Here is a 144,179-nt window from a genome sequence, read left to right as displayed (position 1 = left end):
CTACTTTCCTTATAGTCTAAATATTCTGCTATTTTTATATTTTGAACATAATTAGTAATGTGTCCATAATTTATTCACTATGGTCCTCATGCTCTTAACTTCCAAAACCCAGGTCTAGGGCTACATATAAACAGAGAATAGTAACATTGATAAAAATACTAACAATTCAGAATCAGTAAGGCGTGTGTGTGTGTGTGTCTCCATCCAGTACTCCAAAAATAAATGTTAATATTTTGGTTCCTTTTTTCCTTATTCTTTTAGAGATTATACTTATTTATACCTATACCTATTCATCTATCTATTTTCTGGCTTTGTTTTACATCCACAAGCTCATGCACTTGCTCTGGGGCATTTACAAGGCATGTGTTCACAAACTATAGCCTGAACTACAGAAATTGTCTTTTTTTTAAATTAAAAATGACCAAATGTCAACAGCTTTCTATGGTTCACCCTAATAGTAAACAGAAAATGACAAATAGAATATGAATAACTTTATTCAGAGCTTACAACTTATATATACTTCAAAATCAAACTCTAACTTACTTTTATGTTAAGTTAAAGAAGCTAATATAATTCATACATAATGAAAAATACAGCAGCATGTTTATTATTTCTTTATTGTGTGATGTTAACATTGCTGTTCATTATATCTTTAATATTCATATATATTTGCTAATTTTTGGATAGATTATTATATCATGCCATATAAACAAATAATTTTAGAATTTGAAATATTGTCTAAACTTTAATAACAATAACAATTTGAAACACTCTTTTACTTGACTTGTTTCTGGAAAAAAGTAGATGCATTTGAAGACCACAAAATTGGAGTTCATATTATGTTCATTATTAACTGAATTTGAAGATTCTTTAGTTGATAAAGTAATAAATGTATTAAAATGTTAGTCTGGAAGAGATCAAAATGTAAATAAGTCTTTTATAAATGGAGAAACTGGAGGTCAATAAATGGAATAGTATTTTGATCATCTGTAGTAAATCATTAGAAACATAAAAAGACTTATTTTTAATAAATCTGCATAACCAAAGAGGTATTTGCATTGGTTCTAGTAATACTTTCAGACAGTTCTTTCTTTCTTTCTTTCTTTCTTTCTTTCTTTCTTTCTTTCTTTCTTTCTTTCTTTCTTTCTTTCTTTCTCTCTCTCTCTCTCTCTCTCTCTCTCTCTCTCTCTCTCTCTCTTTCTTTCTTTCTTTCTTTCTTTCTTTCTTTCTTTCTTTCTTTCAAGGGATTAAAGCCCAGGCCTTATGCATGCAAGGCAAGCACTCCACCAACTGAGCTATACCCCCAGCCCAGCAGTTCATTAACTTTGTAAGGCACTAACTACAGCAAGAACTTGGAAAGTCATACTGTAATGGACAACAATGCTATCTTTAAAAGACAAGCAGTAGAAAGATGATGTTTTTTATGCAACATATGTAGATATACATACAGGTACATGCCCATAAACATATGTATGTGCATTATGTATGTGTTTGTATCAAAGTTGCAAAGCTATGGAATAATTCATTAACATCAATCATAATTTCTCCTAATGACTGGATTTATATTTTAACTGATTGTATTGGCCTTATGTAGATAGAATACTTTCCATGTCATACTTAAAGTAACTGATGTTTCATTTAAAGGTATATTTTGAACATTTTAGAAAACATAATTGAGATAAATAATTTGATCTTACACTAAGCCTAACAGTTTTGCATCTTGAAGTGAGTAGCATTATCTCACTGATCCTTTACTGAGAAAACTATACCCTGACTAATGAGTGTTAAGTATTTACTGCAAATACTAAGTTTCCTTGTCAGGGCCTGGGAAGGTAGACTAATTTTTAAGGTCAGAAATATTGAGATCATAGAGAAAGATCATAGAACATTTTATTTTATAATAATGTTCTGATTCTCAGGATATTTTTCTTATTTCAAACAAGAGATTTGATTGGCACTATGAAAAAAAAACTATGTGTGTGATTTTGACTTCTTTGATAATTCCACTTTTGAAATCCAGCTGTGTCTTTATTGATGTCTTTATAAAGCTTCTGTAGCTTACAGCTGTGCAGTTCTAGACACTGTGCAATGTAGTTACATATAACTTCAGCATTTGGTTTTAGGGAGAAAAAGAGATAAAGAAATTACAGGACATGAATTCAAATTTAAGCTCAATTATTAACCATAAGCAAATAGTGTGTGTGACTGTTGACAGGTTATTTAAACTTTAATACTTTAATTTTCTTATCTGGCAAAGGAAATGATACCCATGTATGTTGACAAATGAGTGACATATCAGAGTAGCCTTCTTAGGAATTGCAATATATAAGGACCTGTTTTTCCTAGATAGCAGTCATAATTCTGAATATGCTAAGTTGAAATAAAAATGAAGGAATTCATAACCATAAAAACAGGAGATTTTGATTTTCAATTCATTATGCCAACATGCATCTTACTATTCCAAGGCAAAGAGTTGGTGCATGAACATTTTAACTAGACAAGGAAAATGTCATTGTGAGACTGATCATGTAATCAATATTTATCACAAAGAGCACCATTTCAATCTACTTCATTCAAATTTTATTAGAGGGTCAAATCTTCAAAAGAACTGAATCATTCTAATTTTAATAGCTAAAAGTCATGTTACTTAAGCAATTCAATAAGTTCTTAATGCATTTTAAAATTTCCGTCTATGAAGAATTTCTCAGATATTTCACTTTCTATGGTTATTTGACATTTTATAATAATGCCAAAATGATATATGAAATGATCCACAGCTGTATAGTTATAAGATAGGTAAGTATAACTTTTTCTTTCTGTCTTAAAGGATAAAGGGTAAACAATCTTATTATTTGAGAATACAATTTGAATTGATGTAGGGCTTTCTAGAGGGTACACAGTGGTCAAGGATCAAATGAAAGCATCCAAGGATCATGGTGGATCATTTCAGCCTAAGGCAGTGAATGTCTCATAGGTTTGAACATGTCATTGGTGAGAGATGGGAACAACCAGAAAGGTTGGAGTGAACTGTGGGCAAATTTGGAAAATCTATTTAATCTATGTCTATATATGATTACAAAACTTTTAAGAGATAATAAGGTATTATAGCTCAGGCCATGATGGATGATAGGTAATCCTTTCAAGAAAAGGGAAACAGAGGCCAGTGAGGGAGGAAAAAAAGAGTTTGTAGGCAGGTCAAGTAAGAATACTTAAAATTCACAAACCTAAGGGAAAGAATAAAGGAATGATTTGTAAAGTAGTATATAAGGCAAATGCTGTTCAAATTAACTTTCTTATTTGGCATGGAAGAGAAATTTGGGGAGAATTGAAGAGCATAGAAACAAGCACATTATAGAGTTAAAATATTAGTTTGATATTAGAGATGAATATTAGAAAAAAAACTAAATATCTTCAGAAAAGAGAACACAATCAATGAAAATTGAATGATTGAAAATTCTAAGGAGTGGGTAGTAACAAAGAAAGTGACTGGCACAATGAACTTCTAAGTCATTTGTAACAGAGGACAGGAAAACTACCATTATCTTATCAGGTAAACAGATAAGAAAGGAATGTATTGATGTAAATTGGCTAAGCTTAAGAGAAGACTTAGTATAAAGATGATATCTTTTTAATGATCAATAAAGTGACCTGGTGAAATATGTATCCAATAAGAAAGGGAAGGGAAAGTATATCAGCTTTGGAAAGATGGATCGCTCATTTCAGTTGTAGTAGGAAGGCCAGTAAAACTGAACATGTGGATAATGTGGAGAAATTCTGTGAAGATGTTCCTATGTTTATGATAGAAACTTAAGAGATCAGGAAAAAAAAATCCTACAGTTTGAGCAAAACTGAATGCTCTAGGATTTTAAGAAAATAATGTGACTATAGATGATAATCCTGCAAACTTAAATTCCTCTTAGGACCACAGGTAGAGACTAGAGGATTGGGCATATTTGATGAAGTAATACAAAAGAAGTTAAATAGATGTCAATAAGACCCCTGGCTGGTATATGACATAGCATAAAAGAGAAAAAAAATGAAGATTATTGGAATAAATCTAGCACATAACAGAAGTTTTCAGATCAAATAAAAAACCAAACAGTTTGCATTATAAAGGGAAGCCAAGGGTGTGCTTATGTCCTTAAAATGCTTTTGCCACTTATCTTCACTTTCCCACATAGAAAATTCAGTAATATCAGTTAATTTTGGTAAAGAGCCCAAATAAACTAAATAAACTTTAGCAAATCACTTAAATAACCTCAAAATATCTACTTGTTGAGTAGAAGAAAAGGAACAAGGAGAGGGTGGAGGGGAGGAAAGGGGAAGGACTGAGGACTGAGTTGGAGCAAATTATATCCCACGCTTGTATGATTATGTCAAAATAAAACCCAGCATTATGTATACTTATAAAGAATTAATAAAATTAAATAATGAACTAATGAAAAATGTCTACTTTTTAATATAGGGCTCTTTAAAAGAATCAAGTGAATTAGGAAATCATATGTGTATGTGTGTGTGTGTGTGTGTTATACATATACATATACACATATATTTGTTATGTGTGTATTTAAAAGTATACAAAAGTAGAAAACAATAACATACACAGAGATATGGATATAAATATAGATACATATATTCTTTGATATAAATACTTTTTGGAAATAGGAACTATGTAAGAAGACATAAGAATCACGTATCTATTTATTATTTACTTTAAATATTGTTGATGAGAACACAATTTCATAACCTCAATGAGATTCTTAATGGAATAGAGTGAAAGAAGCTATTGTTGGACTTCTATTCCTGATAGAAATACCATCTGTGACAAACCTATCCTCACCTTTAAGAATAGTGATCAGCAGAACCAAGTGAGTTTTATAGAAAATAGAGCTATTTTAAAACTGGAATCACAATCTCAGTCAATCTATTAATCTAACAGGTCTTCTAATATGTATATTCTGATCTATAAATTCTATTTGAGAATCACAAATGCGCACAACATTCACAAAATGAAATTTCATGGTGCTATAAATTGTAATTCTACTTATCTTAACTTTCCTAAAAAATCCTTAGGGTACCTGGAACAGTGAGATACCACCTTTTGCTTTTAACAGTTAAATAATAATAAACAATGTTTAGTGTAGCATATAGTATTTTACAAGCAGAGCTATCTGAATTTTTGGCACCACTGATCTCCATATTCTTTTCAGGACTCCATAGGACACAGAATTTTTCCATTTTATGAGATGACTGATGAAAAAAAATTAGATGCAGAAATATCTGAAAGTATTTCTAACAATTTTTTTTCTTTACTGGCTATGAAATTCTTTATTCTATTTGTAGCAGCTTATGCAGGTGCAGTCAAACACAAAGCTTCAGTACAAATTGTACAAACTTTACAAAGTGGGATTTGAATTTAAAATATGAAACATAAAATCTACACAAAACTGATAAAAATCAAGCACAGATATCGAGACTGAAACTTATAACCCATGTGTGAAAGGGAGTCTTGTTTCCTTTCAAGTGCTTTATTCTGCTATAGAACAGTCAAAAATGAAGAATTAAAGCTTTGTGATTAGTTTAAATTATCAACTCTGTAGATACTATATCAATTTTAAAAGTTACACATAGACCAACAGATGTCCATCAGTTCTGGATTGATCTGCCGGATCACTGTGAACAAATCAGGCAAATGTGGAAAGAAAATCCACCTATGCCATTTGTTGGCAGAGTTCCTGATGGGAACACTGTACTCCAGGTTCAATATGGCTGCTGTTTTCCTCATCAAAGCTATGGTTATATTCTTCATGCCTCTGGCCACCTACTGAGCCTCAAATATTATCAAATTCTTGAAGCTCTACCTCCTCTGTTTCTCCAATTATGTTTTAGGGTCTTCTGGTCTAGATGGTAGAAGATCTTCTAGATCAGAAAGCTTATCCAGTTGTCTTCAGGAAACTGCATGTCAAACTTTATATAAAGATCACTTTTTTCAAAGGAATTACGATACTGTGGCATTTCTTCATCTCCAACTACACGAACATATCCTGGCTCAATTACTTTGCCAGGAGGGTATTTCACCACAATTTGACATCTACAAGGTGCTTAAATGTGAACTGAAACCACATAGAGCTTCAACAAGTCTTAACTTACATGCCATGTCAAATCATTCCCATCTCTCTGGAACACCTCATGTTTTTTCTCCCGTAGCCAAAGAACACTGTCTGTCTCCTGATTCTACTCCTGGGGCCGAGTCTGTTCCCCCAGTGAATGTAAATTCTCTGTCCATGTTCCATGCCTTTGTCTACATGAACTTCAAGAATCTTGACTTCTTTACTCACTTTCTTTCCTTCACAATTTTTACACACTCCTTTTCATTAATTACCTCACCTACTCCACGTACAATCAGAGCACACAGACGGCATCTGTTGTATCATTCCCAGAGCCAGCTGTTTGATCATGATGCATATACCTCAACCTTGACAAGCCCTACACTTCTGAACAGCTCCAGACTCCCGTCTTGGCCACTGCACACACATTCTTGCTAAGCTGTAGTTTGGTTGTCTTGCCATTATATAGATCTTCTAAAGATACTTTGAATGGATGCTCTCTTCTTCACTGCCATTTTGACTTCTACTCTGATTGCCTGTGAAGCTGAACAATCCTCCACCAAAAATGTGAGATAAAATATCATCCATGCCACCATCTCCACCACTACCTTCCCAAAGACCTGGTTGTCCCTATCTGTCATATAGCTCATGCTTCTCTGGATTTGATAATACTTCATATGCAAAATTTATTTCTTTATATCTATCTCCAGCATTTGCATTCTTATCTGGATGGAATTTCTTGGCTAACTTTCTGTATGCCTTCTTCAATTTGTTCTTGCTGGTGCTGGGCAGAATGCCCAGGACCTCCTACAGTTTCAGCCACATTAGACATGGTGGCCTAAGGGCAGCACTCAGGAAGGGATGCCATGGAGAAAATCTAGTGCACCTGGGCCAGCGAGTGGCATCAGTGATGATGTAGGCCGAGGGAGATCTCTAACAATTTTAAAAATATAACAATTACCATGGCCATTGTAAAAACTCTAACATACAAAGAAGAAAACTTTTTTTTTTTTTTTTTTTTTTTTTTTTTTTACAATTTGAACCAATGTTACCATCTCTATGTATTTCCATTCAATATTTATATCCCATGCATAGGCATGTCTCTAATTTTAAGGTGTAAATTATACTAAATACAAATTCTTACATTCTGTATTTTAACATGGCATTATAAAACATGAGCTTTCCTATGCTATTTAAAAAAGAAAAATCTTCGTAAATATTACATTGTTTGCCACAGGACACTATATTAGGATTATGTTCTAACACTAATAATATCATTGGACATTTATTTTGTTTCTGACTTTCCATTATTATAAATGGCACCATGATTTAACATAAAAAGTTGAAGTGTATACATAACTTTCCATTAGAAATGTTACAACATTTCTTAATATAATAGTTTTTGATTTCTAAAGACATACATGGAGACAATCATGGTGTGAGTGAATTAAAAATGCACCAAGTTTGCTCTGTAAACTGAATATAAAATCACAACCATCTTAATAGTCAGATAATTTTGTAAAATAGCTCTTTAGTATTTTTGTCATTAACTTTACAGAAAATATTTCTCTCTGAATGTGATACCTACAAAGGCAAGCCAAGGGAAAGCAGTATGGTACCTTAAGAAGTTCTAATAAGATGGAAATAATATAATAAGAACACAGTGGGCTCATAGTGCATATACTGCAGGATTTAGAAAATTTTAAAAAAGCCAGAAAAGGGATAAACTTTTTTTTTTTCATTTTGTAAAGCAAAATTTCACCAAATTTTAGCATCTTTAGGTATGTATTCTACTAGGCTGACATGGAGAAGTATGAATCATTCTTGAAAAAAATAATATCAAAAAGGATTATAAGGCAACAATTTTTATATCATAAATGGAGCATTCTAATTAGTAAAAATATTTTAAAGAATGTCTTAGCCCTTATTTGTAAAAGAAACCTTTTGATCAAATTAAGCAATATCATTAACTTCTAGTTCACAAAACTGTTAGATACTCTGTGAGGAAAAAAAAGTCATATTATTTAGGGACAGTGATTCTGTTACACAGATTAAATTAGATTACAGGGGTGGACTATGACAACTCTATGCCAGATACATTTTAGGTTCACTGTAATTGTAGCTGAGAACAACTATGAAATAAATAAAAAATGTACTTATTCTACATTTTAATTAATTACAGGTTAATCTGCATTTTAACTTGTTTTGTGTTTATTTGGCCATGGAAACAGGTTTATCCTACTGCTTGAAACAAATTGTGAATTATAGAAGATTGATGGGTTATCTGTGGCTTTCTAAAATTTGATAATATTTAAAAAAATTTAAAATTATTTGTTATGGACAGAAGCCATTCATGCACTCACAATAAAAGTGCTTAGAATTCTTAAGTAAGGAAGCAAAATAAAGTGCATAGAGAACTTATAAGAGAAAACGTCCCTCTATATTTAATTTCTTTGTCATTCACTCAAAATATTCACTGGTTAACAAAATGGGGAAAAATTCCTCGGTGACAAACAAACTAAGAGCCAAGCTGGTTGTGTAAGAGCACTTCTAGTCTAGAAAAATTGAGAAGGTATTTGGAAGTATATATAAATATATAAATATATAAATATTTGTTGGGTTTCCAATGATTATTAGTCAGAGATTTGAAAGACTACAGCTAAGAAGCCAGAGACATTCAATAGCTATCTTGTTACAAAGTCGATTTTTTTTTTTTTAAGTCTGTAAATATTTCAGCATTTCCAATACTGGAGAAAACATTTGCAGGATTCTCCAGTTCTGGTGGAGCACATGAGAAGAATCAAATGAGGTTTACTAAAAACAAATTTATTTTATTTATTTTTTTAAATTTATTTTTTTTTAAAGATCAGGTCTCACTGTGTTGCCCTGGATGACCTCAGATTCCTGAACTCAAGTAATCCTCTTCAGTCTTCCAGGGAGCTGAGACCACAAGCACACACACACCACCAGGCTCAACTCTAAAAACAACTTCAATATGTGATCAAATGCAGCCTATTAGACAAAAATCTTCACTTCTTCAAGGAATAAAGATTAGTTATTCCACCTTAATTCAAAAGAAGCAAACAATTCAATAAGCAGGCAATCAAATACAGACTGAGATAGAGAGCACATGAATATTAAATGAAAACCAAGAAAAATCCAGAGAACAAGAATGCCTAATACTAGTCCAATGACAGAGGTAAAGCTTTGGCCAAGGGCTTGCTAGTTAAACCCTGTTTCCGTCACTTTCTAGCAATGTTTCTATACTTAACATTTTTGTCCCTCATATACTTTATCTCCAAAAATCAGAAAAATTTTCTGGGTTTCCTGAGAAATTCAGTAAATTTTAAAAGAATATTTACCACAGAGTCTGACTGGTCCAAGTGCATGCTGTTAATGAACTTTAAAAAATCTTATATAGTGAGTTAATAAGATATAGGAAGGAAATATTGTTTATTTCTCATTATGTTAACCTGTAATTATTATATGTCCATTGTAAACTTCCTATCTGATTGTGTTAGAATAAGATTTTTTAAAAAACCTTTTATTTAGTCATGTAACTTCTGCAAATTAAAGAATCAAGAAGAGATGCCCTCCCCCTGCCCCGCTCCAATTTTTCCTCTTCCAGTTCTGCTTCAGCACACCCTTTCTACTTCATCCTGTTCAGTATCCATAACACAAGCCATATATGGAAATAATATACCACATAATTATTACACATATATACAAAATAATATAGCTGGGAAATAAAAGGAAAATCAATTAAAATCATGTATTCTTCAATACATAATTCTCAGACATTTTTATACTGAAGACATAATGAAGACATGTTTGCACCTATATGTAGAATCACTGTGAACAGGACAGCTACAGATAAAGCATGATGTTGATACCCATGTGGATTGTTATTGAGTCCAATATAAAAAGCTCTATCTTTGCTGATGATGTGATTTCTTGGTAAAAATGAATAAACAATATTCCCTTCTTCTACAAGGGAGTTGCATAGTAAAAATTACTATGGAAATTAGAAATAGAGTCTAGGTTTAGATAGTTATAAACACAACTTTTTGCCTCCACATGTTCTCAATGTGATTTTTAAAAATTAAATTATTTATTTATTCTAATTTATTAAACAGGATGGCAGAATGCAATTCATTTCATAATACACATATAGAGCACAATTTTTCAAGTCACTGATTGTATACAAAGTATTTTCACAACATTCATGTCTCCATACATGTACTTAGGGTAATGATGACTAACTCATTTCACCATCATTCCTACCCCCTTGTCCCCTCCCTTCCCTTCCCTCCCCTTTGCCCTATTTAAAGTTCCTCCATTCCTCCCATGCTCCCCTCACATCACCATTATGAGTTAGCATCCTCATATCAAAGAAAACATCTGGCCTTTGTTTTTTTTGAGATTGGCTTACTTTACTTAGCATTATATTCTCCAACTCCATCCATTTCCCTGAAAATGCCATGATTTTATTTTCTTTTAATGCTGAGTAATGTTCCATTGTGTATATATACCAATGTTTCCAAATGTTTTTATTCTGGAGAAGTACTCTAAGTGTTCACAGTACATTTAGTATCTCTGGTCTCAACCCACTAAGTGTTGGTGGCAATACTCTTTGATAATTACAACAACCATATGTCCCTGAAGGTTTCAAAATCATCCCTGAGAGCAGTGATTCTCAATTTTTTCTTTATTACCCCCCAAGGGGATTCTAGGCATTTTTTTATTACAATCATACTCTAAGTGAAATTTTAACAGCATAGATATACTTTGGTTTATATACATAAAACTATGATATTTGTCATCCCACATGATAAAACTTTCTTCAATTTGGGAGCAAAATCTCCCCTGAAGAGAATATCTGTCTTACAAAGACTAGATGGCCCTCACTGAGAACCAAGTTCATGTGGAGTAAGAGGAGTCATTGTGCCACTGTGTATGCATGACTGGGGTCTCTGATCTACCAGATGTCCCCATGTTTGTGGTTATGTATGTTTGCAGTTTCTGCGAGACAGCAATAAACACAAATGTGAGCTGATATAAGTTTGTGTACACACAAAATCGGAGTTGTCCTATAAGAGTGTTAGAGTATTAATTCCAAGACATGTAAAAAACTCAAAAAACTTAAAATCCAACCAAACCAAACAAACAAACAAAAACAATTAATAAATGGGCAAAGGAACTGAACAGGTACTTCACAGAAGAAATAAAAATAGTCAACAAATATGTGGAAAAATGTTGAACATCTTTAGCAATTCAAGAAACAAAAATTAAAACTATACTGAGTATTTTTTTACCCCAGTCAGAATGGCAATAATCAAGAAAGAATATAAGTACCAATAAATGTTGGTGAAGATGTGGGGAAAAGAGTGCACTCATATGTTACTGGTGGGACTGCAAATTGGTACAACCACTCTGGAAAGCAATATGGAGATTTCTCAGAAAACTTGGAATGGAACCACCATTTGACTTATTTGTCCCACTCCTTGATATATACCCAAATGACTTAAAATTAGCATACTACAGTGAAGCAGCCACATCAATGTTTATAGCAGCTCTGTTCATATTAGCTAAGCTATTTAACCAACCTAGGTGCCCTCAACAGATAAATGGATAAATAAAATGTGGTATAATTACATAATAGAATATTACTCAGATATAAAGAAGAATGCATTTATAGCATTTGCCAGTAAATGGAAGGAACTAGAGACTATCATGCTAAGTGAAATAAGCCAGTCCCCCCAAAACAAAGGTCAAATGTTCTCTCTGTTAAGTAGATGCTAACAAAAAACAAAGGGGGTAAGAGAAGAATAGAAGTTCATTGGTTTAGACAAAGGGGAATGAGGGGGAAGGGGGTGATAGGAATAGGAAAGACATAACTTTCCTATGTTCATATATGATGAATACTCAACCAGCGCAACTCCACATCATGTACAACCAAAAGAATTGGACTCCAGTTAGAATACATTATACTCCATGTATAATATGTCAAAATACACTCTACTGTCATGGACAGCTAAACAGAATAAAATTTTTTAAAAAAGTGTTAGATCATCTCATTCTGTTCTAAGTCTTTCAGTGACTTCCAATAACACAAAAGGCTTTACGGGCCTCTAAGGCCCAAAAGGTCCATTCCTCTCTCATCTTCCCTCTGTCTCCTAAGCATGTTGACTTGTGGTCACACTCATGATCATGCCAAGCACACACTCAACATCTCTCACTTTGCACTTACTATGCCCTCCTTTTGAAATTCTTCCCTCTGTTAAGGGCATAGCTTGTACCCTCACTTTTTTTCAGATCTGAGACTTTGTTCAGTGAATGAATATGTCCTGATTGTGCATACAGTACTAAATAAATGGCAATTATGCACATTTGGCATATGCACATTTACTTATGAGGACTGCCAGAATATTTTAAATTGCTTATAAACTGAAAAAATGACCACATATCTAACACTCTATAAATTCTGCCTTAAAAACATCAAGATTGTTTTTAATAGGAAAAAAATAACATGATGCTTTGAATTGAAAGAGAGTATGGGCTCATTGCATTAAGCATAAATGAAAAGTGTTTCATATTTTTCTACCTGTGCACGTTTTCATTTACACACACACACACACACACACCCTGAATATGACTGTGGAGTACTTTGATATTGTCCTTAATTCTTAAAAATTATGATAGAATTTTTACAGGTGTTTTCCAAACATGATCCCAAAATGACATTAAATATGAGAGTTGCTGCTTTACTTACACTAGAGCCTTGTGTGGAAAAGCAGAACTCATAATACTTAGGTTTATTGGGTGCACGTTTACCCCTGGTTTCGTGTTTAATTACTTATTCAGAAAAGCTTGCTGTGTGCCAATCAATTCACTGAATTATGTCACCAGAGGTAAGTTTACTTCAAAATATAGTAAATGTGAGTTTTTAGCCAAGCTATTAAGTTAGAAAAATATCAAAATCAGCTAAAATAATTTCAAAACTGTTTGCATTATTTTTTAAACGTGAAAACCAGAGTGTTAAAATATTTTGTTTTCTATCAATTTCCTGAGTTGATTTAAAAAATACATTTATAACTACCCCAGAATACACATCACACATCCCGTAATGCATATTTATCTGGTGCAAATAACAATGAAACATGTTCTTAATTGCATTATTTGGGGGCAGTCACCTGAACACCAATAGGAATCCCCAAATTATCTTCACATTTCAGGTTCTTCTCTATATGAAATCATTTTACTTTCTCTCATCACACTAAATATTTGAACTTTGAAGGCTTCATTTTAGAAACTTCAACCCAAACGTTCATTAAAAAAGCAAGTTGTTAGTAGTCAAGGATAATTTGATTTAAAATAGCATCTCTCATATTATATTGTGGATTTCCTACTTGTAAATAAGTGTTTCTTCAAATGGATTATTTCAGAAGAGGGCATAAAGACACTATGTTTTTTAAATCAATATTGAAAATTTAGTTAATTGGTTAATTGGTATCTAAGTATGTAAATAGATAAATTTTATTAAATAAGTTAAAGATGTGGTAAAGGAATTCTAAGATATCCTCTCAGTTTTCCATAATTTTTGTGGACCCATTTATCTTGTAATAAACAATTTTAATTTTGGAAATGTATTTGTCAAAAGGAGAAGGACATCAACATCAATAATGACTAAATATTGAACATTAATTGACTCTGGCAGGGCACAGATTAAAAGCCTAGGCAATAGCTGTACACTAACATTACAATTAGAGATAACAAATAAAATATTTTTTTATATATTTATATTTTGTTTTTAGACAAAAGTAGATAATTTGGAACTTATTACTATATTAGGAAATTATACTTTAATTCAATAAGATAAGGGGTAGGTAAATAATTATTAAAAATTACTGAATAAAACAAAATTAGACCAAGCTGGGCATGGTGGCACATGACTTTACTCCTGGTAATCGAGAGACTAAGTATCCTGATGGAAAGTTTAAGGCCAGCCTCCACAATTTAGCAAGACCCTGTCCTAAAATAAAAAATAAAAAGAACATGAGATGAAGCTCATTGGTATAGCACCCCTAGGTTCAATCACTGGCTTGAGGGTTAGGGGGACACACGATTAGGCCCATTTTATTTCTAAGCTTACTGCATGTAGAAGGTTTGTCCATTCGTTAATTCATTATTTATTAAGGACTCATGTCTAAACTGTGTTATTTTAGGTTTTAATATGAAGATGCTACACTTAGCTACAACTTAATGATTAAAAGATATAAGAGTTCATATTTAGGTTTCTGCATTTTGCAGACTGAAATACTCAAAGTCTTTGAGTGTAGACATTATAAATGTGAATCAGTTTACTTTTTTACTTACAAAAATATTTAGTGATAGAGGAGGGAAAATTAAGGGCTTTGGGAGTGGCTAATGTCACGTATAGATGCTGGATGATGAAGAGGAAGAGGGAGAGATCCCTAATTTGGAAGCATTTTAATTAATTAAGCTGCTGAAAAAATTTACACATATATACATGCATTTGTGAAGACAAATACCAGACTACCATGAATCAAGATCAGTGCACTCAGTATGCTCTATAATCATGAGTTCCAGGAAAAGGAGAAGGTGATAAATATAGGACTCTGCAGGTAAAACCAGCAAATCTTCAATAATTTCTAACACATAAAATAAAAATATATAGCAATTAAAATAGAATGGATTCTTGGCAAAGACACAGCACTGAAATTTCTCTAATTTTCTTCAAGATTTAATCCTGGTATTTATGAGATTTGTGAAGTAGTCTTTGAATTTCCATTCAGGGAGCAATAATACCACACACACACACACACACACACACACACACACACACAAACACACCACACTTTTTTGTTATATAACCCGATCTTCAGTGGGTTTTGAGAGTGCAAATATAAAAATGCAAAACATTTCTTAGCTTTTATCATGACATCTTATAATTTATTTGAGAAACAAAATAAATAATTAAGATTTGAACTGTAGTTTGATTTGTGTTATTTTTTTTTTGAAACTTGAAGAGAATTGTTTCTTCCACTCAATTATCTTCCTAAATCTCTTCTCCTTAAAACTTATCACTGTATCTCTTGGTATTACAGACCATAATAGATGTATATTACCAGCCTTTCATTGCAATCTGTAAGTCACATTTACTCATTGCATACTGTAAACTGAATTCTGTATCAAGCACACAATATGCTCTCAGGGAGTAATTCTCTACGTTGGTAAATATCACAGATATGTATGTGCAATAAATAGATAAAGGGACGTTCTGAGAGAAGCAAAATGTAATATTAATAATCACAACACCAAGAATAATAATTATACTGTCACAGTAAGTGTGTGAGTAAGTCGTCAGTGTGTGAGCACTTGTGTTTCACAACTTTATGGACACTTTGTCAGATCTTCACAATTTGTGGGAGAGAACATATTGTTATCTCCATTTAATAAGCAAAAACAGAGGCTCAGAGTGAACATACAATTTCTCAAGCTTATGCACCAGGCTTGAATTGGGACCTTGCTATATCTGCCTGAAAGGTGCTTGTGATACAATTACCATATAAAATGAGGATTTTGAAACATATTGGAACATCACAGATTAAATTTGATAAATTATATTGATCATTTCTCTATTCTTTATTATATAGTATTTCTCACAGGGAAATGATTTTGATGGTTATTTTCATGACACTTTCCTTTATAGATGAAGTTTCCTTGGCAGTAAATGATGAAATTTCTAGTGCAGCCCACAACCTTCTTGCCCACAGACTTTGTGCAGTTTAAAAAGCTGCTCTGTGAGGACCTGTCCCACTAGTGCTTCAGGTAAATGGGCTGCCAAGATGTCTTCAAATTAGCACTCATTCTGTCTCAGTCCACTGCTTGTTTTTACCATCTTACGTCACAGAAGAACTTCCACATTTTCCCTCTGTCACTGTTTCTGAAGAAGAAAATATCATAACAAAGCTAGAAATTAAAAAAAAAATTGTAGATGGATAGAATAATTTCATTTTATTTATTTATTTTTATGTGGTTTTAAGGATCGAACCCAATGCCTCACACATGTGAGGCAAGCCCTCTGCCACGGAGCTATGGCCTCAGCCCCCAAAAGTAGACATTTCAATACTAATGATTTCATAGATTCTTTCTTTTGGGACAAAAATAAAAAGTGAACCAAGATTAGATTACAAATTTGCGCCTGTTTAGCATTGTATTCCATTAATTAAATGGCACCAAACTGGACATATAATGTTAAAATCTTGATGACGAAGGTATTAAACAGATTCAAAGAAAAAAACAAGTGGTTCCTTTGGCAGGGACTTTGGACACATTGCTGCACGGATACATTCATCATGACATTTCCTCAGCACTCTGCTCGCCTTCAGTACACTCTCCAGAACTAAGTGAGCTCCAACACATAAAAGTTTTTAACACTTCTGTAACCTAGGAACAATTTCAAATGGCAAATAATAGGTAGTTTCTAGGAAGGACTAGAGAACAGTAAATTTTGAACTTGTCTTTTTTTTTTTTTTCAAAATAACAAGTTCTCCAAGAACATTGTATTTTTAGGCATGGTTTTATTCTACCCTTGGGATAAAATTTTATAAGTTAAATCACTGATTTAAAAAATCACTCAATTGGAAAGTAATGGTAAACTGATATAAATATGCTACCTAGTCATATTTGTTGGATTACATTTGTATCATAGGCAAAAACAACAACAACAACAAAACACTATATGGATTCCCTTTCTTCCAGTATCTTTCAAATTTATCAAAAATGTTATTAGAACCAAAATTATATTAGAAGTCATCAAAAGGATATAGTTAAAAACATCACACTATAATAATTTAGGGTCCTATTGCTGTAGCAAAATTCAGGATAAATACTGTGCTTACTAAAGTTAAGGTTACAGACCCTCATACTATTCATTCTCTTAAATTTCTCACCCTTTCATAATATGTGTATACACATTTAATTTCTACCACTTGTATCAAAACACAAAGTTGTAGTAGTTTTTTAGTGTTTGAAAACATGCTTCTGTGCAGTTTTAACCTTTCAGTATGAAAGGGTTCAGAACGGATTACCTGGGGAACTGCTTTTCTATTCATGTGTGTGACAGCTGAGTGCAGCTGTTTTCTTAAGCATCCATGGAACAGCTGAGCACTCTTTCCTGGTCCCCAGATTTCAAACTAAGGGAACTTGAAGCAACAAAGTTACACTGGAATGTATCTGATGAAGGAATTCACTTTCCCTTCATCTGCTACAGCTTTAAGTTATTGACCTTTGTGGCATAGTTATGGGTAAAATCCTTTTTTTTGTAACTCTTGTCCTTTCTACAGACAGGTGTATATATTAACAAAACCATATCCACCATAATTGTATATTAGGGGCCCAGTCTTCCATATTTTCCAAAATTGAAGTCTTGGTCTTCGAAATTTAACTGAGTGTAAAGTCCTTATCATCTGGTGTTTGTGTTCATCTTCAGATAACAGGCATAGCAATCTGGAGAATTGGAATAAAACAAATCTGCTTTTATTCATTGGGAAGAGATAAAATGATGTGGTGTAAGGTACTCAAGATGTTTCAGATTCTGCCATCAGTTAAACTTGGTTTTCTGAACAGTCCAGTACTGAACAAATGGGGAGGGGGAAAAATAGGACTGTGCTTTAGTGCAAAGGCTATATTGCTAATATAATAATCCCATTGCAAGTAAAGCAAATACCATGTCCATTTAGTGAAACTAGAGTATAACTAAATCATTGGTGTTTTTTTTAATGCTATTTTAATTAATATTAGTGGTTTCAGCTTAAATGTAATTTTGCCGTTAAGAAATAATAGTTAAAAAAATGTGGCATTTATACACAATGGAGTATTACTCTGCAATAAGAAATGACAAAATCATAGAATTTGGAGGGAAATGGATGGCATTAGAGCAGATTATGCTAAGTGAAGCTAGCCAATCCTTAAAAAACAAATGTCAAATGTCTTCTTTGATATAAGGGTAGTAACCAAGGACAGGGTAGAGACGAAGAGCTGGAGAAGAAGAATAACATTAAACAGGGATGATAGGCGGGAGGGAAAGTGAGAGTTAAGGGAAATTGCATGGAACTGGAAGGTGAGCCTCAGGGTTATACACAATTACATATAAGAGGAAAGGAGGAGTAGGAGAAAAATTATATAAGTGGAAGAAACGATTTATAGTAGAGGGGATGGAGAGAGAGTAGGGGAGGGGAGGGGAGGGGTGAGGGGACAGTGGAGAATGGGATAGACAGCAGAATACATCAGTCACTAGAAAGGCAATTTGTAAATCAATGGAAATGTAACTGATGTGACACAGCAATCTGTATACGGGGTAAAAATGGGAGTTCATAACCCACTTGAATCAATCTGTGAAATATGGTATAATAAGAACTATGTAATGTTTTGAACAACCAACAATAAAATAATTAAAAAAAAAGAAATAATAGTTTATTCTACTTATTCTTCATCATCTTGACTTTAACTCATTGTTCCATTGAGATTATATTCTTTAATTTCAACTGTATAATTTCCAAAGAATTAATGACAGAGTCAATATTATTTCTTCCAAAAATATCACTCCACACATGATTATAGACATGCAACACTATGTTGTTCTCCATTAAAAGAAATATGGTGGACTTTTCTGAATTTCACAATGACATATGGTGTATTCTCAAAGTATCCTAATGTAAAGATAATCCTCTTTGGTTTTACAACTTTTGCTAAAGTAATGCACAAGATCTCTGTGCTTGCAGTGCAACTGGTAGCTCAGATGATTACAGAAATGAGATGAGCTCTGCAGAGAAGGTAGTGACCATTGCATTATGACATACATTTCTGGCTTTTTATCTACAAGAAAACATATGATACTTTTGCTGACAGGGTCCAGTCACCCCATGTTTGTTTGATGGCAAATCCTATCAGCCTTTCATGTTTCCCAGTTATGTAAACTGTTCTGTAGTCTTTGTTTTGGTGCATCCTGGATTCTAACCTTCAACTGAAAGTAACACTACTTTTATTTTAGTTCGACATACAGCTATTGATATTTTTTGTGTGTGTGTATCTATCTCATTATATGACCAACATATATTTTCTCACTTGATTAAAAAAGGAGAAAATGATAATAAAGTTTCTATCTTTTATAATTTTATATCATTATTTTAAATTATTGAATATGATGTCTTTGTAAAAAACATTTCTCAAAAATTCATAAAATATAATTAGTTAGGAAAGTGAGGAAGAGACAAACATAAAGAGAAAAACAAATTATGGTTTTCAAATAAAAAAATTTAGAAACCTATCTAAATGGCTCCGAGCTTTTCAAACTTGGGGCTCTGAAAGAAAAGTATATACTTAATACTGTCTTGCAGTATTAAGCTCTTGGGAAATTATATAGTATATGATATTGTTAATAAAGTGGCAAAGATGAAATGTAAAATTCGATAAATAGCAAGTTTTCCAAGTTTTTTTTTTGTTTCAGGGCATTACTGAAAGACTGTCTTTTAATAATTCTAATATTTCAAAAATTTCTACAAGTGACACTTGACCTATAGCCAGTGACAGAAGAAAATGAGTAGATGGTTAAAAATAACCATAGAAAGTTTCTTTTAAAGTGTTGAGATGGGATGTTAAAAATAAAACATCAAAACAAAAATGTACTGTGGAATCTTTATGGAGGATTCCCCCCCCCAGAGGTTATAAGTGTTGGCAACACTAAATGAAAGAGAGAGTTGTAAGTGTGTGTGTGTGTATTTGGGGGTGCTAGTAGTAGGTTACATATATGAATGAAACAGTTTAAACACAAGGTGCTTCAGCTATTGAGTTTTTCCTGAAAATATTTATTCAAGCTTGCAATTTTGAGGTCAATAATTAAGTTCATATCTGGAACATTTATGTAATGGGTACTCAGAGTTTCCTAATTCAATTAGAATTTTAATAATGTACTCTAGATTTTTTTGACATATAATTCCTTTTTCTTTCCATGTAGTTTTACAATTTCATCTGCAAATTTGATAGGGAAATAGAAGCATGGAATGATCAACATGTTTCTTGTAATCTTAAATTATGGAATAGAAAGACTATGTGAACATTATGGTTTTGGTATAGACTTTCTATGTAGCAGTAAAAGGATAGTTTAGATAAAATTACAGTTCTGGTTTTATATTCCTGAAAATGTATAAAATTTTTGTTTTCCCTAATATAATGAAATTCTGCCTCTAAGAGCTTTGGTAAAAGAACAAATGCTACAAATTGGTCACATTTACTGTGTTGAGTTCTGCTTGTAGGAACCTGAAGAGTTGATTCTACTTCCTTAGTGAAATACTCTACAAGTCATTATTGGATACATCATTCTGTGTCTTTCCCTGCTTAGTTTGTTACTTTGCAGATGCTATTTTAGTAGGTATGAGCTCTTTCCTTGGTCCCTAGTAGATTCCAATATTAAAGTTATTTTCTTAGTTTCTATGTGTGTTTACAAAAATGTATTAATATTTCCTCATTATAAATTTTTGTGTAGCAATAAGGTTAGTTGGTAACAATAAAAAGTTTGATTAATTACTTGATTATAATCTACTGTAAAGATAAATGTAAACATTTTGTAAACCAAAATAAAATGATTTTATTTATAGTAAAATTATTACATATTTGTCACCCATGTTCTCTAAGTTTTCCATGTGACTACATTTTAAAGTTACTTTTTTTTTGGGGGGGGACCTGGGATTGAACTAGGGGGCACTTAACCACTGAGCCATCCTCAGTCCCTTTTTTATATTATTATTTAGAAACAGGTTCTCACTGAATTATTTAGGGCCTCTTTATGTTGCTAAGGCTGGCTTTGCACTTGCAATCCTCCTGCCTCAGCCTCCCGAGCTGCTAGGATTACAGGTGTTCTCCACCATGCCTGGCCTTACTTTTAATGTTTGAAAATGACTGAATTATACAAGATCTAGTATATTTGTTTAAGTCTTTATATTTTACATTTAACACCTTTTTTGTTTGTAGCTAATATTTTGATGGATATCTTTATATATAAACATTGGTTGTGGGTGAATTATATTCAGTAATGTTATGTATTCTAAAAGCATTTACTTAAATTGTATACTAATTTATATTCTCATATTTGATTGACACTTTTGAGGAGTTCTTTTTTTCATGCCTATATTCATTCTATATTGGGTTTTCTCAATGTATTAGGCATTCTATTTGATGATGTAAATGATAGTCTTGTCTTTGAATTCAGAATTTCAAGAAATAAGCAAAATTAAAAACAGAGTTAAGAAGTTGAACAAATATAAAAATATAATTAGTTCTAGCTACTCAAAGCATGTGTAAAAAGGAAATATTTAGGGGTACGACAGTTTCTCAAAGAACATAAATGCAATACATTTTGAAGAGGAAGATGTCTTTAACAATTGCTTAAGTCTTTTTAGAATTTCAGAAGTCCATAAAAAGAATATGACAAAAAAGTCTTATAAAGTTTCTGATATAGGCAAAAAAGAATTTAAATTTTCTTTTTTTTTTAAATTTTAATATTTATTTATTTATTTTAGTTTTCGGCAGACACAACATCTTTGTATGTGGTGCTGAGGATCGAACCCGGGCCGCACGCATGCCAGGCGAGCGCGCTACCGCTTGAGCCACATCCCCAGCCCAAATTTAAATTTTCTTAGACATTCTGACCAACACAAAAAGGTGTGACTTGACATTCTTTTTTAAAAATACTTATTTTCTAGTTGTAGTTGGACACAATACCTTTATTTTATTTATTTATTTTTTTATGAGGTGCTGTGGATCTAACTTAGCACCTCGAACATGCGAGGCAAGCGCTCTACTACTGAGCCACAACCCCAGCCCAACTTGACATTCTTTGAAAATTAGAAATTCCCATCGACATTTCTCAGGTAGACATTTATTGTTGCCATTTAAAACCTACTATAAAACTTTAAATTTATTAGGAAATTGAGTATCCCTCTACACATATTTCATAAGATCCTCCCAAAGAATATCTATTAAGTTGAATATATGCTTTCCACCACAATATATTCATTGTTGGAATCAACTGATCTGTGTCTAGAGAAATTCCTTAGTTCAGAAATTCTCAATTTCATCTACTCTCCCCACTCAATGTCAAGGTGTCCTTTGATTACTGTTTGGTGTTTCCAAGAGGTTTATTGGGGAAACAAATAAAGGAGTCCAAGGTTCTTTACTGCCCTCACCTTGTCCCTTTGGCATGGAGATCACCAGAGTGAACTCTTCAGGTTCTATAAGCAGAACTCAACACAGTAAATGTCATCAATTTGTAGCATTCATTCTTTTACCAAAGCTCATATAGGCAGAATTTCATTATATTAGGGGAAAATAAAAGTTTTAGTACATTTTCAGGAATATAAAACCAGAAATGTAATTTTTTAAATTTTTTTATTAGCTACACATGACATTACAATGATCTTGGCAATTCAGACATTGTAGAAATGTAATTTTATCTAAACCACCCTTTTACTGCTACATAGAAAGTCTATCCCAAAACCATATGTTCACATAGTCTTTCTATTCCATAATTTCAGATTACAAAAAACATGTTGATCATCCCATGCTTCTATTTCCCTATCAAATTTGCAGACGAAATTGTAAAAGTACATGGAAAGAAAATGAACATCATGTGTTAAAAAAAAAATCTAGAGTGCATTATTAAAACTCTAATTTGATCAGGAAACTCCTATCACTCTAGTGATCTCCATGGAGAAGTTATTTAGACTTCATTTACCTTTTGGTTAGTTAAATCACCTACGAATATGACAAATATAAAATTTCATTTTGACATTAACCCTTCTGTCCTATTGTCCTACATTTGGAATATCCATAAAAACTTAAAGAATATACAATATACAGTATAATTATATAATATAAAATATAATTATATAATATCCAATTATACTCACACAAACACACATATTTGTTCTACATTATAATTTCCAATGTATTTTACTGCACCTGTGTTAATTTCATTGAAATATTAGAAAATTGAAAACTTGGGACTTAATGGATTAAGGGTGATTGGTTTATCACAATTTCCTCCAATTTTTCCATCCCATGCCACCTGTAATTTTTTCCAAGCATTATGTCCCTAATTTTTTTTGGTTTGGGAATTCTGAAATGTGTTATTTGTAGCTTTCTGGAGATACCTATTTATGGTTAACTAGAAGGAAGTCTTTGAAGGTGCCCACCAGAGAAGTTCCTTTTGGAGTCTGATAAACCTGATATATTTGACACTGTTTTAAAATTGGTGGCAGAGATTACTGAGGAAGTGAGGAATGAGTTTTCCACAGTTGGGCTGTTCTCTGAGGGAACTTGGTGCAAAGGAGAGAACACTGAATTAGAACTCTCAAAGTTGTGGGTTAGCTGACGAATCTTGGGCTTTGGAGAGTAATGGATTTCTTTATTATTCTTGGGCCACAAGATTTAGAATTTATTTATGAATTTAGATTTCATAGTGAAAATACTGAATCAGCCTGCATGTCCAGAGAAGAAACTGGCAATAAGATCAATAATTTAGGGCCGGGGTTCTGGTTCAGTTGTAGAGTGCTTGCCTAGCATGCATGAGGCACTGGGTTCAATCCCTGGCACCACATAAAAATAAACAAATAAAAATAAAGGTATTGTGCCCATCTACAACTAAAATAAATAAATAAATAAATATTTAAAACGATCAGTCATTTATTATCTCTGTGTATCATAAATATCAGATCTATAAGTATTCTCTTTATGAATCATGAGAAGAAGAATAAAAGGACTTAAAGAAAAAATATTTGAGGTGAGTCATAATTGGGTACTGAGAAATTCAGGAGAAGCAGAGCAAGTAAAATCTATAATGGCCCCAGCCTGTATTGCTTGGCGTTCCCAGTGATCTGTCCATCAGAGCTGTGTAGCTCCCACTTAAGCCAATAAAACAGAACACAAAATGGCCAAAGCATGAGTGAAACAAAAGTCATATGCTTAGCAATTAATTTCAGGGTTACTTTAATCTACTGGAGGAAGTTTCCTGTTTAAAAAAAAAGTTTATTGGCATACCTCTTCTGAACATTCAGCAATATTATAAGGGACACATTTCTTTCCTCTAAATTTTCTATATCACTTTTTGGAAGATTAGTATAGATAACGGGACTTTGAGTTTCAATTTCTAAATGTGGAAAATGGAGTAGATCTCTTTCTACTATTTACATATATACAAGTGCACACATAGGTACATATACATGTGTGTGTGTGCGCCCACACGCACACACACACACACACCCATTAACCTGTAGTGTCTTATGGGATGATAGCAAAGAGAAAAGACATTGGCTGTTTGGACCAATGAGTCCAGAGGCAGACAGATGTAAAATCCATTTCCTTCTCCTATAACATGACAAGCAGATTTAATCCTTAAATAGTAGTTTCATTACTGTATTTCTAAAATACACAGGCATTTTATGGCCAAATTCTGAAAGTCTTCTTGTATTTCCATAGGAAGAGAATAAATAACAATTCTAAAGAATAATGTATTTATCAAACCCCAGTGATAAAACATCAACTCTTAAGTTATTCAAATCAAAGTTTCCATAATATTTGCTATTTCTAACTTCCTTTCCATTATCAGATGTGAGGATTTTTATTACATAGCTAGCATTTGAATATCCACAAATATCTGTAACATATTTGAATGTTATGTAGAAGAGGTAATACCAAGTCAAACATGGCCTTAGGACGTATTTTTTAAAAAGTCTTTCTAAGTCCAAGGAATGGTAAGAGTTAACTAGAAAAGCCAAGCAAAACTCTTGCAATGAAATCCAGAACAATATTGCAGATGTGTGATGCTTACAGGAGGTGGAGCCCATTTATTCTGCATGCATATTTAATATGTAAAATTATTTTTACATCCTAAAACAATCTCTTGGAAATGCTACAAACTGTAAAGTGAGGCAGTCCGGATGCATTCCTAAATATAAAGAAAGAAAAAAAATGCACCAAGAGTAAAAAATCCTGGTTACTCACGATTCTTTTCACCTCTCCACCTTGACCCAGCTTTCATTCTGCCCGAGACACCCACAGGAGAAGTTATTTCTGCCATCGAGAGCAGCAGCATCAGTAACAGCACAGCCATGCCAGGTAAAAATAACCTCTGTGGAGAGTTCTGTCACCGACGAACCTGAAGGCTCTTAGTGGGAATAGAAACCTGGAGCCAATCCTGTCATTTTATCCAACAGAAGTGCAAAGACGCTGTTTTCCCCATATTTTTTTAAAAAGCAGGTATGTTCTCATCAGACTTTTCCATTTGAATTATGCAAGAAATATTAAAAAAAATTAGAAGGAACATAAAGCCTTTCTCTATGCATGAGCACAAATATCAGTAGAGAGAAGCTGACAGTTTTCCTGGTCTTTTGCAGCTACTAGTTCCTAACCTGCTCATGCCATCTCTCACTCCTTCCAAATGTTTGTCAACATTTTTCATAACATGGCAATAGGAAAAAGCTGAGGTTTCAACATTTTCCCACCTACCCATTCTGTACCACAGATTATAGTACTTGACGAAACAGAATATTTAATTTTGGCACTGCAAACCACACCTCATTTCAAACAGAGGTGGTTGTTAAGGAAAGGAAAAAAAAATCCACTTGTTCACGGGGCTTTATCTAACATCTTGTAAAAGGAATTAGATGTATAAATATCTGCTGCTAATACATGATAAAAATACATCTGAAAAAAGGGGATGGTAATAAACAATCATCATTCCTACTCAGCTCGTACTGTGCAGTTTCTGTATTCAGAGAATAATGTATAAAGACAGTCTGCCAAAAATATCTCGGATTCATGAAGCAGGCAAGATGTAATGTACTAGGATTATCTGCAGTGCATCATAAACACTTGTTTTCTTTGTAAATATATATTGGTATATTCCAACTCTTCTGTTCCCCACATAATAATTTTCATCACCTCATGGGCTGAGCAGATTTTTTAGCAAATCATACTTCTGTGTTTTACAGTAAAGTCTATTTCCTGTGGGCAAATCAAAATATTGTCTTGGTTATTTTGGACCTCTACTTAATGACCTAAGAGGCTTGCCCTCACAAAGGGGAAAATTTATTTATTCTTAATAATAAAAACAAATGTACGCTTCCAAGAATATTATAGGACAAAAATATACATACATTTATTTTACAAGAGCATAAAACTATTTTTAGATACTGCTAAACACATAATAATATTCTACAACCTGACCTACTTCTATAATTAAATAGTTCACACAGCTGCCAAAATAAATTCTAAAACACATACTGGATAATGTGTTATTTACTGTCAGTCCCTTGTTCTATAGCAGAGAAAAAATTCAAAAAACAAAACAAAACAATAACAACAACAACAATACTAAGATCCATAGCAGGCAGGCATGTAGCATAAATAGGTAAAATTGGCTGATGTAATGGGGGAAGTGGGGGTTGTGGCTATGTGTAGAGAGTGTCCCCTAGATGGTGGCAACTGCCTCTAAAATTCAGTGGAACATCATTATGTGGGCTGCAGTTTCACAGTTGCTAGATGTTTAATTTTTTAAAAAGAAGTTGAAAATTCTGATTATGAACACTCCCCTAATTTTTAAAACAAAGAAACACAATTCAGAACTTAAATTGGTATATCAAGCAGAATATTCTGAATGTGGTTCTAATTTTCCAGATTCATTGATTAAAAAAAGGCATTGAATGCTCACAAAATGTCAGATATTATATATATATATATATATATATATATATATATATATATATATATATAATGATTTTTCATATACTATGATAAATGCAATGAAAATTCTGTGGAATCATGGAGGAGAAAATATCTGATTACCTGGGTGTATCAAGGCATGCTTTTCATTTTTTGTTACTTCTACCATAAGCAACACAATCTAGTCATAGCAGGAAGTTCTCCATTCTCCGAGAAACACGAATGTCAGATCTTTTTTTTTTTTATAATCCTATTAATGATCAAGAACTTTACAAAGGTTTATCTTCTCAAATTTTCCCAGGAATAATTATCCACTTTTTCTCACTACTTGTTTTCCTGCAAGTAGAGAGCTCAATACTTACAGTTTTAAAGTTTTGTGTGTGTGTGTGTGTGTGTGTATGTGTGTGTGTGTGTGTGTGTACATGAGCATGCACAACATTAGCTGTGTAGCTCATTTTGGACCTTGTTGTGTTTTCCTTATCCTAAATTCAGCAATGATTGCTCTATATAGAAGAAAATTATCAAAAGTTTGTTCAACTGATGACACATTTTACTATGTAATGTATATTAATGTGAATGGGTAGATTTCAAAATTTAAATGTGACATTAAAAGAGCCAAGATAAAGTCTTTCATCTCTGGATATATATTTATTTATGTACTGTCCCTTGTTTTCTTTGGCTACTAGGATTATGGGATGTTACAGATAAATAGGAAATCCTAGCAATATTTATTCCCTTTTAGTTTAAGGCAATCATAATCATCAAATAAAGACAGCACCCCAGTCTGCTATAATCCACACTACCCTAGTAAAAGCCTAAAGCTTATCTTATACATTAACTTTCATATCATGAGTATTGAGAGATCATCACTGAGGCACAATTATAAATATAGTAAGATGCATCTATAAAAACATTCTAAGACCAGCTTTCAAATCTGCAAACTTTCAGTATAAATGCCCTGGAGATTATCAGCAGATGGACTTACTCTGCTCTAAAATAATGAATTGGTTCAATGCCAGTTATTTGGCAGTCACATCCTAAACCGCATATGTCCAGATCTATTTCCACTTAAAACATTAAGAAGGCAAAGTGCATTTCTGCACTTTATCTTTCCTCTTGTTTCAAGTACTCCTTCCATTTGTCTGTGAAAACGCATTTTGTTCTGTGCCATGGAGCTAGGCAATGAACAGTCTCATTTTTTCTGAGTGAAACTGACCAGTACATTCATGTCCATTGTCCTAATAAATACATCTTGACTCATGGAAGTTAATGGGACTGATTGAAAGCCTCCTGTCATTCATTCATTCAACAGATGTTTTCTGAGCACCCAACATGAATCAGGCTCTAGGCAATTATAGAGGTGTTGAAATGAATCAATAGATATGGTCCCTTACTTCATAGAGATGACCTTCTAGTGAGCAGAAAAGATATGATATTCTGAGATCTCACTCTTAAGTGCATAATTTTAAATTGCATATGCAATGAAGTAAAAAGAAAGATTTCAAAAAGAAATTATAAAAGAGGGAATTAATTTAAAGGTCTCTGAGGAAGTGTACATTAAGCATATAGAAAAGATGAATAAGCACATTTGAGGCAAAAGTGGGAAAAGAAGAAAACAGGTATACAGAAATCTTGTGCAAAAATTAGTCATGCATAAAAGAGCTTGTACATGTTACAATGAATGATTAAATTATGAAGTAGATATCTTTCCAGTTTGAGCCTGAGAACATGCTAATGATTTTGAAGTGTATGTAAGGCTTTATAAAGGAGGAATTTTTGCATTAAAGGGTTACTGTCCCTTCAATAGAGAAAGTATGTTAGAAAATGTCAAAATGGAAGAGAAAAAGACCAGTTAGGAGACTATTTCATTATTTAAATGAAAATCTATACTTACAATAGTAGAAATGAAGAAAATTGAACAGATTAGGAGCATATTACATAAAGAGAATGAATAATATTGGCTAATGGGTTGCACAGATGGTGAAGGAAAAGGGTTCTAGCTGTCACTGGGCTTAGGGATAGACTTCTACAGTTTTCAAGCAGATTTGGGAATCTTGGATGAAGCTGTATTGTTACTGTATTGTTAAATAACATTCCAAAATGTCACTATCATTTCAAACCAGTTAGGAAACAAATACTAAAATTTGTGTAAGAAGGAGAAAATTACATATCACTGTAAAAAAATATGACCCTGAACTAGTGAGAACCATCAATTCTCAAATAAGGAACATTTGAATTAAATAAAATCAGAATGATTAAAATGTGGTTAATGAATTTAGAAGGAAAGGAATTATAACTGGAAACCTAGTTAAAATTATTTTATTGACACACTAGGCAAGTGTCAATAAATGTCTTAGATTTCTGGCAATAAAGATGGACAGATGCACAGATATGAAAGGGATAAAATGGATAAGACTTGGTGTTACTTTGGTGGGAAAACATACCTCCATATTGTCAGTTATAGACAGTACTCTTCATCCATGAAAAATAGTAGTAGCAACTTCTTGGACTATCAATCAACATTAGCATGGATGTTAACTCCTTGCCATATTCTATAAGATGATGAAATATTCTGTTTTTTATTAAATAACTTTCCAAAATGTTACTATCACCAGTCATAGTATCTTGACTACAACTACAGAAGATAAAAGAATGTATTTATTCCAGTGGATCTTGGTAGAAATATGCACAAATGTTACCTCACACCAATTTTGGAAAGTTAGGCTAATTATTCATACTTTCCAGCTAAAAACACACCAACAAACAAAATTTATCTAATATATAAGAGAGTCAAAGAATTCTTCCACTGTTAAATATCTAGATTAGAAAATGACATGGGTTCTGTATTAGTTTCAAAATATTTTACAAATTCTTTGGTACTCCCTCCTTCAAAACATAGATCTGAATTTTCACCCTTTCTGAGTGTGGTCTAGTATTCTAGTAATAATAAAATGGAAGTGACAGTATGACTGGGAGACAAGACTGTAAAAGTCAGAGATATCCTTCTCATTCTCTGTCTTTTTGATATTTGCTCTGGGGCAGCCAGCTGCCATTTTGTGAAGAGACTCTGGCAGCATACGGGCAAGTGTACACAGTAAGAAACTGGGGTATCAGCCTAATTAATACCCGGCAAGGGATTCAGGTCTGCTTAACAACCCCTTGTGTGAGCTTATGGGTCCTGATGACTACAGACCAGGCCAGGCTTACAGGTGGCTCTTAACCTTCAAAAGACAACCTGAGTCAAAACCCCTCAACCAACCTGCTCCCATATTCCTGATCCTTTGAAACTGTGTGAGACAATAGCTCTTTCTTATTTTACACTGCTGAACATTAGGGGTAATTTATTATACAATGATTGATATCTACTATAGCTTAGATAGAAAGCTCCCACTCATTCTTTTTATACCACCTATTTCCAAAATCATGATTTTGATTCCCATGTTAACTGGTTAATAAAGGCTCTGGTGGCCATGACAATTTCCATCAACCACTTCACTGTCTAATCTCCATAGTATGAGTTGAGCCAAGGAAATTATATTAATATGTTAATATGCGGGACACCAAGAGGCAGAGATGCATTCTATTCAATCTTACAGATTGTTTTTATGTTTGATTAGTAAAGTTTTGTGTTTTGTATGTTTTTAAGTCATGCATTTAGTTCTCAGTTCACGAAGTTCTTAACATTAACAGTTCCTAATTTGCTGCTCCAGCCAGATGGCCATGCACATTTAAGTTACAGATCTGGTTTCAGAATGTATATTAAAATCAGATTATTGTAAAAATACCATCACTATCTCAAATAAAATGCCCTTGTTGTACAGGACATGCTAAATTAGATCCCTTGCACATTATTTGATGCATTGTAGATCCTTAATAAATACCTCAGATAATTTTTGAATCATTGATAGGATATTCAATAGAAAGAACATCAACATGGGGAAACAAACACTGTGAATAGTGGTGTTTAACATTCTTGCTTTTATATTTCCACCAGGAAGCCCTACATGTAACTCTGGTTCCTGCTTTTGAGAGGAACGTGAGTGCATTTCTTTTAAAGACTGATGAAAAAGGATTTCTTATTGATTAAAAGGCTTCCCCCATGGTTTTTGGTATCATGTTGTAGTAATCAATAGTATCATGGCACATTAGAAATGAACCAGAACTTAAAGATCAACTGTAATTACTTTTACTTATCTGAAGTGGATTCAGCAGATATATAAAGATAAATGTAGGCTGAAAATAGTTTCACAAAAATGATTGTGTTCCTAATGTCATATTGATGAAAAAGACTTCAGCCATGATAACCTTTCTACCATGATAACCACTTTCCACTGTTAATTAGAGCAGCTATTTATACATAGTCTCAATAATTGTTTAATTGGATGAATAAATTAACAAGCAAAATTAAGGCAAACTGCTTTATGCAAATAACATTAACACCATTTTTTTAAATTGGGCACCGAAGTATATAATAGACTACTAGCAGTCTTGAAATTCTTTTAGTAGTTATGTGAGCAAGAGAGGGTATTATCCATAAAAAAGGATAGAGAAAGAGATACTATTTGTGGTAACGAGTCATTAGATATAACCATGCTCATAAGTTCACAATCTAGCTGCCCAGACAGCGAGCCAACTTTGAAAAAGAAGTAAGAATGCAAGTAAATCATATTCTAAGGAATTATAGAAATTACTCAAATGAAAAGTTGGCCAACGACAAATGACTAGTATTAGCACATTCAGCTTAGGAATTAAAAGAGGAGAAAAGAGACCTAAATATTCTTTTGCAAGACCATGTCAAGAGGACCTTACCAAACTGGAACAGACAGCATTTGTAGGAAAAGCTGTAGTGAAAAGAAATTATTGTCATATTCCATAAAATATCCATTTAAGACACATGGAGCCCAGTGTGAGAAATATGGAGTATTGGCACCTGTTCTGAGCAAGTAATATGAGGATGAAGTCAGGTATCCTAATAAATTGAAAATAATGTAAAATATCAACAAATTGAAAAATCCTAAGTTTTTATTTAGACAAAGTGACCTATTTGTCATGTCAACACATCTTACACATTGGAGTCACCTCAACTGGACTTTCGTGATACTTGAATACAATCAATATTATTGTATAGGACTGTAACTGTGGCCATTGCTCATGATAATGGGTTGCCCTTAAAGGTTTGTGGGAGTGTTTGTGAAGTTGAATAAAATAGTTGCCACAATCTCACATATTCATTTATACACAGTTTGGCAATTTTATAGAGAGGTGGAGTCTATTTCAATATCAATTAAATCTGGATTAGTCTTGTGACTTGTGTTGATCAAGAGAATGGGACAAAAAAAAATGCATCTTACTTTTGGAGTTGAGCCTTAAGATACCTTACAGCATAGTCCCTAGCTCTCTTGGAACTCTGCCAAGGAACTGCCACAAAAGCAATTTGGTCTCTTACTGGAGGTGAAGAGGCCATGTGGAGAAGAACAACCACCCTGTATCAGACAGCACCAGCTGCCAGGCATGGAAGAAAGACTCCAGTGGATGTTCCAACCTAGTTGATAGCAACAAATGTGTTCCACAATGGAACTATGTTAGTCAAATCCATAAATGCTTGTGGAACCTTTTGATTCAATGTCCTGCTCTATAAAATGAGGATAACAATACTCTAGGACTTGTAGAATGGTTGGAAATATTAACTAAGTTGGTACAAATAAACATACTAAGACATTACTGAGGATAAAGCAAGAATGAATAATATGTTTGTGAATAAAATTATTTTTGTTATTTATATAATTTTTATTATTCACCTACACAAAAGGAAAATGAGATTCAGAGAGAGTAAATGTTTTATACAAGGCTATAAAACTTTGGGACTATGTGATCCAGGGATAGACTTATTTTTTTTCCTTAATCAAAATTATTAATTGTCACACATTTTTGCATTCACTGTATGACTCAGAGTTGCAGCAAATGTGGTAACCATTGTGGCCAATGAGTTCATTTTCTTTAGTTTACTTCCATACAATGGGGACAATTGTAATTATTTTGCAGAATTGATTTGTGTATGTATGTGTATCTTAATGAGTTAGGAGATGAAATGCATCAGGATATGTCAAATGCATTAAATATGCAATGGCTCAGTATTTTGTAGAAATTATTACCATTAGGTAATATTTTATGAATGAAACTCTGCTTTTTGAATTTCACCTATTTGTTATGAAGGCAAAATTTTATTCTAATGTACTGCAAATATTAGTTTAATTTTTACTATAGAACATTCACTTACAGAATGTTAATGAGAGGTTCAGAAGACAAGAATGCTGAACTTCCAGATACATGCACTCAACATTTAAGTTGATAAAATTTATCTTTCTTATAAGTAAGTTTTAAAAGATTTTAGCATGCACTTTAAAATAAATGAACAAAAAAGAACTTCTGACCATATAATTATGATGAATGCAAATGTAAATGAAAAAAAGCTATGTAAAAAATCGAAACCAACAACAACAGTAACAGAAAGTATTTGTTTTCCCTATTAATTTATGTTATTTTTGTTGTAATCAAATTTGTTCTTGAGTGAATTTGGTGTTTACAAAACATGGCATATAGTCAACTTAAAATACTATAAATTGAAATTAAAGTTTACATACATGTGCATATTATGCACATACATGCATGTTGATATATGTATGTGTATGTTTAAACATGCATATTTTATATATTATAAATTGAATTACTGAGTCATAATATTGATACTTAAAGAAGGACTTTGATATTATCTTACTGATACTGATAAGCAAAGTATTCCTATTGCACCTCTTACCTTCATGTTTATACCTCTTCCTCTGCTGACATTTTATACTTCCCAATAACTCTCCTTAAGAAAGCTTTTAAAACCACATTTCCATCAAATATTCAGTTGCCTCACATTTCAATGTATTTGTTCAATTCAATTAAAGCCAGTAGGGCATCTTTCTAAAGGTAGAAATCTCATTGAAAGGAGAAAAAGCACCACCTGTCATATATTTTGTGTTTCAAACTATATAAAATGATGTATGAATGCTGCCAGACCAAAAAAAAAAAAAGGTATATGGCTTAAATTGCAGAATATTGTAAGACATTTTTATCTCCAAATGGAAAAACACTTTGAAAACAAATACTGTAGATAAAATTTTAACACAAGCATTTGTAGCTTATTTTAAGAAGTCAGTATAGAAAAGATGATTTTGATTTTCAAAGCAAGTATAAAGACTTTCACCTGATCTGCAATACCCACATATACAAATATAGAGAAAAATAATGTTTTACCTACATTTGCTTTAATTCTTGGATTAACTTGATATTTTGCTGATAACTAATGCTGTCTTCAATATGTGAAAGTTTTAGAAATTATATATTTTATTTGAATTCATATCAAACCTATACTCCTATTGAACTATGTTGTTGGTAAATTTTGTCACTTGCACATTAAATTTTTCTCCAGTATCTCTAGTGATTTTTTTGAAATTAGAAAAAAAATAGTTGCATTTGATGATTCACTATATATGTCTTCACAGAACAACTGAAATTGTGCCAATTTTATTAGAATGAAATGAGGTAGTTAGGATGTTTCTGGCTTTTAAACTGATTAAGTACGGAAATAAATTTAAAATCATGGTTTTGCAAAGCGAGTTTGACTATAAATTTGAATTCAAAACTTACACTAAATAATTCATCTGATATATTAATTATTTTAGTTTAACCATCTTCACAAGGGTTATCTGATTGTACTGCTTAATTTTATAGAAAATACAGTTTTCACCTATTCATATTCATATTCAACATATGTTGAAATATACAAATTGTGCCTTTTTGTGGAAAGGGTACAGAAAAAAAAATGAAATAGGAAGTTATTTACCAGTGAGTTTGGAAATAAAGATGAGGTGGTAATCAATGAGGGCTTATTTAATTCCAAATAAATTCAGAAGTTGGAATTGCAAATTGCTTGAGTTTAAACAGATATCATACCTAAGTCTCCAAACTGTCTCAAACTATTTGTATCATTCTTAAACAGCTAAAACAATTATGTAGTGACACGATATATATGTAGAATCCAGAGTACTTCCTGCCTGTTCACTTTCTAAATTTTTAAAATTCATTCTAATTAGATATGTCATGACAGTAGAATGCATTTTGACACATCATACATAAATGGAGTATAATTTCTCATTCTTTTGGTTGTACATGATGTGGAATTACACAGGTCATATAATCATATGTGCACTAGGGTAATAATGTCCAATTTATTCTACTATCCTTCCTGCCATTAAGCCCCCTCCCTTCCCTTCACTTCTCTCTTTCTAATTTAAAGTATCACTTTTATTTTTGTGGGACAAATCTCCCACTCAATCCATAATTCATCCATCTTCTTCTCTTTTGATGGCAGGCTTTGAGCTCAATTTCTATTATCCCTGCAACATCAATAATCTTTTAATACAACTTTATTTAGCATATTTTCATCATTGTACAGGAGATAATATATTGCAGTGCTTGAGAGAATGACTCATTCTATTCAAATGTCTAGTATCTCCTGAAACAAACTTAAGGATTATAACGAAAAGAAATGTTCAAAATCAAAACAGAATCACTTTACAACACAAAAAGACAAAATTAGATTTAAAAAAAAATTAGCATTCTGGATTCACCATTTGAAGAACAAAAGTAGTTTGGAAATAAAATCAGGATTGATTCAACCTCATCTATAGGAAATGGGAATATAATCCTCTCCAGAAATAAAAACTGTAAAGAGCTGTCAAAATATTTTATTTTTTGCTCATAAGGAAACTTTGGCTTATACATTGCCAATCTTCACTTTCACATTAAAGTGTAAATATTCATAGGAAGTAGCAAAATGTTAAATTGTTATCACACTTCTGTGAAGTGTGAAATCTCAAGAAGCAGCTTTATGGTGTTAGAAGGCCTACATTCAGAACCTGATGATCCCACTCTGGATAAACAGATGTGAGTCATTCCTTCTAGTTGAGCCTCTATTTTCTTACCGGAGAAATGTACATATTAAGAAGGTCTGACTTATCCTGACTCATCAAATTTCTGTGGGGCTTCATTAAGATGAAACCTGGGCATATGACTTATGACTGTAAATCAACATACTAGTCATACTTTTACTAGTTTTCCTAATAGTAGGCTGCTGAATGATTTTGCGTTTAGCATTTTTGATGAAGAATGACAAGAATAGCTTTATGGTAAATTCAGTGGAGATTCACAGGCACAGATACATGAAAACCTCTCATGAATAGAACGGTGGGGAAGAGTGGGAAGGATCAGGACAGAAGGGTGAGATGGAGAGTCACTTTATGTTCTTTTATAATTCTCCCAAAGCTGTATTAATACATGACTGTGTCCATAAGACGTCCCACCTTGTTAGGGATCAACCTAAGCCTTTTAAATATATAGATTTTGAAAAAATTTCATTTCTGTACAAATAGATTGCCTATCTTTAATAAGTTGTTCTTCCTAAAGATGAACATTTCTTAGAGGTTGATGGCTGTCTGCATGTGGTTCAAAAGCAATTGTCTGAATTACAATGATCTCTGAATTACAATACCCTAAAACATTATATTTGATATATTTAAAATTTTAGAACATATTCAGTTATACATGACCTGGGAGAATTCCTATTGTGACAATAAGAACAGAATGCTTAAACATCTGTGATCTATAGAAAAAAAAACAAAAAAAAAATTGAAAATAGCATAAATAGTCCATACCACAATGGTACAATGTAGCAGGAATATAAGTACAGAGGACAAGTGGCTGGCAGAGATTCCAGATTGCCCTGATTGGCATCAAACAAACATAAAACACTCAGGACAAATATCAAGTTTATGTAGAAACTTTCTACATAAAATCTGTATTTATCTTGAAGCAATAAAGGCCATGACTCAGAAAATCATAGAATAAGAGAAAGGTGGGACACACACACACACACACACACACACACACACACACACACACATATATATATATATATATATATATATAAACACACACATTCAAAATGATCTAGATTTGAGTGATGCAGACTGGATCAGAAAATTGACTGAACAAGGCTGGAGATATAGCTCAGTGGTATGTACCAGGCCCCGGGTTCCATCCCCAGCACTGGCGAGGGGAGGGATAAAAAAAGAAAACTGATCATTTTTCTAGCCACAGATGGGGGTTGAAGAGGAAATCAGAAATAATAACCTAGATAGATTTCACACTATCATGCTCATTGTTGGATGTATACTTTTATGCTTCTGATAAGTGTATGTTTTGTTCTTATTCCATGCAACAGCTTCAGCTAGTCCCAAAGACTTTAAAAAAAAAAAAAACCTTAACAAAGAGTTGAAAATCAATTGAGAACTTTTACAGAATTTTGAGTAGAGTAGATCCTACTTTATTAAACACCCAGAGTGAGCTGAGGAAGAATCTGCTATATTTGATGGAATTCAGTCTAGATCTACTATGTGATACATTTAACTTTTCACTCAATTTTTAGCATTGTATAAACACCAGGTAATAAAGAGTAAAATATGAGAAAAGAGAAAATATAAAAGTAAAGGCTTTTTGTATATTGTAACTTACAATGAATATATGTAATTCATATAAAATATATGTATTTCATATAAACCTAGGTTCTTTAGAAACCAAGTTGAGCCAGCTGTTGTAGTGCATGCCTATAATCACAGTGGCTCTGGAACCTGAGACAGAAGGATCGTGAGTTCAAAGCCAACCTCAGGAATTTAGCAAGGCCCTAAGAAACTCAGACCCTGTCTCTAAAAATACAAAAAGGGACTGGAGATGTGGCTCAGTGGTTGAGCACCCCTGAGTTCAAACCCCCGTACCCAAACCCAAACCCAAACCAATATAAAACACAACTTGATTATCACCTCATCCTCATTCTCTCTCTCTCTCTCTTTCTCTCTCTCTCTCTCTCTCTCTCTCTCTCTCTTTTTCCCATCTAATTCTACTATGCCTGTCTCCAAAATAAAGGTGTCATAAGACGGTCTGATGTAACTAATTTTATCATGTTTCTTTTTGCATTCATCTAAGTGATAGAAAAACTTTTTTAAATTTTAGTTTAAAAAATTTTTAGTAATGTATATTTAACCAAGGAGTGCTTTGCCATTGAGCTGCATCCCTAGTCCTTTTTAATTTTTTTTTTCTTATTTTGAGACAGGATGTCACTAAGTTGCTGATAGCCTCATTAATTTGCTTAGGGTGGCTTTGTATTTGTGATCCTTCTGCCTCAGCCTCCCAAGTTGCTGAGATTACAGGTGTGCACCACCATGCCTGGCTTAGGAAAACTATTTAATATATAGTGTGAGAACAAGAATTAAGTGATTCAGTGATACTGTCAAAAATAGGTTTTACCTGTTTCTCAAAATAATTAATGACAATATAAAAACAAGTAATCATGGGCAACAAAAAATTGCCAAACTATTTCATATCTACCAATTTTCATGCACAGTTTTACTAATACTCAAACAAAAATATAAAGTCTAAATTATTTCAGTAATTCTTATTCTGGCTTTATAAAACAATAAATTGTCATATTCCATTTTCACTTAAATAGAATTGTGTTTGTATATTGGAGTCTGACTCTTTCAATCTCTGTTCTTGTTCTCTAAGATTGAAGTCATTTTCCTTTCTGATTATAAATTTATCTCTTTTACATTCAAGCCAACCCTCACATCAATTTGAAGAGGAGATTCCAATTTGAATGGAGATTGTGTAAATGCAGAAAGAAATAGGGCAACTGTACATATGAATAGCACATACTAAAGGCGTTTTTTTTTCAAGTACTTGGATGCTAACTTTTTCAGTTTATGTTCTACTCAAGATGCCTTTCAGCACCTTCCTTAAGAATGCAATTTTTAGAAATATGCTCTTAGAGTGGTTGACTCTATATTATCCCTAATGTCTATTTTGCCATATATGGAGAGATAGTATAAGACTGTTTTAGGGGAGACATTCCTAAAGCCAGATTGTCTGAACTTGCATATTAGCTCTACCACATATAGATTTACAATGTTGGCAGGTTACATGACACTTTGGGGACTTTAATATCATTTTAAAAAATGGGAATAATAAGATTACTTATCTCATGTATCCCTGTGATGGCATAATTAGTTGACACTGTGCCAAGTGCTCAGCAGAGGGATTTCATGGGAGAGATGCTAAATAGGTGCTCAATAAAATTGCTATAGTTTCTATTACTGGAACCTTTGCTATTGTTATTATTGTTTTTATTAAGTGTTACATATTCTAGTACATTGTTGGTTTGAATGCAAAATGCTAAAGACAGTATTATAAAAAAAAATGTTGACAGGCCGGGGCTGTAGCTCAGTGGCAGAGTGCTTGCCTAGCATGAGTGTGGCACTGGGTTCCATCCTCAGCACCACATAAAAATAAACAAAATAAAGGCATTGTGTCCATCTACAACTACAAAAATAAAAATTAAAAAAAAACCCAAAACAATTTTGGCATTTTCTTATAAATTTATTCCTATAGACTTAGCAATTTCACATCTACATATTTTTATTAGTTATATTTGTAACTACCTCAAACTTATAATAAGCAAATTATTCATCACATGATGAAGAGATGAGAAGTGGTATATCTATGTAATGGTGCACTTATACAATGGAATAAAAAGAATGAGTATCGCTCCGTCAACAACATGGAAGGACCTCACATGCATTATAAGTGAAAAGAATCCAGAGGAAATGTCTATGTATTGTAGAATTTGATTCTGATGATGTTCTACAAAAGATTAAACTAGAGAGAAAGGAAAAAAGTGTTCTAGGAGAATGGACTACAAAGGGTCACAAGTAACCTTTTGGGATGATGGAAATATTGTGTATCTTCATTATGGTTGTATATCATTATTACTGTATATATTTCAAAACTCAGAGAAATGTACAACTAACATTGAATTTTATTCTATGTAAATTAAATCTCAACAATCTGAGCTAACAATTAAACTAGGAATATATGCATGTCAAGTCAATATGGAAAAATATGTGAGTATTAATAAATCAGCTACCTACATCTCCTTTAGACTAAAACTCTAGACTATGCCTGGAGTTTTTGATTTACCCTAAAACTGTATGTCACAATGAAACTACATCTGCAAAGTCTGTGCTATCTCCAAAGATGTTACTTCCTGAGACAGGACTTAATGCTGTGAACTTGGAGATTGAAGATCAAGGATCCAAAGGCTAATTTAGTTCTGCTTAAAGTCTTACCCTACCTCATCTGTTAGGATTCAGGTTAGCAGAGCTGACTCATGAAGAACCCCGAAAAATGCAAGTTCTGTTCCAGGTGACAGAACTATTGACAGAGGTCAGTTCAGTAGTCTGAAGGGACCAAAAAAGCATCCCTAATGGGCATTGAGCTAAACAAGATAGCTCCTGGCAGCAAGTGTCAGGATAGTCAGCTGGCAATAAATTTATGAACTGTGCAGGTTTGGAGGCAGGTAATTTTGTTGGCCACATCTCAGAAAATAATCTTGTTGTAGTAGTAATTCAAAGAATCAATTTTTAGGATGGACACTGCTTTAAACTGGCTAATCAATGTAGTAACCATTAAGTCTTCTTATCAAAAATGTTCATTAGTTTAATTATTTTAGTCGAAAATTCTGTGCCACAAGCAAATAGCAAACTGTGTAATATTTGCATAGTTTGTCTTAGTCTATATTTTCTTCTTATATATAAATGTATAATGATGTTATTAGATACCAGATTCCCCTGGCAATTTGGTTCATCTACATACATTAAAATATGTTCAGCTAATAGTTCCAGTAAGAATTTCTTCTTTTCATTACTTTTTTTTTTGGTTCAAGTAATCTTTATTTTACTTAAAATGGACCCCAAGTGCTGATAGTAGTGACACAGTCAATTCAGATATGACAAAGAGAAGATACTCAATAATATACAATTGTATGGATATGCCACATTTTGTTTATATATTCTTCAATTGATAGACAGATGTTTCTTCTTTGGTACTATTATAAATAATGCTGCCAGGAATATCTGTGTACAAGCATTTCAGTGGACATAAATTTTCAGTTTTCTCTACTAGAACTACTAGATAATTTCTAATCCTTTGGGTAACTTTCTCAGAAACATTAGAACTGTTTTCTAAAGCAGTTGCAACATTTTGCATTACCAGCACTAATACATCATCATCATCGTCTATTATCATATTTATTGTGATAGTCATCTCAGAGGGTGAAAGTAGTATCACATTTTATTGCTTTCCATTTCCTAATGACAGATAATAGCATGTATCTTTTCATATGTTTAACAGAACATATATATCTTGTGAAATGATTTTACCAAAAAAGAAAAATACTGGGCTGGGGATGTGGCTCAAGCGGTAGCACGCTCGTCTGGCATGTGTGCGGCCCGGGTTCGATCCTCAGCACCACATGCCAACAAAGATGTTGTGTCCGCCGAGAACTAAAAAATAAATATTAAAAATTCTCTCTCTCTCTCTCTCTCTCTCTCTCTCTCTCTCTCTCTTTCTCTCCTCTCTCACTCTCTCTTTAAAAAATACTGACAAATAATAATTCATATTTTATGGGGTACAATTTGATGTTTCGATATGCATACACAATGTCTAATGATTTAGGTCAAATGATTAAATCATGCTGATGAATTTATCCCCTATTTCACATACTTTTTTTTGGTGGTAAGAACATTTAAAAGTTACTCTTAGTTTAGTACAACACAATTTATTCTTCCAGTGAGTAACTAAATAAAATATCAATGATGAAGAAAAGAATAGTTTGGGGCCTAAAAAAGATGTATTTTGACATAATTTAATATTATGATAAACTAATTGCAAATTTGCAATGCTCATATGAATTTATATTGGAGCTAATAAAGATAAGGAGTCAAAAATAATAATTCAGTTTTGGGAAAGTGAATTTAAAATACTTCATCAGTATCATATCTCAATGAATGTACTGAATCCTAAAAAAATATCAATAGTAGTATTTTCCTTTTTACTTGGAAATATTTGATATGCAAAAGACTATTGAGTTGGAAAATCATTAGCATTAACATCAGAAAATTCAACTATGCTAATGATTTTCCAAAGTAGGCAGATTTCTTAGGTTGGCAAAGTGATTTACACTTGAAGTACCATTTAAGGAGATAAGATTACCTGGATGTTTGTTTGCAGTAGGTCCTTTTTGTAAAATGAAAAAGAAGTGATAAATAATTTACTTATTTGGTCAACATGTGTCCATTGTAACTATGAATGTTTTGAAATATTATCATAATCTCTCTATATAGAATTTCTTGTAACTATTTTAAGGATACATAACTCATTAAACATATTCACAGAAACAGTTAATTTTCATTAAAAATGAAAGTATTTTATTTGCACGGGCTGTACAATTTCAATATTAAAATGTCCTTCAGTTTGTATTTTCCTGAATAATATAACATCAAGAAAGTACAATGGACTACATTTTTTCACCAAACTGCAATATAGGTACCCCATATCCACTCAAGTATACTCTTGTGTGCCATACACGTATTTTTATGTGTTTCATGTGAAATAGGTTGATAAATCTTAGTCTGAAGTATAGGGAATGAATTTGGGGATGTTGAATTATTCATGTTTAGGACTTCAAACCTAAACCTAGAAAATTTTTGTTAAATCAGTCAGTTTCCACTCTGAAAAATAATATTTAAAATTAGAGACCTAATCATCATGGACTTAAAAATATGCTAGGAAATAATATAGCTAACATGGTAAAACCATGATAAAATCTGTGAATAGCTCACTGAAATTGAACTCCTTAATTCTATTATAGAAAGTATTTGATGCTTCCATCATCTATGACTGAGAAAAGAGTAAAATACACACACACACACACACACACACACACACACAAATATACAGAGCATACTTTTCTTAATATCTGCTCCCCCCGACCCACTTACAAGTTCTCCCTCTCCCAAATTCAGTGGTTTTTAGTACTGTCAGCTTATTATCCATGCTGTTTAAAAGAAAATTGAGTCTACAATATTTCTTTTTCACTTAGGGGTCATTAATGGCATCCTAGTTGATTAAATATTATGAACAAATGTATAATTTATGTAGGCCATACATATATTATTGGCTTTGAAATACTACAGAACTGTCTACTTAATTTTAAGTCCTAAGTTGTTTCCAAAGAACTAATATATTCCAAAAATCAAAGTTAATTAATTATAGTAATTTCAAAAATAAAATGTTTGATTCATACTTATTTCTATCTCCAAAGATATTTCCTCTAAAGTTTTGGACTCTTTCATATCATTTTGAGCCTACTAGGGTGGTAGCACACTCTTTTTGAAGTTGAATCTCTTTTCTTACCTACATAACAAATTGCAATTTCTATAGCCCTGTAGGCTTATTCATGTGGGAATTCCTGTATGAGTATAGGTCATAGTCATAACACTATACAGGTTCTAGATGGAACAATCAACACTTGAGAATTCTTTGCAAAGTATTGATGGGACTGATTAAAGGAATTTGGTTCAGAACATGCTAAGATATGTATTACAAAATTTTGACTTTCTAATATCATTTTTCTATAATTCTTAATTGGTGCAGACTTCCTCTTTATTCTGAACTTCTATCTCACAAGGGTGCCTTTCCTTTGATACCTCCTAATCAGGCCAAGAGTGAATGTGAGATAAGCTGAACCCTCCCTCAAATGAACTTTTTCGAATTTTCTGAGCTTACTCTCTGAGGCAAGAAGACCCTTCCTTCCATAATTCTTTTAGAAAGCTTAGTAGCCTAAAATTTGAAGCCTAAGTTAAGGAAAAAACAATTCTGAGAATCAGAATCACTCATGAGGAATTCAGACTACTTTAGAGATAAAGCCTGTGTGAAAGCTAATAGATCACCATTCCAGTAAAACACACTGGACCCTTGTAAAGAAAGCATGGTAACTTTTCAGTGAAAAAAAAATGATTACTATGATTACTAACTCCACAGATCCTTGTTTTATTGGAACTAAATGTTAATATGTGCTAATGAATAAAGAGCCACTTTAAAAATAATAAATGAAACCTAACAAATCACACATGGCTAGTTTGCATTTAAAAGCATAAATTATTTTTCCATTGCACTATTTATATTTCTACAATGAAGGACAAAAACCTTTATTTTTAGCCTGACAACCTGTACCATGTTTGATTTGTATTTTTTGGTGAACATTAAAATTCTGCATTAAAATTATAATTTCCTTTTACCAAGGACTTTTAATTTCCATCTTCTTTCACCACAGACAGTTGCAGGATCTTCAGTTTTCCATTTCAAAGAGTTTATAGTTAATGTTTATTCCCAAAGAAAGAGAAGGCTTAGTCAACTCCATGTTATTTATTTATTTTGCTTTGATCTGTAGGTTGTCATGTAAACTAAGCAGCACATTTATTTCTCACTTACATATGGGCTTGCTGACTGACAGAGCTCTCGGATTTCTTTGTGGTTAAGGAAAGTTATTTTTGATACAGTGCGAGATATTTTAAAAGAGTGTTTGAAGTGTTAAAGCAGATATCTGGGCCAACAAAAATGAAGATCATGTTCTTAATTTTGATCATTCCAAAAACTTTGGGATGAGCTTTCTTGTGTCAAAAGCAGCATTGTGAGAAATAAGGCTGGTTATGAAAAGATGATTTATAGCATTTTGAGTTACAAAAATTAGTTTTAAAAATTAAAACTGTATTCCATGCTCTTAATGTAATTTTTAGAACATTTCCTTTTAAATCTCAAATCATGCCTATTGACTTAACTTTTCTTCTTGTCATTCCTTTATTCCTTGATCAGGTAAATCTTTAAGTTTTGTTATGCTGGATTTTTTTTCAATTGTTCCTTAGTGCAAAGAAATGAGTTTTGGGCATTCACATCATGCATCAGAATGGTGAATGTAAATGCCATCATTAATCTTTAAATCACAATATTAGCACAGATTTTCCATTTTATGTGAGGCACTGTTAATGTAAGTATTGCAAAATTTAAAAAGTAGCTACCTTATTATGCTACAGATAAAAGGCCACCAGTTTTATTCAGCTTTACCTGAAAAGCCAGAAGAGTAAGAGACTGAGATTTTCAGCAAGCCAGGGATCAATTCCCTGTTAATACTGCACAAGTTAACATGAATATAAAGCTGTCAACTTATATAATCAATTCTAGTCCTTCCCTGCTTCCTTACTTCTTTGGTCGCTCCACTTTTGGTCCCTTCCAGCCCTTCTCTTTTGCTGACTTACAGTAGTCCGTGTAATATTTGCAAAAGCTGAACATATGCAGATCTGCACACATTCTCTGTAGAAATTTATACATATGTTTATCAAAATATATTGTTGCAAGAATTGTCTTAGAAGCTATATGGGTACTAGCCAAAAGCTGAAAACTAGACAAGATTGTCAACAGTAGAATGGGTAAATTGTGATATGTTCATACAAAGGAATACTATACACAACAACAGGCAAAATTCTCACATATATAGTGTCAAATACAAGAAGCTGAAGCCAAGAATGAAAAAAAACAACCCACATACTGCATGGTTCTGTTTCTATAGAGTGTAAAAACTGCAAAACCAATGTTAGGATAACAGTTGTTTGGGGGAGTTAGTGACTAGGGTGGGATAAGGAGGCTCTTCTCTGTAGCTGTGTTCTACTTCTTTAACTACTTCTTTAATATATGAGGATGTGTTTGCTGTACAAAATTCATGGAGTTTTTCATTTGTGATTTGTCTTCTTTGCTGTATGTAAAGTTATATTTCAATAAAATCACATGCTCTAATAGAAAACAATGGTGAAAAGGAAAAAATCAGAACTTAATTATTATAATTATTATTTATTATTATTCACTTTCTTACGTTTTTTCTTCTAGTCTTTTAAATAAAAGAAATGTTAATAGAGAAAAAAGAAATATATGTCTACTCCTTTTTTTCAGTTAATATTTTATAACTTATTTTGTATATATTACTTGAACAAAGTCATCACAAAGCAATATCTTTTTGCTTCCAATGAACTTTGAAGTTTACTATGCAATATTAAATATGTTCCTTAAATGAAATATGGAGTTAAGCCTTCTAACATAGCACTGATACTTATTAAGTGTAGATGTCACTTATTTGGTGTAAATTCTAAGTTTCCTCACTGAAATTGAAAAGGGAAACTCAAGATTATTTTCTATTTTATAGAAAAAATGACAGTAAATTATCTTTTTGTCTAAAATTATTACAAGTTAATTGACACCATCTTAATCAGAATCCTTCAATTTAGATAAAAATAAAATAAAATTTTGGCCATAAGCATTTTAAACCAAAGAGATCATTTTACTTTTTCTTCTCATTCACAAATCTCCACTTCCATGATTACCTGAATAAATACTCCTATTTGAAGCTAATTCACAGATTTGTCAAATTCCTCTGATGCTGGCTCTTTGCCCTCTTCTAAATGGCATAACTTTTTAGTATCACTTCATTTGCTCATTAAGTCAAAGCTGTCTTAAGGAGCTTAGAAGCCTAGGCTATGCTTTTCAATGTAATATAGGTAATATAAAAAAATGGTCTTTGTGAAATATTTTAAAGACAAAACATTTCCATATGTTTCTAAGAATAGTCATGTTCATAAAATAATATTTCATTAATATTCATTGCATTTAAGTATGGGACATAATACAATTTAGAAAAATATGTCTAAAATTCTTATATAAACATGTGGTTTCCTTACACAAAACAAAGACACAAATTTGATACTGTAGATTAGAAGTGATAATTAAGTTAAACTAATAAGGACCTACAAACTTGTCTCTTCAGTTTTAGGGGAAAAATGCTTCATTCAGATTAAGATGGCTTTTTGTAGAGAATACTTTTGTTATAAAATTTATATTTCCACCTACATCTCAAGATAAAAATAATTCAAATACCTGACAGAAATGAATTTACTAGAAATTATTATTATCTAAATCCATTTCTCATCCTGTCCTTGTTCTTAGGTTTTGAGAGGACACTTGTTTTTTATCTTTGCTTTCTAGAAACAGAAGAATTTGACAGAAAAAGAAATTCCATCTTGAATTTGTATAGAACCAGGAGTCGGTAAAGTAATAACAGAAATAAATTTAGTTATTAGAATATAAACAATACTTATAAGTAAGCTTATATACATAATTTTCATCTCTTTTGCATCAATGTGCCAATTCCAGATTTTAACATAAATCTGTATACTTACAAAAATTTATAAAAAAGTTCCAAGTTCTGCAAATATTTTGTTGAGGGGGAATTTTATTTCTTTTACTTCGTTTTTGCTGGGAGAAACTGTCCAAATATGTCAAATCTAATACCAAAGCTAAACAAGAAGAGAGATAAAAGAGAAGGAGGGAATCAGTGAGGGAGGGAAGGAGAGAAGGAGAGAAGAAAAACATAATGAGAGACATAATGTAGTAATGTGGTATGAAGAAAGATCTGGGAAGACTTCATTGAGATTTGGGCCAGACATTGAAGGAGAGCTAGGACTCCAATAGGATAGATTGCTAAGTCAGAGGACATTGTGGCAGTATAAGAGTAAATTAGAAAATTTATGCAATATTCTGTTTGTATCTACATCTCTAGGGTCTTAGCTCTTAAACTCCTGAAGTCATCCTTCATATTGCTGCAAATTATCTTTTGAGGTAAGAAAGTATCATCACATCACATCCCCCTCCCCACTGGTTCAAAGTATAAATAAAAATCTTTTTAGTAAGTCATAAAATGATGTACCATTAATGGGATTGTTTATATTTCTAACATCATCTCCCATTACTTGTTCTTCCACCCCTCACACACATTCGTTCCAGCTGTACTTAAACTGTTTGCCTTTTACCAAAGACATTATAATATTGTATAGACTTCATCCTCTGAATAGACTTATTTCATGATTTATGTTTCTGAAACAGTTTGAATAAGATAGCAAATGTTAGGAGGATGTTACTTTAATCACTAATCTATCAGCCATAGATAGCTTCAAAGACTAGGATAGTTCTTGTCCCCAAACCAGTTCTTATTTACATTTATGTCCCCAAAGCACATGTCTTAGCTCTAAAGGTAATTGTAGTTGCCGGCTTGTTAGTTTCTACCTTGAACCATAGCTACTGTGTACATGGATTTTCTACCTTTGGAATAAATTACAGGATAAAAATAAATTTGTTTGGAATGTAAATTATGCTGAATGGAAAAAGTGGTGAGGAAATGAGAGAATATAGACCCTGGGGAACAATATTTGATCTTATGTGGCTGGGATATAGGGGATAATGAGAGCCATTAGAAGGATGAAGAAAATTAAAAAAAAAATGGATTATGTGGAGGGCTTGGAAAGCCATTGTCTGGAATTAGATCTCTATTCTGTTTCACAGTCACACTAGCAAATAGATTCAACAGATGAATATGTCAATTTATGCTTGGAAATCTTAAACAGAAAAAATATCATGTTAAACTTGTACATAAAGAGCAATCCTCTATAAGAAATGCTAAGAGTGAATTTCAAGTGTGTGGAACCTGTTAGAATATACTAGGAATAGACATCCTTAACCATTGTTCAAGAAAGAAAATTTTTAACAGAAATACTTAACATGGTAAAATGATATTCAATGGGTCTTGATCATTTTAACTACAAATAGAAACCTAATTAATCAGTCAATTTTAGTTTCTTGGGCACTGACAACTAGGTAACATTCTGTTCTTCACTCTGACATTGTGTATGTTTGTTTGTGTTTGTATGATCCACACTGTCTATGTGTTTCTCTGTGATGGTCCCATTAGCATTTCTTGCCATCTTGGTCAATCAGTTTTAAAGTAAAAAGCTTAGTGTTATTTGTGCAACATCTCTTGGCAATTCTGTTCTGTGGGATAAGCCAAGGAGCTGTATAGAACTGACTTACACATTTTCACAGCAAGAAGATAGAATATAAGCATGTGAAAAAATTCATCATTACTCTCCTTAGTCCTTCAAATAACCACATCTTGGAATTACTATTCTCAGAAAAAAGCAATTGGTCATTGTAGATATAATGGTATGATTCTGGTGCACCTGCATGTATAGTATGTCAAAAGAAAAAATGAATCTCATTTGCTAGAGTCTGCAGATTGCTAGTGTAAGGAAAGGTTAAAAGAAAACTAAAATGATTTAGAAAGAGTAATAGGTAGTATACTCAAAAGGCATGAATCTGTGCTTCAGAGATTACTCCAAAATTGATTGAACTTACAACCACAATATAAAAATAATTTTGTATTTAACATATCAATAGTTCTATAAATTTATTTGCTATCACTGTATCAGAATTTGATTTAACCAAGTAAGTTATGCTGATCACATTGACTTGAGAGGTTGACTTCCAAGAAAATAAGAGGATTATATTTTCCAAGGGAGAAAAACATATTGAATCAGCTTGTGGTTATTTGTTACTGTACTTTTAATCAATAACACAGAATGCATGTACCTCTGGCCCTTGAAGAAGAATATAATCTCTGACTCCCAATTCTTATTTTTTATTTTTCTCAGAAGCAAATAAATGAAGAGTTTAGAGACTGTCTGAAATGTAGATACTCCATTATTATCTGTGAATTCTAGATGACATCCTTGGATCAAATCAAAATATTGTTATTCATGCGTCAAGTTTTTGGTCTCTCAGATTTTCTTTCCCGAGTTTCTTTTTGGTGGAATATTGTCAACTTGTAATGATTTTAGAGAAAAGGAAATTCACATATAATGTATTTTTGTACTTATTATGGAAAAATGCAAAAAAGAGTATACCATATATTTCAGAATATCTTTTCATGAGGATTTCTGATAGAAATGCTTCAGACTTTTCCTGAAGATTTGGTTTCCATGTGTCTCATGGATTTAACAGTAATAGAGCTATCATATTTCCATTTATACATTAATAAAAAATTACTAAGAAATCTATTTGGTCTACCTATTTTAGGAGTTACGGAACATACTTAGTGGTAGGTCCTACTGATGCTCCACCTGAATCCCTTTACATTTGACTCATTAGTACTCTGGTTCCAGAGAATAGTGATTGCTAAGGTCTCACCTCTGTCTTCTTTAAAGAACTACCCTTGACAGAAGAGAAGTTGCCTCAAGTGGGAACCAACCACAATGATTAACTAAGGAGATGCAAAGGACTGCCCCCTTTCCTGGAGCTGGAGCTATCTTTAGATGCAAATTAGTGTCAGGTCCATTAGCAGCACTAAGCTGAACCTAAGTCTAGGGAGGAGATTTATCTTTGCTTAACTTTTTTCCCTCTGAACCAACTGCTTCTCAGAATGTATCACTGAAAAATCAGATAAAATATGCAGGGCACTTTGTGTAGAGATGAGTTTTGATTGCAAGTCAAAGAAAGTCTTTGAGAAATCCAAAAGGCATTTAAAACCCTGAAATACCTAAGAACTCAGAAACATTTTGTTAAGTTCAAAGGGCTTTATCTGCTTAAGCTTTCATTTTTATAATATCACTGAATATAAGTATCTTCAAGAGTCAGATATCTATGTTTCTGTACACATTTGCATTCTTTAAAAGGCAAAGAAATTAAAAATTTAGCCAAGCGAACACCCGAGTGGGATATACCTGTTTCTGTGACTAGAAGAGAAAAATTAGATACCTTAAGAGCAGAGATTTGAACTACATGAAATTTGAAAGCAACTACTGTATAAGTTTTAAAGTTCATGATAGTAACTTCAAAGTTCTAAGAACTCATTTAGAACTCCAGCTAAAATATTTAGCTTGCTATAACCCAAATAAGCACAGACGGTAGGTGTCTTCCTTAGATCAACCATCTCAGTTAAATTGATTACCAACTTACTCAAGTTCTGATATATCTTTCAGCATCATCAAAAATTTAGAATTATTTATATATCACTTTAGACTGTGGATCTCAATAGGAGAAGTAGTGCCTATCAGGGAGTTGTGTTCCTTGAGAATTTTGGGAAGAACTTTTTGACTGTGAAATAATAGGGAAAGATTATACAAATTAAAATGGAAAGAAGCCAAAGAGGACAGATGTCCAACAACATGTGTCAAGGATAGCTTGAGAATGTTCCACCAGCTGTTGATATAGTAAAACAGTCTGTCTTTAGATAGCATGACCTACATGTAACTTTACTTTTAAGCTCAACAAAGTTCTAAAATGCTTAAACTAAATTGTGAATCTATGCAAATGGAGAGAAGTTTATAATTTTTTGATTGCAGTTTTTCCTGAACTATTAATCATTTCAGACTGTCAGATTACCAAGGACCACAGAGTTCTCTGTATTTAATTGACTAAAATAAAGCACCTGTATCTGTGCATTTGAAGCTATCATATGAGACAATTAATTTCTGAATGCAAGAACAAGCTAATGAGAACTTAATGGGGTCTTCTAATATACTTTACTTGAGAATGTGTATATTAAAGTAACTGGATTATTAGACTATTTTCCCTGGATTTTTTCATGTTATGATTATAATCCTGAAATAAATTTTAAAATGATGGATTCAATTAAATTCTATTAATCATGGATTTCTTTAAGGAAATGAAGGGGATATTTTTACTCATAAAAGAAGAATCTGAGATCAGATATGTTTGAGAAACACTGGTTTAAGGAATTTAAAATGTAATATTTTTTAATTAAGCAGAAATATTTGTATTTCTAAAATATACCATTTTATGCATGGTATATTTTAGAAAAATTTGAAATCCAAAATAATCTATGAGAGATAATATAATAAATGAATATTTGGAATTATAATAGATTAGCAATATTGCTCTAGTAGCAATTTAAAATACTTTAACACCAGCTTCTGCTGGGTTAACATTTCTATGTTAACATTTCTATGTTAAGGCACTATTTACAACAATGAAAATCAGTAAGAATCTAGGAACGTTTTTAAAAAATTATATGCATGATCTTTTTTTTTTAGTTGTCTATGGACCTTTTTTATTTATTTATATGTAGTGCTGAGAATTCAACCCAGTGCCTCACACATGCTAGACAAGAACTCTACCACTGAGCTACAACCCCAGCCCATATATACATGATCTTTATGAGGAAAATGAAACTTTTTAACAGAAAAATCTTAAAAGAATAACTTAATAAATGGAGAAATGTACCACTTTTGTTGAAATAATAAATATCATAATAATAGAAATATCTCAACAAATTGATTTAAGATTCCATTTAAGGAAGAAGTATTGGAAGAACACATACAATCTGATTCCATAAATGTTAAGTTCAGCAACTGGTAAACAATGAAAATATATAAAGAAAGGAAGGAGAGAGAGAAATACAATAAAAGTACAGAGATTAGGATGGCAGAGGTGTATGAAGAAGATGTTATTAAAAAAATGGATGTAATGTGGATCCTAAGTTATGGTATAACTCATTTTTAGCCTCACAGTTACCTGTACACATAAATATCCATTTTGTCTAGTAATTTCAGTCTTTGATTCCTAATCATTATTTTTATTTATATATGATTTTATATAACATCATAAATATTTATGTATTTCTTATCCACATTAATGTATATATATTATTTGTATATGTGACATATTATTATATTATAGCTAATACATAATGTATTGAATCTTATTATTTAATTATAGAGTGAATATGTAAAATTTTTATTTATAATAATAAAACTTATGATGATTATATAAAATTATATCAATGACCATGTTCGTTACTTGAACTTCATGTGTTAAAGCATATTCATAATTTTCAGATTTTTACTTTTTATTCTTTGCTTTTCATAATAATACATAAGTTATAATCTCTTTTATTATTTTTGTCTTTTCTCAGTTACTTACAAGGACAAAAGTATTCATCTTACTTCCTATTTCACCATTCACATATTTTATTCTAAATAGACTATAAATTAATATAAATGGAAAATTCAAATTTTTATTTCTATGAAGTAACATTAAAAGAAAAGTTCCAAATCCCTAGGACACTCTAAAACATCATTTATCATAAATAAAATTATAGTTATCAAAATCAAATTCTCTTTCCTAAAATAGATGTTTAAAATTTTATTATACAATGTGTTCTATATAATAATATTTTAGTATATTTGAACAGTCAGTTGAATTTAACACCATATGCATTATAGCCAGGCTTGGTGTTCTGAAATAAATTAGAAGATGATGCAATTAGTTTTGTTTATAATGGATATGTAAAAATTTAACTAACATATGATAAGTGCAAGTTTTTCTCCCAGCAAGCTGTCATATTATTTTTTGAAGAACATCTGTTTATTTATAAACCATGATATATATCTTTTTCTTGCTATGTATACTAGTGTTAATAATATAGTATGCCACAGTAAACTTTGACAAGATAGATTATGGGTATAAGTCTATGTATGTGGGCCCATTTTAGTATATTTAAGATTAAGTTCTATTCTCAGTCTCATCTTGGTTTAAGAATAAAAATCTAATACTTTTTAGTGTATTCTATAATTTTTTAAAATAAAGAGAACCAGTAAACATGAAATCAATAGAAAAATGATTTTAATCTGATAATATAATTAATAATTGAAAATTCTATTAACTCTAATATGGTTTCATAGTGACTAACTGACTAGAGGCAGATATCAATGGTAAGTACCCTGACCTACTCAGCTGGCCACACTGGTAGTATGTTGCAGGAAAAGTTAAATGGCAATGGGTGATGTGAGATGCAGAAATAAATGTAAAGTATTAATTGTGAAACTACAAAAATATATACAAAACTAGCACATGGGAAAAAGAATTTGCTCACAATAAATTTAATTTTAGTCCAGAGTTCAACACAAAGACAAAACTTTAATGTTGAACAGACAAAAGTGATGTACTCATCTCAATTAGTGAATTAAATCTTAATTGGTCAATCAAACTTCATATTTTTGAAATATAGTATAGAACAAAAGTTGAAGTCTACTGGTTAATATCAACATTGACAAACTTGACTTCTTCCAAAAATAAGTGTGTGTGATAAGATTAAAAGCAACACCATGAGATTATGTGACGTTCACTAAAGTTGAGACTGCATGTCTTAGACCACACAGACAAGTGAGGGATAGGCGTGAGATTTCCAACAGCGGAAGGCCACTCCCTTAGTAGAGTTACACTCGTTTTAAGTGGTTCTATAAGACAAGTTCAACAGAAGTTAAGTATTTTCTAATAAAACAAGTGTTTGAAAATGGAATGGTTAATAATATCCCCGACAATGACAATTTAGCTTTATTTGAACAAAATAAGTAGAGTTAATTTGTAAAAGGTTCAAGTTTGGGATAGAGATTGAACTAAAATAAATGCTTAGCCTCTCTTCAGAGTTTATATCCATTGCTGTAAAGCCACAGCAATAACTTCCATTGATTCAATTATTTGCTCAAGGCTTAATCATATGTGATCATCATGTAAAATCTAGACAATTAAAAACTTTAAAGACTAAATAAATTTCACTACAACATGAGTTAATTTGAACCAAACAATTATTCTCAAGAATTGTAAATATAAAGCTATAGATCTAGTCCTTAAAACTAGTCCTGAGTATGCTAATGCTATGGATATACTGGGCTGAGTTGTTTGTTCTTTTGTGCCCAACCACTACATAGTTAATTAATTATAATGTGTGACTTAGGGGAAAAAACACCTCTGAACTCTTTTTCTTCCTACCATCTTCATACAAACATATGAGTCTTTTAAATCAAGGTATACCTGAATATTCACAGAATATATACAAAATGTTGTTAGTGTTTTCCTAAAAATAATCAATAAAATGAAAGTCATATATTACTTGAAAAGGAATACATAAATAGTTAATATATTTGACCCCAAAAATACATGTTAAAACAAGAAATTCATTTTTAAACAAAAGTCCATATGCCAATTGATTTAAGCTTCTCATTAATAACATTTAGATATAAGATGCCTACAGAGTTTTAAGTACTGAACTAGGCACACTTTCAATGTTCAAAATAATACTACTATATCTTCATTAGTACATGGGGAACTGAGGCAGCATATGTTTCAACACAGACCAGAGATAATAAATATGACTTTATGGACTTTTTCTAATATTACTGAAAGTGTCAAGCTCCACTTACTATGTATTCAAAAACAAATGACTGTAAACTGGGGCAGGCTATCCCTGAGAACTGAACCACGGGACTAGGAGAGAGGGAAGGAAGGAGGAGAGAAGGAAAGAAGAAAGGAAAGAAGGGAAAGGGAGTGAAGGGAAGGAAGAAGAGAGGAGAGAGAATGAAAAATAAAAGAGTGAAGACACTGAGAGATGAAGGCACATTTTCTGAATATATTCGGCTTGAATAAATCTAACTCCAGAGATCTTTCAGATATGTGACCGATTTTTTTTTCCCTTAAGAAAAGATAGACTTCTGTTCTATATAAATAAAAGTACATTGACAAATTAAGTTATTTGGGGATACAAAGCTAAAGAAAGCACTTTGATGGCTGACATAATACTGGATTTCTCATCTTGATTCTTTTAAGAAAATATATTCTTAATTTCTAAGAGAATAAAATGTATGGTAATATTTACTCTTTGTTTAGTTTAGTGGACGGTCAGGATTATCTATGTTTTCAGGGGTCAGAGTCTGAATAACTAAATGTCAATAATGGTTAGATGGGACGCTATGTTTTAGGATGAAGCAATGAGTTCTATATTAGTATAATAGCAACATATGACTGAAAATAGCATTGAGTGGAAAACACGAGAAAACAATGAGATTTACATCATTATATCAATTGTGTGAACTAAACACATAAATTCAAACACAGCATTAAGAATTGGGAATGATATGGACAGAATGTGACCTCTATAAAAATTCATATGGGGGTCTTTGGGAGTTAATTAGGGTTAGATTAGATCAGGAGGCTAGGGACCTCGTGAAGAATTAATGCCCTTATAAAAAGGGAATGAATGGGAAAGAGACAAAGGCTCTTTCCAGGAGCAGGAGCCAAGGAAAAGCGACATGGGCACACAGATAAGGAGGCTGGTTTCAAGCTGTGAAGTGGGCCGTTATCTGACATTTGATTTTACAGAAACAATCTTGGACTTCCAAGCCTCTAGAACTGTAAGGCATTTTTTCTTGTTTAAGAAACTCAGTCTATGGCATTTTGTGATAGCAGACCAAACCAAGACCAGGCATTACAATGAATACTGTGGGAGAATGTGAAGGAATGGAAGGGCAAACAAAACATTGTTAAAGAGAAGCCTGCCAAAAATAAAGATGTTGGCATACAGCATACTGAGGAATATGCTTCATACAACATTCTGCACCTGGTGTAATCCAGGGAAAAAATATTAAGCAAGAAAATGATTAGGCATTAAATTCCATTAGATGAAATTATGAATAACTCTCTCACCCATATCTAATTCACTATGAAAGGCTATAGTTTTAAGTCTTTTAAATTTCTTTCATAGCTGTTCATTTCATCAACATCATGTAGGTCCAAGAATCTCTAGTGACATAACTCTCCAATTCACCCTTACCTGATTTCAATCTATTTTCCAAAAGTGCAGTCAAATGGGCTTTTCAAATACAAACCCATGGTTGATAAGATTACTATACATGTCTTTACTGTTTCTCTGCCACTCTTAAATATATACAAAGTCTTTAACTTTTCTTCCAGACCCACATAGGGCCCCCCAACTCTCTAGCTTCCTATTCCATAATTTATACTCTCATTCAGTTCTTTCTTCTGATCTGAAGCAACACTGAACAAACCTCTCTGATCTTTTTGGTTATACCTTATCTCCATATTATATATTCTCAGAGCATTATATATTGTTGTTTAATAGAATTAAATCTGCTTTCAATTTGTATTTTTTGTATAATACTGATTACCACACTTGCTAATATTAGTATTAAAATTAATTTAGAGGTAGAAATTATGTCTTACTTTTTGCATATTTCTTTCTATATCTTTCATTTAGTTGCCTAAGTAAAAAAAGCACTTAGCTTAATATGTCTGAGAGAGATATATCAATATGTTATAGATTTTATATGGATAATTTTATTTAGGAAAAACATTAGATTTTTATTTGGAATATATACATATATCTAAGCATATATATATGTATGTGAGTATATGTATTTTACCTGCCATATACAGGTATTTTGTCTACTTTATGTTTCTCTTATGTTCTTTCCAAACATGTATCTAAGGTATGTCTCATTAGCCTTAGGGGAGACATTTATTATGGGACATAAAGCAGATGTTATTAGTTGACAACATGCATTTCTAAATATTGTTTTCTAGAATCTTAAACATTTCAAAGAGGGAAATTATACAGAAAAGAAGCGGAATAAGAGAGTAACAGAGGAGATAAAAAACAGGAAAACAGAAATATACACATAGGCACATATTGAGGGAGAGAGTTTGGGTTTTATTTCCCAAAGAATGAGAAGAAGTAGGAGAAAGTAATTTGCCCTGAGTGGCCAAATCCAGATTGTACACACTATGACCTACCCCTCTGTCTCAAATAATCCAAAGAAAAGACAAGACCTCAGTGAACCAGGACATGTGAAGCTCTTAAGGAAGATAGATTCTAGCTACAGGGCATCAAGACTAAGCAAAACATGTACCATCAAATTCAAAATATGATTTAGCACTGCAATTTGAATATTATTGGTCACCATGATGGACTGAATAACCAAAACTCTTCTTCCATTTTCGTTGCATAAAGGAGTATAATATCTATACAAAGAAAGTAATGCTTATTAAACACTGATTTTTACATAACAGAATCATTAGTTTTTGACAAAATGGTGATTTCTGTGAATCAACCCATAGAAAAAAACACAGAATATTTAAGACTAAAACTCTAAACTATGTGGTTTTGAAGTCTCACATATGCTAGATTTTGAGAATTATTGAGAGAACGAATTTGGTTAGTCACAAGGAAAGAGCCAGGTACTCTTTTAGAATTAGTAACTTTGGAGAGTTGTTCAAGATTCTGATCGAATTAAGATTTCAATGAAGATTCACATCAAAAGTGGTAAAAATGGAAAAACAAGATGCATAAGCCTATAATAAATCACAGCAGGAGACACTGAGGATCCACCAGATGACAATTAAAAACTTGGAGGAAACGACTATCTAAGACAAGACAAAGAAACTGTTCAAAACACATCACTGAATCTCACTAACATGTTCATCTCCAGGAAATGGATGTGGTCATGGAGAAGAACCAGACAACAGCAGAAGTGAGAGATAGATTTTATAGTGAATACTGATGTCAGCTGCTCAGTGTCTTCTAGACTTTTCTGTTGTGCTAGGAACTACTCTTATACTTGGTTAGCATGAGCAAACAAATGGGAGTGTGTTATTGGAGTCAGATCTGAATATGGGAAAAAGAAAGTCTAATGCTCAGCCAGAAGCTAATTGGCTTTTTGATAATAAGGTATTTTTGCGAAGCATGTTCTAGACTATTTAATTTTATTCTTTTATATTTTTTTTTTTGCCAAAACATTAGCCACAGTTTGTCATAAAGATTACATTTATTTAGGATACACATTTAAAGTAACTGGAAATGATTTCATTATAGAAGGAAGCAAACTGATATTACAGCATGTTATTATTGAGAATAAGAAAGGAAAATAAGCTGCAAGTGTTCATTTTCTATGGCATATTTTTCACCCAAGGGATACTAATTTTAGATGATTGTTCATTCAGTTTCTGTGCTTCATTTTAACAAGGGAAACTTACTACACTTGACAAGAGCTTGGATTTATAGCCATAAACTGAAGAAAAAATAAAATTGCACTTATCAGAATATCAGGCATACAGAAGCAACTTCTTCAAACTGTGCTTCAGTGGACAGACCATCATAGCACAGCATTCCAAGTAATATGTTTTAACATGAGATAAAGAGATGTCATTCAAAGGCAAAAAAAAAGAATAAAAATTGGGACAAAAATAGTTGGACATTAATAAATCTATGAACTAGGGCCTGAGAAAATTTCCAGGTAGCTTTCATGGTTAATTTGATCTCAAACTCTTTATTTTTTTTTTCACTTATCCAATTTTGAAATCATAAATTATTTATGATTTTAAAAATTTCAAAAATTTCACTTATTTTCTACACTTATATCTTTAGTTTCAATGTAAAGACTGACTACTCCAAAATCGGATGAAATGCTTCAATTAACATATTCTCCAGGAAGTAGCAAAGCCCAGACTGCACCAATAGAGCATCAGAAATGGAGTGAAATACAGAATTTGTTGCTTAACATAGGGGAAATCAGGCTGGCCCTTCCCTTGGCTTTGACTATTGAGTTGGCTAGGTAGATGCCCCTGGGAAAGTCAGCAAAACTAGTTTTCAAAGGTTGGCAAGATTTTCTCAGGGAACATTCTAAGTATCTTACTTTGCAAGAGGGATTACAGTTTAATACTCTCACTCTGAATATCTTTTCTTATTACCTAATTGGTTGAAGTTATTAAAAACTTCTCAGCGAGTTGAGTTTCAATTCACACCTTATAAAAAAGGCTAAAATATGCACACAGAAAGTCTCTGGTAACAGAAAAAGCAGTGTTGCACTTTAGAATGACTCATTATAACACAAAAAGTAGGGCCTGAAGCTAGACTATGAGATTTAACACTCACCTCTGTGGAATAGGTGAAGTGCAACATTTAACATCAATCTTCGGTTTTCACTTAATACAACTTATTATGGACCAGATGGCTTGACTGTTCTGCCATTTCCTGAATAATTTTTTGCAAGAGAAGAAATTTGACTTTTTTTTTTTTTTGGAAAGTAAAATGTCATAATAGTAAGGTATGTAGTTTCAGGAGAGATGCTAAGAGTGATTTTGTAATTGTGCATTCAATTAAAAACAGCTTCTAAGATCCTGGTGAAATATTTCAGTACTGAAGTGTTATAAAGTCTTTTAAATACTTAACTATAATTCCCTAATGTTTATCATTATAATTACCTCAGTGGTATGGCTCTGAGTAATTTGTCTACATTTTGATTATAGACATAGGGAAGAGCTATTCAATTCATGAATTGTTCAAATCAAACCTCCAAAGTCTGTTGCTTATTTGTATATTTAATGCAGTTTTTGATATATTTAGTCTAATAATGTACTTTCATTTGCTATGCTGCCAGTGTGATAATAAAAAATAAGTTTTAAATATTAAAACAAGAGCTAGCACTTGAGTATGATGTAGTATTTGTGCCACAGCTCTACCTACTGAAATGTGCTGACTATAAGTTGTACCCTTGGGTTCTTCTGATGTGATGTCCTTCATTCCTATCATCCTTATTCAAATGAGAGGTGTTAATCGAAACTTTAATGGAAAATAAGATGGCCTTGGAAATTAACACAGGGTCTGTCAAGCATTTGGTCCTTTATAAGTATTTAATCAAAAGGCCCTTTGATGAGGAAATTTTAAGCATTTCTCAGGAAGACTCCTGCTCAATATGTTGACTTAACATGCAGCCTTCCTTACCTCCGTGAAAAACATCAAAAACTTAAATGAGAAAAAAGAGTCACTGTTTTACCCAAACCAGGACAGTGTCATACAAAAGTACTGCGGGGGCAGCAAAAGACTCCACATGCCAAGGGGTCGAAGAGTTAAAAGCCTGTTGCTATAGAAGAAAAAAGCAGTATATCACTAGGTCCATTCTACTATGCTACCTCCTGTTTTTAACCATTGTTCATTGATTGCTGCCCAAAGTTGAGTGAGGTTGTTCTATAAAAAAGTATAATAAGAACTGACATGAAGTTTCTCTACCTAAGTAAATTTCTATACCTTAGTCTAATAATATACTTTTTATTGTTTATACGCAGAAGAATATAAAATTAATTGGAGTAAGCCAGTTAAATTGTCAAATATAAAATAATTATAAACATATTCAGCAGCACAATGCATATTAATCAGTGTTAGAGGGAAGGGAAGGTTAATGTGCAGAAAGTTGACCTCTCAAGAACTTGGGTGGAAGATAAAACAATGCAGAGACTTTTGTACAAGAATATTTCTCTCAGGCAGGTATGGTGGCGCAAACCTATGATCTCAGCATCTTGGGAGGATCAGACTGGAGATCACAAATTCAAAGCCAACCTCAGCAATGGTGAGGCGCTAAGTAACTCAGTGTGACTCTATCTATAAATAAAATACAAAGAAGGGTTGGGGATGTGGCTCAGTGGTTAAGTTCCCCTGATTTCAATCCTAGGTACCAAAAAAAAAAAAAAAGTTCCTCTCTTGCCCATCCTTCTCCCAAGCATGTGTTGCTTTCCATCAGTGAGTGTCAATAGCTCTGAAAGATTGCTTGAAAAAGGATGGATAAAGGGATAGGAATGTCTTCAGTATGACAGTATAGATATCCACAGGACAAGAAAATGTAACTCTTCAAAAATTACCACCCAAAATTAAAGATTCACTTTGTTTAAAAGAAAAAAAATGCATAGGGATGCAGTGATGCATGCCTGTAATCCCAGGTACTCAGAAGTCTGAGGCAAGAGGATCCTAAATTTGAGGCCAGTCTTGGCAATTTAGGAAGATTCTGTCTCAAAATAAATTTTTTAAAAAGGGCTGGGGATTTAATTCAGTGTTAGAACCTTCCTAGCATATGCAAACTCCTCAGGTCAATTCCCAATACTGTAAGCAAAACAAAACAACACAACAAAAACAAAAACAGAAACCCCACACATGGAAGAAAGAAACCAAAACAAGTATCTACAGAAAAAAAAAAAATAGAAAGGTGGGGAGGACCTTGTAAGCATGACACAAAACATAATAATGTTAAAATAAAACAAAATATAATATTCTTTAATATGAAAATGAAACACATTTCAATATCAAATCAATACAAATAAAATACCCTAATATAAACCAGGAGAAGGGATATATATGAAGTTTGTCAGAGTAACACTTTTAAAGGAACAAAAGCAAATTCAAAACTGAAATCCAAACAAAACTCTTTGTACTATGTTTACCAGGGAATAAATTATAAGTTAATGCTAAAATAGCTGAAACCTAAAAGTTTAACTGTCATTTTCTTACAAAACTATGTACAACTTTCTTCTAACTTTTAAAAGTTTTCAAATGATGATACTGAAGTCTTTTACCTCGGATTATGTCAGTAATTCCTTGAAGTGCAATTTTATTAATACATATCCCGTTATACTTTAAAAATTAGAAAAAAAATGTGTGCTTTGCTTAAGAGACAATATCCCTAAGTTAAATTATCTCCTGAACATGCTCTTTTCATCATTTTGTAGTTCTTAAATGAACATGAACACAGCTATCTCATACACATAATTTTTGACTAATATGTATCATGAACTGACTCATGGCAACACAATAAACATTGAAAATAGTGATTGACTACAGAAAATCAAGATGTATGATTTCTAAAGGGCCAGATACGTTGTGTGGGTAACTTCATACCTTTTGTGTTTGCTTTGAATTTACCGTAGGTGTTGCCAACAGATTAAATGAAATTAGTTCTGGTAAGTAGCATATTAAGAGGACAAGGAGAGACTACATGGAACAAATATGGTGTTCATCGAGATTTACCAAATCTTTATGCTTCACTTGTCCCTCAATATTTATTAATTTATCCTTCACATGTTTTTTTTTTTTTCAAACAGGAAAAAATAATTTGCAATGACTTTGAGTTGACATTTATACGGGGTGATAGGTACATAGTTTCACTCTTCTAAATATCAATACCAAAAAAAAGAAAAAATATTTGCTGAAATGAGTTCAATCTAGAATTGAACTATAAACTATCCCAGATATCTTTTCAGATAATGAAAGATTATATAGATTTTCATAATCAATCTACAGTAAAATGATCTAGATTTTAGGAATGTTATATATATAATTCATTGTTATGTATAGTTCATTATTTATATAATTGGTTTATAATTTGTTTTATATGATGTTAATAGGAATAAAATTTCAAATAAGGAGAAGCAGAATATGGCAGCTGGGCAAAAAGCAAATGTTGGTGAATTTGTTTTTCCCATAATTCTGATAATAAATAATGAAATAACATAAAAACTTGAAACTGAATAAAAATGCCTAAGTAAGCCTAGTAAACTTAATAGGTCTAGGTTTTTATAATCATATGTTTTAAGGTGATAAATTATAAGTAGTGCATAGGATGTTAAAAAAGAAAAAATGAAATTAAGCATGTATTATTTGGAGTTATCAATTTAGAATAATATACACTATCTCAGTTCCTTTTATAAAATCCTAATTCTTACCTCAGAACAATATAACCAGCACTCACTCCAACTATCCTTCACTTAAAAGAAGTGCCAGGCTAGAAGGAAAGAGGAGTGCTGATAATTTAGATTTAAATTGATATGTTAAATGTACACTTCCCAATTGCTTAGAGCTTCTGCCATTAATATATATGTGATTCTGCAGTAATACTGATTGTAAATATTCAAAGATGCTTTTAACATATGGCCTAAAGCATAAAAATCTCACAAACTCTCTCTAAATTGGAAGAATAGCTTTTGTAAGTTAAATATATTTTAAGTAGTATTCTGATGTGATTGCATAATAAATTGAAGCAATAAAGCAAATGCTTATGCAAACAAAAGAGACAAAACGAGGGCTAAAGCAGATTCTTTTGTATGGCAGTCTAATGATCCTTGAATTAAGAATATTTATAGATCTGAGAGACTAATCAAAATACAGCAGCAGATAAAGCACTTAAAATTATACCTATTTTTCTGAGCCAACAAGAACATGTAAATTTAGCCTCTTTTCATCCTAATGAGAACAATTCCTTAATGACTAACATACAATCCTGCCTGCTTTGGTTGCTATAGCATATGTAAATTTGATGATTAAAAAAATACTAATTGCATGTCTGCTTGGCTTAGCTATAGTGAAATCAATACAGAAGTAATAAAATTGTAATTAAATTGATCAGAGATGCAAAGCATTGTAGGGAGTCACTTCATTAAAATGAAAATAATGAAACGGGTTTTAATCTAACAACTATTCTTTAGCTAAATTTTATACAAAAATCTATGTTGTGGACTTTTATAGAATCATCATATGGTTTACTAAGATGGTCATAAATTCTTTGACATTTTCTCAGTGTGGAGTCTATATCGCCTCACTGGTATCTGGACTAGATTGTGTTACCTTGACCAGTAAACAAAGCAAAAAAGAAAGATTGATACTTCTGGGACTACCATTTTAGTAAATAGAGACCCCACTTTGCCCATTTGGATTCTGAGCTTCATTATGTGACATCTGATGACTGCTAGGGAAAGACCACAAGAAGTGACCCTAAAAATAACAGAAGAGGGAAAGAGGCATAGTTCAGCACATCATTCTAGCTGTCTGTCAAGTCTCCATGCATGAGAATGAAGCCAGCCATCTGGCCTCTCATTCATGTCCCTTCAGCCAGGCTGCCAAGGGAATGTCACTGAGCGACCACAGTCAACATCACTTTGAGTAGAAGAATCATCCAGCCAATCCCTGCCTGAATCCCTTACGTATGAAGTGTGAGATACAATGATATATTTGCATTTGACCACTAAATTTTAAGTTAGTTTTTAATACAGCAATAAATAACCAGAAAACATTCATTCTTAGAAGCAAGGAACTTGCAACAACAGCAATAGTATTGCCAGGTTAGGCCTTACCTAGCAATTTGATGTTGTAAGTACATATATATGCATTTTGAAAAAAATTGTGCAAAAATATAAACTTCCCAAAGCCATAAAAATTCTTCTATGCTTTGTATTAAACAGGGTGGGGGAGTATGAGTAAAGATTTATCCCAAAAATAACCCCAAATAAGCAAAAAATTATAAAGTTATAAATTTTCATATCAAACATATACTAAGTACAAACAGACAACTATAAAGGAAGAAACTAAGGTTATAATTAAATAAATTATATCAAACAGAAAAGTATTCTGTTAAGCAAAATAATACATTACATATATTATAATTGTACATATATGGGATTCATTGTGGTATATTCATACATTGACATAGCATATAATCTTTAAAAAGGCAAATCATTTTAAACAGCTTTGTAGAATTACTAGATAATGAAGCAAATTTGGAGAGAAAATGATGTTACCTGTGAAAGAACATAAAAAATATACAGCTGTTCAAATGTAAGTTTTCTTCTGGGTAACAAGAATATTTGCATATGTTTGAAGTTTACCTGACAGTTTGAAAACAGGATCTGTACTTTGCTTTTTTTTTCTTTTTGTACCTGTCAAATCCTATCATATAGGTAGATAATGATAACCTAGATTTTTAAGAATAAATGAATGAGTGGCTAAATAAATAAAACCAGTGAAGAAGTGAAAAAGAAATGTATATTATAAAAGGCATATATGGCATATAGTATCCATAGATGATCCATCTATAAACTTTGTTATTCAACAGAATTTGTTTATATATGCTATCTTATTTGCATAGTACTTTCTGTCTGTTGGAGAATTATTTCTGAAAGTTCTTCACATGTTGTCTCTTTTTCTATTGCCTATTTCCTCTGAAAATATTTCCAAGTAACTGCAATAAAATAAACCATCACTCAAATGATATAATCACTCTTCCCATATAAGAAATATTAGTTAAAAGTAAGGAGAGGAAATGGTTTTTCAAATGTAATTCTTTTTCTGGTGAATACAATTCTTTTTATGGTCAATCTTTTTTTGCTGTATACAATACTTGTTCTCATCAAAGTAATAATAAAATAATTGTACTAACATTTGCATGTAGATGTTTATCATAATTGTTTAAAAGTTTTTAAAACAGCTATATTGATAGCCAGTTCACAAATTTACAATTTATCTACTTAAAGTGTAAAGCTCAATGGTTGTTATTATAAAACAGAATTGCTCAATCATCATTTCAATTGATTTCAGATAATTTTTGTAAGCCCAAAAGATCCCTTTTGCCTCCTGGACCCAGGTAACCATGAGTCCCCTTTCCATTATAAATTTGCCTCTTGTACAATTTTCATATGAAAGAAATCATGCAATTAATTATAAGGTCTTTTCATGAATGACTTCTTTTACTTAATATAATCTTTTTTAAGTTTCATCCATGTCATATCCTACATATCAATCACATCTTACATTAATTCCAAGAAATGTGGTGTGCACATGAAATATTTTATTTGTTCATTCAGCAATTGATTGGAAATCAAGCTACTTCCACTTCTTTGCTGTTATGAATTATGTTGCTGTAACTATTTGTGTACAAGTTTTGTGTGAAACTTAGTTGGACATGTGTTTAACTAGGCTTAACCCTATGTTTAACTTTTTTATTTTATTTTTATTTTTATTTTTTATTTTTTGGTACCAGATTAACCACTGAACCACATCCCCAGCACCACCCCCCGCCTTTTTTTTTTTTTTTTTTTTTTTTAGCACAGGGTCTAGCCAAGTTGCTGAGGCTGGCTTTGAATTAGTGTTTCTCCTGCCTCAGCTTCCAGAGTAGTTGGGATTATAGGCATGTGTACCAGAGCACCCAGCTATGTTTAACTTTTGAGGAACTGTCAAAATGTTTTCTAAAGTGACTGCATTATTTTACATTCCCTCTGTCAGTGTGTTACAATTTCTTAACATTCTCACAAATGCATGTTATTACCTATTTTTTTCCAACCTGGTATGTGTGAAGTGGGATCTCATTTTGGTTTTGAATTTCATATTGGTTACTGGAATTTCTCATCATTAATTTTCATGTGATTATTGGTTATTGCATATCTTCTTCAGAGAAATATCTTCAAATCTTATGTTCATTTTTAATAGCATTGTGAATTGCAAGCATTCGTTATGTTTTCTGATATAAGTTCTGTATTAGATACCTGATTCACAATGTTCTCTCCCATTATGTGTATTGCTTTTCACTTTCTTAATGGAGTCTTTTGTAACACAACAATTTTAATTCTGATGACTTTCAAAGTATCTTTCATTGTTGTTGCTACTTGGGTGCTATGGTTTTTGAAGAAATTATTGTGATCAATATTTTGGGTGAAAAGTTTTCAGTAAGAAGCCATGAATTCTATCCCTTGTGTGCAGGGGGGCCCCTGCACATGACTCTAATCCTCCAGCATTTCTTCTGGCTTTAATTACACATCAAGTCGCTGGGCAGCTGTAGACTCATGGCACCTCTGTGGCAATAGAAAGCAAAGAGGAGATAAAGTTCTTAATCCTTAAAGAATGTATGACACGTTCCTTGCAGTCCAGAAAGTAGACTCCTTAGGGTATTCCTGGTTAAAGTTCAATTCTATTTTTAATAATAGATAATAGAATTCAGTGTGCTTGAGTTAAGTTGCTGAACCATTCACTTTCTTGAAATCACTTTGTTATTAATAACATCCCTGTATGAAACAGTGACATTTACCATAAATCAAAGAATGATACTTATTAATATTCACCTTTAACAATGGGTTTTCTGGACAATTATATGAATCTTTTATCTCCACTCAGAACTATCACAAAATAAGATATTTTCAAACACAGTCACTTACTTGTTCCAATTTTATTTTATTTTATATTTTAATTTTTTTTATTTTTTGGAGAATGAGAGACTGTTTATTGTGAAGAACAGCAAAGGTTTAATTACATATAGTTCTCTTGAAAAGTAGAGTCTATTTAGAGGCTATTACACCAAACAAATTATAAGAAATATCAGAAAACAGAATTTCCAGTGTAAATTTTATGCATATTTATTACCAATATGTAGCATTCAATAAAGTGACTTTTCCTAATTAGTTGTGTGTGTGTGTGTGTGTGTGTATATATATATATTCATATATATATATATATGTTTGTGTACACATATATGTGTGTGTATATGTGTGTGTGTGTGTGTGTGTATATATATTCATATATATATATGTTTGTGTACACATATATGTGTGTGTGTGTGTGTGTGTGTGTGTATATATATATATATATATATATATATGATTAAATGACACTGGTAAATGTATCTTCATTAAGGTATAAATTTTTATGCTTGCTAGTGTATATTTTCAATTATGAGTTAAGGGCAAAATTACCATCTGCCTTTGAATACATACTTCAATACATATTTTTTTTAGGGTATACATACTTTATTTTTTTTAATTAGTTGCGCATGACAATACAATGGTCTTGACATATCATACGTTTGAATCAAATGGGGTATAATTTCTCATTTTTCTGAGTGTACAGGTTGCAGAATCACATTGGTTGTACAGACACGTATATACATACAGCAATACTAGTGTCTATTTTATTCTGCTGCCCTTTCTATCCCCCCTTCCCCCCCCTCCCCTCCCATCACTTCTCTCTACCCAATCTAATGTAACACATTTCTTTTTATTTCCCCTCATATCATCATACATGTATTTTTTTAAGAGAGAGAGTGAGAGAGGAGAGAGAGAGAGAGAGAGAGAGAGAGAGAGAGAGAGAATTTGCATGCCAGGCGAGTGCGCTACCACTTGAGCCACATCCCCAGCCCTCATACATGTATTTTGTATAACGATGAGGGTTTCCTTCCATTTGGGTGTTTGTTTTGTCTGAAAACCAGGGAACTATATCTTGTCCTCGGCCCCTCCCTCTCTTTCTCTCTCTGCTCTCTGCACCATGGAGTCAGTAGCTCTGTTCACCAAACCCTTCCTCCATGATGTTCTGCCTTGCCCCAGGCCCAAAGCAATGGAGACACAGAACTTATACTGAAAACTCTGAAACCATCAACCAAAATAAGTCTTCTTTTCCCAATTTTCTCAGGTATTTGACACAGGAATAAAAAGCTGACTAACACTTTCTTTAATTCTCAAATAATATATTATTCTTACATGAAATTAAATGTTAACTTTCATTATTGGATACAATACTCCTGCCCAGGGATTTGGTATTCATTTTATTTAATTCTTTGAGATTTTTTTCATATTTACCAGCAGTTTTTAACTATTATGCCTGCCAAGTTCACTATGATCCTTACTTCCCTCACTTTATATTTATAGTTTTTTCAACATTCTAAAGGATTTTACTCATTGCAATATGTAGGGTCATTTGCTAAAAATAATTATCTGACCAAATTCTCCCAGGACATAAAAGAATATTTTTTCATACATCTAAACCTTCTTACATAAGCAAAGGGTTGAAATCCTGGCTTGTTTATAAATGAGCAGAGCACTTCTATTATGATCATATGAAAAAAATAGGACTTTTCACTTCTTCATTAATTAAGAAAGTTACCAGCTTCTAAGAATTAGCTACAACAATGGTAGTGAAACTTTTATTTCCTTTTGTAATCTTTTTTTAAACAATCCTACTTGTTACATGTGATAATGAATAGGTATTAGTATTGTCAATCTGCTTTGAAAGAAACCAGGTTTGTGCCTAAAATTTTAAATATTGAGATCCACTCCCAATGTTCTCTAAAATTGTCATTTTTTTTCTGTGTGACTAAAAGACTGTGTTTGCTAAAGCCTGTGAATATATATATATGTATATATATAAAATATATAATATGTAATATATAATATGTTTAATGTAAATATGTAATATTTATAATGAATATATATAAGAATATATTTACAAGAACATGATTTTTTTTTAATCCACACTGCAATTAATGACATTTAAAACAATCTATGGCTTTCTTTAAAGAAATAACATTTTCAGCAAGTTTATACAAATGGTCAAAGGGATCTTAGTTTCAAGAACTCATGTGATGACTATTTGGGTGGTGTCATTTTTTCCCCGTATTTCATTATGGGTATTTTTTTATTTCTTTTTTTTTTTAAATCAAATTCATTTTTTAAAGACCTTTATTTTATTTATTTATTTTTATGTGATGGCTGAGCATTGAATCCTGTGCCTCACAAGCGCTAGGCAAGCACTCTATCACTGAACTACAACCTCAGCCAGGATATTTTTTTATTTCTTATAGAAAAATGACACCTACAGAGCCTAATAAGATTGTCCCTTTAACGGATGACAAAGAAGTCCATATAGCTCATTTCAAAAGTTGAATGATCCACCCTTATTTAGAAGTACAATGAAGCTCAATAATTATTGTTATATTACAAGAGGAGTTCTATTGGGTAATGTATTATATCTGTAGGAAAGGAGCTTGATGTTTACAAATAATTAGTGGAGTCAAGTGGATTGTCTGTGTGTTCTTCAATAAGTTAGATCTTGGAGTAATGCAGTATCTGAGACATGATACACTTAGGGAGGGCAGTGGCACAATGAGGAAGCATTTGGAGAATCTGTTAGTGTTTGCCAGGAAAATATTAATTTACTTAAAAAGTCTTTTATTGATTACTCAGAAGAATAAAATAACACTATCTGTATTCATTTGGTGTCAATAACTGCCTTTGTAAGTATACTTTGGGAATATATATATATATATATATATATATATATATATATATTCCTACATAGAAAAGTTGCTCTGATTGCTGAAGAGGATAGAAATTAGGATATGAGAAAAAGATAAGGTATGGGAATCACTTTGCCTTAAAAAGAAACAGAAGATGAATAGATGAATGGTCAACACCACCAGCCCCATATTTAAGCACATGGTTTACAGAGGAGCTGTGTGGACTTATTGGGAAACACAGTAATGACCTGATGGCAAATGTTTGCTGTGTCTGAAGAAGGCAGACCTGCTTGAAAATGGAAGGTATTTCTCTGCCACAGCACAGTTCCTAGAAGTATGCAAGCAGATCCTGGGGAAGGGGTTTTTATAAGGGATATTGTCCTTGACAACTTCTATTAGACTATGATTTTAAACCTTCATTTACACATGCCCACCAGCACAAACAGCCAAAGGAGTTATTGAATTTGCTGTCACACGGCTTCCAATATGCTAAGCACTAGTGGAACCAAAATCTGGACCACTTTACTATTTCTAGAAGATTAAAACATTGAAAACTGACATATCTAGAACACCTAAAATCAAATACATAATGATACCATGCAGTAACTTTTAATCATCAAATTAAAAGTTCTGTGAAAACAAGGACTCTATAAATTTTATTCCCTGAGGTTGCCCCAGCAACTACAGTGCCTGATCTTGAGTATATTATGTTTATTTAACAAACAGATATATTGTGTCAAACACTGTTTTAATGCATAATAAAACCCACAACTGCTCACATAATCCTGTTAGCAATCTTATGACATGCATATTATAATTACCGATAATTTCCACATGAGGATACCGAGGCGTGAAGAAGTGACTTTTCCAGGTCACATGGCACAAAAGGATTTGAACAGTCTGTTTCAGAGGGCTTGCACTTAAAGCCTACCTATTTTGCCCCTTAATTCATAGTAGTTTAATATGCTAATTATTAGAGGTTGTACCTCAAGTATTCCAGAGAAAGATATTTAAGTTGGAAAGATTGTCAGAATTGAAAGGGAATCACTCGTATCAAACTCTAATAAAAGAATAATAAATAAAGCTGGAGTCATGAAGGAGGGGTTCTCATGCACCTATGCCTGAAAACAAGAAGTGTAACAAAGCCTCTGCCAGAACTAAAGCCTTGCATGAAGACCACTGCAACTTTACAGGTCTGTAATACTTCTGTAGGGTTTTCTTGCCTCCCCTGTATGCCCTACCTTGGACTGATGCCATCCTTTTTATTGATTCTTATATTCAAAGATTATTATTTCAAAATACTTTATATAACCCCCTCCTTGTGCCTTTAAAATCTTTCCCTTGCCTCACCTTCATAGAATATGCTCATAGCTTCCAAGGTTATACCTATACCTATTGCCATGCTACTTCCAACTAAACTCATTAACTTTGAGAATCTTTCTCTGTTATTTAGGTTGATAAGGTGGCAAGTTTAAGCAAGGAAAAGGGATAATTAAAGGAGCAAAGTAGAGCCCAAGTAGAAAGAGCATAAAGGAAAACAACACTCATTTACTGAGTACCTACAATAAGCAGGGCCTGGGAAAATGTGAGAGTGAATAGTTCCCTCCTCCAAGGAGGAAGTATACTATGGGGTGAATCCAGAATTAAATTAGGACAGACTGTAATTAAACCCATCTCCATCTTTTGTTGACTATGAACCTGCCTGATCTCAGTTTGGGCCATTTTGAGAATTTAAACATAATTCAACAAAGACAAAGTATAGAAGTATAACAAATGTTAATTATCTTGACCTTTTCCCCTGTTTGATAGGAATGTTGTGAATGAGATTATGTATGTGAATTTCATAAAAAGGCATCCAGCTCTCAGGAATTAATGAAAATCTACTTAAAAACCTATTTACAGGACAAAATAGTGGGGTAAAACAGAACACAATGAGTATGGACAGACTAATGCAAAAATGAGGTAAGAATGATGGACACCTGCTAAGAAACAGAAACACTCCAAATAGCACCTTTGTAAATTATCAAGGAAAATTTCTGAAAATTATAGAATAGAAAATTTAGGTGGCAGAAAAGGCCAAATCAATACATATGTTAATATTGCAGAACCATACATAATAAATTGATTAGCTTTAGTAATTGATTAGAGGCCAGGATGGTGGTAGGACTATAAAATCAAAAATCAGAACCAATGAAATAATACCAAAGCTCAAGTAAAAGGATTTCTTGAGTTTGCCCTAATTATTAGATGAAGTTAAACACCTGATTTGTAAAAATGAAGAGTAAATATAGGAGCAACTTGCAGGTACTCTGGGTTTAGTTTTCCTATTTTTCCAATGAATAAATGTATTTCATATAATTGTTGTGAGGAAAAACAACTGAAATATCATGTGCCCCTATACTACTTAAGATATTTAGTAATTAACAAATGTTGATAATAGGTATCATAGTTCAGCTATTTCATCATATTCAGAAATAGAAATGTATTTTAAACTAAGTCACAAAAACAATATGAACTAATGGCTATTAGTTGAATCCCATTAAATCACTATTGACAGAGCCTCTGAGCCTGGTTTTAAGTTATTACAAGGAAGATGGATATGGTCTGGTTCTCAACAACAAAGCTTATATTCTTTGTGGAGAAGACAAGCATTGAACAAGTAATTATAAAGATTAGAGTTTGATGACTTAGAATTCATTATGGTTAGTTATTTAATCTAGACTTTGCATTAGAGAAGTCTTGAAAAAAATCAAAGGAAAACCAGGTTTTCGCCAGATGAGGAGAAGGTGTTAGGAGTGAGAATGGAAGTGTGCCAGGAGCCATTTATGAGCTCTGGGTAAATTCAGTGATGTTGGAGTCATAAGGCAGCAAAGCCTGGAATCAAGAAATCCTGGTAGGAATCCACTGGTTGGAGAATGCCTGATTCACATGGTGCCCTGCCTAGCTCACACTGAAATTCTAGCTCAGCTCCAGAGATAGGAGTGAGCCACTGGAGATACCAGCCTCTAGGAAATGGGAGTAGCTTGTCAAATGTCAATCAACCTGTTTACTGCAAGACCCCTGCCAAAGAAGCAAGCACCACATTATCCGTGCCTTTGATGTATTCCCCCTTAAATAAAGAATTGGGGTCTTTTTTCAGTTGTTCAGTTACATTTCCTCTGTCTTTATTTCTTACTGATTATTTCAGACTTTTTATATTCCCAGGCAGCTCATACCTCCTGGGCAGGAACCTGCTCTGTTGGGGTGCTGGCCACCTCCATAGTGTTAGAGTATTCAAGGCGTAAGTTTCTCTGTGCACTGGGTAAAATTTATTGTGCAGAAACTTTTGCTCAAGTCCTAACCTCTGGTACATGTGAATGTATCTTATTTGGAAAGAGAATCATTGCAGATATAATTAATTAGAGGCATCTTCTCTTGAGCCACTACCCCAACCCCCTGATACTGATAATATTACTATGCTTTATTGTTATATTCATAATCAAAAAATTGTATATTTCAATCAAGGTAAGTGGCAATAAAGATGTATCATTGTTTCTATTTTAGTTCATAGATATTTTAAATTTGATTCAAGGTACTTTTGGAGATCTGTGGATTCCAGGTAACATAACCTTGAACAGCTTATGATGGAATTAAAAGCTTTTGAACTTTTTTCTTGTCTCAAACATTGAATCTGCTTTTTTCTTGGGAAATTTTCTTCATAAAGCCTGTGAATCCCTCATTCTGAATAGATACAGTGGGATTCATGAGTATTAAGTGGTGACTCCTGGAAGATTATGCTTTCTTTTTTATTACATGCAAATGAGAGATCACTTATGATATGTAAGAACATGCCTTTAAAAAATATTTTCCCTAAAGAACTAAAAAAAAAAAAGAAAACCCAACAAATGAAAAAGGCTAAAAGGATGTGTATGTTGTGACTTAACCTAATTGATATATGTGAGTAGAAAAGTTTAGGAGGTTTCTCCAGATGGTTTACGTATAGATTTTTCATTTTGAATTTGAGATTTTATAAGTCAATACACAAAGTACACATTTATATCTTTAAAAATAAAGTTGCTAATAGGTCAAGTTGAGGTGCATTGATGATGGTATCATCATTATTCCGGATTCTTTATTTTGTATTTATCAGTTTAGGATCCTTGGATTCAGTTTCTTCATGGATTTAGGACTGTTTGGTGTATTCTTGTACAAAGGTTTAGGTTCCATTTTTAATATCAACTATTTACATATAACAAGTACATTAATTATTAATTGATGTGTAAATATACCTTAATCTAAGTCTGTGTTGTGAAGATATTGAGTGTTGTTCCTCCTTCAATGGGCCTGTGTGAGATCTTGACTCCTATGCTGGGAAGCTACTAAAAGCATCTTTGTTGTAACCTAATATACTAATCAGAAGGTGAAAGCAAGTGCTGGAACAAAATATGGCTGCAAGAGTCCAAGATCTATGGGAAAAACAATTAAGTGATGACATGAGAGTTTTGTTTAAGAAAGGCAAAGTATTGAACAATCAAATTGGAGTGGAAAGGTTAGGCCTTTGGTATTCTTATGGGGCCAAAATTCTGATAAAATTGTCCTTGATTCCAGTCATAAAATACTCATCATTAATGATGATCAAGGAAACACAGATTAGCCAAGCTAGAGCTGATCATTACAGAAAAATTACATGCTGAGGTTTTCTATATAAATAGTTAACTTAATAGTATGCCTATAATATTTTAATATGTATAGTTTGAAGTGTTCCTACCCCATTCCTTAAATACTGATGGTAAGGAAATTAACCTTCAAAACCCTTGTGCTGCCTGATTCTCAGATATTATGAGCCCTTCAGGTGAATTATTCTGGGTCCTTACTGTTCTATTCTTTTATTTTACTTGTTTTTCTTTACTCTATCCCCAGACCATCTCCTCCACCAAAGCCATTTCAAATGCCACTTGTGATTATGAAGGTATTCCGTACCATCTCCCACCATCCAATAAGACTGATGACCCCTCTTCTGTGCTTTGGATGCTTTGCTTAGAGTTTCAGTATAGCCCTCCCTGACTCTCATATTGTACATATTTGAGATTTTTCAAGTATAAGGTATCCAAAGGAAAAAAAATGGTTATTATTGTCAATAAGCCTTATATCTGGAATGAGGTATAGATACATAATAACAAAATATAATATTGTACACCAAGTTGTAGAAAATGCAGGGGACTCAATAGGCATAACAACAACAAAGGAAAAAAAACAAAAAAGGAGAGAAGAAAAGAAAAAGAATCACAGTCTTACACTGTCTTACTGCTTTCTTCCCTTGAAAACATTTACCTATCTGATTTCTTCCCTTTCTAGCCTAACCTGTAAGTGGAACTTAATCAACAATTATTGCACAAACCAAGAAATAAGTGATTACAGAAAGAGAAGTTTACTCAGTAAATGGTCTAAGATTTAGACAAGAAAATAATTCAAATAGAATTGGCCAAAGCTGATGTCTGGATATCACTCTTGTAGAATGTAAGTATCTGCCAATTCCTGGGCACTTATGTTATCATGATGAATAATAGAAAAAGGAAATCTAAAGATTCAAAATAACCTTCTGCTTTTTAATGGAACTTCAAATAACCTGATAATTTCTACTATTTCTGTTAAGAGGAATTTCCCTTTTAAAATTAGTCAAATATATTATTATGTCAGTTGAACTGATGGTCCTATAGATCTTTCATCAAACATTTTATGGTTATTTTAGATACTTGGCATTAATAGTGGAGCCATTTCATAATGTTATCATGCTATATTTAATTATATTTATGTATATATAAAAGGTGCTAATTACACCAAAAGTCCCCAAATATATTATAAAGTGTGACTATCTTCCATAAATGGTGCTATATATATATTAAAATTATATATATAATTTATATATATTACATATATTTATATATATTATATATATTTTACATGTATATATATATATATTACACTAGGCTACACACCTCCTTCAATGTGCCTGTGAGACTTTTATTCCTATGCTGGGGAGCATATATAAGCCTCTTTGTTGTAACTTAGTATACTAATCAGAAGGTGAAATATATATATATAACCCTAAGCTATTTAGTAGAAAATATATATATATATATATATTTACTACCAATTCAGGCCATTTAATACTGAAGTCTACATTTCCTAGTTTTCCTATTAATAGCCAAATAATAAATTTGCATTTATATTAGGCATTTTGACTTCTTTGACATTGAAATCTAAGCAAACCATAATGATAAAATGAATCTCAAAAACATATGCAATACCAGTTACCCAAAAGACTTTGTGTGCATAAATTCCAACTGGTTTTCACAGTCAATATAATCTATTTTTAACTATTTTTTATAATTTGAAAGGTATTTTATTATTATGTTGTCAAATATGCTCTTATAAAAGGAAAAGCACCATTTTTGGAAGATATTCACATTTTACAATATATTTGGGCATTTTTGGTGTAATTAGTACCTTTCATATGCACATTTTGATTCTTTGATGCATGAACTGGGTCTTATAGAATGTTAGAATTTATTATTCAAATGAATTCTAGCCCTTGCTTTAACCTTTACATACAATTTCTGAAGTATATCTGTAGGGGATTCATTGAAATCAATATGGGACCTAAAGAGCATTTTCTTTCTAGAAGAGTATGCTTCATATGCAATTCTTTTTTCCCAAATATGGTCCAGCTATGCTGGATGGGCTGGGTGAATTTTTCATCGCACTTAGTGCATCTTATCTTTTGTTCAGTATTGCTGATCTGGTTATTTCACTAACTAGAGATTTCCAGGAAATAAACAAAAGAGTTTGTGTGTGTCTCTACATTTGCTGCTTGTTTAACAAATATAAATTATTAAAATTCTCAATGATGTTTTCCAAACTTAAAACTGCAAAAGCTAACTATTGAAACAGATGCACATTTCAAAAATTGAAGCTCAGTTTAATGTAGGGAGGGAAAGATGTTATCAGCTTTACTTTAACCAAGGAACAATTTATCTTCATGGAATCATAGTTCTTTTATTCTTAGGTCATTCCAAATCATGACATTATGTATGATTTTATTTTATTTCTAATAGGCTTTAACATGTGATTCCAGAGCTGCTTGTAATACAGCAATTTCTCTCCAGCACAGAGAAGACATGTGAGATATTTTTGTCCTCTTTATATTTCCTATTTTAACACACAGTAACTAATTTTACTTGCCAGGTTTTATGGCCTTTTATTGGTCATGCAGTTTTATTTATATTCTTGCTTGCTACTAATTATCACATTCTGCATAATTTATAATGCATTCTACTGATAGTGAAGTCTGAATAATGAAATCCATCTATAGAAAAAATCGACTGCCTCTCAATGAAAATGCCAAGGAAAGTATGAACAGAAATTGTAAAAGGCTTATAGATTTATACTTAAAGTGAACTAATGTCCTTTGTTCTGCAAAAGTAAATTGAAGACATTGTTAGAATGGATCTAAGTTGAATTTTGTCCAACACAATGTTACCTAGTTTTTGTGAACTATGAGAATTCTGCATTGATTATATTAGGTTTTCATTTTTACACTAAGCTATTTAGTAGAGAAAATTAAAATATGAAAAATATAAACCTACAAAAATTAAAAATTTTTATCAGTAGTTCATCTGTACAAATGGTTCTGTGAGTGACCTAGGAACATTTACATGCCCAATGTTTAAATTGTTGATATGGACTCATTTCAAAAAGGTGTAATTAGTTTACTTATACATTCATCTCCCATGTCTATCAACTAGCTCAATCCACTGAAATAGATATTTATGAAAAACAAACGTTTTCCAAATTTTATGACCAAATATTTCTTAAGTTGTTCATTCTGTGCTACTAGTGGAACTTAAGGAATTTTTACAACAGTTTTGATTCCAACTTTGATTTTTATTAATCTTTAATTGTGATTTTGGCTCCTGGTTACTCCTTCTTGTACTAATTTACCAACATTTCCACTTGCATCTTGTTTTCAATTTTAGAAAAGTTGGTCATAGTTTAGAAGAAATACTCATTTTTTCTCTATCATATCTTAATTAATTAAATGGGCTTAATTAAAGGGGCTATCATATCTTTTCATACTATCATGAAAACCAGGCCACTATCTTTAGCTTTCACTAAATGGTGAGCATTATGTGAGTCATCAGTTTTATAGGTAGAGAAAATATATTAATAATTCTGGTTCTTATGTGTCTTTTTCACAGAAAATATGCATTCTATGTTCTTTCTACTACTGTCTCAAAAAAGCAGATCTTTGTAATACAGATTCATTTAAGTCTCCACTTATGAATATTTGAGAGGCTGGATCAAGTTTATATCCATCTACTCATTCATACATTTATCATTCAAATACATAGTATATTCACTTCTTATTAACTATCGTGGCTCAGAAAACCATAGCTTAAATGAAAATCTCAGGAGTAGCTATAAATGCCATCTTTGGCCTCCACCCTCCTAGGTCTCTCACCCCTCATTCTCTCCTAAGGCAAGTAATAGAACCAAAATCCCCCTTTCTCCAAGGCTAATAATAATACCCCCAAAATATTACCCTAACTTTGCCCTTACTTTCTTTGAAAGAGTGGTTAAAAAATCCTCTGACCTGCATTGTTAATTATAGGTCTTAAGCCCCCCCACTACAGTGAGGGCCCTGCCCCATATCTGGGAGGAAGAAATGTTATACTTGAGAGGTCAAGAAGAATTGAAACAGACAGGCTTTGCTGGATTTCCTTACTTAATCTTTATTTCCATTAGCTTACACCCTATTTGACCAATCATATTTATGCACATGCACGTTCTGCTCCATTGAATCTAAGTAAAAAAATTAGTAGTTCTTCCTGAGATTTTGTGTCTTCAATCTGAGGGCCCCCTTGTCATGTAAAAAAGTACAAATGAATTTTTTATGCTTTTCTCTTGTTACTCTTTCTTTTGGTATAAGTCTGTCATTCAGGACATATCATGATCCCCAGGAAGGGGATCACCCTCTTTTCTACCCCTGACAGTACATTATAAGGACAGTGACAAAAAAATGTTGACTCTGTCAGTAATACATGTAAAAGTAAGGTCTTGTGCATTACTTACTCTGGATAACATATCGATAGGCTCTGTCTATGCAAAGAACTACAACATGTATTTTTTGTTGCCAGAATCATAAAGTTTTTTTTGGAATACATACAAATAGTAACATGGATCATTTAAAAAGGGCTTTACAGAGGCTAAATAAGACAGTGTAGTGAACAGGAAAGTAAATACCAGAAAGCAAAGCTGCCAAGGACCATGATGACCGCAAGTGGGAGTAGAATTAAATTTGTTCTTGAAACTTTAGAATAAATGTGGAAAATAATGTTTGTGATGTCCTTGGCAACTGCATTTGAGCAATAGGACAAATCATTAGTTATATCCCCATATCCACTTTCTTCTTCCATAGTAATTGTTTTAACTGTTCCATTGGCTGCTGAGCTGGAGATTTCCCATTCCCTCTTGCTGCTGAGTGGGTCAGGTGATTGTTCTTGCCAAAAGTGAAGTTAATGTACAATGTATATATTATTTCTTCAGTCTTCTATATCTCTTTCCCTTGTTTCTTTCCTACAGGCTAGACTGCAAGATGCCTGAGTCAAGCTCATCTCACTCAATCAACAAGAACATTACAGGGTATGATGGGGCAATGGAAGGGAATTACATGGAGAGTTTTGGTGGAATAGAGCTGTCTACCTACCTAGCCATGCACACTGACCTCAGCTGCTTTGTGCAGAATACATAAGCTTCTATTTTGCTTGAATAGTTTTTATTGTTTGTTTTGGACATAGGGATTCCCTTTGTTGTCCAGGGAGGTCTAAGACTCCAACTCTTCCTGTTTAACTTCTTGAATAGCTGATATTACTGATATGTAACCACCCTGTCACAGGACTTTAGTTGTTGTTGATCTATTTAACTTCTGGCATGTATGACAAAGACCCCATCCAGAGACACTGAGGTATAGGACTAATAATTGAGCTGTATGGAAAATGGAAGACTGACAATTCACTCATGAAAAAGAGGAAGCAAAAGATAAGTAGGAGAATTTGAAAATCACTGTCCCAATGAGTGGGGCAAAGTGAGCTTCAGGGAGGTTTGATTGGAGGGGACAAAAAGTAGTTTAGTTTGTGATACGTTGCCTCCAAGTAGAGACTCTCCATTGAGATGAAAACATCTAGTAGGCAAGTATGGATCTAGGGCTGGAAGTCAAGAGAAAGGTGGAAAGAAAATTTCAGAAATGGGATTTGTTAATACAGAAAAGAGTGGAAACTTGGAAAAAGAATGTTTTCTCAGCAAGAGAGCTGGAAAGGAAAGTGTGGGTCTGGCTGAGGAATGAGTTGTGAGATGCAAGGCATTTAGGAGTCAGGAGACCAAACTGCTTTCAAAAGTAGAACCAACAGTTAGAGTTACACATTTAATATCTCATTTGCTAGCCAAGTTGCTGCATGGAAGGACATGACTCTCTAATGGTAGAAATTCCAGTGACCTTGATCAAATAGCCTGAATGTTTTGTTTAGAGAATCATCGTCTGTTTAAGCCTCAAAGTCCTGGTCTGTAGAAAGGGGTGACTGTGTGCTGACTGCTCATGTATTTCTTCTCTATCTAATAAAGGTCTAGATACATATCATGGGTAATGAAGGTCTAGCCTGCAGTGTCAGCAGCTCTGTGAAACATGAAGAATGAGGAAGTATTCAAAATGTTTAACTGTGCCATATTTAAAATTTAAGTATTTTGGGAAGAATATGTTAAAGATAAAATTAAGGTCATTCTTATGATTATGAGCTCACTGTAATAACAAAGTCTACTGTTTAAATAGATGACACAAGTAAGGAATTCAGGCATATATATAGTGATATGGCACAATTGCAATTGTTTTAATAATTTGCTGGGATTTAACAAGAAGAATGCTTCTATAATTTAAAGGCGATAATTTGGTGTGCCATCTGTCGAGAATTGGCAAAGCAGTGATATTGTGTGTGTATTTTACTCCTGTGCTCTTCTGGGAACGAGAACTGTTATAGTTTGGATCTGGAATATTTCCCAAAGGCTTACATGTTGATGGCTTGGCCCTGGCTGGTGGTGCTATTGGGAGCTGATGGAAACTTTAGAAAGTGAAGCCTAGGTGGGAGAGATGGGGGTATGTCCTGGAAGGGAATATCCTGTTTCTGATCCCTTCCTTTCTCTAACTCTGCTGCTTGGTTTCCAAGAGATAAGCAGATTTCCTCTGCCACACCCTTATGCCATGATGTTCTGCCTCCCCTTAGGCCCAAAGCAATTGAGTTAGCTGCCCAGGCACTGAAATTTGTCATGGCGCTATGAGTAAAAATAAATCTTTCTTCCTCCAAGTTAATTTATCTCAGGCATTTTGTCACAGCAACAGAATACTGACAACCACAAGGACCAATTGATAAATATATATTAAGTAGATTGTCGTAACTCACATAGTTAATAGCCCCATCACTGTACTGAATACCCTTTTTCTTATACAAGATTCTAAACTATCTCAGTTAGGACACCTGGTCTTATTAATTTTATTATCCTTTCTGTTGAGCTAAATCACTGCTATGTAGAAAACATTCATGACTGTTGAATAAAAGGATGTTGTATGAGTGAGTCCTCTGGATTAATTGACTTGATATATTAATTCTTTTGTTACACTTTAATTCAAAAGATCTAAATTTCTTAACAATATATAAATTTATCTAGTTTCATTATGATCAGCCTAAGTTATTGATATAACTTATAATTATAATTATACATTGATAAACAAAATCACATATGAAAAATAAGAATAATGGTGCCATTATAAGAAATTAAAAATAAAAAGCAATATGTAATTCCCACACTAATTAAGGATAATAAAATATTTTCAATTAAAGTTAAAAATTGGTCTTAATACAATTGTATATTCACTTTCTGTCTTCTTAGAGGGAGTTTAAGATGTATACCTGTCAATTATTTGTTTAACCAATACATATATAGGGACTATGACTAAGATGCTATTTTTCCCACTTTCAGAACTAATTTCATTCTTACAACAATCCTGTATCTTATTTTTCTGCAGAAAATAAGTCATAGAAAGGTCTTGAATTCTATTCAGGATAAAACTGCATAAATGGCTATGATGTAGACTTCTTTTAGCCATGAGCATGTCTCAAACTTACTACACACTCTTCTAAGACCTCACCCTGCTCATGGAACTCGAATGAAGTGTGACACTTGACTTGTCTTTGAGGACAGGAGGTTGGAAGCCATTTTTCAAAGTCACATTTTGATATCTCACACCCCATTATTGTCTGGCTTCATTGGTTTCCTATTATCTACAGAATAGAGAGTAATCTCCTAAACTAAGTTCTTTCTCCCCTTGTTTTCACCACCTCCACAACCTCATTCACAGCAGACTCTGGATCCACTCAGCTGGATTTTGATTACTGTTTTGAACTTCATATCCATGCATCCTTGGAAAAGTGTTAAATCTCTCAATGCCTCAGTTTCCTTATCTATAAAACAGGAATAACATTGCTTACATAAAGGTTTATGGTGAGAATTCAATGAAAGCTCTCAGAGGAGTGACTAGCGTTTAATAAATATATCATAAAATATTGCTATTTTGTAATTATATTGTAATATTTTTAAACCTTCCCTCATATACAAATAATTCTGACCTTCTTCTGGCTCACTAAATATATCTTCTTCTTTTGAAATTTCTTTTAGTGGTAGATGGACATAATACCTTTATTTAATTTATTTATTATTATGTGGTGCTGAGGATCAAACCCATTGCTAGGCAAGTCTCACACATGCTAGACAAGTACTCTACCACTGAGCCACACCTTCAGCCCATGTCTTCTTTTTTGGTACTATGAAGACAATTGTATATAATACTTTCATGTAGAGTCTTCTTTGGCAAACTCCTATTTGCCCTGCAAGATCTTTTCTGGCTACCCAAGAGAATTCTGAACTTTTGTCCATTACATCCCCAGAATGAGTACCTATATTACAGCATCTATTATGTTATATTATGTTATAATTACCTTGTTAACTTTCTGATTGTGAATTTTTTTTCATTTCTCTCTTCCCAGGAACATAGATAGCATGCCTAATTTTCTAAATCTGCTTGATGAGACAAAAGGTCAAGTGTAGAAATTTATAGAACATCCTGATTTATTTTCTATAAATCACTTACAAAATGAAGTGCTAACATTCAGGTGAAACCTTCAATAGCCTCATATTTGCAGTGACTAAATTTTAGGTTGGGTTTCAGAGGCACACTTATATTAAAGTCATATCATATATGACTTTATCGGAGACGGGTAGTTGAACATGCCACAGTAAAATATGACTCCTTGGCATAAAGATAACTTTGCTGAAGACAACTGAGGACCACAGACATAACAAACCTCTCTTTCATGAAAGCAGGACACAAATTTACAAAGACATCCTGTATCAGGTACACAGTATTTTATCACCAAAAGTCCTCTCCTCTCTATCAGGAATACAGTATTTCATCACCAAAAACAACTTTAGACACTTTTTGGCTTCATAGGAATCAACACAATGAACTTCACTAATTTTAGCCCCAGTCTACAACTAGTTTGCCACTTATTTGTCTTCCCAAAATTGGCTACTCCATGAGCCTCAAGGTCTTTTTCCTTTGTCTTGTTGCTATTCTAAAATTACGTTGTTCTCTGTTAAAAATGTTGAATAAGCCTCTTTGAGAATTAGTTCCTGAGAATCTCCCATATACATACAAGATGGAATTATTAATAAATTCTTAATTTTCTTCTGTTAATCTGTCTTTTCTTGCATGGGTATGTCCCACATGAGAACTACAATGGGTAGAGGAAAGACAATTTTTTTCCATCCTGAACCAGTATTTGATTGAATAAAGTAAAGAAGATAGCCACGGTAGGGCTGCTATAGCTTCCTCTTCTCTGAGGCCTTTTATTCCACTTTCCTTACCTGTGGAGAGTGAAAAAAATGTCACCTGGACTTCAGGATAAAAAGCTCTTTTAATTTCATAAATAAATATGGAAAATTATAACTACTCTATTGAACTAACTTATAAAGTAAAAATTAGAGCATCTTATTTTACCACACATAACTAATTTCCTAAGATTAATTAATTAACCTTTCCCTGATGTAATCCTTAGTTTCATTTTCCTTAGGTACAAAGGGAAAATGTAAAAAATAACTCTTAATTTGTAAAAAAGGAACTAAAATTTACAATTGCTGAAAAAATATGAAGAATTAAAAAATTTAGGGGCTGGGGATGTGGCTCAAGCGGTAGCGCACTCGCCTCGCATGCGTGCGGCCCGGGTTCGATCCTCAGCACCACATACCAACAAAGATGTTGTGTCCGCCGAGAACTAAAAAATAAATATTGAAAAATTCTCTCTGTCTCTCTCTCTCCCCCTATCACTCTCTCTTTAAAAAAAAAAAATTTAGTCACTGAAAATATGAGTCTATTGAGGGTTTAAAAATGAACCATCTACTAGGGATTGTTACTTGGCATAAAAGAGAAAAATCTTACAGGTAGGCCCTATTAGCTGTTACTAGATAAAAAATAACTCATTATTTTATAAACACAAATGTAAATAAAAACATTTTAAAATAAAACTAAAGAAACAAAACTCCTGAAAATTGTTCCAAATTTGAAAAAAAAAAGACTAAAATGAATATTTAAGTGACAAATATACAATAATGTCAGTTTTTCAATATTCCTAACATAGTAAGCTCAATACCTAAATTTGAAGTATCCTATAATAGCATGGTAGTGAAATAAAAGCAGACCTGGTGAACAAAGAAATAGAGCAGAGGACACAGAGACAAGCCACACAGCTATAGCCAACTGACTAGTCACAAAGGTGTCAAAAATGCACATGGGAGAAAAGACAGCCTCTTTAACAAAAGGTACCAGGAAAAGTGGGCATCCAAATGTAGAAAACTGAAACTGGATCCCTATTTCTCAGCCTGTACAAAAATACCTAAGTATAAGACCTGAAATTTTGAACAAATATGAGGGAATGACTTCAGGATATAGGCACAGGCAACAGCTTCTGAATAGGACTCTATTAGTTTAGGAAATGTTAGCAAGAATCAACAATAGTATTAATGTTTTTTTTTAAAAAAACTACAAAATGGGGGAAATTTTTGTCAGGTTCTCTTCTGACAGAGCATTAACATCCACAATATATAAAGAACTCAAAAATCTTAGCATCAAAAAAGAAATAAACCAATCAATAAATGGACAAATGAACTAAAAACACACTTCTAAAAAGAAGTACCAATGACCAATAATTATATGAAAAAAAAATTTCCACATCTTTAGCTATCAACTAAGTAAAAATGAAAACTACACTGAGATTTCATCTCACATCAATCAGAATGGCAATCATCAACAATACAAGTGATAATAAAGCTAGGGAAGATATAGCGGAAAATGAACACTTACATACTGTTGATGAAATTGTAAATTAGTACAACCACTTTGGAAATCAGTATGAATTTTCCTCAAAAGCCTAAAAATGGAACTGCCACATAAGCCAGTTAAACCACTCTTCCATATTTTTCCCAAAAGAATTAAAGTCAGTATACTGAAGTGACACATACATACCCAAGTTTATAGCTGTGTTATAGAACTAGGGGTGTCAATCAGCAGATGAATGGATTAGGAAATGTGAGACATCATCTTTGATATAAAGAGAGCAACTAAGAACAGAATAGGAAGGAAGAGCATGAGGAAAAGACTAACAGTAAACAAAGACGAATGGGGGGAGAGAAAGGGAGAGAGAAGGGAAAGCATATGGAAATGGTAGGAGACCTTCAATGATACACAAAATTATAAGAGGTTATGAGGGGCAAGGGGGAGGGGGGGAAAAGGGGAGAGAATTGAACAATAGCAGAGGAGGTAGAGAGGGAAGATGGGAGAGGAGGGGAGGGGAGGGGGGATAGTAGGGGATAGGAAATGTAGCAGAATACAACAGTCACTAATATACCATTATGTAATAATGTGAGTATGTAACAGTTGTGATTCTGCAATCTGTATTTGGGGTAAAAATGGGAGTTCAAAACCCAATTGAGTCTAATGTATGAAAGATGATATATCATGAGCTCTGTAATGTTTTGAACAATCAATAAAAAAAAAGAAATGTGAGACATATGCACAACAATGTTCATAGTTGTAAACAGGAACAAAATTATATCATTTGCAGGAAAATGAATGGACCTGTAAAGCATCACATTGTGTGAAAACTCACATTTTCTCTCTCATATGTGAGAGACAGAAAGAGAAAGAGACAAATGGATGTTACAAAAATAAAAGACAAAACAACAGAGCAGAGGATGGGAATCAAGAGGAGGAAAAATAGGAGGGAAAGGGGAGGTACCGGAGAATAAAACTGATCAAATTATATGCATATATGAATATGTCATGAATGATGAATCTGACTCCCACCATTATGTATAATCATAATATACCAATTAAATAATACAAAAAATATTTTTAAAAACCCAAGGATAAATCTAAATGTCATTATATGCTCACAATGTTTAGATAAAATGAAATATCAATATAATATTTTACTTGAAAAGTAGCTGGGCACAGTGGCACATGCCTATAACTCTGGTAACTTGGGAGGCTTTGGCAGTAGCATTGCAAGTTTGAGTCCAGCTTCAACAATTCAGTGAGACTCTCAGCAATTTAGTAAATCCTGTCTCAAAATTAAAAAAGTAAAAAAAAAAAAAAGGTTTGAGAATAGCTCAGTGGTAAAGCACTCCTGGGTTCAATTCCCAGTATCAAGTCAAACAAAATAAAATAAATAAATAGATATTTTAAAATAATAATAATAAAAAATAAAAACTACATTGAGATTTCATCTTACTCCAGTCATAATGACCAGGCAATAAGTGCTGGCCAGGATGCAGGGAAAAGATAATTTAAAAAAATATTTTTTAGTTGTGGTTGACATAATACCTTTAATTAATTAATTAATTAATTAATTTTTATGTGGTTCTGAAGATCGAACCCAGGGCTTTGCACGTGCTAGGTGAGCACTCTACCGCTGAGCCACAACCCCAGCCCTGGGTAAAGAGAATTCTTATACATTGTTTGTGTGAATGTAAGTCAGTATAGCCACTATGGGAATCAATTTGGAGTTTCCTCAAGAAACTAAAAGTAGAACTACCATATGATCTAGTTATACCACTCCTAGGCATATATCTTAAAGAATTAAAGTCACTATACTCTTCATAATAGTCTAGTTGTGGAATTAGTCTAGGTGACTGTCACTGTATTAATGGACAAAGAAAATGTGGAATGTATATATTCCCATAGTGAACTACTATATCACCATAAAGATGAATGAAATACGTCATTTGCAGAAAAATTGATGAGACTGCAGATCAAAATGCTAAGTGAAATAAGCCAGACTCAGAAATTTAAGTATCATAAGTGTTCTTTCACACATGAAATCTAGGGGGAAATTAAAGAGGAAATAGGACATGAAAGTGGAAGAGAGACTATTAGAGGAGAAAAAGAGACTCACAGGAAGAGAAGACAAGAGGCATGGGGAGGTAATACAGAGTAGAAATGATCAGAGTATGGTATAGCATGTATGAATATTCCACAATGAAATCAATATTCAATATAATTAAAATGCACTAATAAGAAAGCACAGAAGTAACTAATGACCAGTATTCTCCATCTCTTTCTTATAGCCTCACAGATAGAGGGAGTATTTATTTTTCTAAAAGTATCATCAGATCACTAGCATATTTGTAGAGTACTTTAACAGATGTTAAGGAAATGGACCATTTTCTTGCTAATGTTGCATTTGGCCTAAATGTCTAATAAGTAATGTGCACATTATGACAGAATTTCATATGTAGAAAGAAATTATTTTTGTGGTAAAACTGCTGAATGCCATACTTTATGATTTTTACTCTTTCATGTAAGTCATGACCACCAAAATAAAAGCAACAAAAATCAAAATATAATTTTATGGTATTATTTTGAAAAATCTGAATTGCTATCTCAAAATTATACCATTCCATATTTTTTTAATTTACTGGGGAAATAGAAATCCTTTTGACTTGTAAACACTGTGGACTGATAACGGGATTATTTTAAGATGACTGATTCAATGCAAGCGACCACAAATCCAATGGACGTATAGTACAAATTAGTTAAAAAAAATACTAAACAATAGTGTCACGAACTTTGTGAAAAACATATTTTTAGCCTACATCCAGATATATTCATGTATGTAAAGTGACATAGAAATCTGTCTTACTTTGTTGGAAGTCAATTTCTGTTCTTGGATGCTTTATGCATAACTTTGCTGAAGTAACATTTGGCCTTGAGTCTCCAAGATCAGAAATGAATTTGCTTCTTTCCTTTCTACAGTAAAAAGCTATATAGAAAACTGATGGTGGCTCTAAACTGAGGTCAAATTAGGTCACTTAAAATAATTATATATATTTATTATTAGTGAATAAAAAATTAAGACTGCTAATGCACACATGTATGTAATTACTAACATATTTGTGAGGATAAGAATATATTCAGACTTTTAAAAAAGACTTCAAGGTAGTTTATTTAAGAGAGAATTTGCAGTTATATTTGAGTAATTAAATTATGCATTTAGTATTTCTTAACTAATAAGAATATAGAGCAGTGGCCTAATGTTAGGAAATCAAGTACTTCTTTTCTGGTTTATAAATAAAAGAGAGAGAAAAAGTTTGTACTCTGAAGTTAGAGGTTATCTTAGAGGTTATCCAAACATTGACAGTATGTGGACTTTGCCATATTGCAGGTTTCTTCAGGTTGGTTACATGTAAGCTCCCCTTTTTTCTCCCTGTTAGCATCATGCCCCCCCCACCCTTTTTTCCAAGTCACCATTCCCAATGCATGAAGTTACAAACAAAACAAAACAAAACAAAACACTTTTTTTGGCTACATATGAAGATTTTATATAATATACACATCAACACAAGAATTCACATGTTAATGAAGACCTGAGTAAACTTCTAACAGCACATTTATTGACTGTTGAAATGATCTCCCTGAGGCATAAAACCAAACAAGCAATTTTGTCTTAGTGCAAAGACACTTTGAATATCATCTGAATATTAGGTGACATGTTGTTTATTTTCATATTAATTCCCAGTATCTGTACCAGCCTTGGCTTTTATATTTCCTTGAAATTTGTATATTATATTATTCACTACTTTTAATCTTTTGCTAGGATAAACTATCATATTTGTATGGCACAGGTGGCTCTTTCTATTTTGACCTCTTTAATACATCTAACTATGCTTGCCTTATACTTGGAACGCTAGTTAAACCTGTTATTATTATGGAACCTATTTAATCAGAACCTTTGTATGTCTACTCCCTGTAATGCATTCTTGTTCTCCACCCTCCATAAGTTGGATTCCCCTTCATCTTTGTATAATAAACTTTTAAAAAGGAATTTATCTCCTAGACACAAATCTTCTTTGAGCTATTTCTAGAGCCAATAGTATATACATTTAAAAAGGAAGAGCCAAAATCTAGAAACATGAGAAATGAGGGAGGAAATGAATAGAGCTGGAGCAAAGGAGAATGGGTAGGTAAAGGGTCCATAATTAAAAATGGAATCATGGGCAGTTATGAAGCTTCGCATGGCTGCCCTCTCAAAGGGCCGCTGCCTTCCCCAAACCAGACTTTGTGCACAGCAGATGCATCACAGTCTCTGGCTGGAGATGCAGAGGACTCAGATCCCTGTGTTTATGCAAACTTGCATTCCTAGCCCAGCACCTTTATTCAGAGACCTCTGTATCTGTGGTCCTTATGGGAAGAAGGATAGAGAGGGATGCATTGAAGAGATAGTTTTCACTCTAACTAGTATTCTAATTTTCAACTCCTGATCCTCTTTTCTCTTTCCTTTTCCCTTTCCATGGTCCTTGGGAATATTTTGTCCCAACATATACAACAGTGATATGAATCCAAGTTTGTGCTAATCCTGCTGGTCCTTGATTGGTACTATTCTACTGGGGGTAGATGGAAGGTAGGATAGAAAGGGAATGGCACTTTTTTAAAATTTTAGCTTCTTTCTTATACTACCACAGTAAGTGATTAAAAACTTGAGTATGATCTTTCACTTTGGGCTTGTGGCTATAATTTACTACCACAGCACCTGGAAGCTAGGCTCCCTGGAGCTTAGCTAAGCTGTTGACAGTGAAATGCTAAGATAGAAGTCAGCTCCAGGGAACTTCTGTACAATTTTCAGGTGCTTGCAAATGGGAGACCAGAAATAGAACTCTATGAAATACTACATAGCTCTATCTGCAATGAATCACTTGTCAGTAATAGAGTTGTTTTACTAATGAATTGCTAGAGTCTTTGACAAAAAAACTTTAAAGGGCATAGTTGAAAGAACAAAAACATGATTAAACTGCTTATTTTGTTTTTTCTAATACAAGTGGTGCCACACCTACATTTATTTTGTTCATTCTTAGACTAAAAATCACTTGAAGTTCTTATAATATCTTTTATAGGAGTTAGATGGTAGGACAGGGGAAGAATATAAGAGCTATATTATAAAATGACTCAATCTTATATTTTATGTTTTACAAGCCTAAAAACAAAATCAACTAGCCTCCTGTATGGAAGCAGAAAGGAAGAATAGTGATCTGACCTCTGAGTGGACCATTGAGAACACCACATCCCCATGTTTTGACTCTTGTTTGCAGCTTGAAAATGGCTGTTCAGTGAATGGATCCTTGTTGTAAGGAATTTGCCAACACCTATGGCTCCAGTCTGAATGTAGTGCCATTGAACTCTAGCATAAACACTCAAGCCAGTGGTTATTCTTTGGCAATCATCATATTTGAGGTTTTTGCTAAAGATAGGATAAACTAGATACCCTGCATGTCAAGAAGTCTAATGATTGGAAAACCCTATGTTGAATATATGTTTGCACCAGCAAACAGGCAGTGGAGTGCAAATTAGAGCTATATTTAAAATTATGTAAATTGTTTATGGATTATTTTCCCACAACTCAGCAAATTTATCAGCTATGTTTATATATAAAATATATAAACATATACACATCCAGAAATACACACACATACATAAAATGCATTTACTGTGGTAATACTATAAAATATATTAAATCAAAGCCAAAGAAGATTTAAAACTATTACTAATAAATGTCTAAATTTAGACCTGATAAAATTTTAAATATTTAAAAAAACTTTTAAATATTTCATATTCAGAAATATGTGCTAAATCACATATCTTAAATAATAGATTAACTTGCTTAAATTGAGATAACTTACAAATTCTTTAATTGTACTGGAATGAACATGTATATTTGTGAAATTAATACAAATATTTTTTAAAAACTTATTTCTTGTTGTCACATGACCAAATGTTCAACATTATATTAAAATGCTCAAATCTAGTATATAACATTTTCTTATCTAATTATTTCTATTCAAAAGTCGAGAGCACAAGTCAATATTACTTTCATTAATTGAATAAAATCTAATTTTACATTTTTAAACTATAAAAGGAAGGTAAAATGCAAATAATTTGTAGGAAGCAAATATAAAGATTTAGGAATGTAGGATGTTTCAGATATTTTTTAATCAAGACCTTCAATAAATAACTAAAATCTGAATGCTTGGGATCAAAGGGCAATTATAATAGATATATAATGGAAGATATAATCTTAATTTTTAAAACATAGTCTTGGTTTTAATAGCTGTTTATACTATTATTGTTTAAATTTTTAAAAATGTATGTCTGTAAATCATCAAACATGATTTTAATTTAGAACTTTGTAAGCTCAAAGACACTAATTTGTGATTTACTTTAGAAATTATGACATGTAATTGATTTTTTTGTTGTATATATCTAAAACAAAAAAACATTAATAGGTACTAATTAGTTAAAATAGAAAATGTTGAGCCATTTAACAAACATTTTTAAAGCACTTATGCTTTTAGATACTGGGCTAGAGCATCTGGATGTCAACATAAATAAATCACATTATTTCTGAAAGAATCACCTTGAAATTTAAATGGGTGCTGTTTTGATTAGCCAGATGCTCATTATTATTTAAACAAAATTCAAAAGTTTGTTGAAAATAATTTTTTTCTTCACTAATTTAAAAGATGAATAAAATAATCAGAACAATTCTGAATTTCCTATCAAAGTTAAGTTTGAAGCTCATAGTAGATATCACAAAATTCTGAGTTTTGCTTTCACTTGATTTCTTAGGCTGTTTGCTCTAAAATGTATGGAAGAAGAAGTCTTCTCATTAGAAATCCCTAAAAACACTTTTCTAGAACTATGGACAATGGACTTGCGACTATTCCTATATGTCCATCCCCACACTTGTTGCCCTCCATGCCGGATCCCTCATTATCAGCAAATAGCCACATTGAAATGTGAGTTTTACCCCTAAAGAAGTCAACCTGAGACCTATCAAAAAAAATCTGGAAAAATGCAAAATTAAAGAACAAAAATCCAAGAAAGTCACTTAAAGGCTATGCCATGAACCGTAGCCTATATTAGGTTCCTTAGGTAATCCTCCTTAGCCTAAGGACAAAAATTGTATGAGTTTGTTCAAAAGAAAAGAAAAAAGTCTTTATCATAAAAGGTAAAATGTTCTCAAAAAGGAAGAAAGGGACAAAATAGATTTATAAGACAGAAGAGTGAAAAATTAATAGATTTCAGAGGAAAAAAATGCAGAAAATTTGTTGTAAAAAGGAAATACAACTTAATAGATTCAGGATACTGAGGTGTGATGAAGTCACATAAAACAAATGAAAAAGGACAGAGACAACTTTACAGACCATAAGGAAAATATACACAAGGAAGGTTTGGCATTCACAGGATTGGTTTTTCACGAAGACAACAAAAGAAGAGATAATATAATGACTCACAGCTAGATCAGGAAAAAAAAAAGATTATCTGTTTTTGAATCCACAAATTGAAAAGAAATAATTACTGCAGGGCAATTGGGTGTAAAATTCTTTCTCTTGAGAGTGTTTGCCTAGGAACCCCAGAAAACCTCAAAGCTGGTTCATTCAAGAGACCATACTTCCCCAGTGAACCTACTTAAATTAGCATGGTCACAGGTGATGCAAGGTTCCTGAACCTTGTTTCACTTTCATTATTTCCCCTAAAGCACTAGTCACTATCTGACATGCCCATAATCATCTTGTTTTCATAATCTTGTTTTCTTAATCTTGTTTTCATACTTCTTTTAGAAGTATGTTTGGGAATTAATGCTTTTTTATTACTGTCTGCATAATCATTGCACATTTTATGGCAATTTTTTTTTTCAGTCAAGTGGGGTGTGACCATTATGTGAAGTCTTTTTTTGTTTGTTTTTACATTGTGCCATATTATTTAAAAATCTTTTGTTACTGAACTGCATTTGGTGTAAGATTAGGATGCAGAGAATATATATGAACACATGTTAATGTGGCAGCAATGAGATATGTGGTGAAATACCCTAGAAAATTTGCTTACCACTCCTCTCTCCAATTAGAATGCAAATTCCAAGAAATCAGATTGTTTTTAAACATGGTTGAATGTCTAGCTACTATGACATGGTCCATGTAAGTATATGTTCAACAACTAAATTTCATAAATAAATAATTATATAGTAATCTAGGTAGAAAAAAAAAAGACCACATTCAAGAGGGCAATTTTTACTTTTTACCTGAGTTCTCTAAAGTAACATAGTCACTTGAAGACGAAGGAACAAGAAAACAATTATTCAAGGTATACCCTGATATTTGTCCTTTTTTTTTTTCTTTTTGTACCAGGGATTGGACCCAGGGGTGCTTAGTCACTGAGCCACATCCCCAATCTATTTCTATTTATTTAATTTTGAGACAGGGTCTCACTAGGTTGCTTAGGGCCTCCCTAAGTTATTGAGGCTGGCTTTGAACTTGCAATCCTCCTGCCTCAGCCTCCTGAGCCATTGGATTACAAGTGTGTGCCACAACACTCAGCCGACATTTGTCTGTGAAGTATAAGACAATAGATGAGAGTACATAAGAATGCTGGGAAATATATGATCCATTTTTTTAAGTTTTTATATTTTATTTTAATGTAGTTTCATTTAGAACTTTATTAGTGAGTGGTTTTCACTTTGAGATTAGAATTGATCATTGAGATGTTGGAGATACCTAGAAAGTGAAAAAAATCAAGATAAAAATTTAACCAATAAATCCTGACTATAAATAGGTGTGATGTTTTTAAATACAGATGTAAGGATAGGCAACAATGCAAACGGTTACAAAATTAACTGGAAATTTATAAACTTCACATTAATAAAATAATACTAAATTAATAACAATGGAAACAGAGAGGAATGTGTATGTGCCAGTGTGCTGATTTCTACCATCTATTTCTGCCAATTGACATTATCTAAATTTGGTATGTGAGGTTAAGATGAATGATTTTTAAAAGTTTTTCATAATCTTGTTTTCTTAATTTTAGAAGTATGCTTGGGAATTAATGCTTTTTTATTACTGTCTGTATATGCATTTCAGTCTACACTTACAGATATTCTTACAATTATCTCATTTGCCAACATGAATATCTGAGTTTAGTCATTTATGAAATGGGAATTAATTATTCCCATTTATTCCTTATTGTATAAGGGAATAGGAGGGTTAAAAAATGATGCAGGAAAATCACTTAAATCTAGTCCAGATAGATTCTGCCTATGTTTATAATATGTGTTGAGATTTAAAAATGGTAAAAACAAATTTTTGTTTCTTAATTTTTTTTGAAAATTTTAGCACTTACTTTTATGAATATAAAATTGACTTTAAGTATAGTACTACTAGCTAAACAAAAATTGACCATGTTACTGTGATAGGAGACAATTGTGCTTAGTCCTAATTATCTGTCCTAGAGAATTAAAGCACACTATTGTGTGTGTATGTTTTGTTCTTGTTGTTATTTCTAAATATAATTCCACTAAAACCTATATAATCATTTCCCAAAGCTGGTTGTGTTTATCATTCTTCCTTTTCAATGTTGCTTTGCTCCTACAGAAAACTTAATTTGGAAACATAAGGAGACCGAAACATGTGTGCCTTTTCTACTATTAATGTGTTAGTGGCAATCACTCATGTTTAGGTGATTTTTATAAAGTAAAATATTAATGTGTAGGTGGAGAAGTAGAAGATAGGAGAGGACAGGCTGGAGACAGAGTGCTGTTTGGGAAGACTTCAAAAACAGGGTGATATTGCAAGTTTTATGCACATTCCATTTTTCTGAGAGGATTAAGAGGTGTTAATATGATGCACACTGTTCAACCAGTCTTCCTAACTCACTGTTAAATGGTTTCTGAGAATATAATGAGCAAATGATTTTATTTCTTGCCGCAGTCTTGGCTGGGCACAGAATCACGAGCCACTCAAGCAGGAACAAAACTTTATTTTGAAAAAGCCGCCAATATTCTGTAGGCGCCAGCAAGCTAAACCCGGTCCTCCCACGCGGGCGTCTGCCGGAACCTCCCGTCCCCCGGAACCGGGGGTCCCCCGGACCTCCCCCGGAATTTCCTCCTATTATCCTTCCCCAACCAATGGCAACTCTCCATGAGTCCCGGTAACATGAGTCCGGTAGCAGGCCAGGGTGAACAGCGGGAGTCCAATTTCCATATGAATGTAAATCTTAACATAATCATATCTCAGTGGCTAGCTGGCGTCACTTTACAACCAAAGGTGCCATACATCGTATATTTGCTTGTGGCTCCTAGCAATTTCTCCTAAATTGGATTTCAAATTTACTATCAACATCTCATATGATTTTTGTTTATTTTTTTCACCTAGAACTATTCATACATATTTATAATTTGAAACACATACGGCATTGACTATATCTCCACATGAATTTGTTATACATAAAATAAGGCCCTTTTTACTTTTTTTTTGTCTTCTGATAATTATGGTAACTGAAAAACAACGATTGACTATATAACTAAATAAAATCAGAGTAACACCCCTCATGCTATCTTTTATAAGTGAGATGTTATTCACTCAAAACCACATGTGCATCATAAAGATAACAAGACTGAATGATGCTAAATATTAAACCAATGACATTTACTCATGAAAGGGATAAAATGAATTTTTTTCCTCTCTCAAAGTGCAAAGGGACAAAAGTCTTGGTACATGTTGCCCTCTAGTGGAATTTTTTAAACAGGCAGTTGAATTATATTTTGGTATCTTTTCAATAGCTACAATACAAAGTTTACTATTACACTCAATTAACAAATAATTATCTTGTTTTTTTAAATGGTAAGTACTGTTAAAATAATTTACCATTAATTATTTATAGTTTATAGGTGTGATAGTTTCAAAAGAACCAAGAAATGTAGAAGAAAACTATGTCTCTTGTGCCATTAAAAACCAAGAAGGTGTGACTTATATAAAACAAAAAGTAGAAATAAAGATCTCAGGCATACAATTTCATTTTCTTTGGATCTTTGCCAAGAAGTTTTGTCCAAGCTCCTTCAATAAAAGTATCATTTAAAACTCATCTTTCTACTGCTTAAATGATTAAAACTATATTTTAATTTCTTGGTGGAATACAATAATTAAAATAATCATTATCAACAAATAAGAACTCATATTTACATAAAATATGAAAAAATATTTTGAAATCATTTTTTAGTTATTTTACATATTTTTCCAACAAAATATTTTGTTCTCTATTTCTCCTAATTTTTTATTTTATGACTGTAATCCATGTCAAAAGAGATCAACCTTGCTATTTTATACTGTAGTATGGAAGAAGTGACATTGTACAAAATGTATTTCATTTATAGTAGGCGTTTAAAACTGTTGCTGTAGTTTCATCATTTTATATCACTTATTGATTTTCTTTAATTTTATTTTTGCTCACCTTTTACAATACTTCATTTTGGCACAAACACGTTTAGGTTAAGACTCCTATTTCTGCTGATTTCCTTACCCTAAAAGTTATTTTAAATTATAGTACCTCAATCAATTGTGGATAAAACATGATTTGTAGTTCCACTTATCCCATGAAATACAATTATGCAAATATTTAATGAATGATATCACTTCTTTGCTTATTAACATATTAGGGCACACAATGTTAATTTACCTAAGGTTTTCTGAAAGCTTCTCTACCACAGATATTTTCATCTTTTATATTCCCTTGGGCTTCTAATTTCGTTCCCTATAAAATAGGCAAACAGCTACCTACCCTTTCTCTACACTGATATTTATATAATTGTCAGACCTATCTGAAGGAAATAGCTTGGTCCAGTCCCACCTTTTAAAACGAATAAGTGTCACTATTACCAAGTAAAATTAACCTGCCATAGTCCCCAGTGTGCATAAGAGAAAACCAGTATCCTTCAAGACAATTTGTATCTGGGCCTTCAGGACCTTCTGGCCCATGTTTATTGTCATTGTTTCCTTATCTTGGCTAAGCTTTTGGTAACAGAAAGTGGGGCATGCAGGGACGTGATGTTTTACTGTCCCCTATCTGATAACCACTGTGGGAACCTTGAAAAGTTGTATGTTGGGGTAATTACAGAAAATAGGCATTGGTCTGATCTAGGGTTTATCAACCATCATTTTAGAGCAGTAAGGATGGGATCAAGAGTATTTCTTGCCTGACTAATCTGGAAACAATCTGAAAAAAAAATAATGAATGTAGGCTAAAAAGCAGAACTTTAAATGAGTTTAACTGACACATACAACTTTTCCCTGGTTTTTTATTATAGTTCCAATAGCAGGGGAAGGAAGGCAGTTAACAGCTTTTCTTTCACCTCAGTTCTAAGTGTAGGGCTGCCTTGTCCACAGACAGAATGAAGGAATTGCCACAGAGATGCTTGTAAGGGTCATCATTCTCAATGTTAGTAGACACGGTGTCGGATTGGCATTTAATATTACATTTACTTGAAAGACACCATTGACACAAATAATCTTCTGCTCTGCTTTGTACCTTTTAAAGATAGATTTGTATGTGATGTCCTCAAGAGATACTTAATAGAGCATTTGAAGTTCTGATATAACTTTCCATAATCAGGAAGATAAATCATTATGTGACTGTAACAGAAGGCACATCCCTTTTGAAGCTCTTAAAGTACTTTATAAGTGGTAAGAATACCTTTCTGTAAAAACTTTTGAATATTTAATCCATTAACAATTGTATTCTTACTTACATAGAAATGAACACTTGCATAATCCATCACTGAGGTTGAATAAATGTGAATTTGCTGCATAACGAGTCACAATTAATTAAAGAATTCATTTCCAGACAAAGACATTATAATTAATTAAAATTCTTTATATATAGTCTCTCTTCTTTTAATTTATTTTAATTGACTCTTGGCTCTCTTCAGACCTTTTTTTACAGTCTTCAAGCAAAGAGAGAGAAAAGAAGAATGAGAGAGAAGGAGGAGGAAAGATAGAGGGTTTAAGAGAAAAGAGAGAAAAAGTGTAAAAGGTTTTATCTGCCAAATTGTAAGTAAGGATCTGAGGAAGAAAGCATTTTGATCAAGTAAAGCAGAATTATAAAACCACATGTCATATTGTCAAAATTCTGAAAACCAAGGTATTTGTTTTCCAAGTTCCTGCAAGTTTTATGTGATTTTCCTGATATAAGGATAATGCTAAGAAAGAATTAGAGGACTTTACCATTGTATCCAAAATCCAATGATTTCGAGAAAAAAATGACATGACTGCCTAATAATGACTACTCTATCCTAGAATAGTGTGCAGTAACTTGATTGAGACTTCACAGGTATTCTACTAACAACAGGCTTAAGTAGAGCAATAAAGGTGAAGAAGAGACATAGATTTTGCCTTCTGTAGATTTACTGTATCATAGAGTGAATAATACAGGTTGGCAAATGATAATGCAAGATATAATACTTCATGTAATGCATAAAGCATTGGCTTATGGGAAAATGAGATTATTTATAGCCCTCACTTTAAGAACAACCTCAAGGAAGAGTGAGCATTCATGGCATGCTTTGAAGTTTGGGGAAGACAGGGAGATGAGGGTAAGAGAGGGAACTTCAGGCCATAAAAATATTAGGTGTTCATTTCGAGGGTCTTTGGGAATACAGCTGATTCAAGCAAACCAAAATGTAAACTATATTAAGAAATTTAGTGTTAAGCTAACTTAACATTATATGAAAATGCATTTACAGAAGAACTTCAATAAGAATGTCTTATTCAACTGAGAAAAGAGGGTACATTTTATTAAGATGAAAAGAGGTAACAGAATTTTTTATTATTGATACTATAAATTATTAGCATTATGACTCTTTTTGACATGACATATGTGTAGAGATTTCTTGATTAGAAACAGACTTGACAAAATGTCTTTTATGGCAGTGAGGAAGAATGGAAGCAGAAAAGGAGTGAAGGTGGTGCTATCAATCAGAAGATTAAGTACATGAATAAAGAACAGACTTCTAACCAGCATGTAGCATGAAAAAGAGGAAGAAAAAGAAATAGGAGATGAGTAAGTGACAGAATCATTAGAATTTTTCAGTGAATTGGAAGTAGGAACAAAGACAATGGGACAAATGTATTCCATGTGATGTCAACACAAAGAAAGGAAATAATGAAATAAGGCAATTTTTAAAAGAAATTGGTTTGACTTTGAATGTGTTGTTTCAAGGGTCATGGAAGCATCTCTTCTACTCTGGGAAGTAAAAGCATTAAACTAGTGGATACAATAGAGTAAATTTGCTATCCATTAACCAAGTATACAAGCCCCAACCTGAAAGATGACAGAGTTTATAGGAGGTTGCTGAAAGGCAATTCTGTCAGGTGAGTACACACAGCCAGGGCTTTTGCAGCCACAGCAACCAGATTCTTTGAGTATCGACTGTCCAATCAATCAACATATTTAACAGAGCTCCTCTTGAAACCTGACACTGTTTCATGTAAGGGGATAAAATCTGAAGACAGACCATGTGGCCTGTAGTAATACTTAGGGTGCATTAGCCAGTTTACTTGAAAATAGGAGAGTGAGGATCATAACAATGTACAAAACCAGAACTATCACTTATGATCTAATAGAATGGTTACCGAGTGTGTTCTTTGATAAAAATATATCTCAGATGCAGATGCCTATCAAGGTCTCGAGAACCTGTAAGTATAGATGCATAGGCACCCCTAGCACACACCAACAAGCGGTTGAGGGTATGCTAATTTATTTATCTCTCTATTCCAATAACTGAATAACAATACTGCAACCTATAGCAACAAAAGATCAGAACAAGAGAAGATAAACTTTTGTGGAGGTTCTTCAGAGCCTTTGAGTAATCTACTCAAATATGCATCCAATGCTTTTGGAATTAGAAGAATTGAACTGGTTTATGGTGGTTCTTTTAATCCCTTTATCAATTTATTATATTGTTCTCATAGAGAAAATTTTTCTCTTAGTTTTCTAATTTTGCAAATCTATAAATACCTACCTTTTAGTTGGAAATAATACAGGTGCATTTCTTTCACATAGGCTGATAGTATTGTGGACTCATCAACCTTTAATTTTTCTTTTTGCTTTATAATACTTGTGAAGTTGCTTTGTCCAAATCCATGTGGTTGTGGACCAAACAGTCCTCTCTAAATTTTTCATATGCTGAAGTCTTAATACCCAGTACTTCAGAATATGTCTGGACTTGCAGAAAAAGTGCTTTAAGAGATAATTAAGTTAGAAGGAGATCATTAGAGTAGGCCCTAATCCAATATGACTGGTGTCATTATAAGAAAAGGAGATTAGGACACAGACACATAGAAAGTGAAGACAAAGGGAAGAAGATGACTGGCCATTTATGTAAATGCCAGGAAGAAAAACTTCAGAAGAAACCAGTCCTGTTGAAATCTTGATCTCAAACTTCTAATCTCCAGATCTGTCAGAAAATAAATTTATTTTGCTTGACTACCCAATCTGTGGTATGATGTTGTGGTGACCCTAAAAATATAATATACTTAGTAACAGATATTATCTTTGAACTGCTATTGCCCAATAGAATACAAGTAATTTAGTCATTTTTACATTTTTAAAATAAAAACAATTTTCAGTAAAAATTATCCTGGTTTTCTATTGCCTCAAAATAAAATATTTAAGGAATAATGTTTTGATCAAAACATATCAGTATAATAAAATAAATGCAGTATCTGCTATCAGTTTTATAATCATCTCTAAGGAAGAAATTAAAATAAAAAGGAAACAATTGTATTCTGCTCCTCAAAATGAATGAGTTTGCAGTTAGCATGGCTTTTGCTAGAAGTTGGTTAAGTGAATTACATATCATTCTCTTGATCTTTAAGTAGCCAAAGATTCATAATAAGTATGACTTATTGCATATTAGTTTGAGTTTCTATTTAAAAAAATCTGAGAAATTTCATTGAAGGAGGAAACTAACAGAATAATGTGCACTTGAGAAGGTTGTTGGAAAAAATATATATATATGAAATGAAGAGTAATGTTTCTTGCCAGTGTGTAGGATAGACATAAACATATTTGCTAATGTATTAGTACATCATTAGCCAAAATAATTTCTCTAATGTGTGGCACATAGTTAATTTATTAGAAGGTTAAATATTGTGGAAGAAGGTAGTGTTATTTTCATCTTGTGTTTAGAACTGCCATGAACCTATAGCAGTCACCTAGACGTATCTTTTTCTTTTGCAAAACCTGGTCCAATATATACTATGATTATGGCTGGTTCTATTCTATTTTATTTTTACAGGAAAGTGGTGATTAACAATATTTGTAATAATTAAATCTCGTTTGTTGTAGTTTAAACACCTTTCTTTCAAAATTCCTGCTTATGCTCATTATCAGTCTACAGGTTACATCCTATTTGAAGAAGGTACTGGAATTGGGGCTAATTATTCTGGGAAATTGGGAGAGACAGAATTTTATGAGTCTGAAAGAACATTCCTTGCATGGTCACATTCCATAACTGTAGGAACAGGCACTAATTTCTTCTTCATTTTACCCCCTTATTGCCTATGCTAACTTATAATTCCACAATCATTTATGTGATTGTTTCTTTATCTCTGTTGTGTGCAGTACCATACTACACATTTTGCTTAATACTAGTTAGAACTTAGCACACTCTAAACACATAAGCAGCAGCCACTATACTTTGGTCCCTAAGAGGTTCAACAACCTAATGAACAATGGCAAATAAACTCTTCCTTGGTCTTTGGTCTCCTTCCATGCACATGTTTATATAATTCTGTGTAAAATCTTCTTGAGTACTGAAGCATATTGGTAATTCTTATTAATTATAAATCACCTGAATTCCATTGCAAGGTATACAGTGTAGGGTAATAATACTTTTACTATTTATTGAACATTTACCATATACCAGGCATTGTTGAAAGCATGTATCAACAGAGTAAAATACTGGCCTATGTTTTATTATAATCTAATAAAACAAACAGAAAATATATTGATGTTTAGAAGGATAGTTAATCATTAGGACTGCATATCTTGTTAATGGGGGCAATAATTTGAGAACTGGTATCTACATATCTGCAATCTACCAGATTTCCATGACTGAGTACATGATTATTTTGAACATCTTTTCTTTTTCCTCTCTCTCTCTTTCTCTCTCTTTTTTAGTCCCCCCCCCCACCACCACCCAGAAGTGAGGCTGAAGGGCATCTTGGGCTTCTGTGTGATTCTAGCCTCAGGCTAGAAAGTTGCAGCTATTAGTTCATTCCACTCTAGGAAAAAACATGTCCACTGAGCTGGGAGAAAGTAAAATTTATATAAGGTTTGAATGCCTGTACAATAAGAGAAATGATGTAAAAGAAAGCAAAAATTATACAAGCTGTTTTGGGCTCAGTGCAGAAACTTTGTGATTTCATGATACTATATTCTGACATTGTGGGATTTTAAGATCACCCTTTCAATACTTACTAGAATATGACATCATGTATTTATTTTGGAATTAAGGTGAAGTGAGAATATCTAAAAGTTTATGGTCTCCCTGTGATAGACTATGGTAGTGTTTCAAAAGCACATTTGAGATGCATGTTTTCCTATTCAAAGCATTTTTTAAAAGTCTACATACTTTTTTAATTTCCCAATTTGTGTTATATGTCCACTGTGTGTCTTGGATTCTTCAGGGCAATCAGGATGGCCATCAACACAAGACATAAGCTATGCTAATATGGGGCCAGGGTCAGGAATATACATAACAAATTAATTTTAGATTTTGTTTTTTTGGATTTGTAAAATGTCTCAGGAATATTAGGAAGTTAAGTCATTATCTCAGGACCTCATTTTTCATCTTTATTTATAAAATGGGAATAATTTAAAACACTCTTCACAATTTTTTTTTCAAATTTAATGAGATAGTCTATTCACTTAATGAAAGAAAAAAGTTCTCTTTTGGATGATTACATCAATAAATTACTTGTCTCATTTTGCAGTACTCTCTGAAGTTATTTGCTTTCAAATATCTGGTTGCCAAATTCAGCTCCTTCCAAAATTCTTCTCATTTAATCCTTCACCGCCCTCCCCACTTCACATACTCAGTTTAATTAGAACATTCAACTCAACAAGATCTCTACTGTTGTCCACCAGAGAGAACAGTTTTAGAGTAAGTAGTTGACAGAGTCAACTGGAAGGTCCAACTCAATTCCAGAGAATGTCAGTAGCTGGAAAAAGATCTCATAGCAATGTTTACCCACTTTATGGTGAAATTTTATACAAACTACAGAGGCCCAGAAAGATAAAGTAATCTGTTTATATCACACAAATATGGAGGTAGGCTTTAATTTATGAAAAATACATGATTTAACATTTTATGTGAATTTAGCTCATATAAGCTGAATTCCTACCAACATTTTATAAACTATGAAAAACCCCAGATATTAATCTGTACTTAGATATTAATCTGTGTATAGAATTTGTTTTATAAATTTCACCTTAATTTTAAAATTAGAATGCTTCACATATTTATTTTAGTTCACATTGTTCAAAGGCACTTGCATTTAAGTAATTACTTAATTTTTATTCTCCCTAACCTGTGGGGTAGCGACATGATCCATTTCATTTTCCAAGATGAGAAAAAGAAGTTCTGAAAATCTTGGTTATTTTCTTCAGGTCATTCTTATTAAGTGGCAAGTTAAAACTCTGATGCTATAATTCTTTACACTATATATCTCCCCTGTTCTACAGATTTGAGTTGTTATTGTTAACTGATCCAAGAAGAGAAAAGAAACCAAACAAATTCTAATGATAATTTCTTTTTTCTAAACAGGAAATATTTTTTCACATAGACTTTAATTACAATCATCACAATATAATAATATATTCCAAAGCAAAGATTTGGCATTGTATTGAAGAAAAATAAACAAACAAAAGATTGAGAACTTACAGAGAAAATCTGGTGTTCAAACTTTTGGGATAAACAACCTTAAGCATAAATAATACATAGGAAAAAAAATATACCATGCAGGATTTTGATTCAAGCCTTTCAAAGTTATCCTTAGAAAAATTATGATGTGCTTTTCTTCAATAATGCAAAAAGCAGATCTTCTAAGTTAAAGTGTTCATCATGTATAAAAGGAGAAAAAGAAAAAGGAAAAAAAAAAAAAAAGCCCCGATTTAAACAGAATGAAGCTGCTGTTTGTATGAGGCACTATGAATCAACCCTAACCTGACCTTCACATGGAATATTTAATGCCTAGCAGTGGACTTGAGCTTCAAACATCAAAATCTCATTTCAGATTACTGATCTGTGAAATTCTAGGAGACATTTGAAAATCCCATGAAAGATAACAAATAACCAAAAGGAACTATCAGCAAACAAACCAACAGTGTATTTAATGGAGTGTAAGAAATGGTTTTCAAGTGTTCGGATTGATCTATAGAACTTTAAGTGTCATATTTTAAAATAAAATACTATTTAATATAGTAAAACATACATTTCACCTTAAGAATTGGTGCATAAACTAACTAAAATACACCTATACACAAATATAAGCATTTTAATATATTTTCTTAAGGAAAAAAATTGATGCTCCATCATATTTTTAAAAAGTAGTATTTCAGTTTCAAGGAACATCAATATAGGGAAAAAAAACATTATTGTAAGATGATTACCATGAAGTCAAACTAGAACTTCAGTTACGGGAAAAGAAATTAAATTACTGTTTCATGCATGGTCCCCCTCTCCCTACCCTCTAGTAAGCTCACACGACTCACTATAGAATTGAGAAGTAATTCAATTTATAATGATATCTTTATAGAGTGATTAAGTCAATTTTTGACCTACATAAGCCAAGGAGAATGTTGCCTTGTCCGAGCCAGCATTTACATGGAAGGAAACTTAATAAAAACAACCTGAATTAGCTATGGTAAGGAAGAGAAATCTTATTCTCTGTGCCTAGAGATTGTTTGTTGCTGGGTTACTAATTTGCCAATTTCACTATAACAGTCATTTTTAAAGATGATGTTAGTATTTAATCTATATGAATCTTAAAAGACATTTTGTATACCTCTCTGGAAAACTTATACTGCTAAAAAATCACAGAGAAATGAGGAATTTCAATGGTTTTATTTCAAAAAGCTTTAGGAGAAAACACTTCTAGGGTAGCACAATTTTAGATGTAAGATTCATTCAGAACTAAGTTTCACTCTGTTTTTAAAATTTTTTATTTATTTATTTTTGGTACTGGTGATTGAACTCAGGGGCACTCAACTACTGAGCCACATCCCCAGCACTATTTTGATTTTTTTTTAGAGACAGGGTCTCACTAAGTTGCTTAGTGCCTCAATTTGCTGACTTTGAAATCATGGTCCTCCTGCCTCCATCTCCGGAACCACTGGGATTAAAGGCATGAGCCCATGGTGCCCGGCCTCTTTTCACTCCTTACCATGATGGAAACTGCTGTGATCTAAAACCCTTTCGTCTCTAAGCCACCACCTTTATCCATCACCTCTCATCATGATTCTCAGTTTGCTTGTCTCTCACATTTTGGGGACAGTGGGGCCATTAGGGAAGTAAGGCTGGGAGATGTGGAGAAGACAGAGAAAGGTAGGATTTCAAGGACGGGACCAGGAATGAGATAGGTCAAGGCCAAAGACCGAATTAACACAGAAACACATCTGCTTGTTTGGAGAGCAGAGAAAGAGAACAGAGCTGAACACCTTTATGTGAGATCTCAATTCCAAATGTCACATATGACTCCAGATGCACATGGGGTGTGTGTGGTAGAGGAGTTGACATTTTTATGACATCCTTATGGCACAAATTGCAGTTTCTTCTCAAGGTGATTCTTAAGAATTCATGTAAAACAGAAGTACGTTAAACATCATAGAAAATTGGTGAACACGATTGATCTGATTAAAGTTGTGTTTGGCCATGTTTTCTGTTTTTTTTTTTCTTTTTAATTTAATATTCTTTGGCTGGACACAATCTCTGGTTTATAAAGGGGCCACAGTACTCTCAGATATCTGTACTGTCTCCTTCAAATGGGTATGGAGTCAAGAAAATTTTCAATTCTTTCTCTGGAGCATTGGATAGGGACTTAGGGTTAAAAGGCTACTAAAACTAGAAGCAGTGTTATCACCAGGAAACCACTTGATCTACTGGTGTGCATATACAATGTGTCTGTGTGCTTATGAATCTGTAATGATTTCCATATCATGTCTGTAGTGTTTTTTCCTAAATATACACATTGTTTAGCCTTAAATAATAAGAAATTAAAATTCTGCGCATTAATCTGTATATTTAGTAAATTCAGACAGGGAAACTAAAACAAACACACTAAAAAATACAATTAAATATAATAAATTCAAGAATTTTAATGAAATCTAAAGATACATGCTTTGATTCATAAAATACTTTTTCCGTATATCAAAAGAATTTCAATATTGAGGAAATTTTGAAGGTAAAGCATCACAAATTTTATATCATTTTCCCATTTTATCACCATAAGAACATGTCATCTACATAATTAAAATAAACAATTGGCCAAAATTATAATATTTCTTGAATATTTTAAATTACAAAACAGATATAATAAATAAAAAATTCCCCAAGAATTATTTTGTAACTTCCCCTTCTAAACCGATCCTGGGTGGGAAAACTTCATGGCTCATGGCAGCAGACATGCAGTTAGCAAGTGGCTGAAAAATAGCCCAAACCAGTCCTCATGTATTATTAAAGCCAGCAAAGCTTCATGCATTGCTGAACAATGCTGACTGTCCTCCACCAGTGAATTCAATCCTCAGGCTTTCTGAATGTTCGCCAATGCTCTGTATTGCCTGCACATGGCAGATATAATTGGTAAAATGAATGAAGAATTTCCTATTCTTACCAGGCAGTATTCCAGATAGAAGATAAGAATAACTTCAATAGCTGAGCCAGCATGTGAAAGGGCTCTGCTTTTCATATAACACTTATTATGAAGATGCAAATTTCCTCTCAACCAGCAAAGATGCTTTTGACTGTTCAGCAGACATTCCTTTAACTATTAACAATTTGTGTCCTCAGTGTCTTATTTTTCAACATTTTCTGTTCCATTTTGAGACAATCTAACAACCCCTCAGAATTATCCATAAACATTGATTTAAAAATATTCATAAAATAACCTCTGTGTTATATTATTTAGAAATTCAAAATATCATATCCAAGCATAAATCCTATTCAGTGTTCATTTGATTGAAATCCAGTTAGTGAAAATGAATACAGTCACTGGATGGAACCAACATATGATTGAAAAATACTCCATAGAAAGAATCAATAAATATCCATGCGTCAGTCTGTCTGGCTGGCATGTAACTATTTTAAAAAGGTATTTGGTTGATGTGTTCACATTTGTTCTCTTGTAATTTTGTTCCCATCCTTAAATTTTTTTGAAGGGTCAGATACACAGTGTATATATAAATATAATCATATGCTTTTACAAAGAAAATAAAATTTCTGTCCCACACTTGACTTTCTTTTCCCCATTGTTAACAGATATGTGTTTCCTTCTTGAAATGGCCAATGCATGTTAGGAAAAAGAATACATAATGGTAAGGTAGTATACACGATCACCATATCTCAATTTTCCCACTGTAGCCAATGTCCAAGTATGTCAATTAATAATCAAGTTAGTAACTACATTTACTATTATCGTAATTGCAAATTAAAATCTAACTTTAATAAATATAGCATCCATGCTACTTTTCAAAAAGCTCAGTACTCTCTCCATTAAATATTTTTTACATGTAATCCCACACTCAAAAAATTTTTCTTCATAGTGAAAAAATTCCACTCACATCACTTGTATTCATTCTTTAGATGTACATGCTTCAAGTTTTTTTTTAATAGAAAATATGCAAAAATTTAAAAGGGAATGAAAAGTTATGCAGTAGGAATTCCCCATCCACCCCTTTTCCTTTCTAGCCAAATTTTCACATGATCCTTCCTACTACCACCCACATACACAGTTTACCATTATTTTACTTATTTTTTAATCTTTTCAGGGTTCTTTGTCTATGTAAACATGAATATGTATTCTTATTACTTTTTTTTGTACCAGGGATTGAACTCAGGGGCACTTAACCACTGAGCCATATCCCCAATGCTTTTTTGTTTGTTTGTTTGTTTGTATTTTATTTAGAGATAGGCTATCACTGACTTGCTTAGGGCCTCAGTAAGTTGCTGAGGCTGGCTTTGAGCTTGTGATCCTCCTGTCTCAGCCTTTTGAGCAGATGAGATTACAAGTGTGCACCACCATGCCTGGTTACTGTTTATTATGCACAATATATTAGTACAATATATCAGTAATGTATTATACATAAGGTAACACATTAGCACAATGTATTATTAAATATAATACATATGGCACTATGCACTATTTTAAAGGTCAATATGGATGTCTCTTCATGCTAGTCATCAACTTAATTATATTTCTTAACTCTGCATTCCATTTAATTGTATGTATCAGAAATTAATTAAATCATTGCCTATTGATGATAATAGCAGTTGTGTCTTGGTACAAACAAATAAATAATCTCAAATAAACATCCATATACCTGGGTCTGTCTCCAAGATTACTTTCTAGAAGTGGAGATGCTTGATGAAAGCTTTTGTGAACTTTTCATAAGAAAGATACTGCTCTACAAATTCATATTTGCATGAGCAATGAATGAGAATAGTTGTTTCTCACAGTCTTGTCAAGAGAATGTGTAATTAGAATTTTGTAATTAAAATTTTGTCAGTCCAATGAGTGAAAAATTGTAGCACAGTTTATTCTCTATTTCTACTATGCCATACCATCTTCTCTTTTGAATCCCTTTCCTTAGCCTAAAAGCATGTTCAGTCTTTATTCATGTTAATAAAATAAAGTCTTTTCTTAACCCCATTTCCTCCTATAGCGTTCTCTCTCTCTCTCTCTCTCTCTCTCTCTCTCTCTCTCTCTCTCTCTCATAGCACTAATGGTCCTCAAGTCTTTATCTCCAGCCTAGGCCATCTTTGGTTTTGTTTACATCCTGCTCTGGGTATTATATAAGTAGAGGGAAAAACATCTGAAAATATTAAATTAGAATTTTCAAGTATCGACATGGTTTGAAATAATAGTAATAATACACAATGCTTTTTTGAGTGCTTTCTATAAGGTAGGAGTTAAAGTAATTCTTGTACACATTCTATGACTACACTTTGAAATAAACTCTAGCAAAGTCCATGCAAGTCTTCAGTTGCCAAGGGTTTAGTGAGACAACAGTGATTTAGTTAAGTAATATTTGGTATTCTAGAGAATGATCATTTAATCTCTTCCAGGAAAAGATGATCCTTTATAATACATTGAAATTAAACATGATTTTAGGGATCATAAGCTGGGCTGATTTGGAGAGCCATCTGGTGGTGAGTGAGTGGAAGAAGCCAGATAGAGTTTCCTTGGGGGGAAGATACCAAAGGAGTGGCTTTCTACATTACAGAAAGATGATTAAGGTCAGAACTCCTAGAATCTGATTGGATTTCATAAAACGTTCTGCTTTCCTAGCTTACTTGGTTTATCATATACTTTTTGGAAAGTATTCTTATTTTCTTCTAAATTTATTTAATTTATCATCCTGGAGGTAGATAATCAGATTAACGAGAAAAAAGCATTGGAGGATGAGTAGAAGGAGGATGATAAAGAGGAAGAGGATAAATTAAAGAAAGTAAGAAGAGGAGAAGAAAAAAAGAAAAAGAAAATCATGGCTGACTTTATCAAAACTGGGAGATGGAGATGGGACTGTAACCAGTCTTTGTCACGACATTTTCTTCTTTTCCCTTTTTCTGCTCTTGGAGGTGATGTCAGAGGTGGCTATTTCCTAAAATATGTATCTTGTTGGTATATGCCAGAAATAGTTTAGAATTATCTATGAATCTACAGTGAGTCCGAAGACAGGAGGATTATTTTTAAGAATTATGAAGGGGGGTGGTGATAGAAAACAAAACCCATGATGCTTTTGATATATTATGGAGAGGTAATATACAATCTCTAGATCTCAGTGGTTGGCAACAGCATACATTTCTTGTTCATGGTACATCATGGTCAGTTAGCTGTGGCTGTGCTTTATCACCAACAGAATATTTTCCATTTGGGAACCCAGGATGGAGGAACAGCCCTAGTGGGTGGCATGCTGTGCTCTTCTGTGGTTGAAGGAAAAGACCAAAAGTTCTGGGAGGAACTCTTAATGACTCTTAAAGTTTCTACTCATAACTAGGATTGACCTCTCCTTTATATTTCACTGCATAAATCATATCACATTGCCCAAACTGGTATCAATAAGAACATAAATACCTTTCCCTTTAAGACATGACATTTAGACACAGGCATACACTAAATGCAATATAATATGCTATCTCAGGATGAGGTTGAAAGGGGAAGTGTTTTTAAATAATTAAGCCAGATTAATAGGCATCGACTGGAAGTATTCAGGCAAACTGGAATGTACCCTCACCTTCATCTAATCTTCTTACAGGGAAAAGGGGCAGGAGATTGAGAAGAATAATTGAACTCATCATGAAGTTCTGGCAATACATATGCAGATGTGTCCACATTTTGAAGTAAGCAGGGAGGAGGAAGGAATGGATCAGTGGGCTAGATATTAACCTAGGCAGTGAGATCTTTTCTAAAATTCACAAAACAAAGAGTAAGGGACTAAGCAGTTCACTTTAAGTGATGTTCTTCATCTCAGAAGGTTAAAAAAAAAAAAAGAAGCATCAGGGGCACCATTTCTCTGTTCACAGTAATTAATCCACATACTCGGGATCTCAAGGCATTAATGGGAGTAGAGAGGTCAAGAGAAAACAGAAGGTCCAGTTTTGGAGTTCAGCAATTGCAAATGTTTATAGTATGTAACACCTAGGCTATCTCATTATATTCCTCTATGGGAGAAATTGGAGTGCTTCATGAATAAGTTCTACTGAAAATTAAGAAAAATTATAGAAAACCCAAATCTTAAGGAACTAGATTTTTCAAAATTAGGAATTCAAAATGTAACAGAGAATATCTAAAGATCCATATGGAGGGAAATAGTGGCTAAGAATCATTTGAGGGAAGAATAATCAGCAAAAACATGATTGGAAGTTAATTTATATTTCTACAGCTAACAAGGTCAAGTAATCTTCTTTGGTTTTAACAAAAAAAGTTTTAAAGCACTAAATATAGACAGTACAGAGCTCCATAAAAAGTACCATTTTTGAGAAAAAATATTTTGAGAGATAAAAATCAACTTTTTAATTTAAGGTGTAGACCAAAAATACTTGGAACAAAAAACAGAGTTATTTAGTGAAATTTTCTAGACTACAATCACAGTGTTAAAGAGAAAATATGAACTTCAAGTACTCTAAACATTAGCTATTGTCATTTAACAAAGCAAACTTCTACCTTATTGTTCTTGGGTCTTGTTTTTTGAACACATTCAAAGATCAAGTCTATAGGTGGTGGCTAGAGCCACTGGAAAAGTTATCACCTCTCTCATCTCAATTGCTCATTTCCTGATTTCAATGTTAAATCATAGTAGTTTTCTCTCTTTTAATGTATCCTGGGATGGTAACATTAAATTTTTTTTCTGTCCATTGCTTTCTACAAAAGTTGAAAATTTAAAGCAATCCCCATTTTTCATTTAGTATTTGCATATTTATTGAGGGAAAAAATATGCAGCTCCAGCATCTGTAAAGATTCCAGTTTTTAAAATACTGGAAACTATTTCCCTGAGGTAAAGAAAAATAAAAATTACAGGTATGATGGAAATTTGTATTTTAACCACAAGGTGGCAGAATAAGCTAGGAACTCCATGTGCCCTTTCAAAATCATTCAAGTTACTTCAGACATCTGGTTTTATCAAATTTGGATGAAAAATGCTGGGATAATTGTACCAGCAGAAAGAAGTGAATGCCTTCCACTCTCCTATTGTCCAACACTACACTAAATTCACACTTAATCTTAGGTACTTCCATAATATTTGAAGTAGACAAAGCAGTTATCACATGTAAAATGTTAATGGTGCTGGGTTGAGTGTATATCACCATCAAATAGATGGCATTTTATGTTTATCTCATATATATGACCTGATTGTTTTAAAAACAATTATTTGATCACTACTAGTGCATTTAGAACAAGAGGCTTAGCTTGACCTTTATAAGGGGGTTCACAAAACCATGTTAAGGCTGCTAACATATATATCTGCAAATAAATGACAGAATTCTAAGTACTTGAGACAAATAAAGAAGCCACAACAGCATTCATACAAAAATAACTGAAAGAGTAAACCCTGCATTTTCATGCAAAAATGCATCCAGAAGAGATGAAGAGAGAATGATAGAATGTTGATTTTAGATAAAAAGAAAAATTTTCAATATTATTTCACAACCATGAGATAGACTCTAGTGGCAAGAAAAACAGTAGTTTTTTTAAGTGTATTGCAGTATTGGGGAATATGTGCTTTGCTTTTATAGATTTCTGGAGGGGATATAAAGTTTTGGCCAAGCAATCTATACTGTGAATATCATCAATTATTTGTCTGAAAAGACATATTGATAATAAGAAAAAAGGTCCTTAGTCATCTAAGGGGAAAGGAGTTTGGGATGTATAGAGTTTTGGTTAGAGTGGGATCAAAAACTTATTCTCATCCATTGTGTTTGAACCATTATTGAGAGCTTTTTTTCTATAATAAAAGAAAATGTGTTAAGTCTGAATGTATCTTTCTAAAATAGAAGTTTAAATCCATTTAGAAATCATAATTTATTCATAAAATTTAACACTTTAAGCATCTTAAGTGAGCTCTTTAATTTTCAGTAATACCTATATTAAGTGCATCTAGAGAGAGGTAGAGTTGATAGTTTCAGCTTGAATCAGATAAAACACTATCATAAAAACATAAAATCTGAATATTTGTATATATGGGTACTGTATCCATATTTACGAAAGGTGAGAACTTCCCTATATATGCTAAACATTATTGTTACAGTAACAATACCAAGTATTTTTCAGATTTTTTGAAAGCAGGTTAGAGAATTTGTCTAAATAATTTCAAACATATTTAAGAAGAACTGGCACAGGGGATGGGGGAGAACAAAATGGCTTTTTATATTAAGTTAACTATGTTCTTTTGAATTAATCTATCTTTGTTTGTTTTTATCTTCCATGTTAGGCTTGACTAGTCTTCAAAAAGGAGACTAGATCATGTACTTTCAACCACAGTGCTTAGACCTAAATGAAAACAAATTTTGTTCCTCCAATAACACCAAAATAGAGTTATTTCATTTATTTCTCTTTTGAGGCAATAAAATAGTCAAAAGGAGGAAAGTGAAAGAAACAGTGGTTTAAGACTAGCATCTATTATATATATGGATATCTGTCATAAAAATTCTCTTAACATTGAACAATGTATTTCCTATCTTATATTCTCCATTTTTGCCAATGAGATCACAATTTCTTTAATGAAAATGATAGACATTACACTTATATTTACCAATCTGATATAAATTTGGAGAAAGCAATATTAGAAATATTTTATTACCAACTACACTCTTATGTTTACCAATCTGAAAAAAAATTTGGACAGGAATATTTCATTAGAATGTCCACTAGAGGGCAGGGGTTGTGGTTCAATAGTAGAGTGCTTGATTAGCACATGTGAGGCACTGGGTTGTATCAGCACCACATAAGAATAAATGAATAAAATAAAGGTTTTGTGTCCATCTACAACTTATATATATATATATATATATATATATATATATATATATATATATATATATATATATATATAAAATGTCTACTGGAAGGAGGTGGCAGTGCATCTGTTTTAGCTCTACACATATGCTATGGTGAGTGCTTCTTATAAAAATATTTAGAATAATTTAAAATATTTCATCATGGTGACTATTACTGAAATAATACTGAAAAATAATAAGAAAATTCAGTCCCTGCTATTCTAAAGAACTGGAACAAATTTCAGAAGACACAAACAAAGATTGTTAAAAATGTATGGACCAACACGACATTTTCCCCCATTTTGCATTCTGATAAGTTTTCTGAATTGCCACAGATATCTGAAGCCAACTAGCAATATGAACCAGGGTTTATTACCATTTCAACACAGTGAAATAATTTTCCTCAGAATCCACAGGAGGTTTCTATGCAAGATGTATGTGAAACTTAATGGTAATTATTTGAAGAAATGAGCTTTATAGTTGCCTGGGAATATATTCCCAAACCAATTTGAATAGATATTACATTATTTAATTTTACTCAAATAAATTCATTCATCAAGAAGTAAATTTTTCCAACAGAGATAAAATGAGATCAATAGCTCAACATTTATTTCATCATTTGCTTTTTAATTGAACATAAGATTAAATTTTCAACAATTCTTAGAAAGTCTTTAGCAATAATTAAAAAGATAACTTTGGTTAAAATATTGTAAACATGAAATTATAATTTGATTCAGATTTGTCACTAGGATAACCACAAATAATTCAACTGCTAAATAGTTTGTTGACTTTCCTAATAAATCAAGTTCTTCCAAAGTGTCTATGATTAATTCTGTCAGTACAACAGCAAGATTTACAGCACTACTGCTAAGTGCCTCTATAGTCTTCTATTCTTATACATTTAATTCATCTGCATTCAAGGTGATATTGATTATTTCAATGACAAAAGGAGAGAATTACTGTCTCTTTGGGATTACTAAATTCTTTTGGGGAAACTAAACTCAGGAAAAGTAGTAGTGACATTTATAAAAATATTACCAACTAACACACTAAATCCTTCAAAAATAGGACAAGTGGATTCAAACATTTGCACAATTGTACAAATTGTTTAATGTTACTTTATATTCAGAGATAACCAATATGTTCACATGCAAGTTTAAATCATATCTCATTTTAAATATGGTGAAAATATATGTGGCAATTAAATGCAAGAATTTTAAAAGGCACTTAAATATAAGGCTGTGGGGTGTTTATTTCATGAATACTAACACTGGATGCAGTAGAGGCAATGGAAGGGACTCTTGTCTTTGTTGTGCCCCAGAAATATCCTTTCCTGACCCAACAAGCAATTTCAGTCTTGTTACAATAGAACTATCATAAAGACAGTTACAATAGATCAGTCTAGGTAGACTAAGTAGTTTCTACCCAAATGTCATACCTCATGCCAAAAACAAAAGCAAAATAAACAAGCAAATCATAGCTATTCTAACATATGTAACTCTTTTATTTCTCCTATTTAATGTATTTTAAATTTTATGTTTTTGCTGCAACTTCTTACCACCAAAATAGAACCATGAAACTCCCTGCAGTAGAAGAGCTTAGATATTCTACCCATTCCTTAGCAAAAAAGTAACTTTGTTAAATAATCTTGGTCTTTTGGTGGGAATATGTGTTATAATCCTTTACAAAGTTCAGCAAATTGGGATAAATCTGGAGAACTCAGGTCAGAATAATGTATTTAGTTTATCTATTCTTAACTGAAGTCAAGAAGGAAAAAGGAGAATGTAATATCAAAGATGGAAATGAAAATCCTACCTCTTTTCTGTCATTATGCGCCGCCCCCCCCCAGCAAGATGAAGAGAAGGGAGCAAGTGAAGTACTAAACATGGGTACATAGATTTTTTTTTTTTTATTCTGGACTTAACCTTAGAAGTGACAGGTGTAAAATGATTGGAATAAAATAAGGTTGTTTATTGCAGTCATGGGACATGAAATTCAAAGTAAGACTTTTTCAGACAAAGAGAAGCTCTAAGTTTAACTTCCACAGTCTGCTCTCAACCTCTTACAACATAGATGCTGTGTTGAGAATTTATAGACTTGCCGTATATAAGAGATATATGGCAGGAAGGCCAGGGATTGAGTGATAGGTGGGACACACATAAACACGTATGTGTAAAAAAAATTAGATATCAGTGAATATGACTGTTAACAATCAAATCAAAAAGATATTTTGCTTTTCAAAATAAAATAATAACTTTCTGAATATCTGGATTTATGACTTGCTTCTCAGTATTTTGGTTGCTGATTAGATCGCCTGAACCTTTCTATCAAAACAAACAAATGGATGACCAATTATTTATATTTTAAAGCAGACTAAAGAAACATACATAATAGCATTTTTTCACTTCTATAAACATAAATGCATAGCAATAAATCAAAATTATGCAAAACCTAAAGCTCATTTGTTTGCTGTTTAGTAGCCAGAGATCATATTGATCTGACATATCTTTGTAAATTTTTGGTTTGTTACTTATTTTCATTGCTTTACTTTGTGGAAAATGCTTTCTGGGTTATCATACATTTTCTTTTTGGAACATTGCAAGGAGATTAGTACTAAATAAATTCAGATGAAAATGTATTAATCCATGTTCCTAGAAACATAAAACATCATTGTATTTGCTTCATCTACTTTTTTCACTGTTTGGGATAAAGTAGGTAGATGGCAAAATAAAGATGCATTTCAAAATACATATGATTTTATCAAAATATTGCACATTCAAACATTAAAATTGCTTTCTTATTATTGCAGAGTAGTTAAATCCTTCAGTGTCATCACTGAGAATCTTTCATGGTTCAAATGGGAATTGGAAACGCAAAGATTAGCACTTACTAGTTCTCATGAAATGTTTGAATCTTTGCAACAGTAACTTTGTTGGATAAACTAGGCTCTGGTTCCTTGATAGCTTCTTAAAGCAAGTGACAATGCTTAAATTGATTTCATTTGTAACCATGTAATTTGAAAATCAGTAAAAAGAAAAAAAAGCCTCAAATTTTGTCTGTAGAGTTCTGTTTCTCTTGGAAATATTATCAGTGATACAGTTAAATGCTTCAACCTGAAAAATTTAGGGAAACATTTCAATATTTTAAATAAACAAATTAACCATCTTTGGGGAATATTTTGTTTTAAAAAGCAGTTGGTGACAGCCTCCTTTCTGCATTATATATCTATAAACACATAATACCTCTATTTGCATAAACAAATAAATTAGTTCTACAAATATTTACTTGAACTCAGTGACAGTAATGTTGATTTCAGAACACTTTTTGTTGGTTTTTAATCAGTGCCTTGTAAGATTTTATTTACGGTTTCAATAATATTGCAAGGTCTCAGATTAGGTTTTATATAAAAATATACTTATTTAACTGATAATACTTGCCACGGACAAAGTTTTAGAAAATTTACATCTTGTTAGAGATATTATTAAAAATAGAATTCAAAGATTTGACTAGGCTTTAGGATATTGGATCAAAATAAGTTAATAAATTGAAGAGCAACCTACAAAATTGCTATAGCAACATTCCAATATCCAACTTAAAAATAGATCCATGAAGTCCCTATTTCTCTACATTCATAGAAAATGTAATTGTTAGCCATTTAAGGCAAATGTCCATATAAGTAAGAATATGAGATGAATACTTAAAGAGTCTTCTCTCTTTTAGCAATCTAACAGGAGAGATACCTTTGTTGATAAATGGGGAAACTCTCACATTATGATTTGCTTCAATAGTATAAAATAACATAATGGATCATAATACAATTGCTCTAATACATATAATAACCTATGTCATAATTGCACATTTTTTTAAAACAGTACTATTTTCACATTACTTTTTATTTCTGAAAAAGCACTGGGAATTTTCTTCTATTTTCACACCCTCTTCCAGTTGACTGCATCAAAGATATGGTATGAGGTTCTGCCTATAAATGCTGACTCTCAAATATTTTTTCTGCTTGCCAGTCAGATATTATTAATTGGATTTAACACTGAACCAAACCAAACTCACGATCTCCTGTCAAAACATGCACTGAGAGAATGGTGTTACTATCTATCCGATAACACAGTAGAAAGCTTAATTCATGCTAACTCTTCCTTTCGTTTCACTAACATATCTTGTCATAGCCAAGGCAGGTCACTTTTGCCTACTGAGCCTCTCTCAAGACACAGCTCTATCATGACAGCACTGGCCAAACTGTCCCATGCTCCAGCTTCCTGGCTAACTTGGCTTTGGCTCTAAAATCCCATCAGCCAGAATGGTCTTTTCCATTTTCAAATGTTTAATTTATCCACACCCTCCGGTTTCTGGGATTTTTGTCTCCTTAGAATAAAGATCCTTTAAATGACTCAAAAATAAATTAAAATAAATTAAAAAAATAAAGTCTTTTAAATGACTTGACATATCCTGTTGAATCAATCTGTTTCCCATTATTCTCAGCCTAATTGTATAGGAGATGTCTCTTTATTCTCTGCTTGGTTATACCAACCAACATTCACTTTATTAAATGATCAGACTTACTCCAGATATGTGGGTGTTGCTTCCTTAGACAGAAAAATCTTTCATGAGCAATCACTCATCTTTTTTTTTTTTTTTTCATTATTCTGGCCGGACTTCATTTCTATAGGACATCCTTCACTGGCCTCTCTGACTTGGTTGGTCTCTTTTGTTTTCTACTTTTCTGTCACCAGACTCTCTCTGTCATATTATTTATCATACCTCCTATTGCCATGAATTGTGTAATTTGAATTAATTACTATTTTTCATATGTCCTAAACTCCTTAAAAAAGGAACCAGTAGTCATCATAGTAGGAACTCAAATATATTGGATTAATGATATATTATTCACCAGCTATGTAAATCTGTAGCACGTAAAAATATAATAATTACAAACTATAATAATTGAGATAATGTGAATTTTTTCATGTCTTAATATTTAAAATATACACTCACCACACTTATTTTTAAGGAACTATAGTGGAACCTCTGGTAAATACAAAAAAATAGATACTTGACCTCCATTTCATATTTTGGATGGGAATTAATAATCCTAACATCCAGGTCACTAACCTGATACATTTAGACACTCAGTGTGTATTCAGCATGTAAGCACATTATATTAAACATAGTATCTGCCATAAGAATGGCATATTATATGAGGAAAATCAAACTTCCTCCCTGAAATCTTAATCATAGCATGAGTCTGAAAGCAAAAATCAAAGTTATCTCGAGGGAAGATCTGAGCGATGATGAGATAACTTGTAGAAATTATTAGAACTTGAAGAACTGAGAGGGAGTAGAGCATTCACATTTGAGAATATGGACTGTTGGAGAGGAGGTTGGAGATGATGCTTCCTGAAACCTCAGGTGGCCTGAAGGGAATCAGATATTCAGTCAAAGTGGATGTTGGGTGAATAGAGGGTCTGCCTAGAGCACAGGTAAGGTGAGATCGGTCAGCTCTGTAACGAAGTTTCGATCATTTAATTTGATCCTGAACTGAATCAATTACATTTTTTTTTAACCAGAGATTTTGGTTTGAATGGCACAAATCAGGGGAAGAGAGAAAGACAGACTGATAGGAAGATATTCACTAACTCACCGTCAAGAGATAGCGATTACTCTTTGGCAGAAGGACTTGAGAGGAGGAGATGAATGGTAGGAATTACAACCAAAAGGAAAAGAAAGTGACACCTATATTTCCCTTAACATACAGGCTGACTCCAGAGTTGTGTGCCTTTAGTGTTATTGAGAGGTAGGGAAAAGAAACACAAGATCAATTATGGTTGTATTATAAAATGTCAAGGCATAGAAGTAGAAGGATTTAGCAAGTGAAACCAAAAAAAAAAAAATTAAAAAAAAGAGTTCAAGATTTAGTAAATGAGTCAGGAGTGACCACACAGATGAATATTGAAGAATCAACCCAAATCCATAGTTCTTCAAACTATGGAACTGATAAAGGAGGGAAGGATCACAGGAATTTCATTGCTGATGTTTTCTCATGGCTGTTTTGTACTAGACTTCCATGGAAAACTAGAACCATGTAAACCTTTGTAATCTCTAGAAAGATGAGGATTGGGCTTGGGTCCATTCCTAATTTCCTTTCTGCCACTTAAGTGCCTACCATTATTCTGAAGATACAGTAGGCTCACAGTCTATATTGGCTTCACTGAGCAGAATATATTTTGTATTTTCCCCTAAGTAATATTTGAATCAATTTGTAAGCTCTTTTGAAATGCAGAAATAAATTTAAGATTAAGACACTCCTATATTCACCATCTACGACTCAGGCTTTGAAGCAATGTGTAAGAGGGATCTCCAAAGTTTGGTGTTTTTTTCCCACTGTGGTATCTACCTCTCAATTCTTGGAAACTTCACTATGGTACCTTACAGAGAAAATGGAACTAAGAGAGCAGATGGAAGCAAGGCTGCTAATAAGCTGACCTTAAAATGGGGACATGACCCCAGGTCATCTATATGAGTCCCAAGCAAGCAAAAGACTCCTAAATTAGACCAGTGAGGCGGCAGAGTGAGTGGCAGATGGATGTGATGTGAGAAAAATGCACCTGTTGTTGGAATTGAAGAAGAAAGGAAGCCACCGATGCAGTGGTGGTGGTGGGGATCCCTAGAAGCTGGAAGAGGGGGGAGAAGGGATTCTCCACTGGAGCCCCCTGAGTGGAGCACAATCCTTCTGAGATCCTGATTCTATCTGACTGAGAGTTGTGCTAGAATTCTGACCTACAGAGCTTTCAGTTAATAAATTTGACTTTTTTGAATCATTAAATTTACAGTGATTTGTCAGGACCAAAATGAATAAAAAAAAAAAAACTGAATACGCCCTTCATTGCTAAATTAAGCAGTCAGCAGGGTCTAGCCTAATTCCCCAGGTGTCCTTTCTATATTTCTCTCTGCGAATAGTAGACATTGTTTCATTTTTCAACTAATATCAGGAAAGCCAAGACCCTCTTAGTATGTTGTCACATTCAGTTGGAACCTGAAAAGCTCTCTAATTCTGTTTTAGAGAAAGGAAGAATAGCTGTTACTTCTTGGTGCTTTGTCCAAGGTAGGAAATCTTAATCATTCCCTTTATGCCAGCGCTTTTTTTTTTTTTTTTTTTGGATGGGTTTCAAAAGAACTAAATGTCCAGCATATTCAAAGATCAGTCCTCAGCCTTGGGGGCTGTTGTTCTCTCATCAAACAGCCAATCCATCTATTGACAGATTTATTCAGGCTATTTAAAAAATTAAGCCTCCTAGATTTCCTGTCTCCAAATAGAATTTGAATCTGCTCCTGCAGGCACTCACCTGACCTCCCTCTGAACTGCTACCCTGGGCTTCTGATTCTTGTGCTGAACTCCCTGACTGATGCATACTAATGACTGACTGCAGCTTTCCCTCTGAGGTAAGGCTCAGTCAGTTCCCTGCTCAGTTTGGTATTTGGTTCTTATGATCTATTGCAGTGCTTGTTTATGCTTTCCCTAGATTAATGGTAAGACAAATCATCTTTACCACAATCTCTCCTTGATAACAACTCAAAGGACTAACTCCTAAATCCTCTAACATTTTTACTGCATTATTTTCCAGAATTTAAAAAAAGGGGGGAGGGGTGTGTGAAAATTCGCCAGAAATTTTCACTGTTGATATGGAACATTTAGGAAAACTTTCCTTTCCAAAATCAAGACTTGTGGGAATTTAATTGACATCTATTTGAGGAAAACAGTGATGTAGATGCAAGCTAGTTGTGGGCACATTATTAGGAGAAGTCTAAAAAAAATAGTAATGCAAGGCTTGATGTCAGATTTTCTACAACAGGCTTCAGATATCCCTCCTCTAAAAGTGCATAAAAATAATGTACCACTGTTATTTAGGACTCCATAATTCAGCATGAGCTATTGAGTTCATACAAAGGAGAAACTGAACTATGGTTTTTCTTCTTTTCAAAGAATATGTTAAAATAATAAAAATGTGGCAGTCCCTGCTGTTGGCCTATGCATGGTATTCAACTGTCCTCTGAGTGACAAGAGTTTTTTCTGCAAAGAGATTGAAATTTACAGGGACTTGCTTTGCTATTTTCTTTTAGCAGTAAAGTCAGGATGTGATGTCAATCCCAATCAATGGGATTTTAGGAAAAGTATTCTGGAGACGTCTCAGGAATGAATATATGTATTCCTTGCCATTCCTTACATGAATGCTGACATGTAAAGAGGTGATAACTGGAGCTGTAACAGCTGTCTGTGACCATGAGGGAAAGTTATGAAACCAAAGTTCAGATCCACAGCCCTTGATTTTCTTCCGCTCACGTTTTTTTTTTTTTTTTTTTGGTTTGTCTACATTTGCATGCATTCATAGTATATGCACACTTTTTCATATACTGAAAGTAAATAGTACCTGCCATTTCCTGGTTCTCTGTCTTATTTTCCCATTAGCAATATGTTCTAAAGACATATTTCAATTAATAGTCACACATACAAGCACACCTTTTTTAAATATTTGCAACAAAATAACTTAGGTGACAATTTGCTGGAGTATGAATGCTCTCTCTCTCTTTTGTGGTTCTGGGGAATCTCAGGACACTCTTCCACTGAATCACATACCTATTCCATTCTCATTTAATTTTGAAACAGGGTCTCACAAAACTGTACTTTTTTTTTTTATCTTGAACTTACATCTTCCTGCCTCAGCCACCCAAGTAGCTGGGATTACAGGCATGAGCCTGTAGAGAATTTGTTTTCTTTGAGGATTGCTCTTAAATGTGGTTTAAATTTCGTATATATCACATTGGACTTTCTAAATTAATATGTATTTATAAACACATACTCATCCCTACACACAACCACACGTATGTACATATTCAAATATGCACATGTACACATATACAGTTCTGTAGTATTTCCCAAGTCTTATTTGTCTACTCACCTATTCCAGAATCCAGGTGATACACTGTAGTTTTATGGAAGTTTCTGGTATGGCAGACTCTATCTATTGTTTACCTCTGTCAATAAATGGTGATTTCTGCAACTAACTCTTCATCCACAAAGAGAATTAGTTTGTCATATTTTATTTTAAAGATTTTAGTTTGAATCAGCTCAGATCTATGCATTAATTTATGAAATGATAATCTCTCCAACTCATAAAGGTGTTTTCAAAGCACCAATAGGAAAATTAAAATGCATGGCTGATTAATCAGGTGCAGTTGAAATGTCATCTGAAATAGTGTTTCAAGAAGCATTAACAAGAATTGACAATCCTAATATAATTTTTCTCAGCTGGTGGAAATGATCAATCTTTGTGGTCATCTTTAGATACTTAAAATTGTTTGGTAAAACTATAGAAGAGTAGAAAGGGTATAGAAAATGGACTCATACTACTTGTTTCCAAATTATACTTTAGAATTAATTCCTTTGGGGACTGTAGACAATGATCTTAAAATCTCCATTCCTTTTTTCCTTCAAATATGAAATGAGGAAGATCATTTCTAATTTCATGGGGAAGTTAATCTATTTGAGTAACTGGCAGTTAACTAAGAATTCAATAAAAATATTGAAACCAACCTGAAAATTCTAAGGGACCAAAAGACATTTGCTTTAGCGACCTATATTTAATTTCTAATTTTTTATTATTTAAATTTTGTAAATTATTAAATTTACAAAAAAATTTATAAACTCTCATCAAGACTATGATTAGAAGTCATACATTATACATATTATACAGTTTTAGACAACATACTTATCATCTGTGATGGATAGCCTTTGGATGCTATAGAGCTAAGAATTTGGGGTCTGATGAAGTTTAATTTATATGTCTGGTCAAAAGGCAGAAGTATCAAAATGGCCAAGATATTTTTTAGTCCATTTTCCAAAGAATTTCCTTTTTCTCTATTCCTAGGATGTGAAAAGTTTAAGAGGATGCAAAAATACTACACACACACACACACACACACACACACACACACAAATATATTTATGGGAATTTAAAGAATAATATTTTATTTTATACTGTTAAACATATCTCAAAGTTTTTGTCTATTTGCACAAGTTAGGGCCTATTATAATAGATAATATTACAAAAAATGAATGTTCCCCAAATAGGATGGAGTGGCCTATGTTTAACTTTCCTGCCTCTTTGCTTCTTGTGTTCACTGTTGGTCAATTACAACCCAAAAGTTTCAGTGGCTGACCTTGTTGCCATCAACTTTGGCAAGGACATACATTGTATTACCCAGTGTCTGTTGACAGCTTCGGACTATCTACCAGCTCAAACTGCTACCATTCATAGAATTGTTTTCCACTTACTTTCCATCAAATGTCCAATGAAAACCATTCATTGTTTTAGTAATGATTATCCTTAGTGTTAAACAACTCTTGCATCTCTTAAATGCCTCAACCTTATTAATAATGTTTCTTTTTTGGAGTTCTATGTAAATGCCATGTTAAATTTTAGTTTTTGTAATCTCTTTAATCAGAAACAAGGGAATTAGCCAGATGTTTGGAACTCATGTTAAGATGTAATTAAACATCTGATTGAATTTCTGTGCATATTAAATAGCAGAGTCTAGGATTTGTACACAAGACAGCTCACACTCATTAGAATAAAAAAAGACCCTACCAGATGACAAAGGTGGTTTAGGGTAAGGGGTATGCTTCAATATTCTGTCTGCAAAAACTTTCCTCAAAAAAAAAAAAAAAGGAAAAGATTTTATTGTTTGACAAATAATTTAACATAGCATGCAAATCATGGCAACTGAATCCTTATAAATTAAAATGTACCATTGACAACAGTATCTTTTCTATATGTATGTTTTCATACACATTTATCAAATTTTATAAAACTGAACTAGCACATATTTTGTTATGAAATATTTCTCAATACCTTCTGTATTTTTAGGTAGATAAGTAGAAAATGAAAATAAGCACTACTTGAAAATAATTTCAAGTTAATGAATATGCAAGTTGTTTTAGAAAATATGGGTATTGTATGAAGATTTTAGATGAATATGCTATATCCAAAATAATCATGGAATGATTTAATGATCTGAGATCATTTTATATAAACCATGTTAAATTCTCCTTGCAATTAAAATAATATATTTTGAAAGATATGCAAGAAATAATTAAAATAAAATCTTCATTTCAATATTATAAGAATAATATTAAATTTTTGCTTAAGTAGCATCATGCTTCTAAAAATCAGGGCAGTTTATTTAAATTGCTTGTATTTTAGGAAAAAAAATTAAATCTTCAATCTTTGAGCTTTATTTTAGACTTTGAATAGTGGATCATATTATAATTTTTTTTCTTCCAACATCACATAGTGAACAATTTTTCATCCTTAAGGAGAAGATAAAATCCTCCATAGCACATATGCGCAATCGTGCAGTAAAATTTTATTTCCTGGACTTCTTCAGCGTAAAAAGTGTCTATTAATCATTGTGTTGATTTTATGATGTGGACTATTGCCCAGAGGAATTCTGCAATGATCCAAAGATTAATTTTACATGCAGCACCAAGTTGGACTTGAATCCAGACTTTGAAACTTGTAATAATTCTTTCACTAATGTGGTTATTTTTCATAAATCCTTGGAGGTTACTGTAATTCTAGTATATGAGTCAACATTGTTTGATAAGTTGCAGAAATGCTGTATTTCAGAGCATTGAAATTTGGCACTTTATACCAAGGATTTGCAAAGTCTAATATTACAGAATAAGATGAAATTATTAAAACAAAGTAAGTAAAAATTTCTATCATATTGTATCTTATAAGGAACCAAGAGTTCAACAGTACTCTGTAATATTTCCATAAAAAGTGTTTCACTTTTAGCCTAGAATTTAGTGGGTTATATATGCTCACTGACTGTAAGTTCAAAAGGTTGTTCAAAGACTGTCATGAAGCTCAGTTGATAAAATGCACATTAGTTGAAATTCTCTTAATTTTATAGGTTACATATAAAACATTCAAAATCTGACTTTTCCAGCATCTTTGGAACCTGGAAACCTAGAACCTCTCTGACTAATTGTTTCTAATCTATATCTTTAGTATCAGCTTGGAGCCTTATAAATAATATACATACATGTTAACATGAAATTTAGAATGTCTGTAATATCACTCTAGCTGCTTTAGTCATTCCCAATAAGTTCCTGGACCCTGCTAATTAATTGGTCCTGGTCTTGGACCAAGTTGACCTGGGAAGGTTAAGGGTCAACAGTTTGGACTGTATGCTGATAAACAGTGTTCTGCCTAATTCTGTAGCCATGTGACAATTCAAATTTCATTACTGATGAGCTGTATCTGGTTCAGATAATGTGGGCTCAAGTACACATCCAGACAATCTAAATAAATCAGGGATAGATGGGAGGGAATAGATGAGCTTTTAGAACTTCTAATGCCTCCCTTGTGATCAAGTGTATCATTTCCAACTGTGTGCTGAATGTTAACAGTTCTCAAATATACATCTGTACCTTTTTAATGTATAAATATAGTCTGATTTTCCCCATGAGTTATTTATAAATAACCAGGTCACTCAGTCTGAGTCTGCTACTGATATTATGTATCAGCTAAATATAGACAACACTCAATCCTCCTGGTACCCTGAGTATTCATGTGTGTTCCTTTAGTACATATACACATATTATGTATACATTTGTCAAAAATTCAAAAACGTAAGGGGACAATGCAATAAGTGGTAACCCATTAATGAGCCAATATACACAAATCTGGACTCATAATCTAATCAATTACTCCACTAATTAGCTAGACTCTCAGGTGTTATTCATAACAATCTATTTTGTTTGAAAACAATCTACTTTGTTTGAAAACAACATATGCATTTCAAGCTTTCCATATATTAGATTTCTCTCCCTGAAATGCTTTTAACACAGTTTCTCATTTCCAGCTCTGAAAACATCTCTGTCCAATTTCACTTGTGTCTTCTTTAAGAACTGTGAACTGAAAACAAAGTTCCTTCTTTTATCTGTTCCCATAGCAATTTGCAATCATTCCATCATCTTTTAAATTAAACTTTTTGTATGCACTTATATATGTCCTTATTAGGTAGCGACTACTAAGGCCAGGAAAACTATCTTTTTAAAAAATACTTTTACATCTGTGTATAACTCTTAGGGCTCATAAGTACTTGAGTGAATACCACCAAATCTTTAAAAAAAAAATATATATATATATATAATGTTTATTACATTTTTCAAAATAATGTATATTTTTCTACCATATTTCTTCTTTGAACTTGAAATGAAATCTTATTTGAGCCAATTTCTGGTATGTAATGTTATTAATTTTCAATTCAATATCTTGACTGAAATAAAATTCTAAAAATCTTAATTTTATATTGATTTTAAAAACACATAGGTAACGACTTGCATATTTCTGACTTTAAACAAAAGTTTATACTTGGAAATTGAACTTAGTCTAAAAATTGCATCATTCATACTAACTACAAATATCAATTACATTAATCCAATCATTTTCCCACATTTCACTGCCTGTTTCCTAGGATTATTGAGCTTTTTATAATTTAAGTGAAGTGATTGGCCAGTTTACAGAACTGATTCGACCTTGCTTCTTCTTCTTGTTTTTTTTTGTTGTTGTTTTTGTTTTTGATAGCAACTAACACTAAAACAGTGTTTTAAATACACAGGCTTCCCAGTAGGTAGAAATTCAGAGGGTGAGGGGAGAGGGATAAAGATGAAAGCCTATTTTTTCACACTTTCAAGCACTACTTTAAGGAAAGAAAAATGGGTTCACTATATGCATGCATATAAAATATTCTTCCCTTTATAAGTAACTTGCCAAATTTAAAATCTTAATTTAAATATCCACCAAAATATTTTGCTAAAAATCTGTCAATTATCTATTGCCTTCATTTTAGTTATGCATTTTCGAGGTGAAATAGATGTTTATATGTAACTTCTATAAAATATCTAAGATATCAATTTATATATTATCCTAAAATATGTTAATTTTCTTATTCAAAATACTCTAATCAAAAGAAGATGGACTTTTAGTGGTTAGGTTTCTAAATTACATTTTCTTCTAATTGAATTACTAAATACATTAATCAACTAGGTCATCAACTCTGGTTTTATAGGGTGTTCTTCAGTTAAATTAGATCAGCCACTGGTGAGGAATAATATTTTTCTGCAGCCATTGTGGCCAACCTGAAAATATAATGATCTTTCATCTCTAAAAGACTGTCAGTTCCAATTACTGGAATTTATTATTAAAGTGTCTAAAATCACAAATTCTAATTTTCTGCTTCACTGTATGAGTCTATACTATTATCTTTGCTCAAAAATTTACATAATTTACAAGTTAAACTATTCCCAAACTCTGAGTATTTATTCTCTATTATGGAAAATGTACTATCATATACTTGTAATTTGCTTTTCTAGGTTATAAAATTATGGCAAGAAAAAGTCTGACTAATGTATGAAAAATCTACATGTCAGAAATACATTAGTAAAACACTGGCAGTTTATTTTGAGCTACCTTTAATTTATTGACATTATTAGAAGTTCTTTTCAAGGTGCATCCACATCTTTAATCCATAATATATATTCAGAAGTTTGTAGTGGATTCAAGAGTTAGATATAAATAATATTAATGATAATAATGCATGAGTTTGATTTTTAAAATACAAATATTTGGATAGTATGTGAGTGGAATGCCACACTTAATCCTTATATTGTCTGTGCTATTTGCATGCAGTGAGTGAAATAACTGAGATTTAAAGTGATTGAGTTCTTAATCACTCAGCTATTTAGCTGTTGATACAAGAGTTACATGGTGATCTAATTCCTTAACTCCTTTCTTCCTTACTGCTTTGTCTTTCAATGATCAGGAAAGTAAAAGGATTGTGCTTAAAGATAGTACCATCTGCCAAATTATCAGCCATATATTGTCCTTTAATATATCAATATACTTTTAATAATTTTTAAACATAATGAATTTTCACTATTAGGTAATATTTTACTATACAGCATAATAATTCATAATAATTGCATATGACAATTATGTCAAACATAAAATGTTAAGTGAGGTAAAATTTGAAAGTTTTTTATATTTATTTGATTAAAATGCCAACAACTGTGTGTATTGGTGCCATACAGTGAACTGAAGAGTAAGTTTAACTTTCTTGGGAAAGCATTTATTCATTGCACATGCAGGAGGAAGAGAAGCTTTTCATTAGCTGTCATCCCTCCATGTGATTATTATCTACAGAGCATTCTTGGAAACACTTCTCAGATTTTTTTTTTTTCTGGGAGAAATTTACAGTTGTGTGTGTGTGCTTTCTACATAATCATAAAGAGTAAGGTTCTCTAGGTCTGCTTTCTTCAAGGCTGTAGGTTTAGTCTTAGAAACTGACATTTCTCTTGTTCTGCATAATCTATAGCATTTAACCAGACATACTCTTCCTTTCAAGTTGATTTGTGTTCCTTGACACAGGGGCATCAAATTACTGTGGGGTACCCCTGCCCTTGATTACCTAGGAGAATAAAATTGGTAAAGAGATTGTACATCACAAGAGAGCCCAAGTGGAAAAAACGCACAGAGCAAAACCATTGATTTGACCTGTTAAATGGATTATCCAAGCTGCATATAAAATTTTCTCATATTTTTATGTTGTCACTAAATTGATTTATGATTAATGCTGGGTGAATAGTTCAGGATAATAAATCTGAACTTAATCCATACAAAAGCATACATATATATTTTTCCCTCAACAGAAGCAAGCCCTTTTTATTAGCTGTGTTCAGATCTGACTGTGAAATCCTTCACTTTAAACAACTTACAATTCAGAAAGAGAACTCATCTAGTTCTTATTCTATTCCTCTGGAGTCTCCCCTGAGATTTCCTAAATGCATTTGTGGAAATAGACTCTAGGATTCAAGGAAGTCATGTGTATGCAAATGTGTGCTGTATTTTACAGTTTCATCACCTAGTCCTTCTGCATATTTGTTATCTTTCCTTCAAAGCTTGATGGAAGTGGGACTAAGCAAAAATGTATAGACTAAAGGAGAAGAAGGAGAAATGATTCCAGAAAGCATAATTTCACACTATAAAAGTGCCACGCTGAGAAGCAGACTACTTTGCAATACAGTATTTAACAAGATTTTCATTAGCTTGATCACCTGAAGATAAAATATAAACAATATTGGTAACTGAAAAGAAAAAAAAGTAAACAAAGATTTTGACATTTAATATAAAACATTCTTAAGCTCATTTAAATGCACTTTAAAGCAAAGACTCAAAAGAAATATTTTTATCTTAGGTTCTCTTCCAGTGCATTTTAACCAAATGTGTATGTATATATTTTTGTTCTAGAAGACTATTTTATATACCATGTTGTGATTTTAATTTATACAGTATCTTATTTTTCATTTTATGTTTTCAATTGTTAGATTACTTTAGCCTTCATGAAATTTGAATATTTACAGTAAAAATTTAAATATTCAATACATAGGTTATAATTACTGAAATTAAACAAATTTTAACATTTGCATACTGATAAGTTTGTCTCCTAAATTAATTTGAAACCAATCTACTAGATACAGTGCTTTCATACTGCAAAAGTATTCTACTTTTAAATGTTGAAGATATCAATATCAAGACAGTTATATGGACATTCACAACATTTTAGTACTTCTCGTGGGGAATTTTTGAAATACTGTACATAGTTTATATTCAGTAGAAATAACAGGGTACAGGTTTCTAAAAAAATTGTACATATTTTTCCCCGATAAAGACAATATAATTTTAAGTTTGCTAAAATTTAAACTTTAAAAATATGTTCTAGATATTGAAAGATATTTCTTGACCAAGAAAATTCATCTAACATATCCATACTAGCACATAAAATGAATATTAGGATACAAATCATGAAATAATTAATTAGATTTAGACTTTGTGTTGTTAATTCACAGGACCTTCAAGATTCTTATACCTTTAAAATAATATGATATCTGCCAAACTTACCTAATAGGCTTTTCCTGAAACACACAAAAAATCTCAAAAGTAGTGAGATAGGGCAGTTGTTGTGGCACAGGCCTGTAATCCCAGGGGATCTGGAGCTGAGGCAGGAGAATTGTGAGTTCAAAGCCAGTCTAGCAACTTAGTGAGGTCCTGAGGAACCCAGGGAGACACTGCCTCTAAATAAAATATAAAAAAGTGCTGAAGATGTTGCTCAGTGGTTAAGTGCCCCCCTGGGTTCAATCCCTGAGACCAAAAAGAAAAAAAAATGATATCATCTATTCAAATAATTTCTCATCTTTAAAATGCTATTTGATTATTTCTTAGAAATTGGTATTAATATTTAATTAACATTTCCAACCTTCTCTAGATACCACTTGACATCTCTGTGAAAACGAATAGACTAGGATAAGTGTTTAAAAAGTAGCACTTTTTGATGAAAACATGAATTACAAAGTTCCACGGAAATTGCTTGTGAGCTCTTATGAACCTACTGCTACATCAATGAAGTTAATGGTAACTGAAAAAAGATATCATTAACTTTTTTTTTTAACTGAAAAAAAAAAAGCTCACACCAAACCCAAGTTGTCAAGCTCCAAACACCCTACACACAGACTACCTGAACCTGTCAGTGCTTCTCAATCACTACAGATGAACTATGTGGGAGTACCATTTGATATTCATTCACAATATAGAGACCTGCACAGTGTGGACATCAAGTGGACAGCCCTTCATGGCAGCATGGTCATTCTTGCTTATCTCAACAAGCAAAAAGATGCCACCCAACAACAGGGGCTCCAGGGTTGGACAGTATGGCCTAAATCACAGTGCAGCCACCTACTGCTCTGTGACATGTCAGTCATCCTGAATAAGTGTCTTTGTCTTAAAATGGAAGCTTCATCTCTCAGGACTACCCTAATGACATGTAAGCTCAACATTTTGAGATATTTAATGTGACCATTATTTTTGACATTATTTACCAAATTTTTTGGTAAAGAGTAGGAGAATACGCCTGCACTTACAAGATTTTAAGATTTGAGATAAAAGGATTTAAAAAAAAACAATTATTTGACTCCCACAGACATTAAATAAAGTTATTTGTGTGTTTTTATCCAATTTTTAAAAAAAGATTTGAATTTATGACAAAGCAGATTCTGATAATAATAAAATATGGTTTCACAGTTTGCCTAGAGTTAAGTATATGACAAAAACATCTTAAAGTACGGAAGGCAAGCAAAGCATTCCTCTAGAAAGAAAAACATAAGAGTTGGAAAAAAATGTCCACTTTTGTTTCTTGTCAAACTGAATATTTTAAGTATGATTGTAAGGGTCAAACACCTCTGACTTGCTAAATGTTTAGAAAGATTTCATTGTTCCATGATCAAAAAACTCTGTTCTTATAAAGTGTTCACTCTACCTTTTCCCAGAGAGAGAAAGATGACTGAGAATCTTACTGATAATGAGAATCCAGGACACTCATTAAAGACGGTGTCTATTCAGCCTTATGCCCTGCTCTGAAGACAGCACATTACCGTAGCTGGTTATTTAATGATGGCCTCCAGTCATCAGTGAACAGGTTATGCTTGGCATGCTCTGTGTGGAACAGTTATGTTTAGAAATACTTACCAAGGGAAATTAACATAGAAAAGTGCTGATTCTTGAAGTTAAATCTGTAGTTAATTGTAGTCTTGGCAACATTTTATTACACAGAGTAGAAAACATTAAATTGAATGTAATAAAAAAACCCATGATGATGAGTTTACAATTCAAGGTAAGGGACACAAGCAGTCAATTATGGCAGATATTAAGGTAGATTTAGAAAGAAGTGAAATAATCAGTGATGGCGGGACCTGAACTAGGTTTGGAGGAGTGTATAAATATGGAAGGATAGGAGGAAAACGAGATATAAATATATTAAACACAGATCTAGGTCCTTCTACAGGTTTTCACATTTAGTTTTTTAAAATTATGATATAGTTAATTTTAACTTGCAAATGATAAAAGTGAGATGACAAAGTTTTAGGAATTTCCCAAATATATATAATTAAACTTACCTGCATGGATGATGTTCTCTGCTGTATTTTATCTAATTGTATACTATATTTTTAAGCTTAGACAAGCAAAATATAAAATATCACAAGATGAGGTGAAGTATGGCAATGTACAAGATGTTTATACAGATGTGAGTAGAGAGGACATTACTGATTAGGGATATATTATAGTCCCTTAATGATTTTGAAGAATTCTGGGAATACCCCATAAATGTTAAAATTTCTAGAACTTTTTTTGGGGGATGGTGGCAATCCAAGAAAATGAGAATTTCCCTCTATTAACTATCTTCCTTTAATTAATGCTGTCTAATGAAGTTAGAAGGCTACCTTGTTCACCCAGAGACATGCAGATGTTTTAAGAGGAATAAAGTACAGTAATGAAGACTAATACCCTAATAACTTAAGAAGATAACAGCTCTATGGTGGATATTTTTCTTCCCTTCTGATGTTTCAATGGGGAGGAAACATTTATAGGAAAGAGCATGGTAATTTCCCTGATGATAAAGACATGTGGGTGATGTTGCATATAGTGGCTTTGGGGAACAACTGACAATTCCAAATACCCATTGTCACTCTTAGCCAAATCACTGGCAAAATTCTAGAGTGGCCAACAAATCATCTGAGTGTAAAGCACTCACAAGGAGAGAGTAGCAGATAACTTCGTCATCCAAGAGAGAAAGTTCTCCTATCACTTGTTTCCTGAGAACCTGTGACACTGAGAAAGTGTCAACAGGTGACTAAAGAATCAATCACTGATTCTTTCTTTAAAAAAAACAACAACAACAAAAAACTATTTTCCTTTCATTAAAGCACTTAGACAAATGCTGTTAAGTACTTATAAAAGAGAAGTCTCATTATTTGATGCATTTCCATGAAGTATGAAAGTTCATGGTAAGGCAAGCATAAATAGTTGTTCCAAGGTTGAGCAGTCAACCAACACCACATATATACATTAAACAGCTGAAGTAGAATCACATTGGTAAGTGAATACTAAGGATAAAGAGCACAGCATTTATATAAGCAACACAAACATTTGCTTATTATACAATTCTAGACATATTAGTCTAGTAAATTATAGTGTGTTAAGACAGGAGCTGTTTCTCATGGAGAAAGTTCATTTCATAAATTAAAATAGAAAAGATGTTGACATCTTTTCCAATGGTGAGGTTTAAGATTTATTTGATGTAAATAGGAATCTGTGCTGCCTAGGAGTATCTATGGGCATTGAATCCTGAAAAAATGAAGTGCACTCAACAATTCCAACATAGTCACTCCTGAGTATGATTTTCCACCACTCTCTGAGAGCAGTGACCAGGGTTAAGCAACATTACTATCTCTTAGAAATAGCAGAGTTTTGGAATAATTGTTTGCTTGCATCATTGAATAGCATACAATTAGCATACTGAGAATATTGGTTAGTACCCAAGTAGGAGAGAAAGTCTTAGAAGGGCTCTCGTCATTCTCCATTGTAGAAAATTTGTTCCACTGCCAGAAGACAGGCTTTTGCATACAGTGTTTGAAAAGAAGGTCTTTAAAGTTCAAAGAGTGGTGGGAAGAGAAAAATATTCCCTTCAAGGAGCTTCTGATATGTGATATGTAATATGTATAAATATGCTTACATGTACACACATCCACTGATAATGCACACACAGTGAAACATATGAAATCAGAGGGTGTATGAGAACACTTAGGAAACACATTCCACTGAATTTTGGAGATCTGGAAGTACTTTCATAGAAAACGAGAATTGCCCTTTTTCTGTAGACCTCAACAGACACTTCTCAGAGGAGGACATACAATCAATCAACAAGTACATGAAAAAATGCTCACCATCTCTAGCAATCAGAGAAATGCAAATCAAAACCACCCTAAGATACCATCTCACTCCAGTAAGATTGGCAGCCATTATGAAGTCAAACAACAATAAGTGTTGGCGGGGATGTGGGGAAAAGGGCACATTTGTACACTGCTGGTGGGGCTGCAAAATGGTGAGGCCAATTTGGAAAGCAGTATGGAGATTCCTGGGAAAGCTGGGAATGGATCCACCATTTGACCCAGCTATCGCCCTTCTCGGACTATTCCCTGAGGACCTTAAAAGAGCGCTCTATAGGGATACGGCTGCATCAATGATTATAGCGGCACAATTCACAATAGCTAGACTGTGGAACCAACCTAGATGCCCCTCAATAGATGAATGGATAAAAAAAATGTGGCATATATACACAATGGAGTATTATGCAGCACTAAGAAATGACAAAATCATAGAATTTGCAGGGAAATGGATGGCATTAGAACAGATTATGCTAAGTGAAGCTAGCCAAGCCCTAAAAAACAAATGCCAAATGTCTGCTTTGATATAATGAGAACAACTAAGAACAGAACAGGAAGGAAGAGCATGAGGAAAAGACTACAGTAAACAAAGACGAATGGGGGGAGAGAAACGGGGAGAGAAGGGAAAGCACATGGAAATGGTAGGAGACCTTCAATGATACATAAAATTATAAGAGGTTATGAGGGGCAAGGGGGAAGGAAAAAGAGGGAGAGAATTGAACAACAGCAGGGGAGGTAGAGAGGGAAGATGGGAGGGGAGGGGAGGGGAGGGGGGATAGTAGGGGATAGGAAAGGTAGCAGAATACAACAGTCACTAATATGGCATTTTGTAAAAATGTGAATATGTAACAGATGTGATTCTGCAATCTGTATTTGGGGTGAAAATGGGAGTTCAAAACACAATTTGAGTCAAATGTATGAAAGATGATATATCATGAACTATGTAATGCTTTAAATAATCAATAAAAAAAATAAATAAAAGTAAAGACTCTCAAAATTATGGATCCATAAGCAGTTTTCCTCCTCACCTCTTCTTTATAGAAGCACTACTTCTGGTTAACATTAACACTTCTCTAATGATCACCTAACTAAACTGAAAAGTTACTGCTCTTAGCAGGGGTGACAAGTGAAAGCAATGCTAAGCAAGGTTTTACAGAGCTTTTTCAAACTCTAAAGAAAATTAGAAGCACTTTAGTAAAAGGCTCTGCACAGATCACATGACCCCACTTGAAATGTAAAACATCTCAACTTTTATTCAACAGCCAAGTGTGAATCCATGTTAATAAGAACAGATTTGTTTTGGTGAACAAAACCCAGCTTCTCCCAAAGATTATGGCTTATGCTTCAACACATGTTTAGAAAATCTGATAGCTTATTGTACAATGGTGAAATATTAGAGAGGAATACTTCCCAGTAGAAGCAAGAAGGAATAGTTTAGTCTCTTTAAAACAATGACTCTTGGAAGAAGAATTAGAGGAATACACATTTTTTTTTCTAAAGGTATTGACAGCTTCTAACTAAGAACTGGAATCTTTAGAAGGTTTGACTAAATGTGGATAACTTTACCATGGTTTGAATATAACCAACAAAGTTCATGTGTTGGAAGCTTAATCCCTGATACAATAGTGATAAGGGACAGAGCCCTTAAGAGGGGATTAGGCCACAAGGGTTTTGCCCTCATAAGTAGATGAATGCTTTTATTGGGAAAATGGAATTCCTTATAACTGCATCAGTTCAGCTCTTACCCCCATCCCCACTCCACTGCCATCCCACCAGGGGAAGACAGCAAGGAAGCCTTTACCAGATGCTTGCTTCTCAATCTTGGACTTGACAACTCCAGAACCATGAGCCAATAAATTTCGATTCATTATAAATTACTCAGTCTGTGGTATTCTATCAAGCAGCACACAATGTTCTAAGACAGACTGAATAAAAATACATTTTTTTAAAAAAAATTACAGTTAATGAAGTCCATTCTGGATTTAAACTATCATAAGTTTTGTAAAATAAAAATGGGTTCGTAAGTTTTCTTTATTTTCCAGCCCTATTCACAAAGTGAAGAACTTTTTGGCAAAAAAAAAAAAAAAGTCAAAACAAGCAATAATTTTATGAGCAGGGAGAAGGGAAGAGGCAAAAGTGAAGAAAGAAAATATTAATTTAGGTAAAGAGAAAGCTTTTCATTGTTTCAGAGTTGTGCCCCTATTTGTGGTATTTAGCTACCACTGGCTGCACAGAGTTCATGGTAATTATGATATCCCTGGGGCTGTTGCTTCATCACGTCATTCCTATGACAAAATAAATGTGGGATGCTTTTGCAAACCAGGAGAAAAAAGATCTTTCAAAGAATGATAGTATCCAACATCTTCCTTCAGGCACATAAGGTTGAATAGAATCATCCCATTTTTACAGACAAATGAACTGAGGCCACTCAGGAATTTAAAGTATCTCCTCTTCTTTTTTTTTCTTTTTTTTGGACTCATTTGTTCCCCTAAGACTGAGATTATAAAAATAATGCAGACATCTTCTTCTCATGTCTTAAACTCCCTATAAAGCTAAAAAAGGAAAGCGTCTCAGAATTTTTGCTGTAAAAGAAAAAAAAAATGAGAAAGAAGACTCCTCTTTGATCTTAAATCTGTAACTCTGTAGCATGGCTCAGAAGGCTACCTGGTGCAGCAGAGATATTATCAGACAGTGTTACCCAAAATGTGTCCAGTGGATTGATACTCATTCATTCTCTCTCTCTCTCTCTCTCTCTCTCTCTCTCTCTCTTGCACACACACCTGTGCTATAAAATATGCTTGGGCAGACCTCATACCATGTCTCTTGAATATTAATTCTGAATATTAACATACTAAAGATACAGAAAAGATGCACATTTTCTTTTTTTTTTTTAAAGAGAGAGTGAGAGAGGGGAGAGAGAGAGAGAGAGAGAGAGAGAGAGAGAGAGAGAGAGAGAGAGAGAGAGAGAGAATTTTTAATATTTTTATTTTCTAGTTCTCGGCGGACACAACATCTTTGTTGGTATGTGGTGCTGAGGATCGAACCTGGGCCGCACGCATGCCAGGCGAGCGCGCTACCGCTTGAGCCACATCCCCAGCCCAAGATGCACATTTTCTTATGTTACTCAATATATTTTTCAGTTTGACCTGTGAAATTCAATATAGAACTTACAGAAGCAAAGATGGTGATTTTTTTTCCCTATGACTTCCACAATAAATATATTCACTTTACTCTCAAATCAGTTCTTATGCATTTTATATTTTTAAATTGGATGTGGACGTAAAGATAAGGCTTTCATGATACAGAATTTTATAGAAGGCAACCTCTGTTCTTTCCTGGAATGGTAAATTCACAAATTTAATTGATAGAAAAATATGCATGCGTTTCTAATGTGTAAAGTACAATCCATGTGGAAACTCTAATGTTTATTCCCCACTGAAGTTCTCTGAACCAATAAAAATTATTTTCCAACTTAATAGTTCAAGCTATCCAATGATTAGCTTGGCATTGGCAGACAGTTGGCAGTTTTTATAGGGAATAAGAAACAGATCATTTATGTTTGTTAGGCTTCAATTCCTGCCTGGATGTGTCAAATCCCAAGAAAATGTAGCATCCCTCATGTGTGCCTTTTGTAAACTTTCACATTGTAATTCCTTATGGGTGCAGGCATTAGTTACTGTTGGAATCAGTACTTATTAGAATAAAATAACTGATTGAGTATTAAACACATTTATCCAACATTTGTTTATTGCTAAGGCCATTATGGCTCATAGAAACAAATTGAAATACAATTTTGTGCATGATTTTTCCAACTTCTACATCTAAAGAAAAAGACTGCTAGTTCAGAATGTGTGAAATACCACTTTTAGGTAGAAGCCACTCTAATTTCACAGTTGAATTGTAGAATTGTTGGAGAGCCCCATTGAGTAAATTTCATATTTGCATGCTTTCTAGATCACTATGGAATGTAATCAAAATGAGATTCCACACCTCCATTTATTTGTTGTTGGGAATGGGTTTTACATTTGAACAAACTCTAATTGTGCTTATTCTACAAACAAGCAAGGGTGATTTCAGCACTGTTTTCTCATAACAAAATTTCTATTTTAAAACACCATTTTTCAATAAGTCCACTGTTTGATCAGATTTCTAACTCTGCTCTGACATGGGCAATGGATTTACATCCTGCCACATAAATACCTAGGATACAGTTTTATCACTTTATTTGATTTCTCTCTTAAAAAATAATAATATAAGTTTTGCCAACTGGAGAATATATAAAATCCTATTCAAATATGAATTTTAATATAAACTTCTGGGGAGAAAGAACACAATATAAGGAAAGGTTTTACTCTTTTGTCATGCATGCTATACAGAATAGTGTGATTAATTATGTAAACAAAGGTTTCAGGAAGAAAGTAACTATAATTAAAAAAAATTAAAACTCTACATCATTATTAAGTACCAAAGGATTTAAAAGTTTCCTTCAGAAAATTAAAAAATTTAAAAAACCACCTGAAAAGAATCAATAACAATGTTTTTTAAAAAATTAAATAACTACAACTGCTTAATGATTGATATATAGTCCAATCTACTTTTACATATTACAGTATTAATTCCAGTAGACCCTTGGAATGGAGAATATACCTGTGATATGTGGAGTCAACATGGACATATTGATAATTGCTGTTTTCTCTATATTGAGAATAGCCAAAGCTGTTTCTTTCTGGCCATTTAAATATAAATTGGTTCTCACCCCATGCAATTACCAAACAAAACAAAAACATGGATTGAATTCCCATCACTCATTATGTGGCACTGATAAATGGTGAACTAAAATAGGAAATCAATAAATTCAGTAAGTTTCAGCATTTTGGTAACATAGATAATTAATAATGTTATTTCTAAACAATAGATTTTAAAATTAACTTACCTCTATTTCAGTACTTTTTGAATTTAAATAATCTAATGTATCATTAGCTCAAAATAATCTCAGTACATATATTTAATTTCAGATAAATCTTGTATTCAAATGTACAGATAATTTCCATGCCATTTCATGAAACTGATTCTAAGGGTGATAATTTCTAGATGTCAAAACTATAATTCTTTCTAAATAATATTTATATCAGAAGCAGTTCACAATAAAATGCTTTGGAATCACTGGAAAGAAATTGTTATTACCTGACTATTGCAAAGCAAGACAAATTGGAAAGAAAGTGAACATTTAATAGATATATTAAAATACGATTAAAATTTATAGATAAGGAAAGGAAAATGCACAGAAGGGTCTCCCAGACAGTGGAAAGTGACATTGGCAAAATCATGGAAGCGAAAAGACACAGTACATATGTGGGTAATCATGTTTGTGTAGCAAAAGATAAATCTGAAAGGGTATATTTAAAAGACCCAGGAAAAATCTAATTACAGGGTAAGAAGATTAAATCATTCATTCATAAGACCAAAGAGCTGAGAAAAGGAACAATTTGAGTAGGCATATGATACAGGGGAAAGTGTATTGCATTTGGAACCAGATTTAACTTTTAAAGATACATCATGGTTTTAATCTGTGAAGTAATCAGTTTTTAACACAGAACTTCCCAGGAGAATTAACCAATAAGATAAAGTTTGGAGATTTTAACATTGAGCATAGATGATACACATTTTTTAAAACAATAAATGCTTAGCCTCTACACAATTAAAGTGACCTCATATAGGGAGTAAACTGTTAACATAAAAATTTTCAACATTTTGGAGTGACAATGGGAAAATAAAATAAAAATGCTGTTATTGAGTGTTTAAAAAGACTTGTATTCATAATGAGAAGTTTAAGAGGTAAATTGTTACTACTTTAATGTATTGTTTCTCACAACACTTTATACATTTAAAAATATAAATTGGACTGTAATCAGAAGACACTTCATACTGGTTGGCCACCTCTCATATCACTTGCTGAGCTCATAATTTTAGTTTGAAATGCCAAGGTTGGCCTTATTCTTGATGACTCTGATCAAAGCTCTTAACCAGGAAGTTAACTGACTCTTAGGCAGTCAAACTACAGGAAAAACAAGGACTGATACACTAATCTAACTTTTTCCACTAATTTTCAATGTGAAATATGAAGTCCTTTAGCTCATATGGAGAAAGAAACAGAAAGAGAAATAAGAAGGGAAAGGAACTTATTTACATAAATGGAGCAGAATATATATGAATGACATCTGGCCGTGAGATTAAACTGGCTGCCTGGACTCTGTTGGACTCAGGCAGATCTAATAGTTTCTGAACTCTTTTTTTCAGTAAGGCCTATGACCAGTAGCAACTGGGACTCCTGTCTTGGCATGCAGCTTTTCCTGTTTCCTATAAGACTTGTTTACACAAATGAGATCCTTGTTGTTATTGTGCTGTTTCTTTTGAGAAAAACCTCAAGGATTTTATATATATAGCCTGAATCATTTCCTTAGGAAAAGAGCCTAGTGAACATGAAATTATAACATTTTTAGCAAAATTTAATCTGTTATGCTCTCATGCGTTACAGAATGATGATGTTAAAGTGAATATACCAAGAATTGCATATACCTGCTAATTATCTGATCAATGGGTTTATTCAGTGAAGTGTGCTGTGCTTGCTAATGTGGTTTGCCATGTTCACCGGAGCAGACTAAAATATGTGACTTCTTTGATATATAATTCTCTAAGAATTAGTCTTCTTATTTAGTGGATTAATGGAAGAGGATATATTCTGTGTGTGTGTGTGTGTGTGTGTGTGTGTGTTTTAATTAAATATAATTGTATATTAAGGCAGAGTGTCTTCAGTACACTAATCCTTACCTGTAGATTTTTATCTTTTGTTCCTTGAATGGATAGAATCAGAGAACTTCAGGTTTTAGAAATATTTTTAAATATAATTTCATCAAATCTGTATCAAATTTACAAGACACAGTATTTTATGCATATCCTTTGATATAACATTGACAAATATGATTGCAAAAGCCATCTGATTTCAGAAATTTTAATATATGAAACAAATATCTTAGAATTATTGAAAGAATGTGTGCATAAATCATTTTATTTTGCCACCTTTTCATTTTGATGAGTATAAAATATAATTAGAATCGACTGGCTCAATATTTTTGGTAATTAGGAATCAAGCTTGAGCCTTCTGTTATGGTTTGGATGTGAGGTGTCCTTGGAAAGCTCACCTGTAAGACAATGCAAGAAGGTTTAGAGGAGAAATGATTGGGTTATAGCCTTTACCTAACTAGTGAATTAATCCTTGATTGATCGAGTGGTATCTGGAGGCAGGGAGAATGTGGCTGGAGAAAGTGGTTCCTTTGCGGGTGTGCCAATGGGGTAAATATTTGATATCTGGAGATTAGAGACTGTTTCTCCTCTGCTTTCTGATTACTATGTGAGGGGCTTCCTTTTGTCACACTCTCCCACCATGTTAGTCTTAAGGAATGCAGCTGGCCTTCTATGAACTAAGACCTCTGAAACTGTGAGCCCTTAAATAAATTTCTCCTCCTCTATGGTGGGTCTTTTAGTCACAGCAGTGAAATGGCTAACTAAAACACTTCTGAATCACCAAATAATGTAATTTCCACCGATATATTGCATGAGATTATATGTTATCAACAAAGTCAAAAGAGAAAATAATTATTTTTTATAACTTCAATATATTTGTATTCAACTATTTTTACTTTTTAAAAGTAATTATAAAGTATTATTGCATATGTGTATTCTTCCATATATAAATATGTAATATGAAATCAAATATAGAAATATCAAAATTAGCAAAATACCATCAATCCCATCAATAAGTGGCATGCTACATCTTGCACTGGTTGGCACAGATGATTCTTGGTTTCGTTCACACAAAATAATGTAAACTCCAATTACTTCATTATCAACTCCACATACTTTGACATACTTCATAACTTTTGCAGCTTCTCTTTTTTAAGTAAAAATATTGCATTTGATAGTAAAGAGGAAAACACTCATCTCACTTTTGCATCAATATTAACTTTTAGTTAAATCTCCCTTGTATAGAAAATTCATATTTTCTGCATAAACATTGCATTTGCCTAGTTCCATTATGTTTTAATCACTATGTTTTTCCCCCAGAGTTTCAATGATATATTTACCATAAATTTTTATGGTATCAGGGAAACTTAACTCTCATAATTGAATACTAAAAAGAGGCTTAAACTCAAAATTTTTGTGCTTAAAATCAAAAGGAAGAAAAATTGAGATTTGTTAAAGTTTTGCCTATCTACACCTTAATAATATGTGTATGATACCAAAACTCTTGTCAATTGATTTCAGACTTTAACTCTAATCCAAAATAAAAACAAGTAACAACAGAACAACAAGAACATCAAAACACATTTGCTTGAAAAAAGATAGCACTTCATAATGTCAGAAAATGTTAATTAAATAAAGCAACTCTTAATTTTGAAGCAATACATTGCATGCATCAAATATTTAATGATATTTTGGATAAATGTTTAGTTTAATATCATATATATATATATATATATATATATATTTTCTGATGGACAGAAAATTACATACTTTTTAAAATATTCATTTGGATTATCATCACTATTCCCTTTATGATGACTTTCTTATTCAGATATGAAGATCTCATGAGAAAATCTTAAGAAAAAATTAAAATAATTTTTACTAT

Source organism: Spermophilus citellus (genome assembly GCF_964194105.1).
Source record: "Spermophilus citellus genome assembly, chromosome: 7".
In the NCBI taxonomy this organism is placed as follows: Eukaryota; Metazoa; Chordata; class Mammalia; order Rodentia; family Sciuridae; genus Spermophilus; species Spermophilus citellus.
The sequence above is the reverse complement of the archived record's forward strand: the minus strand, read 5'-3'. Positions refer to the sequence as shown.